The 120,702-nt window shown below is 39.5% G+C and overlaps 2 protein-coding genes and 1 long non-coding RNA gene across 3 annotated transcripts; 1 reads left to right on the top strand and 2 right to left on the bottom strand.

Annotated features, from left to right (window-relative positions):
- Window positions 1-3,863: 3,863 nt before the first annotated feature.
- On the bottom strand, window positions 3,864-6,810 carry LOC118556901. Its single transcript, XR_004927464.1, has 2 exons — window positions 5,938-6,810; window positions 3,864-4,061 (listed from the first exon to the last, which is right to left on the bottom strand). It is a non-coding gene; the product is annotated as an uncharacterized LOC118556901 (long non-coding RNA).
- A 719-nt stretch (window positions 6,811-7,529) lies between these two features.
- Window positions 7,530-67,075, bottom strand: jph1a (junctophilin 1a). Its single transcript, XM_012857367.3, has 7 exons — window positions 66,984-67,075; window positions 66,347-66,870; window positions 60,156-60,924; window positions 29,023-29,141; window positions 13,057-13,790; window positions 10,219-10,315; window positions 7,530-10,038 (listed from the first exon to the last, which is right to left on the bottom strand). Exons 2-6 carry the CDS (start codon window positions 66,723-66,725, stop codon window positions 10,235-10,237), a joined length of 2,082 nt encoding a protein of 693 aa, XP_012712821.2. The 5' UTR covers window positions 66,726-66,870; window positions 66,984-67,075; the 3' UTR covers window positions 7,530-10,038; window positions 10,219-10,234.
- A 2,453-nt stretch (window positions 67,076-69,528) lies between these two features.
- On the top strand, window positions 69,529-75,935 carry gdap1 (ganglioside induced differentiation associated protein 1). Its single transcript, XM_036125453.1, has 6 exons — window positions 69,529-69,750; window positions 69,984-70,176; window positions 72,358-72,531; window positions 74,745-74,839; window positions 75,266-75,380; window positions 75,476-75,935. Exons 1-6 carry the CDS (start codon window positions 69,592-69,594, stop codon window positions 75,826-75,828), a joined length of 1,089 nt encoding a protein of 362 aa, XP_035981346.1. The 5' UTR covers window positions 69,529-69,591; the 3' UTR covers window positions 75,829-75,935.
- Window positions 75,936-120,702: the final 44,767 nt, after the last annotated feature.

Consider the following 120,702-nt stretch of genomic DNA (forward strand, 5'->3'; position numbering starts at 1 on the left):
TTCAAAATGATCAGCTTATGCGAAGACCAAGAAATTAGTTTGAATTAAATTGCTGAGAAGCCTGGAATGAAATAACATACAAATAATGAGAGGACTCACTTTTTACTTGGCCTCTCCTCTGCTCGTGATGAAAGCTTTAATAAGCAGATAAGTGGATGTGACAAGCATTTACCCTTAATGGCCTCGGGCCAATGCATTATGCTAAGGCACTACTTGTTTGAACTACAATGGCTCACCATAAAGAAGCCCATAAAAAGCAGACTTTCATTGTAACTCACATGTCACTAAATAAACAGGACGGCAAACCCTTGTGCTTAAATGGCACACATTGGAGTGTGTTGATCTTTTTTGAGCTCACTGAAACACTGTGTGAGAACAAGTTTATTACTGCGTGGCTCTGAAAAGGCCCTGCTGCCTGTTTTATCATGAGACACGGAATATAGCTTGCTTTAAATGACAGAGTGACAGCTTTATAGTTTTATAAAAGATATTTATTGCTGTTTGTGTAACAGATGATGTGATGCTAGCCATGCAAGGAATGGAAATGGGATCTGCTAAATACTGATGTCTTAGCAGCAGTTTTGAAAAAAGGCCTGGGCACTGTTATCTCCTCACTGCTATACAAACCTTATTGCAGTTTTAGAAGAAGCAAGTCTTATTTTTTCTTCGGAGGGGGAGGTTTCAAGTTAAACATGCTTATGACCTTATACTTCCTTTCTGGCTACAAGATACCTGTGAAATATCTGTATGTGCGGTGCCAAGAAAAAGACAGATTAGTTCTGTTTTTAGTCACACTTTGATGTTTGTGGACTTACTGGTTTACTTTGGATCATTGTCCTGTTGCATAACCCAGGTGGGTGTGGACTCAAGTTCAACCTGATGGCAGTCTCTTTCAGGATTTTATCCCAGAGTGGAGAATTCATGGTTCCATCAGTTAAGGCAAGTCGTCCAGGTCCATGTTTTACTGTTGGTGTGATGTTCTTTATCCGTTAGTTTTATGCCAGAGGTAACAGGATGCACACTTGCTTGTCTGAATATTTTCCTCAAAGTCTTCTTGAGCATCACTACGATGTTTTCTGGTTAATGTGGGACCTGTCCTTTTAAACAGCAGTGGGGTTGGCCATGAAACCCTCCCCTGCAGGGCATTTTTGCCCTGTTTCCTTATTGAATCATAAATATTACCCTTAACAGGAAGTAATTGATTGTTGAATAAAAGTTCACTAATTCTCTGATTGGCTTAAAATGTATGTGAAAGTTTTGATTCAGTCACATTTACTTGGAAGAAATTGTTAAGGGTGCCAACAATTGTGAGAACGTTCGATTTTGTCAAAAGCAAGATCCATATTTATTTATTTATTGCCCCTGAGAAATGTTTTCAATTTGAAGATGCTACTGTTATTTCATGTTTTGTAAGTTCCCCCTTTGCCCCAGTGTTTCCTTTTGTTTTCTTTCTGTATAAATCAGTCATATTCGCAACACATCTATATAGTATATTAAGTTAATTAGATTGGTTTCTTTCTACACTAATCACCACACCAGTAGAAGTTGGTCCTCAACCATAGGGAGGTCTACACTGGGTCCGCTGCAGTTCACCTACCCGCCTGGCATTGGGGTGGATTATGACATTGTCTACCTCCCGCACTGAGCTCTGACCCACCTGGAGAAGCCTGGAAGTACTGTGATGATCATGTTCCCTGATATCTCCAATGTTTTTAATACTACCCAGCCTGGACTTCTGAGGGACAAGCTGTAGTGCTCAGGAGTAGACCACCACCTGCCCCAGTGAATGTATGTGAGGACGTGGGCCGGTGTCTCTAACAGGCTGGTATGTAGTACAGGGGCTCCACAGGGAACTATGCTGGCACCTTTTTTGTTTATCCTCTATAATTCAATTACGTAAATTAAGTTCAGTTTTATTTATACAGCGGAAATTCACAACACGTGTCATGTCAAGGGGGCCTAGAGGTTAGAGCAGCGCGCTTGCACTCTGAGAAGGTTGCATGTATCCAGTTCGATACCCGCAGACTGCCACTGTGGGTCCCTGAGCAAGACCCTTAGCCCCAGATTTCTGCCCAGGAGCTGTGATAGCTGCCGACTGCTCCCTAAGGGATGGGTTAAATGCAAAAGAACAATTTCATTGGAATGTACAATTGCAATGACAAATAAAGATGTCTTTTCTTTAAAAAAGACACTTTACAAAGTCCAATTCAGTCATATCATACAGATTGGTTAAAAAGTTTCCTATATAAGGAAACGCAGTAGATTGCATCAAGTCTTGACAAGCAGCATTCACTCCTCCTGAAAGAGCGTAGAGCCACAGGTGACAGTCATCTGAATTGTCGTTGGCTTTGCAGCAACCCCTCATACTGAGCATGTATGAAGTGACAGTGGAGAGGAAAACTCCCCTTTCACAGGAAAACCAAAACCTCCTGCAGACCCAGGCTCAGTGTGAACGGCCATCTGCCTTGACTAACTGGGGGTTAGAGAAGACAGAGCAGAGATACAAAAAAGCACAGAAACATACATTGATCCGGGAATCGTTTCTATGTTAGGAAGGGTAGTGGCAGATGATCTGTCCCCTGCATGATGCAACAGCTAACAAAACACCAGACCAGATGTACATACTAGGAAGAGAAAAAAGACAGAGAGAACATAAAGTTGTAATAAGTTGAAATTACAACAAATGATGCAAATTGGAGAACAGTAGGAGAACTCAGCAGAGTGAGAGAAAAAGATCTTGATGTCGTCCAACAGCCTAAGCCTTTAGCAGCATGACTACATAGATAAAGTGCCTTAGGTTATCCTGAACTAACTATAGGCTTTATCAAAAAGGAAAGTTTTAAGATTAGTCTTAAAAGTAGACAGGGTGTCTTCCTCACGGACTAAAACTGGGAGTTGGTTCCACAGGAGAGGAGCCTGATAGCTAAATGATCTGCCTCCCATTCTACTTTTAGCGATTCTAAGAACCACCAGTAGAGTGAAGAGCTCTTTAGGAACTTACAGGCTAATCAGAGCTCTGATATATGATGGAGATTGATTATTAAGGGCTTTATACGTGAGAAGGAGAATTTTTAATTATATTTTTGATTTAACAGGAAACAAATGAAGGGAAGCTAAAATAGGAGAAATATGATCCCTCTTGTTAATTTTTATCAGACCTCTTGCTTCAGCATTTTGGATCAGCTTAAGGCTTTGAAATGCATTTTGTGGACTTAATGATAGTAGTGAATTCCAATAGTCCAGCCTTGAAGTAACAAATGCATGGACTAGTTTTTCACCTTCATTTCTGAACAGAATATTTCTAATTTTGGCAATATTCCAGAGGTGAAAAAAGGAAACCCTATAAACCTCTTTAATATGGGATTTAAATGACATGTCAACCAAGGTTTTTTACTTTACTAACAGAGGCCAATTTAATGCCATCCAGATTGGGTGATTGATTAAGAAGTTTATTTTTTAAGGACTCTGGTCCAAATATGACAACTTATGTCTTTTCAGAATTTAAAAGCAAAAATTTTATCCAGGTTTTAATGTCATCAAGACATACCTGTAGTCTAAGTAATTGATTGGATTCATTGGGATTTATGGATAAATATAACTGAGTAACAGATCTCCTTTATTTTCACTTTGCTACCCTTAGCTGGCTAAGTTAGCGGTAGCTGCCTAGCAGCCTGCTAAAAGCTCAGAGTAAAACAGCATAACAAGCTTTGAGAAACACACATGCCCATTATTACTTTTAAAATGACTTCACTTATATTGAAATATAACAGCTAACCTCCAAGGAATGAAGACAATTGATGATGTAATGTCTAAATTAATCTCCAATGCTGTGAAGAAAATAGTGACTCTCCTTACTCCGACTGTTTTTTTTTTTTTGGCTAACTTCAGCTGACTAGGCTAGTTCTAGCAGCCTGCTAACCTCCGCGTAAAACAGCACAGTAAGCTTTGATTCAAACTTACCAGTCTGATAATGCCCTGAACACACACATGTATCGGGATGCGGAATGTGGTTAGTTGAGATATCCGAGCTCCTTGGCTTTGGTAAACGTTCTTTTTCCGTTCTATAGCGATTGTATGAATGAGGGTGACAGTTATTGACACAGCACGTTTTAATGATGTTAACTTTTTAAAACCAGAACACAAAGACAGAATTGTGGATAAAAGCTATGTAAATAAGCAGAAGCTATGTAAATAAGCAGAAGCTAGTTTCCCGATGCCCAGGTATCCCACAATGCAGTACAGTTGTGACATCACCCTATCAAGTCCCATAATGAAACAATTTTTGTTCAATTTAACTTAGTTAAATTGAACTCAAAGGTTATTAAAAAATGGTCAGATAGGACAGGGTTAAGAGGAAATACTATTATTTATATGTAATCAGTACCATAGGATAGCATTAAAGGGTACATTAAGGTTATCACATTCAGTGTCTACATGAATGTTAAAATTCTCTACTATAACTACCATGTCAGTGTTTAACACTTAGGTAAAAAGTCTGAGAATTGGTCTGAAAACTTAATAAAGTCCTGGTGAATGATACAAAACAAAAATCAGAAGTTATTTTGTTACTTCACAGTTTGGATGAGGAAAACTAAGGGTTAAAGTAATTTGCCTGGGACTAATTAATAAATCAGACTGAAAAATGGTTAGTACTCTTCCTCCTCTTCCCGTAGTTCTGGGAATGTGGAAATTTAAATAACTGGAGGGAGTTGACTAATTTATACTAACGTAGTCCTCTTGCAGCCAGGTTTCTGTGAGACAAAATAAATCAATCAGATTATCAGAAAACTAACTAAGTCTTTGAAATGAGAGACCTTATATTCAACAAACCACAATTAATTGTTTTATTTTTTGGTTGAGTCATTAATTTTTATAATTCTTAACATCTGCTCATATATGATCAGTTTTAATCTATTTAATTTTGGCCATGGGCAAGACACTCAATTGGGTAATGGGTGGGTAAAAGTACAGAAGCTGCAGAGAGGTGTGGTAAACTATGGCTGTGCTTCCTGGTCTGGACCCTGGGTTGTCAGCATTTTGAAGAACTAATAAATCCGGTCAGATTTCAAAAAGAAGAGCTGCACCATCCAAAGTGGGATGGATGCTGTCTCTTCGGATCAGACCAGGTTTTTTAAGTTATCAGTGTAGCCCGCGTCGTTTCCAGGACATCACCAGGACAACCAGCGGTTGAATGATGACATGCGGCTAAACATGTCATCATTGGTCAGATCAGGCAGGGGACCAGAGAAAATTGCAGGAGTCCAACATTGTTTTAGCAAACATACAATCTGAAGCAACACTGACTTTAGTGACCTACGATTGACGTAACTGGATGTCATTACCGCCAGCACGAACAATCTTGCTGTATTGACGCTTATCCTTAGCCAGCAGGTATGATTTGATGTTGCTCGTTTCAGGCCCCTGGCAAACATTTGACTATGGTCCCTGGTGTCTCTAATGGCAGGTTTATTGACTATGGAGCTGGCAATTTCCATTGTCGGCTTCTTGGCGGATGTGTCCCTGAGTTGGGAAAATCTGTTAGAAACACAGACAGCTTGGTGGTGACCCAGGGACTTTGATCTAGAGCTGTGCTTTCTACGTATGTGTATGTTATGTCCTTATTTTTATGGCTCTGCAGGAGATAACGTTTTTTTTTAACAAAGGCATTTGTGACAAATTTTCCTTGCGCTTTTCATGTTTTATCTTCCCTTTATCTGCATAAAATTATAGATTGATTAAAACATTTCTTTGGTACTACATTTCTGTGAATTTTATTTATACTTGAGATTTTATTTTGTTTTATTTTTTACTATTTTCCTCTTATTTACAAGTAGCTGTGGGAGGTTATCAGAAAACTGAAAGTAACAGATACATTTGTCAGATAGCAAAAGGAAAAGCTTCAAATGAAGGTCTATTATTTAAAACTCCATTACTTACTGTTTCATTGGAGCACACAGGTTTTCTCTTCACAATCTGATTCATCCCACTTGAATCCAAACTGCAGAATAGCCCCGTGGGTATGAATTGTAGCTGTCCCTGCAATTTGTTAAATACCCAGCAGGAAGCTAGGACTTAAAAGGGTCTGGTTTATATTTGTCCAAGACGGCGGGTGCAACCAAATCTTGTCCAGCTAGCTGTGCCATATTAGAATAGTAACAGAGATATTCTATACTATAGTGACAAGTTCTGCCTCACAGGGGTTTGCATGATCTCTTTGCAATATTCATTTGAAAGCCCAACTGTCTGAACCATCACAAGTAAAAGGAAAAACATCTAGTGTTTTGTTTTGTTTTTTGTTGGTGTGTTCAAATTTCAGGAAGCACAACATATACAGGACATGGCAACACTACACAAATCTAAGGCCAGTCCACAGTAGAAACAATGTGAACCGACTGGAGACAAACTGCAGCACCTGCTTTAACTTGCATGACCAATGTGAGAACCCCCATTGAGATGCATTGATTCCATTCCAAGTCTTTCCCCTCTGGATCTCATTATAAGGAGGTTAAAATGAGGCAAATGTTTTGCTCGGAGATACACAGAAGTGATTACCAGACTAATTACAAGCACATATGTGAGAATCCTGAAATAGCCTGGTTCAAATTCATCTCTTGTTTTGTTTTTCTAATTATGGCTTCTGCAAATATATAATGTTAAAAGCCCAAACAAATATTTTAACTGACAGAATACGCACCTATTATGTTAGTGGAAGTGGATGGAAAATTATACATGTTTTAGTATTCAATTTTACAATTTTAAGCTCTCTTTACTCTGATACCCTCAAATAAAATTGAGTAATTGCTTTTTTTTTTTTTTTTTTTTTTTTTTAAAAGTAAGTTAATTAGTTTTAAATTTAATTCATTTAATCTCTGTATAAATCATACTGTTCTGTGAAGGCCTCAGAGATCTGTTAGAGAGCTTGGTACCACTCTACAAAAAGGTTCCCCTATAGGGGGTTAATCGTTTACAGACATGTTATTAATAACCTGTAAACACTTTATAACTTATTGATAGGTGCTTATAATGCCTTAATTCATGGTGAACCAAGAGACAGAACTGACCGGTTTGTTAAATATATAGTTGATCAGATTAGACGCCCCAAATTAATGCATGATAAACACTTAGAAATGAGCAATAAAGTGTTTATGGATTAATTAATAGTATATCTATAAACTATTTATTAACCATCTGTAAGGGAAGCTTTTTTGTAAAGTGGAACTGAGAAGTTTACTGAGCGAACAGCATCACAGAGACCGAGGAACACACTAGACAGATTGATATAAAGTTGTCAAGAAGTTTAAAGCTGGGTTCAGTCAATCATCCAAAAAGGGCAAGAGAATGGCACAGCTGCAAACCTCCTAAAACATGGCTGCTCACCACAACTGACAAGACTCTAAAAAGAAAGTTTTAGTTACAGAAGCAGTCAATAGGCCTTTGGTAGCTCTGGAGGTGCTGTAGAGATCCACAGCTCAGGATGCAAAATCTAATGGTGACGGTATCGGTAGTGAAATACCAAATAAATGCATCAATTCGTTTAACAAGGCATAGTAACTTTATTTTATACACATAACTTCATCTCCAAAGACTTTGCACAAATCAGTGGGGCATCACGAACCTTAACATATCAAAACTCTCCCACAATTCCTTGTTTGTGTTCTTCATAAAATCCTCAAAACAAGTACATCTGCCTTTCACATCCCCAAATGGTACATATAGTATGACCAATTAGAAATAAAATATCTATGTTTTTTTCCCCCTCCACTTTCAAACATTATCATATGTGCATTACATTACCAATTACAAAGAAAAGTTATCTTCATTGTCAAAATACAGGTGTGCAAATTGTTAGAAAAATACCGACTCATACCAGATTCTGGATTGTGCTCTGTAAAAATCCTTACAAACAGTATATAATAATCTATATAGAAATTTCTCCAACATGCAATGTTGTATTTCAAAAAAATATCCAACTAACAGGCTGTTCTGTTAAACCCTCTAAAAGGCTGGTCTTCCCTTTTTTTTATTGTCTCCAGAATATTACGAGTTAATTTCAGTAGTAGATTTCCCAGTAGTTTCTTCCTCAAACGCGAAACTGGTTCAACAATAGTTCTAAATGCAGTTTCCGCAGCCTGTTTTAATTACTGACAACTATCAAATCTAACTTTTTGAACAGACTTGCAGACATTAAAACCTAAATATATATATTTTAAGCCCTTTTTTTTAAATATATATATATTTTTTTAATCGATGACCAATGTTTTAACAAACACATCAGTTGTACAATGAATAAATAATCCATCTTGGTAGAGTTGACAGTAAAACGTCCACCATATAAATATAACCACTTTGGAAATCAAAGAAACTCATGCCATACCCGCAACAAAAACTACAAGCAGCTAGGATGAAACAAGTCAAAAGCATGGTTCAGGTGACAACAATGGTCAAAACACCCTCCCCCCTCCCCTTACAACAGAGTTAAGACAAGGATGGCATCTATTTCCTTTCTCTCCCTTCCTCGTCTCTTTTGAGGTAAACAGTAGCACTGTTAAAGACTTCTAAAGGCATATCTTCTTCTCCCTGGATCCACATTCCCCATGGTCTAAACCTGAATAACCTCCCACTGTCCACAAAATCCAGTCTCATTCACATGCACGGCTGGGTCTTTATACTCTAGCAGCTTTGGGGAGCTGCGGCTTTGCATCTTAGTTGTGGTGTGAAACAGAGAAAGCAATATAATGAACTTCATCATAGCGGAAGGGTGTAGGCATGTACAATAAAATATATTCTTTTCTCCTCTCATTTCATAAATAATATAAGACATTTGTTAACTTCACTCTCACAGAGCTATCTGCCTTTTTCAAGAATAAACCAAGTTCATCTTCACAATTCCTGCCATTAGTGAACGCCGTATTTCAACAAGCCAGGCTATTCATATTACCTGTGTCTAACAAATTAAAAACTGATTTTTATTAGAATAGCAGAACACTATCTCTGGCAAAATAGATTCAAAACCTTTGAAAGAAAAAAAAACAACATATTGCACTTTCAGAAACATGGATGTGTAATGTCAAATTACAGTTCGATTGTTAGAAAGGAGCACAATTAAAATAAAAACGGGAAAACAAATTCATTTTACTCATCCTCTGACGAAATTTCCACAAGCATAAGAATGCAGGTAAGCGACATTTGGAGGACGACGGTGAACAAAAAGCTACATGAGAACAACAAACTATTTTTATTTATTTTTTTAAAACTGTACCATGCACGGGGAGTGTTTCAAAAGCAGTGTGTCCTGGATTACAATGGACTGAGCTTGAGAAAGCTGCAGGGATGTTTTGGGTTTTAACAGAGTAAGACTGGCTAGTGACCGTGCAAGCACTGACTGCTGGCAATGGTCTTGCGTGGTTTGCTCTTGCAAAGGTGGCTTGAACCCCAGTAAAACCCTCCAAACACTTGAGCCCCAAGCCCCCTCCGCCAACACCAACCACCTCCCCTCTGTCTATCTCTCTCTCTCTCTCTCTCTCTCTCTCTCTCGGCTGCCCTGGGGCTGGGCTCACATCTCCCCATCAAAACGTCAGATGGCAAAATAGAAAGGCAGCTGTTTGCTCCCGTCAACTAAAAGTGCATCTCCACACTCCTCCAGCAAGGTCCGTCAGCCCACCGCTATCGCTGCCAAAGCAGTGAGAGTGGGCTACAGAGACCTGAGCTTGGGTCAGCACACATGTAGGTTTCAATAACTTCTTTTTTTTTTTCTCATACTTTGTATGTTTGGTAACATTTTTACTTTTTTTTCTTCTTTTTTTTTAACTGACTAGACATTACATTTCACTTCTGCTAATGCAGAAGCCAAAGGAGTGCTAATTGACAGGGCTGGCCCTAAAGAAGGCCAGAGACAGGTTGACAGTAGTGATGCCTCTCTCCTGATCCTCTTCGGTGTCATGCTGATTCCTAAACACCTCCGGCCGCCCCCGTTTCTCACTGGCGCCATTTTCACTTTTCAAGGCCGGCAATGCAACTGTACCAGTTGCCATGGTTTCACTGCAATGTAGAACAGTCTGGATTTAATTGGCCCCTTGTCACATTTCAGATATACACAGATAAAAAAAATAAAAAAAATAAAAAATAAAAGAGCGTCTTCATATGCCACATGCAGCTTATCGCCTAATTCGGCTAATTACGGAAATATTGAAGAGAATACATCAATATGAATGAACTTACCATGGAAACAGCATCATCATGTCAGAAAGTGGACAAATATAATTGCAAGGCCAATGTTCAACAGCATTACCATAGCAACAAGGATTGAGTTAGGACCCTGCAAACACAAAAAGTCATGTTAGTCTATACCAAAAATAAATAAATAAATAAATAAAATAACCCCGACTTTATTTCAACAATAGTTAGTTGATAAAGGATTAAAAGTCACTTGGCTTACCCATATTGTTTTGGACATTAAACCAATTGGTTATTTACCCCCCAAAACAATATCAATTATATTTATAAAAACGATCAAATTTTTGATCGTTTTTGTAGCGTGTGGTTAGCTTAGCCAACAGGAGTTTAATCAACTACAAGAGCTAAAGAGGAGAAACAAAACAAAAGTAAAATCATCTCTTAAAAATGATTACTGTGCATGAAAGTTTCACTTGTTCTCTATATTGTATACACTTTAAAGACACGTTAACACCGGACGTGAACAAGGCGCATGGAGCGTGTGATTTACACATTATCCTAAAGGTGCGCAATAAGGAGCCAATTAATGGTTGGCTCTGCGAACACCGTGTTTCGGGCGATGCAAATGGCGCGAATTCAGCACATAGAGCGAAGCGAAACAGTGAACGGTGCAGTAGACACGTGACTAGAGTGAAGCAAAATTTCAACAGTCAACTTTTTAGTCAATCGCGTTAGGGGTCCTCCTTGTCTATTCATTTAAGCGTGAAGATGTTTTTCATACGTTACATCTTCACACAGTACAATTAGCCTATATTTCTATTTCTATTCTATCCAAGACAGATGGAAGCACCGTGACTCACTTGGTAAAATCCACCAAGGTGAGCTGAACAGACAAGAGGAACTGGCAAGCAGATAGATGCTCCTCCTATTTCATGACGCGGTGAGGCGAGCTGGGTAAACATTTGCTGCGTTCTCAGCGCAAATTATTTTTGCGAGACAGAGGCAAAATGTTAAGTGACCAACGGCAGGCGATCAACACTAAAAAATGTGTCTTGTTTGCGTTTGATGTGAACGTACCTTTATATTGTGCTCATGTTACATAGAACCAAATAAAGTATAGGGATAACGGTGTTTTAGTATTTCCAGCCCCACTTGAGTGCTGCACCACTATTCACCGTACTTATAAAAATGAGCAAATTTCAAATACAATGAAATTCAGTTGTATATTATTATGTGAAGACTTTGGATGACACCATGTGACAGCTGTTCCAACTGTCACACAGAGACAGGAATGGTAAAGGGTTTCTGTTATTCCTTTTAATATTACTTTACATATTGATTAGTGAGTAGTTTAGGTTCATATCTTTAAAATTGTGTTTAACTACCCCCTGTGTGTGAATTAGCAGTGGTCTGATCAGCCACTATTTAAGTTCCCCCTCATGTCTCGTTTGTTAGGTCAGTTTTGTGCTTGAGTTCTTTGTGTTACTACCTGAGTTGTAGTTTGTTATGTTGACCTCAGTTTTTGGGCCCCAATTTATCATTTTAGAATAATTTTTGGATTTTTGTAATAAATTAAGAATATATTTTTGAAATTTCATCAACGTCTCTTTGGCTGGTCTATGTAAAACCTTCACACACCATATGACCATTAATTTTGGTTCTGATTCTGGTTTGGGCCAATCACCTTTTACCAAATACGACCCTGATCCAACCAAAATAACTGGAATTAACCTCCTGCGGGTTTTTATTATTTACTGGACTCATATAGAAGGAAACAGTATTTGTCCCCAACATATTTTCTCTCTTTTTGTTTTTTGTCACACTTAAATGTTTCAGATCATCACAAAAAAAATTATTTGACAAAGATAACTAGAGTAAGCAAGCATTAAGGTTTACAAGTAAAGATAAAAGCTATTCAAAACCAACCTGAACCTATGGGAAAAAGTAATTGCTCCTTAACCGGTTGCGCCACCCTTGGTGGCAACAACCACCATCAAGTCTCTGATAGCTGGGGTTGAGTCTTTTACATCGCTTTGGCGGAATGGTCAGTTTAAATTTTTTCTATAGCATCTCAATCAGATTTAAATTGGGGCTTCTGTCTTATTAGTTCACCCCAAAGCAGGAAGGTAGTTTTCTCTCAGTCATTCAGTGGGTGACTTGTGGGTCTGTTTTGATCAATGTCCTGCTGTACAACCCAAGTGCTTTTGGCAAATGCATCAAGAAACTGACCGTAAAAGAAAGTTTAACTTTTGTCTTATTAGTCCACAGAACATCTTCCCAAAGGTCTTGGAGGTCATCAGGAATGTGTTTTTGACACGTGTGAAATGGGCTTTTGTGCTCCTTTTGGTCAACAGTGGTTTTGGTTTTTCAATATTTAACAAGGGGGTCAATAATATTTTCACATATGGACAGGTTGGTTTAGAAAGGCTTTTTACCTTAACAAATGAAATCATCATTTTAAAAAGCTGCATTCAGTTTGGTTACCCTTGATTCTGAAGCACTTTAGTAAAAATCTAAACGAGACATGTAAAGGGTGGGGGTTACTTTTTGTGACACTGTAACCACATTTACCTTATAGTGAAAACAGTACTGTAAAGTAAAGCAAACATTGAAAATTACATTAAATATTATGTCGTCAAAGGGTGTATGGAACGTCACCCTGCTTGTTACGAACAGACAAATGGTTGGTATGAAACATCATTTCTACCCTGAAAAGTCAAGCAGGGGAAGGATTTCTTCAAAATAATCATCTTTATTATCAGGCACTTTGGTGTTGAAATGCAAAACAAGTTGGTTCCCAAGAGACAATGATGCTATTTTTTTTTTTTTTTGCGAGGTGAAGAAGAGCTGCCATGGACTTTGAGTAAACTACAGTGCACTTACTGTTTCTTCCGTGCTTTCTGCAATCTCCATGCTTGCCTTCTTTGAGTCTGCAAGGCTCTTTGGTTTTAGGGAATCTTGCTTCCTGAGTTTTGGGTCACTCTTGCTCTCCCGAATGGAAGGTGGCTTAGGAGTAGGTGTGGGGGTGCTGAAGGACTTAGGTTGTGGGGGTAAACGTGCCAGAGCCTGGGCACTCGGCTCTTCTTCTACTTCTTCAGGTTCAGGAGGTGGAGGGCCCCGTGGAGTAGCCTTGACGTAGTAACTGTGGTACTCGGAGTGGAGCTGGCCGTTGACCGGAACGGTGGGAGGCTGTGAAGGAGGTGCGGAGACTGGGGGTGGTTGCTGCACTTTCGATGGTTTAGGAGGAGCCTCAATGTGTGCATGAGAAGTCTTGGGGCCATCAGTGGAGGACAGCCTCTCTTCTTTACTCAGCTTCCTGCTAGGTCGCTCCTCCTTGCTGGCCTTGTAACTTGACTTTTCTTCTTTGCTTATCTTACGGGATGGCTTTTCCTCCTTGCTCGGTTTGTGGCTGATGCTGTTTCCAACCTGGCCAATGTTCTTGGTAGTGTCAGGTGAGGGTGGAGGAGTGGCTGCAGGACTGACCACAGGAGAATGGGGTGGAGTTGTGCCTTTGCGGTAAAAGTGGGGAGAATCATGTGGGGACTCTTCCTTCTTTTCAACAGGGACCTCCTTAATTTCCACGGGTTCCTTTAGCTGTTGTTTTATGTAGTCCGGTCCTGGAAAGGGAAAGAGAAGTGAAACACATTGTCAAGGGAGTATCATTCAACTTTGAATCATTACTGGGAATATGTCGCAAGGAAATACAATTGTAACTTTTACAATTGTTGGGAGGTCATCTGGCGGAAATAAGCTAAGCTTTAATTGGGAGAATTTCCAATGCATCAAAGAAATGTATTATTATTAATAATTGGATTTAGAATCCAGTATTTAGGATTAAACCTTACATCTAAAAAAAATTTGAATTGATGATTATCACAGTGCTATCACAGTATGGACCTGCAAATAAATCTTCTCAAACAATACTGTTTATTTGGCCAAATGTCTTTGTCCTGGGGCATGAGAATTTCTCACAACTATCTGTATAATTTAGCAAAAGCCAAATTGCTAAAAAAAATCCAGGAAAGCACACGAAGATGGTGAAAACGTATTGCAAAGAATGGATACGTTGTTGATACACACAATTCAAGATTCAATAATTTTTATTGCCATTATGTAACCATAACCCTAATGAAATTGGAGTTCATTCAATGAACCACTGGGTTAAAATAAAGCTTCAGAGAAATAAAGAGGTGTTTCTTGCATTAATGCCCTTTTCTTATTTAAAAAAGACACACTTTATGGAATTGGTATGCAGTTATCAAAATCAAAGGGGGGAGGTATAACCATTCCTATAACAGTGTAATTAGCGTTATTGTGAGATACTGGGGGCCTCCAGTACTCATAATCTCCAAGTACCTTTCAGCTGTGTGGCATTCCTAATTTGTTTCTGAACTGCCACGACCATAAGACCCACTACAAAGAGAAAGCGGGACATGTAAACATTTGTGGGACTTAACATATCTCCCCAGCTTAATTTCACACCATAGCTCAATAAGGGTTGTGGCTCCACGGGCGGGACTGTGTAATTTCGCTCTGTTTGGGGGACAGATTCCTGTTGAGGGTTCCAGACATGTTCCAGATGGTTTTGAGCATTTAAACGGCCCCTAGCTTCAAACCCTTGCAGGCCGGATGCTGTCCTGACAACTATTCTAACGCGATTCAGATAAACTTGCATACAGAGAAAACCCTGCTTTTAAGAAATCTTAGCTGGTGTACATCATCTGGACAGGACTTGGACGTGTTCAACTAATGAATCTTGCAAATGAGATTGTAAACGGGAACTTGCATTCGGACGTAAGCGACTTTTGTGTCTTTGTTTGTAATCTTCCAAAAAAAGACACTGAATACATCATGTTACCAGTGGTGACTGAGACTCAAACGTAAAGAACAAAAATAAATAGACTAGTGTTGTTTATATTTTGGTCATTTAAGTTACATACATACTGTACATCTTAATGTCACTGAAATGTAAATATATTTCAGTAAGTCAACTGTAAAAGTTAATCTTGTTTATTACATAATGTTATTACACATCGAGTAAAACATTTCAAGCACTTATTTATGGTAAACGTGTTGATTATGGCTTGCGGCTATTGAAAACCCCCAATTTTTCCATCCATCCACGGTCTCCAGTGGTCATAGGGCAAGAGGTGGGGTACAACCTGGACGGGTTGCCCGTCCATTATAGGGCAACACAGAGACATGTAGGAGAAAAAAAATCCTGTGTACACTCGCTCCTAAGGTAAAATAATCAAATAGTCTCAAATCATATAAAATCCACACACAAAGGTCTGAGGCTTGGATTCAAACTCCAGACTTTTTTGCTGCAAGGCCACAGAAATTGTGCCACATTGCAGCCCTAGCCGAATTACAAATAAAATGTTGTATCTCTGAGCCTAAAAAGTTCTGTAAGATTAACAAAATTAGACTTTATGATTTACAAACTTTATGTTATGGCCAGTAGACAATTCACTGGCACTGAACATCAGGGTAAGTTCAAAAGGTCATTGCTGAAGAGGCTGGCTGTTCACAGGGTGCTCTGTCCAAGCATATCAAAGGGAAGTTAAGTGGAAGGAAAAAGTGTGGTAAGGGAAAAGGTGAACAAGCAACTTGTGGATGTGCTTTTTTAAAGAAAAGCCCATAAAGAGTCACAAGATGTGGAATGGTGTTGGAATCAGAGACTCCAGGAAATCTGGGAGCACTTTACTCCCCTCTGGTGACAACTCTATTGGAGATGCTGATTTATTTTTTTCAGCAAGACATGACATCTGGCCAAATTGCCAAAAGCACCAAAGGTTTTTTAATCACCATGCAACCACTGTGCTTGAGGAGCAAGCAAACCTACCTGACCTAGACCCCACAGACAATCTGCCATATTGTCAAGAGGAAGAGTAGTGAAACCAGACCCAACAATGCAGAAGGCTGCTCATTCATGCAAAAACAGGCCAGACAGAGTATTGAATGTACAGTACAATACAGTACAGTGCATGAACATACTTTTCAATAGGCTGAAACCTCTGGATTGGAAACGCTTTTTAAAAAAAATCCTATTTAATATTCTAATTTTGGGTTTTCATTAGCTGTATCCCATAATCCTCCAAATGACCAGGAAATAAATGTCTAAATATTAATGTTACACATGAAACTCTAATTTGTTGACCTGTATATGTCAAAAAGTATATTTTCAGCAGTTGCCATATTTTTTCCTAAGATCACTGTTGCCTCTTTAGGCTCACTAGTATTCAAGCTTTTGTCTAAGCTGCAGCAGTTTGCCAGTTCTGCTTATGTTAATCCACAGCACATTTTCTGATCCAGTGCACTCTTATCAAAACATGAGCACTCTCTCCTCCTCACGCACAAATGTGGGCAATCACACAGCCATACAAAACATAACAGATCAGCTCTTTATGACCCAGCCTAGCTCCTCCTGACCTTAATTTGAGATGAGCAGCAGTTAAAAAGAGAGAAGCTTTAAAAGAAAAAAAATGTGAATAAGTGTGTGTATGTATGCGTGTGTGTGCGTACGCACACGCGCGCGCAAGCACACACACACACACACACACACACACACACACACACACACACACACACACACACACACACACACACACACACACACAGCAGGAAGAAGTAAACTGCATGGTTTTTCAGATTTGTTGCAAGTGGGTTTTAGACTGGGTTCAGACAAACATTCCTAGGTAGCCTGTACATCATAATCCCATTTTATAGAACACTTTTTAAATTACCGTCATTGTTATTTACCTCTTAAATCTTGTTTTTTGTTGAAGAGCTGACAATCAAACACCTACACAAGGCTGTTTTTGCTTTATAAAAGATGACAGGGCTTGTCAGACTAGACAACAGAAACCACGGGAAAAATAATATTTCTAAGCGTTTGAATCTTCTCTACTGCCTCCTGGCAAATTGTTGATTTAAGTGGTTTGGTGGTACAGTATGTCGAATAGAATAGCATATTGTTATTGCAAATGAAATGCACCTGCTTGGACTTATTTTACTCATAGCAGATCGTTAGTTAAGGTTATGATACTGTGAGGGTCTGAAATAGATGTGTACTTTAATCATCTAATGAAACCTCCACTTTTTTTTTTAAATCAAAACAACCTCTGTGCAATGTTTTTTTGGCCACATTCCAAAAATAAAAGAAAGCGTCCATGTTTTTCATTTTGTCCTCCCTTCTGACATACCTGACCGGCACAGGCTGAGGGTGCAGACAAGTAGGTAACAAGATCCTGCCAGAAAATCACCACAGCAACATTTTGACCCCGTTTTCGTCAAGAAATATCTAAGGTTTGTCCTAGAAGACTTTGTAATTTGCAGCAGCCAATGCACTCCAGTGTAGAACACTGCTTATTGTCGCCACAATTATTTCAGTTTCTAGAACCTCAACTCTGTTACATAGAGAAATATGAATACAAAATGTAAACAAACTCCATTCAACATGTTTGTGCGTAATATCATCTTTAATGAATGTAAGCAATATTTCACATAAATCCTTACCAACACTGAAATCTACATCATACTTTGAAAAGTGAAAAATGTTACTTCATTTGGCATGCAAATCGCACATTGTACTTTTTTTAGTGTCACTATTTACTTTCTGACAACAAAGTAGCACAGGTCATTTTTTGGTATGTTTTCTAAATGTAAAACCTTTAACTAAAGGTGCCACGACATCACTGTATAAACTATTTTGTGTAGTTGATATTAATGCATATATAAATTCTCCAAAGAATTTCATAAAAAATAAAAACAAACTATGAGCTTGTTTTGTCAGGCCAAACGTTCCTCCTCAGTAAAAGTGTTGGGTACGGTAGTGATATGCTGCTCTACCAAGTTGACTTCACTCTGATTGGCTACAACCATATTTTGAAAACCGGTCAAACGCTCCCCCACACCCACACCTCTCTTCTCGACGCAAACCAAATCATTGGTAATATGGCTAGAGGAAATATTGTTGCAGGATGCCGAGGACAAGTTGACCAAAGGCTTTAACCTGGTGGCATGCTTGATGGTGTGCTTTGATTGGAGAATATGTAATATTAATATTAATATTACGTAGAAAGATAATCTACGGACAAAGATAAACTGTTTTCTGATCTGACCGTTTTTGAGCAAGGAAACAAAGCTGACCACCCTTGAGCAAGTCCTTTGGTACCACTTTTGATATCAACATGGCCTTACCAGTGCACGATAGACCATAATATACCCCCAAAAACCACAGAAAAAGGAAATTTGTTGGCCCTTTTAACTAAAGCATACATTTTTCTTATTCCCATTTGGCCAATGTGAATCAATCTAACCCCAGCAGCACAGTACATATTAGTCAACATTCTAACAGAAGTAGAAATTTTGCTAAACAATGGAAACTTTTAACAACTGAGGCTGCATCCGAAAACATCTTTTTGGCCAAAAGAGCAGTTATCATGGCAACCATGATGTCTCTTACCCTGCACTAAGGAACTATAAGGCATCCCACAGTCCTTTCAGTGACGTATAAGCTCAGCCCACCACATGGAAATTAACAAAAATGTCCGGAGAGAAGAGAGCGCACACTTTGTAGTTAATTTTGGGAAGGCTGAAGGCCCGGAATTAACTACAATCGTTCGTCTGCGTTTCCGCTGTGCAATAATGTATGAGTTAAAGTCTGTCCGAAATTGGCACAGCAGTCTGACGCTCCTTTCCTTTCCATGATAGATTTCTTATTGTCAACCTCATGAAAGGTCAAGGAACAGGAGCTAGGAAGAGGAGCTAGGAGCTATAATTCAAAAGTTTGAGATGCAGCCTGAATAATATGGAACCATCAAGAGAGGAAAACGGGGCCTGTTGACACTGCTGTCACTCCGTGTGGTGGATTAAGGGCGTAACAACTTCAAATAATGTTTCACAAGCAGCAGAGAAAAACAAACAAAAAAAAAAAAACGTTATTATTCAAAACTAAAGTTATAGAAAAATATTGTTACCAATGATGATATTATTTAGAACAGAAACAAAAAAGGTAACACATTAAAAATCAAATCTTCACTTAAGGTTGACATTTCCCTGCTTGCATTTACACAACAGCACAGCTAACCTCTACAGGAAGTTTGAAAAGGTTTGAAACTCCCATGAGCCTCTGGTTCAAAAGTTGTGGCACAGATTTTGTTACTTAATTATTGCCATTTGTAAACATTTAGGAAAATATATACTGTAGTAGCCCTGTGATGGACTGGGGACCTGTCCAGGGTGTACACTGCCGATAAGCAGGTATAGAAAAGGGATTGATGGATGAATGCTGTAGTACGTTTGTTCAAAGATTTTTAAACCTTGGGGTTTGAGAGCAACTTAATAGACCATTTTACCAGTAGTGAGCGATAAACTACCAAAAGGCTGTAAAAAGCTATACTAGTTGATCTCTGTTGGATTTAACTTCTGCATGCCTGTACCTTTGTTTAAGAAGAGAATAAGGCACCTTATATACTATTTATAAGAAATATGAGTCAACTTCATCTAGTTAGGTGTTTCCCACACCCTCCTACTCAAAGTGACAGATGGGGGGAAAAGGATCTGCTACTGTTTTATCAAATTGCAAGGGCACATCTTCCCAGTCATTCACAGACACATCTAGTGTGACTCTCAAATGTGTGCACATCCCTGTTACCTGTTTTCTGTAATGTGAAAAAGTTTGATAATGATAAACAATGTCAAAACTTCATATCCACTAATTGATCCATTGATTGACTGACTGACTGACTGACTGACTGATTGTCGGTCAGGAGTAGAATACAAAACAATCCACAGTCTTATGAACATATGTAATTTTATGGTAAAGACAGTCATCAATACTTTGAGCAAATGTGGGAAGTTCTTCCAAAATGGATGGCGAAACAGAAACAGGTCAGGGAGGCTGCTAAGACGGCAATAGCAATATTGAAGGAGCAGGAATTCCCAATCAGTAAAGGCTCGATCCTGTGATAATTCTCTCCTGTTTTCCTCAAGTTTGGACAAAGGAGTTGGGCTGTAAAACCGAGGCGTTTGCATTTGATGAAAACATCCAGCGCTGGCTTAAATCATCAAAAAACATGTGGAAAAATGTGGTATGATCTGTTGAAACACAAGTCAAATTTTGGCTTGCAATCTCAAAAATGTAATCTAGATAGAAATACCCACTGAACATCACCAAAAGGACGCCTCAGGGAAACATGGTGGGCGCAGCATCACGATCCGGGGTTTTCTCTAGATGAAATTAGGGTTTCTGTTGCAGTGGATTAGAAATATATGGTGCCTGTTAATTATGATCCAAAACCATCAGGCTTCTGCTAGAAGCATCGCAGTGAATTTAAGCCTGGCTCCAAGGGGCCTTTAGTGCACAATGTTTTCTCCTAAAAGATTTATAATTATTTCACATTTTATGTGGGAAAAGTTTGGAAACAACTAATGATTGTCCAATGTTTTACATCACAAGAACCTGGCATTTTAATAGAGGAATACAGACTTTTCAGAGCTACTGTATAGTGCATTTATATTTGAGTACTTACTGCCTATTGTCCAAAGTAACTGAAAGAAATAATTGTTTTATAAGCAATTTAAGAACTTTAAAATTGTTAGTTTTGGGGAAAGAGCTTTCCTGATTGTAAACAGTAAATGGACTGAACTTACAGAGCTTTTTTCCAGTCATACTGACCACTCAAAGAGCTGTACACTAGAGCCAATTTCACCTAATCGCACTCATTAACGCACACACATTCATACACAACTCGGTAGGCAACTTTAGGTTAAGTGCCTTGCCCAGGGGCACATCAACATGTGACAAGGGGAAGCTGGACTTGACCCCACAACCTTCCAATTGCAAGACAACTACTCAACCCATCAAGCCACAGTCGCCCAATGTGTCTGAGAATTACTGAATAATCCCAACATCACAGGTTGCGGTGTTATTTCAACAGATTTAACTGAGTTAAGATATTTTGCAAGATGAAATATATATGAAAAATAGTTAAGCAGGCTATTTAATAAAACACTTTATATCCTGCTTTTCTGAAAGTCATAAGAAGCCCCTGCATTAGCTTAACTTAAGGGAAAACTACTGAGTGAAAGCTTATACCCCACCTGCTGCTATGAATACACAGCAACACCTGCTCGTGTCTGCCTTTTAGCCCTGACAGCTCCTGGCTTTTATGACTCCACCTGGTTCAAGTGCACCTTGACTGGGGCAAATAGGGCGGAGCAGGATCCCTCTTGCCCTCCCCTCCTCTCGAACCCCCCCCCCCCCCCCCCAGCCGTATCTGTGGTGAGCGGCTGAAGGAAGGAACAGCTGCTGTGCGAGTGCAGGAGCAAAGTCCTCTCAGTGCAAAAGGATTTCAACTATGTCTCCATTAGACCTCTGTGTGCACACATCAGCACCAAATATAGCCCAATTAACGTCATGCCACAGGCCACGCCTAGAAAACCCCCGATGCCCCCCCCTCCAGGATGCTGTGTGTGTGAATCAATCATAAAGGTCAGGATCCTATTTGCTTTGACCATCTCTTTCCTTTTGAAGCACATACTCCCAATCTCAGTGATAATCTGCTATGAGTCCGAAATGCTAATTACAAACCACAAGAGGGATGGACCCACAGTTGTAACTATGAGTCCAGGAAGAAGTGTACATTTAGGAAGGAAAGCGGATTACATCGGAAAAGGGAGGTTTATTCTGATAGAATTAACCCAGAAGTTCTTTTAACGCTACATACCTCCATCTTCTGTGTGAGTAAATATGCCTGTGAGTTGCACAACATTTTGCCCTCAGGAAGCTGTAATAATGGGAAACTGCTCAACATTTAAACATGAAAAACCAGCCCAGAGACAAACCAGAAATCAACCACTAATCTGGATAATCCAACTCCCTTTATACCGCAAAAAACATTAAGTCCTACAAATTAAAAAAACAAATTAACGTGTGTTGAATAAGCCTGGCTGTTGGCAGGTGCCTGTTTGGCTTTCAGATGGACTTAACAGACAAGCTAACGTAACCGAACGCTTAAATGTTTCAGCTCAGATGTCATCCTGCGCTGTAGATTATTATGACATCGGCCACTCTCATTCATGATCTGACTTATAAGGCAAGGACACTCTCCGTGGGCACGCGCGTTCGAACACACACACAGACACACACACACACAGGTGGACTCGGAGAACACTCCGCCTGCCAGGCATGACCACTGTTTTCCACAACACAAACAAGCTGCAGGATGTCTGTGGCCTTGGCTGCCCATTTCTGTGGCTTGGACAGCGACATGCTTGAATGGAGCCCATTGTCAATCTGTATGTCACTTACTATTTTGTAGTGGCTTTTGGCAAGGGCCCAGAAGTTGCTTGCTCATAGGGCTAAATATATTCCACCCAATGGAAGAGGCGAGGATAGCATTGATCTTACACGGTAAATGGAAATTAACAAAAAGGTGTGGCCGTGCTTCTCTGAATATTTGAGCTATTTTTAAGACAGAATAAGGGAAACCTAAGCATCAAACATATAATGCAAGCAGTTTGAATAAATTAACAGAGTGTGTCGCTTTACAATTTTTTTTTTTTTACTTTTTCCTTTTCAATTGTGTTTTGGCCAACAACATTTATATTGGTTTCTGTTTTAAAGAAACCCCAAATCCACTTCCTTTTTTTTTTTTTTTTTGCTAATAAACTGTATACATGGATGTCTTATACTGTCCACAAGTCCAGGGTCATTATTTTGACAATTTACAGCACATTTATTGAACTCCTGCTTTTGTGTCTAAAACCATCAGTGTGGCGCCCTCCTCATGTTTAATGAGTGTACTGCATTTGAATTTTGAATCAGTATTGCTATTGGCTCAAAAGATACGTTGACGTCACCCAGAAAAACTGACATTCGTAGCTCTACCACTGTGGGGGGTAAAAGCGACTCCATCTCAAAGGTGCCACCATAGCGATTTGGAGCTGAAATAGTGAGCTATGCGATTTTTCAGGTTAGCAATTTATTAGCTTAGCATTCAGTTACTTGATTTGCTTTGTTCTTGTTCCCCAGACCACAGCGCCCCACATGTTCCTTTGTCTGCCTTTCACTGCCTCCTTTAGGCAAATTTATTTGGAGTGGAGTAAAGCTATAGTAGGTCTTTAGGTTAGATATACATGTGAAAAAACAGTAATACAATAAAGCTGCCAAAAAGGGATGATGCAACAATGTAAAACACAACAGCAGCCCCAGAAAGGAAGTAATGACAGGCAAGTCTCCAGCTTAATTGTGAGATCATATGCTGATGATTTATACGGATATTTGTCAAGTGAGGAGGGTGAATTCAGGAGAAACATTGCTTGAGAGCCGTAGGAGACTTAAAAGACCAGCAACCAACTTAGGGACCGAAAAGGGGCTCTCTGTGGCGAGCCAAGGCTGCTAGTGCTGTCAAAACATTGTTCCAAGGACATTCTGTCAACTGCTAACTTTCCCACGGCAGCCTGTCAATTGGTAGCCTCGTGAGACCATCCTGATCTCGCAAGCTTTCAAGGTTTCACTCGCAGATCAGTCTGGCTACTTTCCGTTAAAGAAAATTTGGAGCCGTTCACCAAACAAACGTCCAATCAGCGTTGGCTTTGAGGCGGGTTGAGGTGTGACGCGACGAGAAGCGCGACAGTCCAGTCTAAAGAACATGGCGGCTGCGCGGACCGACTCGCGGAGCGGGGGTGTGGGGGTGGGGAGACGACAAGTTTTGCGCGCGGGGGGCGTATCCACGTGTTTTATCCCTGCCATTCACTATATGCACGCGCAAAAGCAACAACAAAACACCGCGTGTTAACGTCAAATAAACATGCAAGCATATCGAGTTATTATTATATTTTTTTTTGGAATGTTGGCGAGGCGGTAGCATGAGTTTGGCGAGGGGGCTGCCTCGCCAAGATAGCGCTGCGGGAAACCTTGCTGTTAGTTCGTCATATGCTTCGTTGATCTGATTGGTTTATTTGGCCCGTCTATCACCAACATAGGCCAATCAGCTAACCAGTATTTTCGCCCCTTCCCAAAATTACTTCAACAGAAGGTTATACGGCGCAAATCCATCTGGCGGAGTCAGGTTAGTCAATTGGGTCTTAAACATAAAATTCATGCTACACATGTGATTGATGAGGGAAATAAAAAATATTGATATTCATCAGATGGCAGCTGATGTTAAACACACTTTCATTCTTGTGGCTTAAAGACAGAAGACGAGAAGGAAACCATCATCGCTGCAGATAATTAATGCCGTAAGCCAAGCTGGGCGTGGGGGGGGGGGGGTTGTTTGTAGAAAGTAGTTAGTGATTCATTTTTTAATGCCATCATCAGATGTTGTTTACTAACAGAGAGCACATTAATGTAAAAAAGTTATAAAACAACACATTTTCTTATGTATGAGCCTTCAAGTACGCTGGCATCCAATCTGTACGCCACCTCTTACCAAGTGACCACTGGAGGCAAACACGGTTTACACCCAGGCTTAATATTACCTATTCATGTAAGTATTAAACAGATTTGTAGGTTTTCTGGCATGAAAATGTTATAAGGTGTGTTCTTTAAATAACGCAAGATTATCAACCAAGCACCTCTTGCTGTCCTGAAAATGTGTTAACTGAGAAAAGTGTACTGTTTTGTAACACGGCTTTCCATTGGCCACCCAGCTCTGACCTCAGCTGAATGACAACTTTTTTGAAAAACAGGACCCCTGTCGGACAATTTATGCAGTATTATATGCTTGCCAATACCTTGTGAAACTCAGCTTACCTTGTAAAAAGACTAAATGGGGCTGAGTTGACACCCTATGCTTTGAAGACAGTACACCTGTTAAACTGTCAGGCAGAGGAAAAGTGAGAACCCCATGGGATAAGTAGAAGGACATTTTTTTAAGGGGTCCACTTCCACCACTGCTTAGACTCCTGTCAACCAGAAAGAGTCAAGAGAGAATTTTTTTTCCCATCCATTTATTTTTCTTTGACCTTAATGGTTTTTTTCCCATTACAACAAGCCTTTGAGAGCTGGGAAAAGGCTTCCATTCAGAATACAGTGGTCTGTTTTAGTTTACGTACACAGGCCTTTATTGTAGTGCTAGAAATCGTCTTCAGTGTCTCGACTGTTTAATCACACAGCCGGGACACTAATCTCTCTTTGTTTGTGTACCAAGCAGAAGCTCAAAAAAACAAGCTCAAAAAGTCAGTGCGAAAAGCTCTGAAGTGCACAGAAATCAACTTCCCACTTGTTAACCAGTCACACAAAACATGAATTTTGTGGACAAATGTGTTGCTTAGAGAAACAGGGATTGTGTGAGCTAGGCCCGATTGCTCATAGATGGAAGTTACCATCAGCAACCCTGCAACACCACTAACTGCAACCCCATCTGTGCTTCTGCGACGTCTGAAATGACTGAAAACCTTGTCTAAAACCATTTCTGCGTGCATGGCCAGGCAAATGCTGGGCCGAATTTAGCCGCAAGAAAAGTATTGCATTTCAGCAAAGGCACTGACCTCCCAAACCCCACAGTGCACCTGCAGCTTGAGTTTGGATAGATGGTATCTCATGGCGTTCCAACCAACTGGGACTTAGTCAGCTTCGCTTTATTGCTATTTTACTGTTCTACTGTTTCAGTAAGGCATTTTAAGGGTGTGGATGGCGGACATCACCCATGTCCGCTTTGTTTAGCATGCCTTTCTTTCTAAATGCTAGCCTGATCTGTTCATGCTCACCCTTTGTGGTTAAAAATTTATGAATTGTAATTGGACAATCAAGGACCGTTGTTCATCATATCGAGCACATGGTGTAATGAGATCTTATTACACAAGATCGCATAAACAGCTAAATTTCTCAACGAGGTGAAGTGTGTGTCTCAGAATTTTGGTATAAGCTACTGTGCTGTGAACATGTTTTTATGCCCTACAGATTTATTATGTGTTCGCTTTTTGTAATACTAAAATGTTTCAGATCATCAAACAGATTTTAATATCAGACAAAGATAACCTGATTTAATAAGACTAGCTGTCTTCACATAATAATTGTTTTTTCATTAAGAGGAAAATCTATCCATTTCAACCAGGCATACGCAAAAAAGTAATTACCCCTCTTGTTAAGCCATGAACTGTAAACTAAGTTCAATTCACCAGGAACAGCCAGATCTGGCCAGTACCAGACATGTAGAAATCCCGTAAATAGAACCCATGTGACAAGACAAAGTGCGCTAAAAGATCTAAAATAAATCAACACATCACGCCTTGTTCTAAAGAATTATAAGAGCAGATGAGAAACAAGACATTGACATAAGCCTGGTCAGGGTTACAAAGGTATTTCTAACCGTTCCGGACTCCAGAAAACCATCGTGAGAACAATTACCCACAAATAGTGAAAATATGGAATGTTGGTGAAGCTTTCCAGGAGTGAATGTCCCACCATCAACGTGTTCACTTCAAGAGCTCATTGACGGCTAACCACAAAAGAACCCAGAACTACATTTAACGCGTTGCAGGCCTTATTTGCCTCAGTCATTTGTTAGAGGTTCTACATTAGGAAAGAGACCGGGCAAAAATGGCATCCATGGGAATGTTGTTCCAAGGCCAAAACAACTGCCGACAAAAATACCACAAAGGTCTGTCTCACATTACCCATAACATGTCTTGACAATATACTGTGGAGTGACGAGACAAAAGTGAAACTTTTTGGAAAAAGAACTGCAAGGCTGACCAGAAGTACAAAAAGTTTGGAAGCCACACTGGAAAGTGTGCGTCTGGCATAAAACTAATACAGCAACTCAAAAAAACAACAACATCACACTAAAAAGCATTGCTGCCTCAAGACCTGGACGAATAGCCGTAATAAACGGGACAATGGATTCTGCTGTTCACCAAAAAATCCTGAAGAAGAATGTCCAGCCGGCAGTTCAATGGAGCTCAAACACACCTGGGCTATACAGCAAGGATTGATCCAAAGCACACCAAGAAGTCCACTTCTGAATGGCTCAAATATCACCATTAGGTTTATGTGCAAAGACTTTGCAAACCAGGCTTGTTTGGAGAGCCTTCAATCCCTTAATAATTGAAATTATTAATTGAAAATAACATTTTGTATTTAATCAAGTAGTGTTTGTCAAAAAAAAAAATCTACTATCTGAAACATATAAGCATGAACCTCCACCACTTCTAAATCAATTCGGTTCTTATGTCAGCATTAGAAAAAAAATAGTAATTGTTTTTAAGCACAGAAACAACACAGCGGATGGCTAACCATTAGCTGCTAATGATAGCGAAGTTAGCGCAAAACCCCAACAACAGACTGATGAGTTGAATGGTTTCTATTGAAGTTTTGAAAAGCCCAAATTCACTTATCTGATTCTCCATAAATGTCCTCAACAGTCCCTCCCCCAGCTGCTCTTCTGCCTTTTCCAGAGGCAGAAGAGCAGGAAGGCTCCTGGCCCTGATGGTGTGTCGCCATCCTGCCTGGAAATCTACGCTGACCAGCTGGCCCCCATTTTTACACAGATCACTGGAGCTGTGTGAAGTTCTTCAATGCCCTACAATAATCTCGGTCCCCAAAAAGTCCTCCATGGAATAAATAATTACAGAACCGTCGCCCTGACATCTGTAGGGATGCAATGCTTCGAAGACTGGTGTTAGTGTATGTAAAGGACATCACAGGACCCTTCTTGGACCTCCTGCAGTTTGCCTACAGGGCAAACAGGTCAGTGGATGATGGAGTTAACTTGGGACTGCACTACATCCACCCCGATCTACAACACCTCGAAGTTCCAGGGATATATGCAAGGATCCTGTTCATGGACTTCAGCTCAGCGTTTAACACCATCATCCTGGAAATCCTCAGCACCAAACTCACCCAGCTCACTGTGCCAGCCTCCACCTGTTAGTGGATCACAAACTTCCTGACTAACAGGAGTCACTAGGTTAGGCTGGGGAACTTAGCATCGGCACACAGAATATTAGCACTGGCGCCCCCCCAGGGTGTGTGCTCTCCCCACTTATCTTCTGTCTCTACACAAATGACTGCACCTCAGGAGATCCATCTGTCAACCTCCTGAAGTTTGCTGATGATGAGACAGATGGGAGGTTGATTAGCTGGCTCTATTGTGCAGCCAGAACAGCACATAGGTAGACTTTATGACGTTTGCACCTCCAACATGTATATGATGATAACAACAATGGAAATCATATTTACTCCTGCATCCTTTGCACTTTGCTCATTGTGCTATTGTCTCAATTTCCCCACTTGTTTATAGTGGGTTCATATGTGTGTTCTATAATACACACTGTGTTTGATTATTATTATTGCTTTATTGTGGTATTGTATTATTGTATAAGTAAGCACATTGTGACTATTGTACGATACAGAGTCAAATTCCTCATATGTGTACACATTGCTGCCAAATAAAGCTGGTTCTGAAACTATAGTGGACTACCTAAAATCTAAAATCCCTGCGTCCTCAACCCTGACCTGGTAAATCTTCACTGAGCAAAGGTTGTTTAAAATCATACATTTGCGAAACCTTTATTTGTGAAACACTAAAAAACAGCATTTTCAATGCTTTTTTTCCCAGCTCTCGGAGCACCTTAGATTTAGGTACAGAGTGGTCACTTTGACCCAAAATACTCTGTTTACAGACTCATTTAGGCACATTTTGTGATTAGCTAAGTATTTACTCCAACACCAACGAAAGAAAAAAAGTGATGGTTTCAGAAGAAATGTTTCTAAAATCTGGGCTGATCCTTGTGAACCCGATAAGGTGTATTGTTTTGTCTTGAGAATTAAAAGCATCGTTACACCTCTGATACACAGACATGTATTGTGCATGAAGAATTGTTCTGAATTGTTACCTGGCTGGTAAAAGTTGGGAGAGAGCTCCCTGGCGACCGCTCTGGCGATTTCCGATTCATGCACGGCAGAGATGGAGGCCTGTTCTGCAGCCTCGCTTTTTGTCCTGGCGTGGGCCGTTCTGGAGACAACACAAGGAAGAACCACATTACAAAACAGAAAACAGACATTACAGGGAGACTATATACACTAAAAGGAACACACAGACACATTTATGAAGGCACATTCTTCCCTTTTCTACTACTTTTTGACAATTACTTAGCACGCACCCAGGTTTAGATCAAAAGGCTATCTTCTATTATCATTTTCTTCTTTCTTTACTCTCTACTCGCCCTACACTAAGCTGTATAACTCAGCCCGCCCCTCTTGGATAATGTAACACTTTCACTTGTGTTGCAATCTGAAATCCAAATCCTGATTTTCCAAATGGAACAAAGCCATATCCCAGCAAGAGCTTAATGCACTCTGGAGCACTACACTCGGCCACCAGAAAGGGTCCCAGAGAGGGCAGGCAAACACACAGGTAAACACACAGAGTGCACGGATGAAATTATAATCTATTACAGAACTATGGAAGGACTGAAGAAGCAGAAAAACAACTAAATATATTAATAAATGATTTCTGAATCATAAAAAAACAAATGTGCGCATGAAACAAAGCAAAACAAAAAATCAGCAAAGCATCCTGTCATTTGACACTCTTGTTTTCTATTTTTGCTTTCTATTTAAAATTTGTATTGCTCTTATTTTTGTAAGGTGACCTTGTGTGCCCCAAAAGGCCCCAGTTTAATAAATAATAATAATAATAAAACATTGTTTACATTGGTTGATGGTCACCATTTTCACACTAACTTTTTTTGCTGTTTCGTAACTAACTTTTTAGGGTCTGAAAATGACCCTTCCACCATGATACATGTTAGCCTGACAACGTATGAATTCGTACCCAGCTTAGGGACGTCCCCTTACTGTTTTGATTATCAATAATGCAATTTTCTATCATCTGCCCAATCAACTATAAGGAAACGGGATTTTCTGACCATCAGCACGTCTGTCAGATTAAAGACGTTTAGATGTTTTTTGTTTTTTTTAGAAGGTCCAAGTCAACCCTCGAGTCTCTGAGGGTCTTTTCTGGCTGAACTAAACATTTTCATGGGATGCCTTCTATCAAGGCTTCCAAGAACCCTGCATTGCTGTAGGTTATTAATTCAAATCATGGATTGTTTATTCCTAAGGCCAAATGTGGCACATCTGTAGCTATGGCATTTAAAAAAAGAATCAAGAGTCTTTCTGTCATCATGTAACCATAAAGATAGCATGCCACAAACCCTGAAATAAATTGCTTTAAATCATTGGCTTTTACTTTTATCACGGATTACATGAGATGAGATAAAGACTGTTCATAATTTTCCAAAACTCGAGTCTGTATCAAGTCTCTATCTATCTATCTATCTATCTATCTATCTATCTATCTATCTATCTATCTATCTATCTATCTATCTATCTATCTATCTATCTATCTATCTATCTATCTATCTATCTATCTATCTATCTATCTATCTATCTATCTATCTGTGTGTGTGTGTGTGTGTGTGTGTGTGTAGATATATGTACAGGTGTAAAAAAAGTTAAGAATGCCGCTTTGGACAAAAAGGCAATGCGAGGTTATGAACTGTGGGTATGAGTTGGCAGTGACCAAGTGGGCAGAAACTGTCTACATCAGAGTCCTAATTCTGTGTAGCTGCATAGATTTAGCTCAAGAGCAAAGCTTGATTTATTAATATTAGCATAAGGACTGATATGTATTGTAATAGAGTGGTATGATAAAACAAAAACAAAAAATTCCTTGGGACTCTGCAAATTGCAAATGCACATGCTAGCAAAGCAGGAACCCAATTTTCTCCTATAATTTGGCATTAAACATTAAATGAGTTTTAAAGTCCTGTTTTTACAAGAGGGTCCTGGACAAGGCAGCATCACATAAACAGTTTAGATACAATTACAAACAATAAAACGTTTGAATAAAGTTAACACAACTTCAAGGAGCAAATAATAATTAAGAATATACTTGTAGCCTACATATAGCCCAGTGAAGATATGTCCCTCTGAGTTTCATTAAAAAGTGTGAAAAACAACGTAATAAAACAAGAGTTCGGACACAATCGGAAATTTACAAGATTGCTATGATATTCCACGAATGTGCAACAAGGAATGACGGGATGCAGCTGCAAAGTTCCAGCATCACTGTAAGTATTGACAGCTGTGCGAGCTGCCCTGATTAACCCCGCTCATCCATCTTCCTCTCCCCCCTTCCCTCCTCTATCCTGTCTCTCTTTCAATCAATGCTCCCTCTTTCTTTTTTCAATCCTTCATCCAGCTATTGACGCCTGTCCTTATCCGTCTGCAAGCGAGAAACACCCCCCCCTTTTTCCATCAGGCGGACTCTTCCACTTCAAAATACTCCTCTTGTCCTTGGGCTTTGGGCTGTCTTGTTTGGGACATGCTGGACGGTGAATTATTAAAATGCATGAGGAGCTGCAACCGAGCCCGAAATAAGTCGGGACATAACCCGCAGACAAAAGACACACTGAGGCGGCGTGCTTACGTCTGGAAACCATGGAGCTGCTGCAGACAAGAGCTCGAGTTTGATGAATTTTTTTCCATGGTATCACAGAGTCTGACATGGTTCCAAATCAGTTACAGGAATTTTATTTGTTTGGCTATTTGCCGACACAGTATACAGCTTCATAATCTTATGGACGAACAGTTAGAACTGGCTTCAAAGTTTACATCACAACACTGACCTGCAGGTCGCAGACCTTCAGTTGTCAAACACGTTTCCGAAGGAACCTATGTGACCCAGTTGCTCTTTTAATTGCTGTGTAAAGGCTTGGCTGTGTGCACCGATGGCCATGGATGCCCACAGCCCAATGGGTCTGAGCACAGTGAAGTCACGGACAGACCGAAGAAGTGATGCAGACTGTTCCCAGACAGGATGTCTGCTGGTGGGAGGTGACAGGCAGAAAATGATGGGAGTGGAGGTGTGATAGAGCACTGGGACAAGAGGGGGTGAATCAAAAGGTGAGAAAATACAGGCTCGTGCAAGATAGAGATGAAAGCAATGGCTGGTTTTGTTCTCGGCATGCGTCACATATGAGAATGTTGAGAGAAATAAAACAACATGCGTTGCATTTTGGTTACTATTGGTATTGTGATTTGTGGAAATTCCTGTGAGCAACAGATAAAGAAGAACTTTTCTATGCCCATTACCATTTGCGATTGTATTTTCTTAAGGCTCTGACCCATTTCTTCTTATTCTGGCTGTTTTTGCTTTTTCTCTGCAACCCTATATTTTATTTTTTTAATTGGAAATGGTCACAGTGATGACCGTTCATAATACCTGTAACTACAATGACTCACTGATGCAAATACGTTTTTGTTTTTGTCCAAGGTCATACCTTTTGAAATCTGTGGGCTTTTATTTTGAAGACATTTTTTCCTGCACTCCTTCCTCAGAGACATGGCAGTAGTAGCTCTGAATGGCTGGCAATCATGCTGTTTCATAGCCTATTCCTTGTTGAAAAATTGAACTGTACTATAAAAATGTTTACAATGAAAAACTGTAAAGCTTACATAACTTTGTTTTATCTCAAAACACAACATATATAAAACATAAATGTTCACCACATCCAAAGGAAATATTTTTTTTAAATTATTCTGCAAACCGTAATCAAAATGTAATTAATCGTAAAATGTATCTGCAGTTTTGGACATACTATTTGGAAGAAATTAGACACATGTTAGAATTGTAACTTATTATTTTGATTGCAACTAACTGCATGTCAAATTACAAAACGTTTCATAATCGTAACAATTAATGAATCCAATATGGAGATTTTCACACCAGGATACTCTGGGGCCCTTTTTTAGATTGAGTGGAAGTGGGGAAAAATTTCACACCTTCATTTTGTTTGGTTCACCTTCACTCTGCACTCTGGGGTGGAGAGATATTGCTTGAAACTAAGACCAATCAGAAGGAAAAAAGCATGAAGAAGAATAGGCCCATCCACCAAGAGTTCAGGTTTCGGCTCTTACTTTGCTGTTCTACTCAATTTTCTATTCTAAATGCTTTTTTCACAAGACGCTGCCCAGCATGAGCAGCAGGAAATGCCGTGAGCTATCCGGTATGTTGAACATGTTTACACTGTGACAGAATTTGAATGAGCCTTCACACCTGCCCAAAGAGAGCAGACTAATGAAAGAAATTAACACGGGCTCATTGAAAGTGGGCCAAAAAAGTGTGAAAGTGCCTGATCAAACTTGTTTAAGAGGTAAAATGAAAAAAAAAATACATAGACAGACCTCAATAAGAAAATTGTACTTTCTTTGGTATCTTCTTACATCTATATCTATATGATCTACCTCGATGTTAATATGGGATTAGCGTGGATCTATAAGATATAGATACAAAGATAGGAGGAATGTCATTGCTAGTTCAAAGTAATGCTCACTTAGCATGAAGCATTCCTCACCTAACAATGTTACAATCATAAGGCCACACTTTAATCTCATTATCAAGTCTTGGATGGCATTAAAGGGTAAATGCAAACCAAACTAAACATCCCCTGGTTCCAGTCACCAACCCAGAAATCGGTGGTACCCTTGTAATAAATAATCAAAATATGGACATTTCTATTCCCTCAAGATGATGCTGACAATGCAGATGACCTGCATACACTTTTGATGTTTTTTGATGTTTTCATGTTTTCTTTAAGCACAGTAGAAATGAAAAAAAGAGGTGGCAGTCGCTGATTATTTCCCCCTTTTGAATGAAGAACGGAAGTTTTATTTTGTCAAAAAGTGCTAAATATTAAATATGCTGATAAATCTGACAAAATCCATCAAAGGACAAGTTGCAGGGTATGAATTTGGTTTGTATCATTGAAATACCTGTGCATAGTATATATTACCAGCTTAAGACAGAGCCAAAGCAAACATGATGGTGAAAACATTTTATGCTGATCAGAAATGCAAAGCATATTTCTGACCCATATCAAAATGCAAGCTCTCTCGTTATAGAACAGTTTCAGGTTCTATAACTTGTCAAACAGTCAGCGGCCTCACGAGTAGAAGGCCTCCTGCCTTTGAATATAAAGTAACGCACCGGTTTAGCTTTGGACTTTGCAAGCACTCTGGTCTGGGCTTGAGTCCAAGCAAATCAAAGTTTTTGAACCTGCAAAATAACACACATGCAAAACAATCTGGACAGTGTTGAGACAGTAGCAAAAGCTTTGAAGCATCAAGCTTGGAAGCGAGGCTCAGTTTGACAAAGATCAGTGCAGGTCATTTGTGAACCAGAGACCAAACAACTGTGTAGATCCTTCATTCAATTTGCCGCTTAGAGACCGTTTCTATTAGGAACATCTTTCTTTGTTTAGACAGAGTACGCAGTGAAAAAGAAAGGTCTGCATGGTGGCACTCAGAATAAGCAGAAAAAGAAGTAAAAGAGAATGACTAAATTAGAAAGGGAATGAGACCAAGACAGATCACTGCTCTGAATGCTCCCGGACACCCAGAACAGCTGAGGTATGCGTCTCAGCCTCTCTAATTTTACTGTAGGGTTGAATTTCAAACCCCAGTCCCCATGCAGCTCTGTGCTCTCCACTTATGAGTTGTCATACCTCCATCTGAATGCAGTAAGCAAGTATTTTACGTTTGGGTGTTGTTGTTTTTTTGTTTTTTTTTTTTAATCTGTGTTCATAAACGTTTTAAGTAGAGGCTTCAGTCCATCAAGCCTCAGGATATGGCCTGTTTGAGAAATTTCTGTTACTGCTGACAGTTTTAAAGCTTTTTTCACCCCTTCTTCACATACACCATCCATCAGATGAGCCATTCCTCTTCCCCAGTTTGCCAACTGGAATGCCGGCTAGTACAGTAAACAGTTGCTATAATTAAAAGACGAGGGCCGACAGTTTCAGTCAGATACTAAAACAACATTTCTCATTTAGCACCCATTTTATTTCATTTGTCAAATTATGCTCATGGTCTTACTTGACAAATTCAGCCACAGAGGGAGATTAGCCTTTATTAGAATCTCAAAGCTGTATGGATGTGACCAAAAATAATTTCCCAGGCACCAAGTAGTATCAGGACAGATAGTCAGCACAAATTAGCACTTAGCTGTCCTGACACATATAGTCAAACAGGCCCACTATTTGAATTCATGGATGTTGCTAATTCAGGACTACTCAAGCATGTCTAACACCATTAGCGGTTAGCTAAAAACCAGGCTGAAGTTATTGAGGAATTATTTTGTGAGCTACGCTATGGGCTCACATTACCGGTGGCAGTAAAAGGTTGGGGGGTGGAGGCTAGAGAAAATTAGGTTTTAAACAGAAGACAGAGTGGCTGCTGTTGAGAGATAAGCCAAATTTATGCAGGAGAGAGAGAGCTGCTGGGCTGTATGACTGAAATGTTGGCCCGTGTTCATGCCCAGCAAAAACTGCTACTTGAGCTCTTTTTTTAATTTTTTTTTTTTAAAATGATTGGTTTAGTGTTAAATGGCCATTTTTCCCCTGTGCTGTACCCAAAAGCTAATTCCTATTGAAGATGAGAAGACTTAAAGGTGCATTTATGTCAAAAATCCAAGGTTAGCCTAAATCCAAGGTTAGCTAATAATAGGTACATGCATTTGAATGAATCGAAACATGTGCATCATTTAAGGAGCTTCGTAGTCATGAGCTAGAAAAGTAGAGAGAAACACACTAAAAAGTAAACTAATTGATCAGATGTAGGGTTCAATGAAAAGAAGCTCTCACTTTTAATCCTAAATTTTATGCCAACCATCAGCATTTAGCCCGAGGCCTCGTTTAAGGAAAGTGTGAGGATCACTGTGTCCAAAATATAGGATAAACTGACTAACAAATCTTTCTCTGTGGAAAATAAGCATACTAACTATGCTTAGTATGCTTAATGCTGCTATACCCTCTTCTTCAATAAATGTGATCTTTATCAGATGGTGCTTCATGTGTTGAAGTTAAGTGCAAGCAGCCCATAAATTTAACGCAAAGGCAGGCAATAAGCTATCTAAAATTCTGGTGAAACGTTCAGCAGTAGAACCGATTATTCAGGAAAGATCTTTGATTTTGCATTATGTTGTATTCAGTGGTTAGTGAGGCTATTGTTGCTGTTGCGTTTTTAGCTTTTATGCTACAGTCAGGCCTTTATTAGAGCCTTTATTACAATAGAAATGCAGCAAAATGGTACAGTGCCTTGCAAAGATATTCAATCTTTTTGAAATTTTTATAATTTTGTCAATTTTTTTCTGTTTTAAAGTGATAGCACAAAACAAGTGCATGATTGTAAAGCAGGAATAAGAAACAATATGTGGATTTATTTGTTCTTTTAACAAATAAAAATCAGAAGAGAGTGAAATGTGTATCTATGACCGGCATTTTCACCCCACCCAAGTTAATACTTCTATACTTATATACTGTAATTGTATTCTATTCTACCTCATTTTACATTTGGGTATGGACTTTGAATAGGCCATTCTAACATTGGAATATGCTTTGATCTATACCATTTGACTGTAGATCTTTCTGTTTAGAGCTGTAATCCTACTGGATGGTAGATCTCAGCCCACTTTCAAGTCTTTTGCAGCCTCTAACAGGTTGTCTTCCAGGCTTGCTCTGTTTTCTGTGTCTGCAGGTTTTCTTGTCCATTTTGGTCTCATCAGATCAGACCACCGTTTTCCCACAAGTTTGCTTTTTGTTGCATACAGCATTTGCCAATCCTCCGCACAGACAAGATTTATGAAAATATTATTCAGGTGAATGGCCATCTCTTAATATGTTTGGAGTTATGTCATACTCTTAATTTTTTAATAATAGATCGGACAGAGCTCTGTAAGATTTGCAAAGCTTGGGACTTACTTTATAATGGAACCATGCCATAAATTTCTCCATCACTTTTAACCTGGCCTGTTTTCTAGGGTCCTTCATCTTTACGAGTATGTTTATTCACAAATTGATCTATAACAAACCTGTAATACCTTTACATCAGCTAGGTTCCTTCTCCTGCTGTTTTGATGATTTACCCACAGGTTTCCTTAAGAATGTTTTGCCCGTCATAGCATCTGATTTGATTCAAATAACAAACACATCTCTTTCATCAGGTGTTTTCCTCCAGGCCTTAACAACGGCAATTATTAAACCATTGTTGAAAAAGGACTCTTTGGACAAGTTGCTACTGGAGAACTACAGGCCCATCTCATACCTCCCCTTCATCAGTAAGCTTATTGAAAAAGCTGTGTTTAAACATTTAAATACTTTTTTAACAGTGACCAGCCGCTTTGATGCTTTCCAGTCAGGTTTCTGTGCCCACCACAGTACTGAGACAGCCCTAATGAAGGTGTCAGTGACATCTGTATTAGTACAGACTGTGGAAGAATCACAGTGCTGGTATTATTGGACCTCAGTGCAGCATTTGATGCTGGTGATCACTTAATTTTATTAGTGCGTCTGGAAAACTGATGCGGAAGTTCTGGCACAGCACTTGGCTGGTTTAAATCTCACTTGAAGAACAGGGACTTTTATGTCAGTAGGTAGCTTTAAATCACAGGCTACAAAAATTACATCTGGGGTCCCTCAAGGTTCTTGGGGCCCCTCCTATCGAATATCTACATGCTCCCCTTAATTCAGATTATAAAAACCCAAAAGATCAGTTTCCATAACTATGCGGACGACGCACAGCTATACATTACAATGTCACCAGGTTACCATAAACCTGTTAAAGCATTGGCTAAATGCACGGGACTGATCAATACGTGGATGTGCCATAATTTTCTTCAGCTGAATAAAAACAATACTGAAGTAATCATTTTCGGGTCAAAGGAGGAATTGATCAAGAGCTGACACACAGCTTCAGTTACTACAGCCCAAAACCACAGATCAGAGCTGAAATCTCGGTGTCATGATGGACTCAGAGCTGAACCTTCAGAGACACATAAAGAGAGTTACCAAGGCGGCCTTCTATCATCTGAAAAACCATTTCCAGGATTAAAGGACTAATGTCTCAGTAGGATCTTGAGAAACTCATTCATGCATTGATTTTTAGATTTTTATTCAAATCAATTACTGCAACGGTGTCCTTACAGGTCTGCCTAAAAAGTTGATCAGGCAGCTGCAGCTGATCCAGAACGCTGTTGCTCGCATCCTCACTAAGACTAAGAAAGTAGCCCAGCTCTGAAGACGTTATACTGGCTCCCTGTATCTCAGAGAATTTACTTTAAATACTTCTGTTAGTCTATAAACCACTGAATGGATTAGCACATAAATACATGACAGATTTGCTGTCAGTGTATCAACGTCCTAGACCACTAAGGTCTTCTGATTCAAGTCTACTCTGGATACCCAGAACCAGAATCAAACACGGAGAACCAGCATTTAGTTCCTATGCTCCACTGATCTCGAACAAACTTCCAAAAGACTGTAAAAGTGCTGAAAGTGTGAGTTCTTTTAAATAAAGTAAAAAAAAATTACAATATTTGTTTAGGATTGCCTTTGTTCTGGTTAAACTGTTAAATGAAACATCATTAGTTTATGTTTGTAGTCTAATTGTTTTTAATATTTGCTTTTAGTTTCCATCGTCCTGTATTTTATTTTGATTACATTTTCCTGCATTTTGTTCAAACAGTTTTTTTAATTGCTTTTATTCTGTTTTCATTTTCCTGTGTTTTAATCATGTAAAGCACTTTCCTTGTACTAAAATGTGCTATATAAACAAACAAACTTGCCTTGCCTTCACAGAACAGCACCATAGGGTAGACTCTATATACTAATTAGGTGACTTCCGAAAGGAACTGATCTCACAAGAATGAAAAAAACTACCTTTCATCATATTCCTTTCGCTTCACAATCTTGTATTGCTTTGTGTTGTTCTGTCATATTAAAAAATGGAAAATATTTTAAAATTTAAAAGTGTTTCTCACCTTTTGCAAAGCATTTTGCATTGAAATAAGAATCAGCTTCACTGGCCCCGATTGTGTGCACAACGAGTTTGACTTCAGTGTAGCTGACTGCTCAGCTTGTGATGTGTTCATCGTGTTCATCAGAGTGACAGCCTGGGGGAAGAAACTGTCTCTGCGGCGGCTGCTTTTTGCAAATAACTCCCTGCAGTTGAGGACCAGCTCAGGTCCCAAGAAAGGGTGTTTCCTAGAAACAGGACGTGATACACAGCAGACAAAGTAGTGCAGAGGATGGGGAGAGGATGTAGTGTTCTCTGGAAGTCCACCATCATCTCCAGAGTCTTGAGCGGATTAAGCTCTAGGTGGTTCTGACTGCACCAGTGGAGAAACTCATTCATGCATTTAGATCCAATTCTTGTCTGTATGCAGACTCACTGCCGTCCTGGATATGGCCAATGACAGAGGGGTCATCTGCAAACTTCAGGAGTTTCACATACGGGGACCACTGAGGTGCACTCATTTGTGTACAGGAAGAAAAGAAGTGGGCTGAGAACACACCGCAGGGGTGTGCCGGTGCTGATGGTTCATGGGAGAGGATGCTGCCCAACCGCATTGCTGCCAGTCAGGAAGTCAGGAAGTTGGTGATCCACTGACAGGTGGAGGCAGCAGCGGAGGGTAGTAACTCGTTACATTTACTTGAGTAACTTTTTTTACTTTTAGGAGTAGTTTTACTGCACTGTACGTTTTACTTTTACTTATTATTACTCAAGTATCGCTACTCTTGAGCAAAATTTCTGGCTACTCTACCTACTGCAAGTAACTTCAGGAACAAAGAACAGACTTGTTTTAACCAAAAACGTACCAGAGAGACAGAAACCAAGAGTTTATGTTAAAGCGAGACTTCTTATTTGTACACAAGCTTTGTTATTTTCATGCTATTTTCTATCTGCTGAGCTCATTGAGCCTGTTGGAGGTCAAATGAACGTACAGTAAACAGTAGATATTGTCATTGGAAGTACTTTGCACCGTTCTACCATAGTGTATATGAGAATCAGAATCAGATATACTTTAATAATTGCATTAAGTATTGCTTTCAAGTTTAATATTGTAACTTGATTTAGAAAAGTTTATTCTGCCTGAATTTGTTATTTTGCCATTATTCTATTCTTTGTATATCTTTTAATTTTTTTGTCTTTAAAATACCAGAATTTGCACATAACCTTATATTTTTGTCTGCCCGATTACAGAATTTTTAAATATTAAATCATCAGCTGTTATGATTAGTTACTCAGTACTTGACTAGCTTTCTTACTGAATACTTTTTTACTCTTACTTGAATAATTTCTTGGTCGACTACATTTTACTTTTATTTGAGTACAAATAACTTGAAGTAGGGCTACTCTTACTTGAGTACAATTTTTGTCTACTCTACCCACCTCAGGGAGGCAGTCACTGTGAGATGAGTGAGCTTCTGGTGAAGGGTAGGACTCATCAACCAGAATATACAATAATACAGTATTGTCAACTTTTACACACCTTACATTTATCAAAGCCTTACAATGTAATTAGAAAAAAAAAGTCTTTCAGAGATTTTGTTCTGTTTAATTTAATTTAGCAAACCCTCAGCACTTGCATTTTCTTACAGTTAAGAAAGGGTCCTACAAGTAAAGCTGTATCCATTTGGTATAGTTAGTACAGCCTAAACTGTGAAATGCCACTGTATCATAGAATTTGTTACTTTTACACTGATTTCGCGTATTGTATTTCTGTATTATACAGGAGCTGAAAAGGCAGGTAGCGACAGATTGAAAATCTGAGTACACAGACTCCGTTTCGGGGAAGAGGAATGAGTAGAATCAGTTTTGATTAAATTGGAAAAATCCCTAAACTTTGTTATTTCCATGGATTACAAACAGACCTAATCTCCCTCTGGTGTTCACTACTCCAGAGCCTCTCTCCCTGAGCTCTGTACCAAGACCTCCATTCGCCTCTACCCCAAAAAAAAAATAAAATCAAGTAACTTATAGGTGCAGCTCTGTTTTGTTAAGCGTTGCTATGCTCTTATACAGATATGAGTTGCTGCTGTTTGCGTGTGTGTTTAAAGAGTGACGAAGAATCCGTCAAGACGACGACCCCTGTGGTTTTTGGGAAAGGGCACTGGTTGGGATTCAGACTTCAGCTCTGTGCCCCTCGTGTCAGCACTGCTAGTGAAACATAGCCACAGCTGACACAGCTAAAATACACAGGGGGAGGGAGCCATGGGGGCTAAACCATTAACAGCAGCAAAACACTGATACCGTCTATGTCTGTGTGTGTGAGTAGGGGGGGGGGGGGGGGGGGGGGGGGGGGGGGGCTGAAGTGTTTGTTATCCATTTTAGGAAGAAATACAAGGATACAGAAGACCATTGTGACCAAGGACGTCTAAACACAATACAAATAGTAATAGTAGAGGTAAAACAGAACTGGCAGACATATGAATAGGCTTTTATTGCATTTGAGTGATTCGGCATTTGTGTCCACTATGCTACTATTTCAAGGCATTTGTTTTACGCTTATGAATGCTTTTCACCTCAGGACAAATTGGGACCAATTTATTGCGGAAAGTTGTGATAATTGCTGACATTTGTGAACCACATCCCCAAATAAAAGGTGTGCAAGCAAAATGACATGAAGTTCTGGAGTAAGGAGCCCAATCTGTAGGAAAATAAAACATATCAGTAGTGTCTTCTTTAAAAGATGAGCCCTGGGATGAACGGGATTAAACAGGAATAGAAAATGAATAGATGCGCGTTTATAAGTATTGAACTGCTTTTAAACACACGTGCAGAGTGTCCAAACACCCTATGTTCAGGTGACTGAGCTGATACTTAACAATATGCAATATCATTTTCTCCTAAACATAACCAGACATTTTCTTTCTAAACCTCAACTATGCTATTTATTTTTTTCTTATCTGAATTTTAGCAACATACTGTAGCTGCACAGAATCTGCAGGCTGTTTTAAAACATACTGAGACTGGAACAGATGTAACAATAGACGTACTAACTTTTAGTGTTAAGCTTACTTTCTAAACATTAAACCAGCGATGTCCCGGATTGTGCCCCAAAGGGCTCATGTTTTAGATCTTTCTGTAGTTCAACTGCAGTACACAGGAATCAAATAAATGGTTCCTTACCAGGTCTCCGCTGAACCATGCTGAGGATGTAATTTAGCCATTTGAATAATGTGTTTTGAGCAGGGAGACAAGCGGGGACGGACGTTGGACAACCCTGCTTTAAACAATAATGGGCTGTCCTACCCTGTTGTTCAAAAAATAAATCTTTGTTTTGTTGCAACCCGAAAAAAATAAAAGGACTACCTATCATTTCCTCTCAACCTACAATGCAGACTGAAAGCTCACAGCAGGGGAGGGAGAACTCTCCTTAAAGCCTCTTGCAACACAAAAAACAACAAAAAAACTCTGCACTGTCTACTACATCTCATTAATGGGAATTTAAACCAAAGGAACAGTATAAGACAGTTGTTTTGTGACTTTAAAACTATCTTCAGCCTTCTTACAGCTTGAAACTGTAAAACCAGCCAATCCCTAGCGTTGTATAGGTCCAATCCTGAATCTATCTATCTACCTATCTACACACATATATATATATATATATATATATATATATATATATATATATATATATATATATATATATATATATATATATATATATATATATATATATATATATATATATATATATATATATATATATATATATACCACCAGTTCAGTTCAGGGGCAAATATGTGGCCTGAAACTGGGATTGCATCACAAGCAACCCTACACACAAACGAGAAGGAAAGGGGGTTTGTGATGCAAATCCGGCACGTGGTTTCTTGACTAAACAAAAATTCAAACACGTATGGACGTGTACATGCAAAGCCATTTCACTAACTAACTAATGACTAACTTTAATGCAATCAAATCTACATGAAAAGATCAAGGGACATTATTTAATGCAATGTGTTGTCATCAGGACCTACCTGGAATCTGGGCAGCATTTTGGAAGAAGTGCACAAATGACTCTTTGTCGAGTTGAATGACAGTGTTTACCATCGGGCTTATAAATTCTTTGCAAATTTCCAACAGGAAATTGACATGGTGTTAAAGCCTTATACTGCAACTAAAACCAGTTATAAACTAACAACCTCCTAGCGTGGCTACTTCATGAAGAGATCTAATAAATGTTGGAGACCCAGTAACTAAGGTAACCTTCAAAGACACTTCAAAGCAAAATTTCAAACCTGTCATAATAACTTTGCAAATGAAAATATTTTTTGAGGCATGATAAAGATGCACAAACTACTGATGCACCATGAACTTGACACATTAAATCCTTTTAGGCAAGCTAATACAGCAAAACTGTTTCACCGTACAGTAAAAAAAAAAAAATACCACCAAAAAAAAGCACAGCCAGTTATTCCATAGCATACCTCATTTAACTCAACCTGTGTGAGCAAAGGTCACTTTATCCTGGCAACCATTTGAGCTTAAGGAATAGTTTTAATTATGGTCTGTGCGCTCTTCTCCAATCTCCTGCCACCATTCTCCCTCCTGTCTCACACAAATAAGCTTACACAAATACATCCACACATAACCATCAATTTCCTTTTCAGAGCAAAGCCAAAAGGAGCATTAACATTAACTTAGATCTGCTCACAGCAGAAAACTAAGATGCGTCCCCACACCACATACATTTTTTTTTATCATGGCTATTTATTTGATTAACAAGATGAGACCTAGAAAATGATATGTTACAATCACAGGCAGAGAGTCTGGTATAATATAGATGTATGATAGACAAGCGTGGAAACCTTGGCAATGGTAGATAAAATATCTCCAATGCACACAGTAGCCATGCTTTAAGACCATCTCCACACATGATTACAGCAGCTTCTGCCTGCTTCACGAAGAGATAACTGTGTGGAAAAGCAATGCTTGGATTCAGCAGCCGAAGTGATAATTCCATAATCCAATCCGTTAACATCTGGAGTGAAAACAGCCTAGCTGGCCAATCAGAGTGGCTAAACAGGTTTAAACAGAAGCATCAGTATCCAGAGACTAAAAACACACGACCCTGGTGACCATTCTGTGTGGAATTGTAGTTTATTTTAGAATTACATTTATATAGAGTAGCTATACATGTGGAGTTGTAACTCTATCTTTACCACAGTTGCTCAAGCCTGGCTTTACTCAAACGTGCTTGACACAATGACGTTCCTCCCAGTACATCAGAGCTGGTGAAATAAGTTGAAAGAGTTAACTCCAAGTATTTTCAGAAGCCATGACTAAATTACCACTCGTCTTATCCTGACCAATCAGGTTCATTGGAATCTACCCATCTTCACATCTAGGGGAGTGGCTTACAAAAGTGGTCATAGCACTCGAACATTTTCACGTTTTGTCCCTTTACAACCACAAACTTTAACGTATGCTGTTGGGATTTTATGTGCTGGACCATACTAAAGTAGTAACCCCAGTCGGTCGAGGCAGATGACCGTTCATACTGAACACATTTAGCCAAAATAAGTCTAACTATGTCTGTGAACATCAATCTTTAGGTCTTGCTGAAGATACAAAACTAGACAAAGGGACAGCCACCCTTTGATTTAATGTGATTGTGCCTCTGACTGCATGTTTGGGTTAATCTCCATCCCATTCTCCAACCTTTAACAACCTCCGGCATATTTTCTCTCCCAGGAATTCCCTGTATTTAGCTTATCCCATCTTCCCCTCAACTCTGAGCAGTTTCTCTATTCCTCCTGAAGAAAAGCATCCCCACAGCATGATGCTGTCACCACCATTTTACAAGTTGAGGATGGCGGGTTTAAAGTGCAATGTTAGTTCTGCCCCCACGCATAGCCTTTTACATGTACACGTGCAGACGAGGTCACGTAAACCATTTAAATTAGGTGTGCTGGAACAGAGACACACCTAAAGCGTGTAGGACAGGGGTACATGAAGACCAGAGTAGGGAACCACTGCCCTAAATTGCAGTTGCAAGCTCCTTCCATCTTCAGATGATAGACTGAGGTTAGGATATGTCTTTGTGTGATATCTAAAGATTGGGATCCAGTCTGACAGAGTTAGTTTTTTTTTATCTAAAAGGGTTAATTTTTTTAACCTAACTCTGCTTTAAAACATCTCTACAACTATATCTCTGACCTATCTGCTAACTTCATTGGTCAGTATGATGCAGTTTGCTCAGTAATGTTTTCAAGCAAACCTCTGAAGCCTTCATACTGAGACTGAATTACACACAGACGGACACCATCAATTAGGTGACTTTTGAAGGTGGCCAGCTCCGATAGATATTTAAGGTTATCAGAGCAAAGGCGATAAATAGAAATGCACACAACACAGATTTTTACTTGTAAAAAAAATAAAACCATGTGTCGTTTGCCTTCCACCTCAAACTCATGAACTACTTTGGGTGGGTTCATCACAAAAATGAGCATAATACACACTGAGGTTTGTGCTTCTAATTTCACAAAATGGAAAAGTTGAGGAAATACAAGAAGCTTACAAGCTTTTGAACTGGCAGTTTCTAAATTTATTGCACTAATGCATCCCACCAAATCTTGTTACAAGGTTGTGCTTGCTGCATGCATTTCTTGATAGAGATCGGCTACTTTCATAGAACTTATCTATATCACCCCCCCCCCCCACACACACACACACACACACTTCCTAAAATGTTTTGGAAAATCATGTGTAGTGAAAAAGTTTAACAAAAGAACAGAACATAGAGGTTGTTTAGATAAGAATTCATGCTCAACAGAAAGTGCTTTTGATTGTGTGGTTAAGTGTACACTCAGTCTCTTTGGCACATTTCTATTTATAGGCATTGCTATAGACTGCAAGCTCTTCCAGACACTGGGCTGCAGCACCTTTAGCTGATGCAATTACTGTTTTATTGAAAATGAGCCACTTGATCTGGATTTCCCTCACCTTCAAATATCATTGAATATTTGTTGAAGTAGTACACTGATGGCTACATAAAACAACCACGGAGTTGAAAAAAGGTCAAACCACTCTGCATGCCGACAAGTGGGATTTTTGTGCGGCATTTCACCTTTAAAACTCTCAAGAAGACTACACGGTCCCTTCCACACACGCGGAATCAAATGATTTGAGTTGGGATTTATTTCTGCTCATGAAAGCGTCTGATGAAATACCAAACCCCCTCCCCTGAGCTTGCTCTTTTGTAGCTTTTATCACATTTGGAAATGAACATAAACCAAATGAAGGCAAGCAAAGCTGCTGAGGAATTTATGAGGTGAGTAAAACCAGCGAACTGAAGTGTTTTTTTCTACATTTTTAATAATGGTCTCTTCACCAACAGATGAAATACACTGTACGACAGCCGCAGACACCACATGACTCCTGTCCTCTCCCTTCCTACATGCCCTCCCGCTCGGCTGACTCATCCCAGCCTTTTCTCGAGAAGCCAGAGAAATATGTGCCATTCTCAGAGAGATTACAAGCCACAGATACCCAGCGCTGGCATGTAGGTGAAACCCAATCCTATCGCAGAGTCCTGTCGACACAGCGCAGCGCTCCCTTCCCATTTCAACTATTACCCACACACTCACTTCAGGACAAAAAGCTCGAACACCGTGGCTATAAATCAATCCCCAAAAAAACTCCCTGTCTTGGTTTCCACGTCCTGTACACTTGTTTCTACTTCTGCTTGCTATCGTGGATCTTCACAGCGTTCTGGAGCTGATACAAACTCATTTTCCTGGAGGCTATGAGCAGATTTCTGCCAAAAAAATATTTTCTTTCTCGCCTTCTTACTGTTTCCCACAAGGGAGAAGAAATATATCTGAGTAGGAAGTGAAAAACAAAATAGCTTCATCCTCTCTGAAAATGTCTTTATTTGTCTGGACTCCGTGAGTAACAGTCAATTTCGACTCAGGACGCTTCAGATTTTTTTCGTGGTAAAATGTCAGATATGAAGCTAGTGTAAAGTGAATACATCTCAGGCATGATAAGAAAGTGGAGTATAAACAGTATATTTTGCTGCTTTAAAATAGCCTCACTATGTAATGGCACTCCTGGAAAAAAATATATACATGGCATTAAAAAGTTTTTTTTTTCTTTTTTACATAATTCTGAAGTGGAAGAAAAATACAAGGATATCCAAAATTCTTAAATAAGTTTTCAGCAGTCAAATGCACTTCCACTTATCAAAAATAGCTTGTATGAAAAGTTTCAAAAAGCTTTTAAACCCTACCACAGTTTTGCCTTGATCACATTTACTAATCATCCTTTCCTCACTGCTGACTCTGGTCTCTTTTTTTATTCCTATTCATCTTGACCTGGGTGTGGACTTCGAAACCCTCGTTTATTCCATCCTACTCAAAACTCCAAACACTAAACTCATTTGGCATTTCTGGTATCCCTTTAGACTGGTTCAAATCATATCTCTTTGGCAGCAGTTAATTCATCTACGGTCTTCATTCTCAGTCTTCCCTCGTCTCCGCCGGTGTGCCCCAAGGTTAAGTCGTCAAACCCCTCTTGTTCATCATATACTGGACCCAGCTATACTTTTCCACCAAACTAAATTTCACACTGCCACCTCTGACCTTATTTTTCTAATAATTTCATTCAATTAAACATTGATGAAAGCACTCTTTCCAAATCTGATTTTTTTTTTGTTTTCTGCTCCCATTTACCAACTCTTATTTCCTCCTCCCCTCAGGTCGAGTCTGGGTGTCATCCAGGACAGCACACTGTCCTTCACGTCCCACATCAACAATGTCACTCAATCCGCCTATTTTCACCTTCGCAATATTAACTGTCTCCATCTCGCTCTCACCCCTTATTCCGCTGCCATTCTTGTCCACAGTCTTGTCACATCCCGGATGGACCGGCTCGTGTCATCACCCAAGCCCCTTCCCACAATCACATCATTCCCGTCCTGCAGCAGCTTCACTGGCTCCCCATCAAATCTCACATCATCTTCAAAATCCTTCCACTTACGTTTAAAGTCGTTTACATATCTTGCCCCTCCATATTTATCTGGCCTTCCGTGGGTCTTCCATCCCCGCTCACTTCCTCATATCAGCCTCCTTCCTCCTCCTCTCTGTTCCATCTGCCATTCTTATCACCATGGGGAGCAGAGCCTTCAGTCACTCTGCTCCTCAACTCTGGAATTCACTGCCGTCTGACCTACGACACATCCCTTCTCTCACTGTGCAGAACTGGTCTGAAAACGCGTCTCTTTGGATTAGCGGATCCCTCCTAACCTGTATACTTGTAATCTGTAATATGTTCTACTATATTAAATGTTTGTTAACATAGGATGTTGGCTTTTAGCTGTAGCGCGTCCTTGAGTGTCTCGAAAGGCACTCCTACATAAAATGTATATGTATTGTTATTAAACATTTCCTTAAGATGTTTGACGAATGAAAATCTGAAATGTGCGCATTTGTATTAATCCACCCCCCCCCCCCCCGCCCCCGAGTGAATGCCTTGTAGATTGCAATGTTAGCGACAAGTCATTTTAGGTATGTCTCTTTGCTCATCTAGAGAGTCACATTTTAGCTCATTCTATTGTACAAAATTGCTCAAGCTCAGTCAGACTGGATAGAGATTATTTATGGAGAGCAAGTTTCAAATCTTGCCACAGTTTTCATTTGGGGTAAAGACTAAAAATGCGGCCGTCTAAGCCATAAGAGTTGTTGCCCTGCTAGAAACAGGTTTTCCTGCTTAAAAGTTGTTTCCTGCTGGAAAGCTTCCTTAAATTCTCTACATCTTTACCTTTGAGGTGTCCAATTTGCTCCTTTGTCATCGTGAGGCTATTTGTTCACTAATGTTCTCTAAGCAAACCTCCAAAGCAGTGGGCCTCAATTCTGTTTTTTCAGGGTCCGTGTCCTGCAACCTTTATTTGTCACTCTGCTTCAACAAACCTTAGTCAAATAATCAGGTCGTTAGCAGGACTCTGGGGAACTTGACTACATACCGAGGAGGTAATTCAGCCATTAGATTCAGGTGGGTTGGCCCAGGGACACATCTAAATGTTGCCCTCGAGGAGCGGAATTGAGGACCACTGCTCTAAAGCATTCACAGAACATCTGGACTGAGATTATATTACAAACAGGCATTCCATATTTAGTAATGAAGTGACATCTAAAAGGAAATTGGATTTTATCAAAGGGGGATGAGAATACCTGGGGCTGATTATATATTAATGCTGCACTTCTCAGATTTTTATTTACAAAATTTACAAAAACTATGTCTAATTTTTCTCCCATTTCACAAATATGCACAATTTGGGTTGTACTATTACACATAACCCATATATTATATGCTTTGGCATTTAGAAAACGTTGAAAGGTTTAGGGGGGTATGACAATTTTTGCAAGCCGTGCCTTTTATAGAAGGTATTATTTTTTTTCCTCCCATTAAATTAATGTATTCAGATTAGATGTTGTAGTTTTCACATTGTTTGAGTTTAAGATGATGTAGCTGTACTAAAAGACGTATCCATCTTAAGGCTTTTTATACACGACGGAGGCACCAATAAATATGGAGGCTGCTCTAAATACATAACTATCACATCTTCTAATTAATAATGAGGTAGCAATTAAATCACTTCCTAATTGCTTCCACTGACAAATGACTGCTGGCTATGACTTCATACAATAGTAATGCAGTGAGGTACAGAAGACTGAGTTTCATGGCGTAATTTGATTGCACAGTGGGTCATTTAAAAACTGCTCAACTAACTTATGATGAAATGTGTCGTTGCATCAGCAGGTTTATTTATAGCTCTGACATATGTAGTAGCTGGCACTGACCCTGGCAATAAATGTGAACAATTTATGGGCACCATTTGGCCCGTTATTTTATACGTGTACATCTGAGTGTTTGATTCTGTCAGAGAAACACAAAGTTATTTTACACCGCTCTGTCATCATAGGAGGGGTTCTTTTAGTTCAGAATAATGGCAGCCGTCATTCCCTCTAAGTCCTGTTTGTGCTTTATCTCTTTGCTACTGTACGTATTATCTGTCCTTGAAAATACATTAAATGGGCTTCAAAAAGACATGATTATAAATCCACAAACAGAGCATTAAATGTTTTTTTAAAAAAAAAATATTTGGCTGTACAGCTGCTTCTGTTGCAGGACAGTTGATGTTATACAGAGAGCTTGAGTTATTCTGCTCACGTGTTGTCGAATAACTTTCCCCAAAAAAGGAGCTGGCGGTGTGTGGCTGAGGTCACCCCCGCACAGCAGGTGACGAACAAACAGCCCGGACACAAACACCGCAAACGCGTTACACACATATTTTCACATCCATACTCTGAGAAAGCTTTGCCCGTTCCCTTTGAATCTTTTTCTCCCCTTTTTCAAACACTAGTGCACACAGATTTACACACATGCACACACTTTTAGGACAGATGGTAGAGTCACTGAGATGGCGTTGGCCTATATCAGTGTTGGGACGGGTATATATTCCTGGCTGGTGCTGATAAGCCAACTGATGCCTTGCCTTATTTAGGCAGCGCTCAGCGCGGATACACTAGCAGAGGCGCGCACACAGTGCATGTACTCCGTATGTGTTTGTTTAGCAGGCTGTGTGTGGTGGAGCGTGTCTGTATGCGAGGGGTTCATGAGCGCAAATAGCTGGGCTCTGAATAAGTGAATGCATATAGATAGAGGTGCACATGTACCCTAATGGACTCCACTACTTTCTTACTTTAAAAGGGTATCGAAAAGGGGCTTAGTTTGTCATTTTGCATAAAGTGTTCTGTCACTCTGATGATTCAGTACGTTTTGGCTCAACATTTTCCCATTACATAAACCCTAGTGCTTACGAGATCTCACACAATAATATCCAATTAAATTAAAATGTCAAGATATTTATTGCCTTGAGGAAGTCTGTCTGAATGCTATCAAGCTGATGTATAGCATTAGCAAATTAGCATTAAAGAAGTTCCCACCGCTTTTAAATCATCTACGTGATAGTAAATAAAATTAAATAGGCAGACATATAGGGCAAGAAAGTTCTTTAAGTACTGTAAGAAAATATGGCTGTACATTTTGAGCTAATGCTGATGTTAGCGCCATAGTTGAGCTTCCTGTTCTAAAATACTACTGATCAAACTTAAATTATTTTGCAAAATTTAGAGACTCTCTGGGATTTGATTAATTTATTCATCTAATCAATTTATCATATCACTAAAAACAAACAAAAAGTAAGATTTCCATGCTTCCATTTACCCTTCAGCCTATGGGCACAACGCTAAAATTAGTAGCTTCCAATGTGGCGCTAACCAAAAGCAACTATGTCCCTGTTTTTTAGGGAACCTGGACTAAATATAATAATCTTTGGACCAAAATCTAAAATACTGAGGTTGTTAAAAAAAAGGAGCACCATGTAACTTTTAGCCACTAGGGGACACTAAGACCAGTAACTTTCAGATTTAGTGGTCGCTGAAAGCCACTGGCAACACTTCACTGTCCCAAAATTAAACAGTCTCTGTATTTTGGAATCTGAAAGCAGACCACTTTGGACCAGCAGATTGACAAGTTATGGAGTAGCTTGTAAAGACAAGGCCACATTCACCCCTGTAGATTATACTCAGAATGAATTGAAACCGGGAGCGGAAGAGGGCGAGGCAGAGCCAGGGGGAGAGGGAGAGGGAGGGGGCTACAGGAGCCATGTAAGACAAAGAAGGGTCAGACATCAGGCTCAATCACAGGACTTCCACCGAGGAGAAGAGGTGACATGCAGGTTTGTGAACTATATACCGTATACTGTATTTTGTGATAATAACAATAGCCATGACGCACTTTGACTCGAGGATGAGAAAAATAAAAGCATGTAAGGTTAGCTCTCGTGTTTAAGGGGAGTTCAGACTGCCTTTAAAGCACCGCTCTAGGTCACATGACGCACTCAGAGCAGGATCCGCACCTCTCAAGTTACACAGTCGAGTTTTTGAGAAGGGCAGCCTGCACTGAGCATCCTTTAGCACCAAGTGCTGTATATTAACCTGAGAAACCATTTAAATATATTTCAAATTAAGCTAATACTTTAAGTCAAAATTTAAACGGGGCTGCTTTAAAAAAAAAAGCAAACTGGATAAATGTAAACTGAACATAAATCTTTTGAAACAAAATTATACATTTGTTAAACATTTATTGCATTTGTGAAAAAAAGTTTTGTTTCTTTCAGTAAGCCTATTTTAATGTAAATACAGCTTAATACATAATTATACCGCTAATAAACCAAAATGATAATAACCCACCTTTAAAGTGAGAGTTAAATTGGTGATATTAAAGGTAATTTTAAATTCATTAACAAATTAATTAACGCTGATGTTATCACAGTTTTTATCATGTCACAGACATTTTAATCAACCGATATTGTGTTTTGATGGGGTAGACAAATTATAAACTGTTATTGATTCACCACTTTGGTTGTCAGCCTACGGATTTTTGTTATACAAAATATGAAAATCTATCAAACAACAACAACAACAACAACAACATGTGAACTTTGATCCTAAACACTAAGGAGCTTTGCCAAAATAAAAAGCAGAAATTATTTAAAAAATATATCTTTTCACATAAATTTATAATTTACTATTTCATTTTAGTTTGTTAACATACATTATTCCAATTCTCCACCAAATCACAATAGTCACTCGAGTATTTCACTATTAAATTATGTGGTTGTGATCGAATCAGAGCACACTGCTTGTGTGATTGATTATTCAGCCTTGGGGCTGCAAATTCTAGATGGCCTCCAATTGTACTTCAAAACTCTTTGATGGAAAACATTCCAATTTGGGTTGATGTTGCACATCCAGTCCTTCGTCATACATGGACCACTCCACACCTGGACTGATTTTACTCAACAAGTTTGACTTAGAATGCTGGGCTAGGTTTTCAACCAACAAAATAGGTTAAATATCTTAAGGTAAGTGGAGTGGGCTGAAAAGAATAACCCAGTGCCTTGATTACTACAAAAAGTAATATTTGTGCATTGGCTGGTGCCCATTTCCACCGGTCAACGCTAGAGAAGCAGGGTACATTGTACACAAGTTGGCAGTTAATCATGGGGCAGTACAGAGACACACAGACACGCGGACACACTCATTCCAATTCACCTGGTATGCATGTTTTTGACTGTGGAGAGAACCAACAAGAAAACTGACATATAAGATGGAGCAGGCCTGACTGGAGTCTGAACCCAGAAACATCTTGCTACAAGAAATCAGTGCTGACAAAACTTTGGGCCTTTTAAACTGACAGTTTGAAAGGCCTATATCATTCAAAATCCAGACTATGTCAAAATGTTATTCTTTCCTCAAAATCATACCTAAAGTTGTATATTGCTTGATTTATGCATGTCTAAGTAATAATGGAGAATTCTGCTCTTGGAGCAGCAGCCCTTCCCTGTCCTGGAAAACGAGCAGCCATGACCAGTCTACGTAGAACAACTATTACCCGCCCCTTCAGGAAGCACCCCACTTGACTGCGCCGCCCCAGCCCAGTAAACAACTCGCCCAACGAGCGGCGATGTGAGGTAGAGCACCATCATTTCTGCTCAAAGTTGAGACGAAGTAGCTCTTTTAGCACCTAATCTGCACAACAACAGCTACTGCTCTTTCCCGATACCATGCTACAGCAGCTCTAAGGCGACCCAACATGGCAACAGAGGTGGCGTTGCAGTGAAGGCGTCTTTCTTCAGGTTGGATAAATAGCTCCAGAAAACAACAAATATTTTATAACAAATGAATACCCTGTTGTGCCAATTGCAACATTTCATCATATATGTGCCTATAGTTGACTTTGGAAGGCTTAAAACAGCATGATATGGCACCTTTAAATATGATTAGCCCACATTTTCTTGCCTTTTTTTGTTTCTTTACTTTAAAAAACAATCTATATCATCTCCACTCTTTAAGAGCTTTAGCATCTTAGCAACATAAATGTGCATTCACTATGGCCATCAGTGGCAGGTACAGTCCATGCAACAGACCGAGTAAATTGTTGCATGCAGGAGTTGCAAGTATGACACCTGAATTATAATATCCAATCAAAATCAACCGGTCTTTGGGTTTACAATATTGTGTAAATGGCAACTGAGGTGAAAAACTTTGATTAATTGCAAAGCTCTTATTTCAAGAAATCAATAAAACATTTCTTGATACTAAAACTAATTTTACACAGTTTACATGTCTTTCCACGATATCCCCATGGTGACCGTAAGAGGATCTTTTTGTAGCAGTGGGATGTAGGGTTCTGTAATTTTTGTCAAATTTTCTTTGTGTTTCTGTCCTTTCTTTTACTCTGTCCTTGTTATTCCTCTCCTCCTCTTCTTCTGTCATGTTTGTCATCAGTTTGCACATGATACCTTTGCAGCATATAATCATCAAGGGTTGGGCGTCAGGGGAGGATTTAAAGGTATAAAGCCTCCCTTGGTAAAGCAAGTACATTTTTTTAAATTTAAATTTTGATTTTACCCTTCTATGATGATTTTACCTGTAGCACTTGGAGATTTTTCTGAAATGTAAAGTGCCTTACAAATAAAATTTATCATTATTATTATAAGTATGTTTGGCAGAACTAGCCAGAGCACCATTAAGCTTGCCATGAAGCTGAACATGGCAATAGGGAAAAAATTATACAAAAATAAAAATTTACAGAGAATCCTTACACAGAGAAGCATGCATTTCAAGCGTTGATTTGTTGATTTTAAATACTGTGGGTTACAGAAAATGAAAACCCATAATTCTGTTTCTTAGACAATAAGAATACTACATCAGACAATTTTTTTTATCTTAGTGAAATGTCTGCTGAAAAGTATACTGAGATGCTTTTATACCCAAAGGCTATGAGGACGGAAGCATGTCCTGTTTGAACCAATCGGAAAAAGCCACCATTCAACCTTAAAAGGGCAACACTAAGGCGGTTTTAAGACAAATATTATTTATTTAAGACAGAACTAAACAAGTTCACATGAAAATGTTAAAAAACTGCACAGTGACATTAGAGTAACACCCTTATGCCCTGGTTACACAGTTTATCTGCGAAAATCTTTTTATTTTGGGGTGAGCTAACTTTGGTGGTTTACTCTCCTTCTTGAGGCGTCATTGACCGTCTGCTGGAAAATTAAGTCAGTTTTGTTCTCCATGATTCTGTTGGCCATAGAGTGACTATAGCACCACATTTAGGTACTAAAAGTATTTATTTTCTTTAAAAATGTTTTAGGTTTTCTCAAGCTGTAAGCTTCATTCATGAAAATGAACAGAAAGAAATAATTAAATACACTACCAGTTAAAATCTGGCCTCACCTCTGTGATTAAATGGCTTTTCCTAATTTTTATGACTTTCTACGTTGCAGGTACACGGTGAAGACGCCAAAACTACGACTCAAACGTATATAGGATTATGTATCAAACACAAAATTGTGAAATAACTGAAAATATCTTGTATAATTTAGCTTTTTCTATATACAACCCCACCCCTTGTGTTTAGATTACTGCTTTGGTCAATCTTGGCCTTCTCTCGATGACCTTCGTGAGGATAGTCCCCTGAAATGGTTTTCCAACTGTCTTGTAGGAGTTCCCAGAGGTAGTAATAAAAACAAAGACAAACCACAGAAATGGAAGGTGAGTCCAAACATTTGTCTGGCAGTGTCTTTCACGCTGTAGAGAATTCATATAATGTTTGATTTTATTCTAATTTATTGACATGCACCTGTGCAGTCATTTAAACACCTTCACTTTGTGTACATGGAGAGGAGATTTAGACAGGAAGCTGAGACGTAACAAAGGCCCTCACAGTCCCTTGCCCACAGTATGTGTATAAATACAGAGAAACTGCTGAGTTACCAAGATACCTAAACTGCTGAACTGTAACAAAAAACGATTCATCGGGGAGCAGCTTCATGAGTCTGTGAACCTTTCAGCAGCATGGTCACTTATCTCTGTTCCCAGGCCTCATTTAACCACGCCACACAAACACACACCCACACACACGCGCGTGCGCCGCGCCGTGGACTTAGTGAAAGTGTCCATTTTGCAAAGATAGGCGGGCACACCAACTGTGAATGACTAACGGAGAACTTCACTCCACTGCATCACACCGGCTCTCTATTGATTAGCTCATCACAAGCATGAGGTCATCAGCTCCAACCCAGAGGCGGATGGGATTGCTCCTCTCTGCTGTAAACTCACAGTATGAGGGGGGGGGGGGGGGGCTTTTTTTCTCCGCCATCATTTCTGCCCCCTCCAGATTCTTCTGAAACCATCAGCTCAGCAAACATGTGGCCTCTCCAGTCATGCTGTTTTAGAACTCATACAATTTAATCCATTTTACTCTCCGACTGGGCTCATCTCCCTCCGCTCGTCTGCTTCCCACTCCGTCCTCTGGGAACGCTGCTCAATCAAAGACAGGGAGTCATGTGACTAGAACCGGATCGATACGAGTGCATCTTTCACAGTGCACTGTACTGTACAATCTGACTTACATAACCTGCTTACGACTCGCCGATCCGTGGAGATCAGAGCACAAATGTACTCTTGAAAGATATCTTGATTGCAGACAGATAGTTTTAAGACTTCAGTGCATGATGCAGATTGCAATTTGATCCCTCAGCAGAGGGAGCCTCGCTGTCTGAAATAAACACTTTGTGCAAACTGGATCCTTTCCCTGCACGGTGTTGCTTGCTTTAATGCCATGCATTCACCATGGTTGGCCTGTGTAAACAACCAAAGAGGATATCAGATGTCTTTTGCTTTAAAAACATCTGCCATTTTTTTTCCCCCCAGTAGGATTATTTCAACCTCAATGGCCGTCACTGACATGCATAAAGTCTCATCACAGTGCAGCTTCTTTCATTGGCAAAGATATTTTACATGAAACATGTTAGATCAGCATTGCAATTTCTATATCTTTAAAACCTGCATGTGATCTATTCTTTCTTATCATTTTAGCCAAAATGATAGAAGGCCGCATTATAATGAGGCCATCTAACAGTCTGCTATTGTTGTGCCAAATAGCTAGATTAAAATCACGTTTTATGCATCTGTCTGGAATTTTACATATCTATCAAAATTGTAATTTCAGATTAATCTGTTTTTGTCTGTCTTTTTGCTGAGGTACATACATCTAGTTTCAAATATCTTGCTTTCAAGATTTTAACCATATGCCTGACTTAAAACATGGATAAAACGGACTGGGATTTTCCTGGAAAAAGCTTTGCTCATTCAATAAATAATCCAGTGAGTATTCAGATTAAAGTTAAGGCATAATTTCGTATTGCGAAATTTGAGCATTCTTGATTACTTGAGTAACTTGATCTGTTCTTAAAAAAATCTTATGTTTGAAGCCATGTGGGTAAGACAAAATGCCTTAACCTGCCACATTAGCCTTAGTGATGCAGCTGGCATGCTTTGGTTTTGCTCAAATAGTACGAACCACTAAGGACAGAATAAACACATAAAGGTCCACATCCTCTAAGTAGTCCAAAGAGGCCCTTACTGATTTATAACTTAGCTCTCAACTCTTTGAACCATGACGTGAAGACACAAAGATATGTTTCTGCTGAGAACTTTACATCCATCATGGACATGAATGTCATTTTAATTTGAGGATTTGAATTTGAACTCTTCTTTTAACAGGGTAGTCTGATAGTAAAAAAAGAAACTGCTTCAATGAATTTATCAACCAGAGTTACAACTGCTTGTGGACTTTTCTAATCCATTACAGGGTTAGAATTAAACATACAGATCCAAATATTTACATACACCCCTAGTATTATTTCATTAAAATGTTTTTTGACAAGTTTGACTTTTTGGAACCACTGGCCAACTTCTGGCATAAATTTGGATGGATATTTGATCACTCTTTTTGGAAAGATTTTATAAAATAATCTAAAATGCATTGTTCGTAGGTATGGAGCCATTTAATTTTTTCAAGTGTAGGTCATTCCTGCGGCTTAAAGTTAGCCTTCTTTATCCATCTCAATATGTGTTTTCACACATGTTTGACCTCTCCTGCTTAATTATCCAGTTATGTCTACATTTCAGCCACCTGACCCAAACGTTCCCTGTCAGACAAAAGGAATTTTATTAGGATACGTAGAATAAAATGGTGGAACATCCCAGGCCTGTCATGAATGAGAAGATACCAAAACAAGTGTCACTGTCCACAGTGATACAAATTTACATCCCTATGGACTTGAGAAGTTGCCAACAGAGATAATAATTGACAGCTTTCCGGCAAGCTGGAATTTGAAGCTGCCCACATGGAAAATAAAACTGCTTTAGTGGAAAAAGGTCATGCTTTAGTCAAATTAGTTTTTGTGTGGAGTCAAGACGGGGCTTTCCCACCTATGAACTCTGTGCCTGCTATAAAGCACGTGGTGGTAGCATCACGCTGTGGTTTCACTGCTGGTAGTGGAATGAAGCTTCATATAACACTTGTTTTGCTCATCACTAAATCTGCATTTTTTTAAGGGGCTTTTTAAATAATTTGTACCTCTTGTTCCAACAACAAACTTTAATGTATTTGGGTTTTTTTATACCCAAAAAATTGGGCGGACTAATTAAGGAGAGTGACTAAGTCCAAATTCTACAACTTGATCCAAACTATCTTTGGAGTTGGTAAAGCAGAACCCCTCCAAATTAGTAAAATGGCCCTGACACCAACCTGATTGAAAATCTATGGACAAACTATTCCTAGAGGTCAGTGTTAAGAAAACCAATCAATTTAAATAAACGCTGCCAGGAAGAGTGGTCAAGTGTCAAAGCCAGAATTACAGCAGGACCTTAGTGTTGGGTTCAACTTGTTAAGGGCCATTTATTAAAATATTAATAGGGTATATGTATACAATAGAGCTTGTATGCTTAACACTGATCTTGTGTGCACCAGAAAAAGCTAAATTCAAATGTGTGCCTTCTCCTTTAGAAATAATTGAAGTTTTCTGTTGTCTAAGTATTCCATCCTGAAAACAGACGTCTTCAAATAAAACAACAAAAGCCCCAAATGTATACGCCGCATTTGAAGATTATGATTGGATGTAAACCTAACACGTTCAAAACTTATTCAGCTCCTTCATAAAGCAGCCAAAAGTTTACTTTCTCTTTGGCACAAAGTGAAATATCTCAAGAAATTGTCTAAATTGTTATGCAACCTATATAAATACAGGTCTCTGTTGGTATTTGATGTTTTGAAACAGGAGTATATGGTCCCCAAAGGAAGACACTTATTGTTATTTTTTAAGTTGTATGGCACAAACCTTTGTGCAAATAGACATACAGCCACGTAGGCATGAGGACTTGAGCCGTAAGGAAAACACTCATTTTGAAATATTTTCTGTTGCCAAAGACAGATCCTATGCTCATTAGCCGCACACATAAACTGGTAGAGTTGTTGTGAGGATGAACAACAAGCGACGGTTTATTGTGTTACCTTTTAACCACCCGAGTGTGAATGGCACCAGCGCGTCTCGGCTTTCAAGGTTCATAAATTGTAGGGCATATGCTCATACATGCAAATTTATGTGCGCCCCTCCCGTGGGGGAGCCGGAAATCAGCCATGCCTGATTGCGTCAAAACCTTTTTCCCAGCTTGTACTCGTTCCCTCAGTCACCACTCACACCATTCCCTGACGCAACGAAAACAGAGGATGTCAAAGCAATGCTGTGAGCCCCAGCGTGGTGTCGGTGGTGCTTGGGGGGAGGCGGGGCTCTGGATGAAAAGGTCACATCACATTCACCTGTTAAAGAGCCAACGCTACATCAGAGCAATCCTTGGCGTGGGCACAGCTAGGGGGCACACGTGAACTCTAAGACACACAAATCACACGTACAACGCACACAGAGACCCCTCTCCCCCTGGGAATGAAACATTTGTGCACGGAACAGCAGCAGAACCCTTTTTCCAGGGACGATTGCCCCGGCAACACAAAACGCTTGACTGCTGATGATGCATAAAAGGTTGGAGCAATGGTCACTGGACAAATCGGAGCCTTCAATACGCGACAAACCCCGCCTGAGGATGTTCTCCTGTCTTTGTTGCTTATTTAAACAGTGCACACCCACATGCAAATACAGGAGGATGAATGAACACAGACATGCACATAAACATCACAGTACCTGGAAGCGGCTATTTCCACCTTACTCCTTGCAATGGCTGCAGCCCGCTGTGCCCCCTCCACAGCCCGATCTACCTTCTCTTTGGTTTTGGGATTCTTAAGAGGAATCAACTGCTTCCTTATTCCACGCACCAGAACGTTATTTTTGTACTTTCCTTCTTCTTTGGTGGCGTCGGGGAAAACCGTGCACCCATAGCCGTGGCGCTTGTTGTTAAGCCACTCTCCTTCATATTTCATCCCGTTGGATCGCTCTGAAACACCAAATCCATTCCGCTTGTCGTTCTTCCACTCGCCCATGTAGGTCTCAGTCGTGGTCGCATCCACGTGGTCCTCCAGGAGTAGGTCCTCGTCTGGCAGCTCGCCATCACCGATGGATATGGTGGAGTTGGCGTCGCTGGAGCTGATTCGGCTCATGGTGGCGTCGCTGCGTGCGGAGCTGCGCTTGCTGGAGATAGAGGTCCGAGAGTCAGACTTGCGCAGCTGCCGGAGGCTGCCAAAAAGCGATCCCCGGCGGAACAGGCCCTTCTTCTTGCCGGTGACGACCTCGCTGTCTGAGTGGAAGTTGAGGACGAAGCCACCACGGGTGCCCGTCGGCGTGTCCACGGGGGAGGAGAGGTCGTGGAGAACTGCGCCGTTGCTCTGCTCGGACCGCAGGGAGGCCATGGAGGTACGAAGCGGGGAGCGGATGACGGTGGCCATGCCGTAGGGAACACTCTGACGGACGCCATAACCATGACGCATCCCACCCATCCACTGGCCTTGATAGGTTCCTGGGAAACAAGGCGACATGAACCAGTCAGTCCATTGTTTATTGATATAGCCCTTTACACTGTCAATAAAGGTGATAGAGCTGCTCTGCAATCAACAACAATAAAACACACAAAGAGATAAAGCAAAAATATAAAACTATAAAAACAGGCAATCAAGATTAAAACTCAGAAACAAAAATGCTAATATCGCTAATAAAAACTGATTTGAACACCTCATAGACATGCCAGGCACATGAAAACTTAGTAATCAGACAAAAAAGTTTTAAATCTATCCAACCAGCGAGTTGCTGTGGTTTCTTAAGGTCTCAAAGATAACTTTTCTAATTAAAGCACTGTCTACTTATAAGCTCTCTACACATGTTGCTTATGTCATGGATTCCGTTATCATCCAAGGTGAAAAATATCATGTCCATCATGTGAAAATGATTGGAAATGGGAATAATACTGTGACATTTTTCAGAAATTGAACTTTTGGTAGTCAAGAAAAATCTAATACGAGGCAGGACATTTATTTGCGGTTATTGGACAAACTAAATCTTCTCCTCAACTTCAGAGAAACTCATTCTTTTTACCAGCCAAGTCCAACATGAGACGTGGAGTATGGGCTGTAGGCAAGTACGTAAGGCATTTCTGCAACAATTTAAGGAATTCACAAAGGTGTTTTTTTTTCATAGGGGCACAGAACAAAAAAATAAACAATATAACAGGGCAATGTTTAGTTGTTTAACAATATTAAGTGTGTCACTTGTGGCTCTGGAACTGGATGTTTCAGACCCCTGATCTAGCAGATGAAAACTGTGATCCCAGCTCAATACAGCTGAAGTTAAACGTGAAACACCTTCATTTTTAAATCTTTGATAGAGTAAAACTGTATAGGTAAAACAATAACATTTGTCAAAATGACCAATCAGTTATGGTTTCTTCACCAGTGCATATAATGGTAAGAAGTGTATTTAATGTTATGTATTAAATACAGGGGCACAGGCCCCTGTAGGCCCCTGTCTAGAACTGCCTCTGCATACAGCAACATAAAAGAGCCTTTCTTTAGGGTCAGGTCTGAATCGGCTAATGAAATGCTTTCTTTGCTTTTACTTAGATCCGTGATGCTGAGCACAGCTAACTTAATCACAGGCTTTATTAAAGACCAGATTCTGTGAATCACTTGGGACAAACAAGAATCACTTAGGTAGAATCCTATTCTCAGGCAGCCATTAACTCTCCGCACTGACAGTAGGCAAAACTCACTGTCCGCCTGGTACGACAGGAAATTGCTATGAGTCACGTAATGAGGAGAATACTTCATTAATCCCGTCCGGTGCCCCTGAGCCCAAGTGAGCATGTGCGGGTCTGCCGTAGCTTCTTCAAAGCATCATATAAAAATCCTAAACCTAATTGATACGTCGCTCCAATCGCATTTCACAACACAATGAAATAAGCTGCTGTGGTCACATATTACCATACCATATATAAAAATAATAAAAAAAGGGGGAGAAAAAAAAAAAGCTACCCTTGCCTGGGCGGGAATTTAGATGGATAAACAGTGTAAGATTAACAGGCTGGCTCTGCACTGCAGTCCAATTTGGTAACCCTGCAGATCAAGTTATCAGGATGCAACAGGGTCAGACAGCCAGATGTTGAGTAGATCCTTTAGGATCAGCTGATTTACTGAGCCCAGCAATCTGTAACCATCACATGTAAGACATTTATTCGGCACCATAAGGCCTCAATTAAGAGCAGAGGTTTGTGTGTACGTGTATGTGTATAGTAGATATCATCTTATGAATTAGATCAATTCTCATACTGAGTTTATTTTTGCAAACACAGTATATACAGTAAACATACATTCTCTCACTTTCAGTAAGACAAACCTGTTTGGACCCGCATGCGATTTAAAATTGCTCAATATTGAAATAAAATATGTATTTGTGCATCCAGTGTTTTCAGGATAGACACGGATGGGCGCGAGATTGTGACCACAAGTTTACTAAAGGTTTGAGGGTAAACCAATGTCCACCATCCTGGGTCCACGGGCCAAATAGAAGTGGTCCTAATGTTATGACTGACAGGTGTGACTTAAGTAATGAAGAATCTACTTGTTAACACCATGACTGTAAAGAAAATCGAGTGCTGCAAAAATGTGTATTGTCTGATAATAACACAAATTGCATGTAATGTAAAACAGAAGCGGAACCATCCCCATGTATAAGCAAAGTTTGGCACCACTTATGGCTCCATGCTGGCGTGGGGCCCTAAGGTGCACTAAACTTTTTATTGGCAATAAAGGCACCAGTTTGATATGTATTATGGAGAAAATCTTCAGCATTTGAAAGTTAGATGTATGACTATTATGGTTATTTTATATTTCCACTGCTTTTGTCTGAGGTGAGACCACAGCATGGTAACTGACTGGGATGGCACTTTTTTCATTGGTTGCTTAATAGCAAAACATAAAACTGAGTGTTGGAGCGTGCCCTTACAGAATTTCGATTAGGGGCCCTCCTAAAAGTATCTGTAGCAAATTAGCACCTCTTTTGTGTTCTCTGTGTATTATACATTTAACATAACATAACCTTTAATACAGTTTACAATTTGGAAATCAATATTGGTTACACAAAATACAGGCAATATCTTAACAGCCATAGGCATGTTGTTTGAAGAACATTCGATTCTTATTTTTATATTAATAGCACTAGGAACAAAACATACCTGAATTTCTTGTTCATGTTTCAATAAATTCTGTTGTTGGTAGTAGAGGTCAGAAATTATCTAATAATCAAATACAATGCAGTTTGATTTTCATCCTTTTCTAAAAATAAATGAACCCAGATCATTTCATAGAACACCTGAGGTTTTCACTTGTTGATCGTAGGCAAGAGACAGTTTGAAACTGTTAATCTTGACAAACATTACAGCGCTTTTCAGACAAGATATACAAAAAAATCTTATATCACGATTAAATTTGTTTCTTTTAAAAACAACAAAGCGGCAAATATTTCTACCATTGCTAAAGTAATATAACTTATTAATTAATACAGTGTAAATGCCTACTTTGATTTTGACACATAAACTTAGAGAAAGATCTAGAAAAACAATTACTGCATTTAGTAGTACTTTTTAAGTGATTATTGTGCAGAATAGTTTACTTTTTGCTTTTCTGCACTTTAAAAAGTAACACATGCATAACAGGCTTGTATTCACTAACTAATCAAAGTTCCTCTGTGGTGTAGTGGTTGTCTGTCTCTTTAATTCGGGGGAACCCGGGTTTGAATCCCAGTTGCGTCAGGAGGAGCATCTGACATAAAAGTTCTATGTCTCTTTGCCATTTGTAACAACTTGCTATGGGGACCCTGAACAAGGGAGCAGCTGAGAGGACTCATCTCACCCTTGGCTGGTTAGTCAGGCTACCCGCTCAGTTTAGGTCCTCCAGCAAGATTGTCTGTTTTATTTTGCAACCAGACATTTTTCCAAACAGCTGAATTTGTCATTCTTGTAAGCAAAGGAACAGTGTTGGAGCTTTGCTTCAGCCAGCTGACCAGCAGTGGGCAGCAACAGGTAGCAGAGGGGTGACAAGGCTCTATTCTGCTCCTTACAGCTGGAGAAAGCTTTTCAAAAAAAACATTAATTGTAGGAATTGTTACTTTTTATAACCTCAGTATATATTTATGGAAGTAATCACTCCCTGCCATGATGCTGATTTGGTCTTAGTTTGCCCTTAAAATAACTGTCTATATAACCAAAATGGAATTGAAAATTGAATTGAATGCTGTTCAAGGTAGTTGTTTGATTTAGGAGAAGCTTAAACCCCATTCAACAGCAAAATATTTAAATCAAAAAAGATTATCTACTCTTATTTAACTAATTAATTTAAAACAGTTTAAAAATAAAAAGATCACATGTTTGCCTTAACAAGATTATTCATGTATCACTCTTACAAAAAAAGTTTGATTTTTAACCCAAAACAAAAATCGAAACTCCTTCAGACCGGGAAACTTGCATAGTTTAATTTGTAACATTTCGGTCAAAGACCTTCATGAGGCAGACACGTTCCAATCATTAAAAAACAGTTAAATAGGGATCCGTTCTGAACATCTGACCAGTCACATCCAAACACCAAAACGGATACAACCCAACATCGGAAGATAACCAAAAACTTTGTTAGTGAAGACAGTTTCAATCCATACTAATGCATATCTATAAATATTAAATTCCACGGGTGCAAGAAGCAAAATCTTCAATACAAAGGTGAGAACAACAAGCAACCACATTGACAAATTTCATAAACAAACCCTTTATATATTGTACCTTTCAAGAATAATCCCTCAATAAGTTGATTGAAGCTTTATAGGTACATGCATGGAAATAATTCATCGTCCGGTTCTTTTGGAGCCAAAGTCTGAAGCGTCATGTAGTAATCACTGTAAACTAAACTACGCATGAGTTTTAATTTTTGTTTTTGGGATTTGCTCCATCTTTCTCCAATGAACCGGTTTTACATAATAATTGGGTAAAGTTTATTATTTTTATGACCTCTAGGGGGCCTCCTGTTAGTTTGGACGTTCTGGTTACTTCTGCCTTGGATGGGCTCTGCTCTCAAGAGTGTGTTTGTAATAATTTCCCAGGACTTGGCTGGAATTGGGACCCCAAACTGAATCCTACCAAAAAAAAAAAAAAACCCTGATGAGAAGCCTTCTTCCAAAACCTCAGCTAACATTCACATATGGGTGCTATACTGGTAGCAAATAGGCTGGGCCCCAGACCTTATTGTTTAAACAGGTGGCACAACTACAGGTAAAAAGTGAGAAAAGTAGATACAATGGCCGATTTATCTATTTTTCTAAATAGTTTTTGTAGATTTACAAACGGCCCATCAGGCTTTGCATTAGGTTCCCCCTACAAGAATCCCACTGTGAGGCCAGGCCGAATTAGTACCCATCCAGTCTAAGCCAAATCCATATGGGGCCCCACATACACATGCTGGCCGGGATACGCTTCTACACAGACTGTTGAATAAGAACATGGCAGGAAGATCATTTATATTCCGACTATGCTTTAAGTGGGCTGATTTGCTTTGATGTCCAATCTCCCTCTTCATCGGGCACGGTGCCACTGAAGAGGAGTCTCACTCCTCCCACTGCCTACGAAGAGCAACCGGTTGCTGCCAAATGACATGCACTTCTAATATTAAAGAAGGAGCCGCAAAAAAAGAAAAAAAAAGAAAAAAAAAAAGAAGTGAGATTACCTGCGATTAAGAGTAGTTTTAAGGGGAATGGGGCGGATTTTGCACTTGATCGCAGACCGCTGCGCGCAATCTCAGCTCGCATCAGATGAAGATTTACACAAACATGTCAGCCTGCTGTAGCCTCCCTAGGTTTGAGTCTGGCCAACCTACACACAAGCTGCACACGGCATGAGCTGCTCTTACCGCCATCGCCGTAGGTTTCGACCCCGTATCCATCCTGCAGCCCGTTGCTCCAGGTCCCCTCGTATCTGGCAGGTGTGTTGTGGCTTTGCCGGACCCCGTAGCGACCCTTAAAGCCGTGGCTCCATTCTCCTCGGTAGATCCACCTGCCTTTATTCTCCACGCCGAGCCCGTGCCTCTTCCCCTGGGACCAGTAGCCCTTGTAGGTATTCCCGCTGGGCCAGGTGTACACGCCTACGATCTCGAAGCCGTGCGACCAGGACCCGGCGTATTCGCCCTGGCCCTTGGGTCCGGTGCAGATGCCGTGCCCGTGGGCTTTGCCATCCTCCCACCCCCCGCAGTAAGTGCCACCGTCGTCGAAGTCAAACCTTCCGCCCGTCATTCAGATAAAAGGCTGGGGGGGAAAACGCAGATCGCGCTGCTGATGCAGACTCGGCGTCTCCAGGACCGAAGTGGGCTGTTCCAGAACCGGCACGCTGTGATGGAAAAAAGGAGGACGGCGAGCAGGACGATGATAATGATGATGACTAGAGAGGGGGCGAGAAATCAAGAGAGGATGAGCACACCCAGACACCGATATGTAACACAAAAGGCATGCGTAATGGTAAGAGTAAAGGTATGAATGGTGGGCGTCATTTACCGGAGGCGCACGCCCGGATTCTCCGCTGTGTGTTGCTCGTCTCCCCCCTCTCACCCACTGATCACAGAGGGAGAGAGAGAGGTATGGAGACCCTGCTGAAGAAAAAGCACCGGGCCAATCGCGACGTCACGCCACAGAGGACCTCCCACTCTCATCTCTGCCTGTCGCCGCTCCCACCCCTCGCTGGAGGGCCTTGACGCCTGGGCCCCACCAAAATAAGGCACCTCTATATTTGTGTCACGTTTGAAAGACGCGCGTCGCGGGCCACAGGTGTAAATTCCGACGGTAGCTGTATCCCCAGCGAACTTGTTTGGCCATCATTATCAACGACGGGATTATACGGTGTTATTCGTTTGGAGTACGACAGAAATATAGGTGTTTGAGTTTCTTATTTTGGTGACGGCATTCCATAGTTTAACGCTTTCTTAATATAGGTTTGATGTTATTATTGAGTCTATTTAAAATCTAAATAGAGACCCCCAAAAAGGAAATTCAGGGAAGCAATCCTCAGGACTTTATTTAGCCGGATCCATCAATTTAAAATAGCCTATTTAATATTTTGTGGGAGCGATGAAGACCGACAGGTGGCTACATAATTGAAGAAAATGGTAAGGGCGCCATCTGCTGTAAAATTATTATCATTGCATACAAATGACGAACCTTTGATGACCTACAGAATCTTCACATTGGCTTTTCAAAGCATTCCAATCTTTATTATTTTGGATATATATGTTTTAATTATGCTATTTGAGAAGACTAGTAAAAAAAAAAAATAACATGACCTGTTAGCCTTCTTGGCTATCCCAAATATCATTAACAGCGAGTTTTAACTGTCACAGCAGTTCCATCACAGCAGGCTGACACAAAGTATTGTATAGATGTGAAATAGGGTGTGAAGGATGCTTCTAAATAAAACCCAATGCCACCAACAGCCTTCACATAATTAGTAACTAGAGCCCACCCGTGTGTACTTTGTATGTTGATATAATCCACCTGTTCTGTGAAGTCTTCGTTTGAGAACATTAGTGAACACAAAGCATCGCAAAGACCGAAAAAAACATCAGACAAGTCAGGAATAAGCTGGAGTAAAACAGGGGTAGGTCAAAAAAAGCAATATCCCCGCCTGCAGTTTGACATTACTCATGAAGGGAACAGTGCAGAAATGTGGAGGAAGTGCTCTAACGGGACAAGACCTAACCTAAAAGATATTTGGGCTACATGCAAAATGCAATGTGTGAAAAAAAGACAAGCACTGCACTCTCTGAACACACTATGCCGACAGTGAAACATGGTGTGGAGGCAGTCTCATGCTGTAGGGATGCTTTTCTGTAGCAGAGATAGGGAAGCTTGTCAGAGCTAATGGGAAGATGAATGGAGTTAAATACAGGGTAGTAGTGGAATAAAACCTATTTTAGGCTGGAAAGGACTTAAGACAGGGGGAGAAGTCCACCTTTCAGTAGCACCTTGATTTGTGCGAAGCTGTTAGATGTATTGCATACTACTATAACTGCAGCAAAAGAGGGGCTTATAAAGAGCTATCTCCAGAGGAGGTAACTACAACTTCCAGATTATTATTGGTAGAAATTAGATTTATAAAATGTCTTACATTTCACATCTTTGCACTACTTTGCCCTAATCTATTACATAAAATCCCATAACATACATTCAGTTGTGTCGATTCAACTTAATAAAATGGAAACATGCTAAAATTGTATGGAAACTGTTGCAATGCACCACAATTAAATGCACTAAAATGTATGATATGTAAAGTTTGAGGTTTATTATGTTAAACTACAACAGATAAATATAAATTACAAGCAAACTGGTTAGATGCTGTTCTTGTGGAAACAAAGTGAAAACAACAGCTATCATTGTGTAAGGACACATTCAAATATTATAAAAAAAAATTCTTGGTAATTTCCATCATGCACACTACCAGTCAAATGCTTGGAGACATGTCCTCATTTAATGGTTTGTCTTTATTTTTGTAACTACTTCTGAGAACCGTTCGAAAACCATTTCAAGTCACTACCTCGTGAAGTTAATCGAGAGAATGACAAGTGTGTGAAAAGCATGGATCAAAACAAATAGACGCTATTTTGAAGAATCTAAAATATTCTAAAAGATCACAAAAGATGTTGTGAGTTATTTCACAATTGTTTTTCTCCATATGTGTATGTACTATATGGCTTCATAGTTTTGTGGTCTTCACTATATCTACAATCGTGAAAGTAATACAAACAGGGAAAAGCCTTTAAATTAACAAAGGTGTGCCCAAACGTTTGACTGTTAGTGTATGTAAACGTTGTAATAAAGTAGAAACATATCACATATGATATGTCCATCTGAGTTTCCCAATGTTTTGGTTAGGATTTAAATAAAGCAAACAAAATGAAAAGAAAAGCGCAATCCACCAGGACTCAAATTAAACAAAAGCAGCAAGGATCTCGGTGACGTGAGTTAGTGCACATAGAAGAAAGCAAAAGTCAAGCTAAACAAAGCTTTCTTTTGTTTCAAGTTCCTCGCCTGGTCGATAGGGGGAGCAACAACATAAACCTTGAAGTGGTGGTCTGCCCTCCTCTCGTCTCCTGCAACGCTAACAGATAAAATGGCGTCGGAAAACGGCTCCGAGACCCAAGATGAGAAAGCATCTCTTTTACAGGGAAGCCCTGAAGAGGATGCACAACAGCAGGCTGGCATAGTGTTGAGTAACAAAGAGTCAAAACTAACGCTTTATCACTGGACCCAGTCCTTCAATTCTCAGAAGGTGAGTAGGTGTCATCAAGTTTCAGCACCACACCGCAGTGGACAGCTCCCCGATAGAGATCTATTTACAACTGCATCACGGCAACTGGAACATTGTCTTTGAATGCAAACTATCACTAAAAGCACAGAGACGTATATTTTCGGCGCAATTGTCAATATAATAACTGCATAATTATTTAAGTTACTTGTGAGCTGTGGATAGAGGTCTCTACTGAAGCTATGATTATCATTCAGGTGCGTCTGGCCATAGCAGAGAAAGGTCTGCGCTGTGAGGAGTATGATGTGAGCCTTCCTCTCAGTGAACACAACGAGCCGTGGTTCATGCGTCTGAACCCCGCGGGGGAGGTGCCGGTCCTGGTTCACAACGACAATGTCATCTGTGATCCAACACAGATCATGGACTATCTGGAGGAGAACTTTAACGATGGTAAGAGCACAGTGCTTTGCAAGATTGTCCAGACTCCATGAACTTTTTTCCACGTTAAAACTACAATCTTCAATGTAGGCCTATTTGATAGGCTATGATATGCTAGACTAACACAAAGGTACGGTGGCCCAGATGGTTGAATGTTGCAAATATAGATTGGAAAAAAGATGCTTTGTGGATTTTTATTTAGCAGCCCAACAGAATCACTTTGCAGAGCTGCCTTTCTCCACAACTCTTTGGGGGTATGCCTCTAATGGCTTCCTACACCTAGAACCTGAAAATGATGCCTGTTCTTTGTGTGACAGGGCCACTCCAACACCTGCTTGGATCTAAACCTCTACATTGTAACATCACCGCAGAATGATGCTACCCTCACTGTGTCACTATGGGGATGGTGTGTTCAGGAAGAATGTAGGCAAAAGAGTAACATTTTGGTGTCATATGACCAAAGCACCTTTTTCCACATGCCTTTCGAGTTACCAGTAATCAGACGTCTACACTTAATGCTATCCTTGACCTGCCTCTAAGTTTAGTTGTAGCAGTTGTGCCAAACCCTTTTCCATTTATGAACAATGGACTGAACAGTGCTCTGTGAGATTTTCAAAGCTTCAGATCTCGCTTTAAACCTAACCTTCTTTTTAACATCTGTTGTGTTTCTCGGTCTGCATCATGCTGCTTTTATTCTAATGCTCTCTGACAAACCACTGAGGCCTTCACACAGATCAGTTTATGCTGAGATTAAAGAGATAAAATTATGGTTACGTTTACTAATCTGGCAATATCAAAATGGATTTCTTGCTCTGAACTCTTATGGGCAACAGAGTAAAGTAGGCTGATTATGCATATTAAATGCCACACTTCTTTGATTTCTTTTCTTGAAATTTTTTGAATGCCATGTATCATTTTTCTTCCACTTCCCAACGATATGTTTGAATGTGTTGCTCTATCATATAAAATGCCATCAACCCCCTTATATTTTTTTTTACTTAATTTGCTTATTTTCCCTTGTCTGTTAAGTTGTGTTTAAAGCTGCATGTATATTTATTTTTCATTTGCTTTTAATTTTTGCCTTGGTTCCCATTCATCCAAAGATGTACTTTAAGACTCTGCGCTGCAAATGAAACTCAGGTAAGTATAAAATGATTTCAGAAGAAACTTGAAAGTGTTTAAACATTTAATCTTTTTACGTACCATCTACCGTTGTCAGACATCCAAGAAACGACAGTTTAACAATCCAGCGATGGTATCCTATCTTCTGTTGCCATTGGAAAAATAAAAGTTTCTGTCTTGAATTTAAGAAAGAAAGTCTCAGCCAGGTGTTGTTAATCAAAGACACTTGATCTTAAAGTCTAAAGACTTGTCTAAAAACACGTGAAGTGGTAACGTTCAGGTCAGTACGATCAGAAATAACTGAAGAAGTATGGCTTGTTTTGAACTATTGCCAGGAGAAAGTATCTTCTCCCTAAAAATTATGAGGCAGCATGACAGAGTAGAGATGTAGAGAGTAAAGAACCAACAGAGAGATGGGCCGCCAACATTGTGCCGAATCCTAAGATTGGGCACATTGGAGATTTGGCATTTCTTGACTTGTAACCTTTAGTTATCCAAGTAGCTCTCATTGAGATTGATAATGTATTTTTCAAGAGAGACCTAGCCAAGAATGGCAGGAGCACACAAACAGACTGTACTGCAGAGGCAGGACAAGAGCTTTGCAGAAACAAAGCTCAGTCAAATGAAGCAATTAGTACAGTAAAATTATTCAGTGATGTCAGAGACAGAAACCGGTATTTCAGCTTTCTGCTTTTTCATTCCTCTTCTTTCAGGAGTGAATGCTGCAAGTCAATGGCTCAATGCAGTCTGCTGAGTTTCCTTATAAAGAACACTTTTGACTAATCTGTATTTAGGATTTGATTGAATTGACTCTGTAAACTGCAAAGAAATTACATGTGTTGAAAATAGGTGCAATATAAATAAACAGATTAGATTTTGATTTGCTTCTTAGTGTAGTTCCCAAGCTTTGAAATCATAGACAGGGTATACTTAGTTTTTCCAGGAGTATATTTACAATTATAGGCTTCTTTTTTCATGGTTATATATCTGTCATGTCAAAACATCAGTTGTTCTTAAAGACTGGTTTGATGTCAGTATTTTCTGCTGTTTCCATGACCTGTGTGTCTCTAGAGGGAACGCCCAGGCTGGTTCCTGAAGAGGGCAGCAGGTACTATCTCAGAGTGCAGCACTACAGGGAGCTGCTGGACTCGCTGCCGATGGATGCATACACGCATGGCTGTATCCTTCATCCTGAGATCACGGCTGACTCCCACATACCAACATATGCCGCTGCATCAATACGAAGTAAGGCAACCTGAGATCCAAACATTTCCAGGTTTAGATCTTGCAGATGCCTTTAGTTCTTTAATTCTTTTATTGAATGTTTTATTGATTGTTGCTTATTTTAATTATTTCCCTGCCTACTTAAATTTTATTCTGTATAATACAGTTAATTTTAAAACTTCCTGCTCTTTGCATTTTTTCTTTCACTTCTTATTAATTTAAAGGGTCAAGGGAGGGGAAACAAAGTTATCTAATAAAGTAGATTTCATTAAAGACTGACAGTCCAAAGCTGATGCTGTAATTACATTTCCAGTCAGAAGTCAACATGCAAAATTCATCGAGGACATGAATATCATATTAATTTGGTGCTTTTAATGATTTATTTGAACCTATTTTCACAGTTCAGAAAGAATACACAACATAAAACTTTAATGAATTTCAGAAGCAAGAGTTGGATGTACGAGTTAGACAATATTGTTTTGGTGGGTTGCTTTCCAATACACATATGGTCAGCGTGGTACTTGCAGGCTTAGATATATATACTGTCCTATCAAGAAATAGGTTGATTGTTGCCATCAAGAAAGTTTTGGTGTTGTTCAGGCTGGACATTTGATCTATACTCTTGGCAGAATTGGCAGAATGTGAACTGGTCGGTTTCCTGGCATTGACCGGCTTTTAAGAAGAATTCAGAAATTTTCAATATAGTAGAAGCAGGGGCTGTTCCACCAGCTTATGACTGTCCTACTTCATCTGCTCCCAAACCAGATTTGGGTTATGTTTGTGATCATTGTCCTGAAACACTGCTAGATGAAATGTTCAGCCCTCTTGATGTTGATTTTAGGGGAAGCTGAAAGATTTTGAGCTAGTGCTGCATCATTCCTCAATCCACTTTGTGCAATTCACCGGTACAAGTGGCAGCAAAACAGACCCAAAAAAAAGATGCTTCAACCTCCATAATGGGCAGATATCACAGCGTTCTTTAATTGGAAAGCTTCATCTTGTGTCCTCAAAACCTATTCGTTACTGTGGTCAGATTGGTGAATCTTTTTTCTCATCTCACATGAAATACCTTCCCCCGAAGACATCCATTTTAGCCATGTGGGAAGCCGCAAACTTCGGTCAAGCTTTGATGTGTTGATTTAGCCTCTGCAGATTTTTTTTGGTTGATACTTTCTCAGTTGGTGTCAGCTGACATTTATGTTCCAAAAAGTGTGCGTTTTTTTAATTTGCAAATGGCTAAAGGACATTTGTTCTACTAATATCAGGGGTGTATGCATATCTTTAAGCTGCTATACAGTGGTGCCTTCTCAATATGGGGTGCTGGTCCATTTAAAATTGCAGAAAAAAAGTGTTGACACAGTAAACAAATCAAGAATTATCACATCTGTTCTCTCATAAAATGTGTCTGACTTGTTTAGCTAATATTCTCATTCAATTTTGGGTTTAATTTTTCCATTTGTGCCTCCTAATTTTAATGTTTCAACACCGTGTGGTGCCAGACAGATGAGTGTGTGTGTGTGTCTGTGTAACCTGTTGATGTTCATGTAATGTCATGCTGGTGGTTAATTACTTAGAGATTCTCCCTGGGGTGCAACTCTTTGCGCCTGTGGCCAAGCAGCGCTTTTTTGTGTGTCATTCTTCATCCAATCTGAGTGCTTTATCATATCTCCCATTTGAAGTGACCGCCCTGGCAGTCCGGATGTCACACAAATATAGGGATGCAATCGGAAGAGTCAGACTACAACAACAACATGCCAGGAGAGAATGGCGCAGCAATAAAAACAGTTTAGGATGTTTATTTAGAAATTAATTTCATGAGGCTTTCACTGGAGGAAAAAAAATAAGTGGATAAAAGAAACTTGGACCGGACTGATCAGACCCAAAAAAAATAAATAACAACCTAGCTGCAGACAAATGACCATGGATGACCCAAAAAATAAATTTGAAAAATTCATTACCACCCATCACTCTTGCAATATCTCATTTTTGATGATGAGAAAGAGAAAACCTACTAACCTAAATTTAAACTTAAATTCATATATATTGCAATTTTCTGTTGTATTGAAAAATAATGCCTCAATGCATCACTAAAGGTTTACCAAGAGTGCATGTATACTTTCTACCGGAACGGTCTAGCAGTATACATTTTTGCATGAAAATAACTGATTTCACACTGAAATCTTAAGTGTGCCTTACGATGCCTGCACCTCTTTGTTTGCTTTGTTTGTTGGCAGCACAGATTGGAAACACCCAGACCGAGCTGGCGAAACTGGCTGAGCAGAACCCGGAGCTTAAAGATGCTTACATAGCAAAACAGAGGCGTTTGAAAGTAAGTTGGGAAAATGCTATTTTGAACCAGACACCTTGACAAATCAGTTTTCCTATTCTACTTATATTGACCAGTACCTGAACCGAGTCTTAAGTCAAACTAAAATCCTGAGCTACTTTGATTTGCTGAAGAAGAAATTTTCAAATGCTGTGACTGATTTTGAAATTGCTTAGGATTGATTCGGCAAATGTGACAAAATCTAAAAAAAATACTTTTGGCTTTAATGGATATTTGGCAACAATGTCTATGAACTAAAAATGCCTAAAAGGCCTGAATGTGAAAGAATTACAGCATCTATCTGGTACTAGAGAGTTCATCAGCCAAAAATATAGTTTAAGCAGTTATTTATTTCAATGTGTGTTGTGTACAATGCAGAATAAAGTTCAATATGTGCCAGAGGTGTCTCTAATCAAATGTTTCTTGTAGTCAAAGTTGTTTGACCATGACAACATGAAGTATCTTAAAAAGCTTTTGGATGAACTGGAAAGTGTAATGGACCAGGTGGAGACAGAGTTACAGCGGAGGGTGGAGGAAACACCAGGCATGTCAGAAAACAACAACTATACGCAATATCTAGGATCACAATCATCCATCAACTTTAAAATGTGTTGTTTTCTGTCCTCCTCCACCTGCCAGAGGAAGGCAAACCTTCTTGGCTGTGCGGAGACTTCTTCAGCATTGCCGATGTCTCCCTGGCCGTCACCTTGCACCGCCTGAAGTTCCTCGGCCTCTCCCGACGCTACTGGGGCAACGGTAGCCGGGCCAACGTGGAAACATACTACGAGCGGGTGGTGGAGCGGCCGGCCTTCAGGAGGGTGCTGGGTCACGTCAACAACATCTTGATCTCGGCTGTCCTTCCCGTGGCTTTCCGAGTCGCCAAAAAGAACGCACCGGTTATTGTCGGCACAACTCTGCTGGTCGGGTTTCTCGGGGGAGCCACGTACCTGGCCTTTCTCTACATGAAGAAGAGGCTCAGTCCCTTCAGCTGAAGGAGATTTGGAACAAAACTTGGGTGAAACCGATTTTAAAATGTCATCCATCATGTAACAATGATCTGTTATATGCATCTGAACCAATAAAAAATGGTTTCTCTGTTGTCTGTTGCACACAAAGTACTTTTATCCATCCTGAATTCCCGCCACGTCCATTTACCATCCATATAATGCATATCGTGTCAAGAATGGCAGCATTTACAGGTATAGAAATATGATTTCTTTTTAGTTTCAAAGGTTCTACAGATCTTCCTTTCGATCCCTGTCTTTTCAGTCACCATGGCTGCACATGACCACTCAATTTATGCTTGGCAAAACAAAGTAGATAAGTGTAGGTATGTAATATTGTCAGATCTTGGTTTGTGGACTGGAGTGCAGGCAAGAGTTCAGGAATCGCATGTTGAAGTGAAAAGGTAGTTTTGTGGAGGAGTGGAAAAGGACGACAATAGCTATACTTGCAGGCAAGACAAGGATCATGAAGGGAACCAGGACTGAGGTAGCATAACAGAGGAGACCTGTCAGATACCTGACACGGTGGCTAATCTGGCTGACTAAATAGTGGAAGAAGGTGAAGGAATAGTAGGTGGAGCAGGTGAGAATAGTAAAGGTAATTAGGCTGAGAGAGAAAGAGAGAGAGAGGGAGCAATGATCTGACAGAGACAGGAGGAGGGCAGAATCTAACAGGAATACATGATGAATGATCACACAAGATTAAATAACCTATGTAATCTGAGAACCAGCAGGCAGGAAAATATGGATGCAACAGAAACAAGAATAAACTACTAACATCACAATGAAGAGAAAACCAACTAATGACCAGAATCTGCAGGTAACAAACAATACTGAAGTGAGAAAAGACAAACAGGACTGCAGGATCCCTAGGAACCTAAAACGAAGTAATCAAACCCCCAGGGATCCTGATAAATATTTAACATGGATGTGAACGGATACGAGTTGATCTGGGAACCGGACAACAATACAAACGCTTTTACACAAGAAAGGGAAACTTGCTGTGAAAGGCTTCAAATGAATCCGTCAAATAAAAAACACCTAACTGATCTGACCAACGTTTTAATTGAATATGTTATTTTAAAGAGGTACATATGTTTATTCAAAGGTGTGCTTATCATGTGTTTAACCGATGCTGACTTTTGGATGGTAGGAACTGTTCTGAAAGCCCATAATATGGTTTTTTGGCTAAGACATGACACATGTATTCTCTGCTGCAGTTAAAATGCACCAACAGCTGGCTTCTCACGTTACAAACGCTCCGTTGGTTTTCCAGTCTTGCTCATGCATTAAAGGCCTAAACTACATATGCACAATATCCTGCCGAAAATGTGTCTGAAAAATAAACTAAAGCAACTTCCAAACATCTTCTTTGTTTTACCTTGCATTTATTTCTAGCTGAAAGAGACCTGTTTTTTTTTTTAGGAAAATTTTACTTGTTATTACCTTTACGGAGGCTGGAGTACATCCTGGACAGGTATAGGACAGACAATCATGCACATGATTTAGAGAGACTATGGACCGGATAATGATGATGAACTGTGGGAGGAACCCAGATAACCTGGAGGTAACCCCAGGCAGAACCCCAGGCAGAACATGCAAACTTTATGCCCAGGCGGATACATTTTGAACCCAGGATGTTCTTGCTGCCAGGCACCTACTGTGTCACCCATGCACTCCTTCCACTATTTGAAGAAAAATAATCATTATTCTTGTTGAAACTAGAATCTTGGAGATGGCACTATGTGCATGACATGATGATAAAATAAAAAGGGGTGAAATGTCACATCTTGAGGGCTGCAGGCGCCCCACACCTATGGTGCTGATCTCTGTTGCTCTTCCAGCTTCTTGTCATATTCTCGTATTAATGGTCTCCTTGGCCACATGGCAGTTCTGGTAGATGAATAATTGAATGAATTGCTTTATTTTTTTCCCCAGGGGGAAATCAAGAAAGACAAACATTGGTAGACAGGTGACTGAGGCTGCTGCCACAAGGCGCTGCCTTTTAGCACAATAGAAAAAAAAACAAAAACATTCGCTGTCTCTTCAACAGGACAGTATGAGAATGCAAGAAAAATGGGCAGGGGTCATTGTGGCAAATTATTTTTATTTTCAGATTTCCCTTTGAAATACAGGGGAAGTTTGTAGTCATAATGGGAAAAAATGTGAAACTGTATAAGTGAAAAGTTCTGCAAAGCCCTATAAGTCAACATTTACAGTAATTTGTTTTCCCAGTCAGAGCCCCCGCCCAGCACACTGACATTTAACATGCGCTTGGCTTTGATTCAGATTCCTCCTCACGTGAGTTCAGCCTCACTTAAAAACAGACACAGGGAGATTTCAACAGAGCCTGGCCTCTTTTTGTTATTCTGTGTCCAAGGAGCTTCTCAGGGGGGGACGGGCTGTCAAAGGAACTTCCAGACACGTGTTGAAGCCACATGAGAGTCAAGATTTTTTTTGTTGTTAGAAAGAAACGCCCAACATTAGCTCATACTAGCAGATTAGTATTGGGAAATACTACCACGTGTTTTTGATTAGCAACTAAAGAGATGCCATTCTTATTCTGGAGTTACGTCACTGAGGCCCAATTTCAGTGAAAGGGGGCAAAAAGTCATTAATAAAATCTCACACAAAATCGCCTTAGTTCCCTAATTAGCTAACATTTAAGGTTTAGGATTCCATAATTATGGTCAAAAACAAGTAAGTACATATTTAATCCACTAGAGTGCAATGTTTCGTCATCAGAGAAGAAGGAGAAGCCGAAGGATGCAGCTTAAAAAGTGGTTTTGGCCTCGAAAGGATCACAGTTTTAAACAAAATATACACTGTTGGATGCAAAAGGAATCATATCAAACTGCCTAGTGTTGTGGACTGCAATAAAATCAAAAGGACTCGGCGAGAAATGTAATGTGTTCTGTCATGTAAATGTATAATTACCTTTAAATCAGAGCGCTTTATTTATTTATGCATTAACCTTTATCAAGAGGTTGATCTAATTTACAAGAAAGACCAGTCTCGGATAAAAAACAAAACAAAAACAAAAACTAAATAATAAATCAATAAGAAAACAGACAGTATCAATACAAATAATTGAGACTTTGGGCTAAAATGAAATAACCAAATAAGATATCTAAAAATAAGATCACATTTCATCTGAAAATTTCTCTATTTCGCCTAAAATAACTGCAACTTGGCCAAGAGGAATCAATGCAGAGAATTTCAAATTCTTGCTGTAGTCCGATTGTACAGATGGTGCGTTGAAGGAGAAAAGATATAAAATGGAGTTGATAAAGCAGTCACAGATAAGAGTACAAAACTACTTTAATTGCTCTTTTATTACATTTTTAATAAACAGGAACCAATTTCTCATATTGGCTTGAAAAATGCATAGCCTGTTTTCAGATTTCTTCTATTTTTGCTATTTTGTCACAGAAATGTTTCAACTCATCAAACACATTTTAGTTGCAACAACAAGGGCTGCGCAGTGGCCACCAGATGGTAGCACTGTTGCCTTGTAGCAAGAAGGTCCTGGGTTCTAACCTCGATTTGGGCTCTTTCTGCATGTTTTCCCTGTACATGTGTGGATTCTCTCTCGGTGCTCCAGCCTCCTCCCACAGTCCAAAAAACATGACCGTTGGGTTAATTGGTCTCTCCACATTGCTGTTAAGTGTGAGTGTGTGTATGCATGGTTATTCGTCCTGTGTCTCTCTGTGTTGATGGACTACTGACCTTTCCAGGGTGTACCCCGCCTCTCACCCAATGACTGATGAAGATAGGCACCAAAGATGACCAGAGTAAACACAAAAGGCAGTTTTGAAAAGGAATTTCATTTGTTAAGGGGAAAAAGCTATCCAAACCAAACTGACCCTATGAGGAATAGCATGGGCCCCCATACTGTTTGCATCAACAACTGCTCTCAGGCAGTTGCAATGACATTTATGTGTTGGCATTATGGTCCCTTTCCTTTGCAAATTCATTGTGATTCAGTGACATTGAAGAGTTTTCCAAAATGAAAGGTCTGACTCAATGATTTGAAACTTTCTATTGTTTTTTGAGCCACTAAGATGTTGACTTGATGGCGCGCTTTGGGTCATGGTTCTGCTGCATAATTCAAGCACCCTTGAAATAGCGTACCGCGAGCGAGCTATTTTTAGAAACGTAACGTCCCGATGACGTCACATCACGTGGTACGCAGTGGGGCAAACTTGCATAGTCCGCCGCTGTTTCGCTGTAAAAGAGACGTGCGTTACCCTTGGTTTTACTCGTTAAAACGACTGCTTTTTCCAAATCTAAGACCATGGTTTTTAAACATTGTTGCTATGGAACGTGCAACAGCGACTCGAGGTACGCTGATCGGCCGCATATGAAGGATGTTTTCTTCAAGACTGCCAAGGAGAAATGTGTGCGCTTGGTACACCGGGGCGGTCGGCCTACACAACAGTTCAACCCGGAAAAAGTTACCAAATTCACCTACATATGTAGCAAGCATTTTGTTGGAGGAAAGGGCACAACCGAAGAACATCCTGACCCAATTCCAGCGACATCAAGTAGTGAACAGGTAAGAGTATTTTGGTGGCCAACATGTTAATATTGAAGCGCCTGCTACCATGATAGCATATAGGCTATCATGGTAGCAGGCGTTAACTTGATACCCTGCTACCAGGATAGCTTACTCAAAAACATTTCAAATAAGACAAACATTAAACATATACCGATCCCTGGACGGTGATTACAAACAAAAAAACGGCCAACGACGCCATGACCGCCGCACAGCAAAAAACAACAACGACTTACCGTTTGATCAACTCGGCCCGTTTTCCGGTCTTTTTAAGCCCTCGACACTCAAGCCATCGTTTGAGCTGAAGGTTGGTGTGTTCTTCGACAGTTCGACCAGTAAACCGTGCGCCTGGGACATCGTCTTGGGAAAGTTTAACGGCTGCAAAGTCGGTCATATTGCTGTTTCTGTTGTGCGTGTAATAGCTGGTTGCTACGGGCGTTCTCTACCTGTATGTCCTACCTAAGCGGCAAAAGGGGCGTTGCTCTTGAGATGGTGACGTCACGTGCGCGGTACGCCATTAAAGCTACAAACAGATAGCTGGACATTCTAGTTCACGATTTTCAGCTTCAGAGCAGAATTCATGGTTCCATTAATGGTTTCACAGGAGATGTTCGGAACAAGTCTCGAAGATATTTTTTTTTGGGACATGGGAGATTGGTCTTTGTATTTTTTTTGGTCAGCACTGGCCTGGAACTGCCCCTTGGATAATGCACCCCCCCCCCCAACCTCTACCCCCATTTGTTAATCATGAATCATGAATAACAAATTCATGAATTTGTTATTCATGATTCATGAACGCTGGCCTCAACTTAGGCAAGCAACACGTACCTCAAACAATCATTGATGCACTCTTGGAGTAAATCTGGAATAGACCAAGGACTCCTGGAAAACGTTTCAAGACTATTCAACATTTTCTTCTGATATGGATAATGGCTCTGGAATGTGCTATTGTTCCTGGTACCTTTGCAACCCTTCTCAGACTGAAGGACGGCAGTCTGATGTGTGGCTTTTTAAAAATATTTCAGCCTACTTAATTTTGTCATACTGTTTTGGTTTAAGGACTTCCTTTGTTCAATAGTTCAGACAGTTAACAGCCTGAGGGTGGCTAGTGAAACTGAATCAAAAAATACATAAATAAAATTAATTAATCATAAACAAATCTAACATATGGGACTTGAAGGCTGTAGAGGCTTTATACCAAATTTACCAGAGGGGCCGATGTTTTTTCATGGGGCACAGAACAAAAGAATGAAACAAACAAGAACTAAAAAAACAAAAACAACATGGCAATATCTTATCATTTAATATATTAAGAGAGCCACAAAGTCACTTGTGGCTCTGGAACTACAAGTACAAAATTGTGATTCCATCTTAATATGGCTGGAGCTAAACATGAAACACCTTCATTTTTAAATCATTGTTAGAGTAAAACTTTACAGGTAAAAAAAAAAAAATTGGTCAAAATGACCAATCATTTACGATTTTTTTGCCAGTGCATATCATCGTAAGAAATGCATTTAACATTATTATAGTACAGGAGCCATAACAGGGGCCAGGATCAGATCTACAGGGGCATTGGCCCCCGTTGGCCCCTGTTTAGAGCTCGGCCCCTGCTTCAAGGCAACAGCATACATCTTGTATGATGAATTAAAAGAAAATACTAGTCAAGAACACCTTCCTGCTTCTAAGCACCTGACCAACCTAATGGCAAATTACCAAGGTCACAAGACAGGTCCTTTGTTTTGAACAAACTAGAAACCTTCTGGATATCTTTAATGCACATTTGGGCAGATTTGTTTGAAGATGATGGACGATTTCCTGTCTTGGATTCTCTGCTGAACATAAATCTGTGTAAAAAAAAAAGAGACACCGTGCCCCAGACAGACGACACAGATGACACAGCATTAAAGTACGCCTCCACCAATCCTTCTGTGCCAGTTGTGCTGTGTAAGCAGGCCAACTAAAACATTATTTATTCTCCATAACCTTTTTAGTGTATCTTAGAGATGGTGACTGGCATCCAGTCAGACCACAAAAAAAAAAAAAAAAAAAAAAAAAAAACACATTGGAAATGCTCATCTTCTCTCCTGTAAAAATAAAGCTCTCTCTTTTTCCACTGTTGCTCTGTCATCCAGCAGCTTACTTTTCTCTTCTTTTGACCACAATCCCTCTCCCTTTGCTCCTCCTGGCGGAGAGGCTACGTCAGACGGTGAAGTAGTGCAGGTGTCTGTTTTGGAAATGGATGGTTGCATGGAAACCCCCTGCTGGCATACACACACTCCAGCATGGAGGGATGAAGGCTCGCTGCATAGTGTGTTCATCTGATTGAGATGTAAAGCTCGAGATCGGCGGAGGAGCCAAAGGCGAACTGGCCAGAACGTTCAAATGGCGAAAACGGTAGACGGCGAGCGGTGCAGGATGACTTCTAGTGGTGTTGAGGAAACAGCCCAAAGTGAGGTTCCTCTGATGATCGGTTCATCCCTGCTGAATACTGTCAGTGTGCTGTTTGCTGCTTGATATCTGGACAGCTCACCGATCAATTTCAGGGAGACACACAAACAAACAGGACAACAAAAACCTGCACACACTGATGCTTAAAGATATTGTCAAGGGTCCAATGACTTTAGCATTCATATTTTTGGACTTAGAGAGAAAACCTGTGTACTTGGGAAAAACTCATGCACGGATGAAGAGAACATGCAAATTCCTCACAAAAAGGGTTTTAAACCCATCTCTTTCTGGCTGTGAATGACCATACAGCAAAGTCTTCCCCCATTAATGGCGGAACAGGGAGGTCAATACCCCTAATTGGCCTTTCGCTGGCCAGGAAATGTCATGAGCATTTTTTTTTTAGAACATGAGATTTATCTATTTTCTCTATTTGTTCTTTTTATTACCTAGTTTAGTGTTATTTAGTTTAGTTGTAGTCTCTAGCTGAATTTGAACTTGCTAACAGAGAGCAGGTGGACTGCCGGGTGACCATGCTTGAGCTGTGTTGGATGTTCACAGACAGGCTGGCTGGGTAAACAGAAACCCCCGCAACAGTCCGCTGACGGCCAACTTGATGCGGCTCTCACCGGCTCGGCCCTGTGAGTGGGATCTTGGAAACTTCCATCAGACGTTTTGGTGCTGGGGCTTTAGTCGGGGAACAGATTCCAGATCTTAGAACCCGGAGGAAAAAAAAAAAATCATGACGCAAACCAGAGCGCAAACTGACAATATAGTAAGTTGCTCTTACCATAATGACGACGTAAGACAATGAAACCACAGATGTTACACCTGCTCCATTCCTCGTCACCCCCAGCTTCTTTGGAGCCGCTATAGAAAGAGGGCAAATGTCCCAAATGTGTTGGCTTGATTGAAAAGGCGTTCTGAGAGAAGCACCGGCCTCTTCCAGAAAGCAGCCGCCTCTCAGAGAACGCTGTTTGCCGAGCGGACAGAGGTGGGATCTCATGATGTTGACACTACTGTTAAAATGACCCCCCGCTGACTCATCCTTCCCGGCTTTTTGATGAAATCCTGTGCCACCATTCATCCCAACATGTGCTCCTCAAATATTTAACCTTGGCCTGTATAAATACTGTAGGGCTGGAGAGATGATACCCAGGGCCATTTGGAACATTACATATGTCTTCTCAATTGGCTTAATGTGGCCAAGTCAAACACGCTATAAGGCTTTTATTGTGCTCATAATGTCTCTATATACGATAACATTCCCATTAAATGGCAGATTGAGTTATCCTGCAGTGGCTCACAGGTGATGTTTGGAAGCTTGAAACATATTTTTTGACAAAGCAAAAAAGAAATCTGAATTGTGATCTAAAATTGTTATATTAATGAGTGAAAACTGTCTTGCGTGTTAGTGAGAACCCTCTCGGCATGATGGGGAGTGTACGGATGTGTCAGTGTAAATATCAACGCTGTCACTCAGTTGAAGAACATTTCTTGAGACGATCTGGGAGCAACAGTTGAATGTCTGAGGAGCAAATCCAAAATATCATCTGCACAAAAAAAAAACAAAAAAAAAAACGGAAATCATTACCACATATTATGTGCGTTTTTAGGACTGGCCTGCTATTAAGATATGAAGTCATTTTAATTTATCTAAGATAAATTTGCCAGAGCTGTTAAGCAATCCTTTTTAGAAGAGAAGAGATTTAAAAAAAACATATAGCACACATGAAACACAAAACAAAGAGATTTTGCAAGTTTCAGCAAGTTAAACTCATAGACTACATTTACTTAAATTTAATAAATACATATATCAAGAAAAATAACTTAATCACTTTACAATTATATTTAACTGCCTTAATAAGTAAACAATAAAGCGTGTTGTATTCTAAAACTTCATCCGCTTTTATTTTCCTCTCAGGAGAAATGAACTCCTCTCAGAAGTTCACACAGGGCGTTCAAAATCGTAGAGAACTGAGAACATGACTAAGCATTTTCAAAACCCTTTCCACCTTTAGCAAGATGCATATTCTTTACAATTCAATAAAAAAACTTGCAAAAACCCTGGTCATATAAATATGCTCACCCATTAACCAATAATCTACTAAAACATTTAATGGTTTAAAAACCGTATTCAGTTTTTTTTTTTTTCAGAAGTCTATCAGTCTGTTTGGTCAATGTTTCTCCAATTCCCTTTGATGACATGATTAGGTGAAGGATCCAGGTGCAGATGCAGATAGTATAGTGAAAAAAACTATTTAGTTAGCTTAAAAAGAAATTTACGAAGACGATCCAGTCCAGAAGCTTACATCGTGCATTTCAACAAACAGCTTAGTAAAGAGTCCAATTAAAAGGGGTTCTTTATCTTATTCCTTAATAAAAAAATTTAAGCAGCATACCAAAAAGACAAATTTTGTTGTCATTTCCTTACATTGATCTATCAAAAAAAGTAACAACCCAGGCTTTACAACCTTATTATAGGAGCACACAAAACCAGCTGAAAAGGATAACATATGGTTTACAGAATGAGGCAAAACCCAAAAAACTACGACAAAGCTCCGAATGGCCTGGGCCGTTCTTATGTCAATAAAGTCAGTGTCCATATTATCAGTCAAGGACAACCTTTTGGTGTCAATCTGTACTGGTTGTCCGTAGCATTTCCCAGAACACACCTGGAGCCAGAGTCGTCAGTGCATATGGACTGTGCTCCTCTGGAATTGGATCACTGCTTGCGAAGCAGGACTCAGACAACCTGAATGACCTTATATCTGAGGACAAAACTCTGAAAAATCTCGTTTTATCACTGCATGTTGACCGCTCCGGAAAGTAAATGTACTTCTGTGCTATTATTTCCTTACTTTCCCTTTTTTGGTTATTTAGACTTATTTGTTTTACCCACTGCAATTAGACCCCATCAGTGCTGCCAACTGTTTTTAAATGTGTAGTAGTTTAATTTTATAGATATCACACTTTTGGGTTCAGTTGAGAAGAATGTAAAGACCATATGACATTGTTAAAAATTTGTTTTACAGTAAGAGAGGCGCATACAACTGATGACAAACAAGGATGCAAGATATTGGCTCAGTATCAGAAAATATATAAAAAAGAATTATTATATTTTTTAGTCGAGATAAAAATGACAAAGAAATGTTGAAAACAGCCTCATTTTAACAAACAATTAAATTTAAATAACCAAAATAATTTTTATAAAATATTGCCTGTCTGTATGGACTTCATGACCAATTCACGCGACTGAAGCTACCACTAGCTTTGCGCTAACTGCTTAGCAGGTGAAAACCAACCCTCTGATACAGACAATATTATACGCTGTTTTAATGGTCTCAAAATTAATTTTTTTTATCTTGTTAAAGAAATTTGGTGACATGTGATCAGGTGGTGGTACAATTTTTTAAAACAGCAGCCCTGCAAAGAATGACGAGGCTCTTGTTGATGCAGCGTTCGGTAAAAAAAACAACAACAACAACAAAAAAAAAAGCTCCAACCGCAGAATCACAGAATTTTGGCTGTGAAAACAGCCAGCAGGTTTTTGGGTTTGATCTGATACTCAAATGCTGGGCATGCAAGTGGATTTAAATGTGGATTTATAAATTAGCAAATTGGATATGTTGAATTTTTAAAAGTCTAAGTGCCAGCATTAGTTCTCAATCACAGATCGCTTTGAAGCCAATCACAGACTCTGTTCTGTGTCCCATTGTTCCTTGTTGGATTAGGCAGGTAATCATGAACTTTATTTTCCAAATGATGTTATCATTTTATTGGGATTTGACTTTGATTGCTTTCTTTTGTTCTGCAGATATAATGTTATAGAGTTTGTTTGTTCTAACAACAAAGAACTACTGCAACGCTGGGTCTCTGAATTGATCAAAATCAGCTGATTTAGGCACTTTTTTTTTCTCCAGTCAGCTTGTCCTCTTTGACCTGGGGAGAGCAACACAAAAACACAATCTGATTTTTGTTAGTAGCTAAGAGGTTTTCCTGGTGGGAGTTTTGGGCAGAGTTGGAGGGGGATTTGAGCTTTCTGTGTTTCTGTTCAGATCTTTTTCTTTTGTGCGATTGTTCTGTACGTGGCCCCTGTGAACAGCAAGGATCTCAGGTTAACTTTGATCATCGGTCCTTTGAAGTGGTCTTGTACTTCTTTAAATGTGCGCTTCTCTTCAAAGAGATGTTCTATTTACAGAGATGGGTCAAAGCTGGAGTGCTCTCACTGGTGTGTTACAAATTCCACGACGTCTCCGATACAAACCAACAAAACTTCACTTGGAGAAATTTCCAAAGCTTCAAGTTCTGCTTCAGCTGTTGTAAAAAGAGCCCATTTTGATTAAAATTAATTATTTATGGAAGCATTGTTTTCATATGTTTTAGGTGGGAGTTTTTTCTTTTGCTCCACACTAAAATTAAAAGAGCATGATTATTTACAGGAAAGAAATACCATATAGAATATGGATAAAAACAGATTATAATTGGTGGGAATGATTTATACTATTAAACGAGTACAAAATATAATGATCACATCCATCTGTCCATTGGCCATAGTTGCTTATTTTTGCAGGGTCACCAGAGCAGGCTGGTTTCCATCTTCAGGATGGGGTACACCCTAAACCGGTCGCTAGTCCAGCACAGTGGAAAAACACAAACGCAAGAGCAGATTAAAGTAATCAACCAAACAGAGAGGAAGCCTGAGTATCTGGAGAGAAACCACACATGCATGGGGAGAAAATGAAAATTCTATACAGAAAGACCCCAGGTAGGGTTTCAAACCCAAGACCTTCTTGCTGGAAGGCAACAGTGCTGCCGACTGCTCCGCCATGCAGTCAAATCAAAAAATAATGTTCTCAATTATCCTGACAACCAGAGCTTTTCCTTATAATAGACATTGTGCGCTATGTAGAGAACTTCCTGAACTGGTCAGCAGCTCATGAAAGCGTTTGCTCAGTCCAGCAGCCATTTCTGCACCAGAATTAACCTGACAAGCATTTTATTAGACTATGGGAGGAAACCAGAGAAAGGGCTGCATGGCTAAAATTTGAGCCACTTCCTCACCGCTCCATCCACATTAGGGATGGGCAATTTAAGTATAATAAAAAAAATCACAGTTTCATGAACTTTATACTTGTAGAAAAATATTTGAACTCCAATTATGGTTATACCAAAGAAAAAGTAATGCTTTAACAAACATTAATTTACTAGGTATAACTGAACAACGGTTAATAGGATGATTGGTAGAATTATAGGATTTATTTACCCTTTTTTTACCTTTATATATGAAAATACTGAGTATATAGTCTAAATGAAGAGGTACATCAAATATAGACAGTTTAGCTCAAATTCTGCAATGAAATAACCTCTCTGGTATATAGATGTTACAGGGACTTATATGTGCTCCTTTGCAAATAACTTATTTTAATAAACCAAAGGATCAGTTTGAATCATAGCTATTTGTTTGTAAACTTTGCTTAATAAAATGGCGATGACAAAAACAGATAGTTGAGTGTTTCTTTTCTGAATTATATTGTGCTGCAATAGTCCTGTGTGATAAACTGCTGACCAGAGTCTACCTTACCCTGCCTCTCACCCATTGAACTCTGAAGACAGGCATCCAGCCCCCATGACCTGGCTGGAAGGATTATGAAGATGAAGGAAATGAATGGATGGAAGGATGTACTGTTATGCAATGGAGAAACAATAGACTGGAGTCAAATACTTTAGTTAAATTTCTACACTTTTTTACCCAACTTCAATATTTAAACATATGTCTCAGACTTCGATGCTCGTTTTGAATTGTTTTAACTTCTTGCGAAGTTAGAAATGTCACTGCCAGAAAAACCTTTGTTCTTGCAACGTCGGGTGAATGAACAACTCTTCTCTTGTCTTGCGGAGTTGTCTCCCCTGGTACTGATACTGGGGCTTTGCGATAGCCAATCAAAAACATGAACTTTACTGTCCTTACGAAACTTTGCACTTTGCATTTGGTTTTATGCTCATTGTGATATTGCAAGTCTCATTTGTGCCCAAACAACCTACTCTGCAGAAAAACATCCTCGTACATAATGGTACCGCCCCTGTCCGTACAAACCTGCATTTTATCTCTGGTTGTCGCAGTGAGATTTTAGAATTTGTTTGATGCTCTGAAACATTTCAGTGTGACAGAAAAAAACAAAAGCAGAAAGGCAGCAAATACTTTTTTTTTAGCACTGAAAATCTCTCCTAATCCAGAAATTCTTGTTGCTGATAAACTAGATTCCTGTTCCATTTGCTCAGAAGCGTCAACCATCAAAGCATCTGATTTCCAGAGAGAAGTGCGGCCTGACAGAGCAATGAGGTCACCCCATTTCTTTATTTTCGACAAACACTACTATTATTTGAAACTAAAATAGCATTCCAAACTTTTTACAGGCTGGATTGTCTGAACTCTAACACCAGCAAAATAGCAGAGGTCACTGGAGACCATCCAATGTGTTCCAAGTCTGCGTCAGCATGTCAGCGTCAAAATTTTATAAGTGGAACAGCCTCAAAACTTGTGTACACATGACATCAGCTTGTACAAATTCAAAAAAGACATGAAAACGTTTGTGGATTATCTCTAAGCAGCGAGCAGGATAACAGGTGAAACTATATATGGTATTCTAGGCAGGCTCTGGAAAGCAGATTAAGCACTGGCAGGATTTGTGAAGCCCCCTGCCAAGCACAATACTCCACATAATGAGAAACACTTGTTTCAGAATGAATAATCCACCAAACCACACACAAGAAGTTAAACACAAAAACATAGGGGGTTACATTTTACCCAACATCATTAACGCTGATTTTATTTGGTGGACTTGGTTGACAGCCAGAGAAATATTCCCATACAACATATTAAAGCTCCGTCTGTTTTATAAATGTCTGAAAAAGGGACACTCGTGAGGTGGAGAACACTGAGGAGGAAACTAAACATTTCAAAGGAAATAAAGACTGCTGTGCAAGCCATACTTATAACGGCTTCCCCGGTCTCTCGCTTTATGGCCGAATTATAATAAACCCTTTTCAGTTCTGGGTTCCTTTTCAGCTAACATGAGATACAGCAGCAGTAAGAGCAAATGGACAAACAGCATGCTTCCTGGATAAAACGGCAAAGTAAAATGAGCCTTCGACCAGAAACGAGGACGTCCTTGCCCAGTTCCGTTTGGTTTGTTTTTTTAAAGCCCCTCTTTACTTTTTGTTCGCATTAAAACAGAAACACAAAAATATTGCCTCAAGAGGAAATAAAATGGGTTACAGTTTCTTACTTGGCCTTAGATCTCTGCAGTATTTCATTGCTACAAAGGGAGGTATGAAATAGCAGAGGGATTATTGAAATGACTGTATCCATGGAGGATTAGATTTCTGTTTTCTTTGAGTACACTGCAAAAACGGATCTAGAAACAAGTAAAATGTTCTTAAAGTTAGTCTATTCGTCCTTGATTTGAGCCAGTAAATAAGATTATCTGCCAATGGAATGAGTATCTTTGCCCCTAAAATAAGATAATTAGACATCCTGCACTTGAAATAAGATGATGGAGACGAATTGTTCCTATTTTAAGTGGAAAAATCTTATTCCATTGGCAAATCATCTTATTTACCTGCTCAAATCAAGGACAAATACACACATTACTTATACACACATTTTTTACATGAATCTTTTTAGCATATTGTTTTTAACTTTGGCAACTTTGTGGTGACATTCTGAATCTATACATCTGCTCAAACAGCTACTGTATCTGGCACATGACTGCAAGTTTTGAAAATGTTGGTAGGATCATTTTAATGGTTTCTAGCCATATTGCTTTGTGAAGGTTACTTGAACTCTTTAAATGCATTTGCATTATAAAAAAAAACGCAGCTGGAGTTTTACAGAGGTCTTAAAAGTATAAAAAGACAAAAATACAGAATGGAGACGCCTGGCTTTCCAACTATCTAAAAAAAAGACAATACTGGCAGTCATGAGTCTTAATGTCTCTGTGACCTGAACCAAAAGAAAACGTGAGTCATGCAACAGGGTAACAACTAAGCAGGCAGATTGCTTTAACATAAAATGGATACAGAAAGAAGAAAGTGAATATTTATTGATTGTCAAGTCCTTAGGCCAAAGTAAATGTTTGCAGAAAGATTTGAAGCAGGCAATTCATACGGGGAAACCCATCAACATCCCACTACTGAGGCTGTTCTGTGCATCAAAATGAAAAAAAAAAATGATTAAAAGCTGAATTGTAGGTTGAACAAATGTTATTGAAAACATTAGAAAAGGCTATTGCTTTTGAAGTGGGAACTTACAGCAAGTAGTGTCCAAAGCACTTAAGCCGGCCTTTATTCGGATTGCATGAATGACTCCACATTTAAACTACAACTACAAATGGAAGTGCTAAAAAAAAGACATGTTGAAAAGGCTTTTTGAACTGGGACACATCTTGAGTTATTGAAAGAAAAAAATTAAATATTGGCACAACATAGGGTTGGAAAAGGGTTAATATATATAAATAAAAACATATTAAGTTTTTGACACACAGAAATACATTTACCTTCGTGTAGCTAGGAAAACAGATCCTTTTAATCATGTTTAATAAAAAATGGGGAGATACATTTTTAGGATGTATAAAACACCTCACATCTATCTGTCTGTCTGTCTGTCTGTCTGTCTGTCTGTCTGTCTGTCTGTCTGTCTGTCTGTCTGTCTATCTATCTATCTATCTATCTATCTATATATATATATTATATATATATATATATATATATATATATATATATATATATATATATATATATATATATGCAGTTTGATAAAGCATAAAGCTTCAGTTTTTGAGTCACAAGTGTCCAGAAATCCCAGTTGTAAACTCAGAACAGACCACTGACGGTAAAAAGCTGGATACAGACGTATTTCTGTTATTTTTTGTTTTTTTTTGCAGATATTGTGTCAGTTTTTTTATGCAATATGGGAAGTTCACAAGCATTGCTTGAGTTGAGGACTGCTCGTATGTGACGGTTAAACTTTTGGCTTCGTATATTTAATCCCAGTGGGACCAAATGTACCAGTCAATGCCAAGAAAAATGAACAAAGAGCACAGAGTCAGTACATGGAGACACCGTCCTCTGCATGTGCACAGAAATACACGTATCCTTTTGCCGCGCAATTCTGCTCTCCGTCTGCTGGAGGTGGTTCTGCCAACAATCCCCAAGGGCCTATTTAATAATCTCTCCGTCACTGTGGGCTGTGTGAATGTGTGTGTGTGTGTGTGTATGTACCGCTTCCTTGAAATGAATGCATTTAACCACATGTCTTTGTTCCAGGGTATGTAACTTCTCTAATGGCTCTTTGTAATAACACGGTTACATCAGCTACATGAACGCCAGAGATTTAGGAAAAGAAACTATCCTAAAAACACACTGCTTTAGTAAAAGTCTGTTTACTAGACACAATATCTCTACTGTTATCATTAGCTTTTTTGCATCCAGCTGTTTCAAATTATTTTACTGCAACAACATTAAAAGACAGGAAATCATGGCCAACATTACTGGCAGGATTTTCCCTTGATGACTGGCGAAACCCTTCTTTCAAGGTGACTGATAGGTCCATCCATCCATGGAGGTAGAGAAAAGCAGGGGAGAAGGTGAATGTTGTTTTGGGGGTCTTAATAGTATGTTCTTTGAGTGTCTTTTACGTCACTACCACCCACTGTTTTTTCTCTGCGTATGGTTAAGTTCCAGGAATGTGTTTCCTTTGCCTGTTCCTCATGGCAAGGGTCAAAACACTGACGCTGCACATGCTGAGAAAAGAAGAACCAACAACCAGAGACTTCAGGTACTGGAAAGAGCAAAGCTGGTTTTGGTGTTGGATTATATTTTTTATATTTCTTGAACTTAATTGATGTTGACCGTTATAGAAGCTTACTGTGCTTTGGTTTTAGTGGTAGAAAATAAAACACATTTGAAAAAAAAATAATAATAACTGTTATATAAAACGTAACATAGTACCCGGAGTCTTTGTGACTTTTCTTTAAGATGATACACAAATGATAAAAAGCAATATATTTTTTTTTTTTTTTTTTGTTTTTTTTTAGAGTTTGTGCGTTGTGAGTGGGGGCACTAGGGTGGGAAGGTGTGAATGAGACTGTGTGTGTGTGTCCTTTTTGTTTATCTGTCAGGTTCGGGTCTGAACTGCCCAATCCCAAGAACATCTCAAGTCTCCGCTGGTGGTTCTTTCACCTTTTCTCCTTTTCTTTCTTTCTTTTTTCTTGTCCTTCCTTTCTTCTTGTAGTGTCCATATAATGTGAGAAATTCCCCACATGAATCATAATAAAACTATTCACATGTATAAATCAAGCGGAGCTCTTTTTGGCATTAAGACAACAATTCTCATTGCCACATTGCCAGACAGGACACTGACACCCCCCCCCCCCCCAAAAAACAAAAAACAAAAAAGTAAGTAACAATATATTGCTTTTTATCATTTGTGTATCATCTTAAAAAAAAAACATCACAAAGACTCGGGGTACTATGTTACGTTTTATATAACAGTTTCATTTTAACAAGAGCAATATAGTGTTACTAATGTATTATATCTACTGTCTGTTAAAAACTCAGCTTTGCTTCTTTCATCCAAAGGTAACAGAACATTGCTTCTGACGGAGCTCTGTTGGCAATTTCAGGAAAATTCACACTAGAACATTGTTTTAGACCATCTTATCACAGTGTTTAAAGCTACCTACATTCGCCAGCTAGAATAGTGTTAAATTTATATCTACACTTGCAATGCTGGCCTCATGCCCACACCATTCTTCTACTGCTCCAAGTAAGTTATCGTCATGTTCTTAGCAACCTTGGCTGCTATGGTAATTGCACTCTGCCTCCTCTCTACCATCAACAATAAAAGGTAGCTGTATGTTCTTGCCCCATGCTCAGGAAACAGCTAAGCTTTCACCCAGACTTTTTTAGATTCGTGCTTGATTACTTCTGACTTCCCAAGGTATCTCCACAGAGTGCAATAAATGGCTCGCTGAAAGCCCATAAAACCTTCTCATACTGCATGGTAAACTAAGAAAAATACTGATGGTGTTAGTGTTTCATCGGTAATCAGTTTCAGCCTTCATGTAGACTAAAGCTTGAGGGGGAGGCCCAGAAAACGGGGACATGTGTAAAAGGACCTGGCCTCATTGGTTTCATAAAGAACATAGATACAGTTTTTTGAGACAGGGCCTTTTACCTATACCAATCAATTGTGTCAAAAAACAGTATCACTCCTCCATTCATTAAAGCAGTGGAAAGGTGCATGAAAAAGCTTTGGTTATGGAGAAAATGCCAAGTCAAGGAGCTCTCAGTGAGTGATCCATTCCATGCTCAGTGTTTAAGCTTTTCCAAATAAAACAGAAATAAGCAGTCTGTTGAATCTCACTCGGATGCCACTTGGAGGCAGCTAAGTGTTGGATAAAGATGTTTATGTTAAGCTGGCCTATTGCATATTTACATACCTCAGTCTGGAGGTTTTGCGTTTGAGGGCCCAGCTTTTGTAAGTGACAAAGAAACACAACAGGCAATCCAAGGTTTGTCTGTTAAAATGGGATTTTACACCACTGGAAAACTATTTAGTCTCACGTGGCATTTCATGAAGCTTTACTAAAAGGCTGTGTATTACTTGTGATCGGTTACATTTTCAGTTGCGTGATTTAGATGCCTTTAGGATTAGAAAAATGTGGTGGCTTGCAGTAAAATCAACCTTCAGCGAGAGCCTACTGTATGAAGTGTAAATAATTTTGTCAAACCTACTGAAAGCCCTGTCCAATGCCCATCTTCAAAATACCTTAAGTTCAGTCATGTAGGAAACCTTTATCTGACAAGTATTAGCTAAATAAAGAATTTTTTTTTGTTTGCTTAATAATATATCAAACCTATGACTTAAACTAAGTTGTGATAATGCATCTAAATAAACAAGCTTGTCATTGAGAAAATGTAGTACTGTGTGATGCGAAGGGCTTCCTGTTCTAACCTTTGAACAAGAAGAATTAGAGCTCACATTAACTTTATGTAATATAAACATGTTTTTAATGCTTTTGTCATTTTAAATCTATGTAAATATAACTATGATTAAAAAGAAAGAGCCACTTAATAAAATCACATTTTACAAGCAGCTCACTGGAGGTTTGTGCTATTATTGGAACAGGCTTGAGGGCACCACATATGGTCCTTGGGGGCTACCTGGTGCCCACAGGCATCATGTGGGTGACCCCTGCTCTAAAAAACCCACCACACCACTTTGGATCTGCCTTATGTTGGAACTGCCTTATGACACATGAAGATATATGGTGTACCATCATCCTTTCTACACATCTTATACACTGATGCGATCTTCTGCATGGTTGTCACTAAATTTCCATGACATGAAATACACAATCTGTATGCTAAGTAAACACAATAGCAATGGTACACTAAGAATGTTACTTGAAGGAACTTAAAGGAACAATAAGTAATACTCACACTTAGTGTTTCAAATTGGAACAACAGCCTGCCACTGTCAACAGCAGCTTCCTCAATGGTCTGTTGCTGCTGTAGAACCCCATTGAATTTTTACTTACACAGTATAGGTACATAATGTTTTTTGTTCTTCTTCTGGTCCGCTTCTCTTTTTGGCTTCCATATTCGCAGGCTGTTGATAAAACACAAGATGTTAGTATTGCGCTCTGTTTTGGGAACCCTGGGAGCTCTCATATGATTGGCTCAGTAACCAGGAAGTAAAGACGGGTTACACATTGCACTGAAATAGTTCCACACCGTACCTTTAGGTTTGAAAAGAGAAAAACCTGAGCAATACATTGTTGATGGAGAGGACAGTTTATACAGAATATTACTTCCTTCCCAGGTGACAAATGAGATTTGATTCAGATTGGATTTTATAGTAAATATCTTCCTTATTGATCCTTTAACCTCATGCTAGGCTTTACAGTGACTCTTCCTGCACTAAAGAGGATTCAAGCATGCCATTATATAAAAGGCTTGGAGTTGCCTACAAGCTAAGGGTCATAACCCAGTCTTATGAGTATTTCAGCGAACAACTTCTTTGACCATTTAGATACACTTTTAGTCTGTGTAGGAAAATGATGATAACGAATGGAAAGAAAGGGAATGGAGACATCATGTCGAAAACTGACTCGCCTTAGGCTTTATATACTGTACAGGATAATTACTGATGTTTCACAAAATAAGACTTATTTATTAATTTGTTCACCATCCTTCAAGAGAAAAATAGTCTGAAAGCAATCACATCAGCTCATGATGTTCACATTCAGCTTGCCTATGAACATCATCGTAGAAAAAGCCTAAGGAGAGCTTCTCGTCGCAATCTACAACTTTCCTGCGTATGTGAACACCTCAGAACGTAACAGTCCCATCAATGGCTTGTTACATCCTCAGAAAAACTTGCTTTCGTTTCAACCATTGTTAGCTCATTTCTCCTGCATTCATTTTGTTTACACCATGCATTGTATTAGTTGAGTGCAATATATAACACATGTCAGTCTGTGAACCTTTATTTGCAAGTGTGTTTAAGAGGATCTCACATGCCAAACTGAGCCAAACATTTTGTCCCCAAGCAAATCCAAACAGTGTCCTGTTCATATGTCGTTTGAGGCACTGGAGAAGGCATTTAAAGAGAAAATAATATTTTCCCAACGTACCTTATTGTAGAATTTTCTAAAAAAAAAAAAAAGAGATAATATTACATAATTCGTCGAGCATATGCGACACCACCTGGTTCTCTGTCCAAGAAAGACATCATTTTCCCAGTGATTTCTCCAGCTGAAGCTGGACACGAACACCCACTGTATGAGAACGAAGGGACTGAATGAACAGATCGAATGACCCTTTTGTGGTGATTAAACTATACTTTGGAAACGTGTCCTCCATTTGCAAGGTCACCGGTGTTGGAAGCGCACCCGTCTCAGAGCTGAATGCAATCAAAGAAGCTAAAGTGAATTTTGACACGTAAATGGAGCACATGTGAAAAGCACCTGTTTTTCTTTTTGACATCCATGCTTATATCATTAGGAAAGTTCACAGACAGTGTTACTGAAGCAGGGGGAAACACACCTAGTCGAGAAGTCATTGATATCATGTGCTGGTGCGCGTCCTTTAATACACATGCACAGAATGTAGACTGTGATGGCTTTTCCAGAGGCAACAAAGTCTTCAGGGAACAAAATGTGAAAATCTCTCTTCAGTTTTCTTTACCTGATGCATGGATAATGGGCTTGATTCTCAGGCTGACAGAGAAACTTTTCACCATTTGTTGGAGAACATCACATAATGGGAAGAACCAATAACTGGTCTGCCTGAGATTGGCTTGCGTTGGATGAAACATGAAATGTGCTGATCCTTTAATGGCAATGCTTTTCTTACCGCAGACTTCCTCCATCTGGAATCATTCTGCTACTGTGCGTCTGGGGACCGAGCCACACGGGTCAGAGGGCAGAGAAAGGTTTGTCATTAAAACGCTGTCGAGAAATACCTTGCATGTTCTGCTCTGCCAAACTGTGCTCCATCAAGCAATAAAATAAAGATACATAGTTGCGGAGGTAAAGTGCCCGATCACTTTTGCTGTTGTGGAAATAGCCATACACACAATTTAGAGGATTGTTTTTAAGTCTAGTTACTTACAGATGTTGTTGGTTGACCTTTACTGTGCAGAGTGATGCACAGTTTGTTCACAATCTGACAGTGTGTCTATATGCTCATCTTTAAGTTAAATACATGCCTACACTTTCCGACATGCCAAATACTTTAACATGCTTAAAAAACTCTAGGCATGTTTACACCTTGGCTTCACCAATTTCAAGAAAGTTTCATCAACATGAAAGTGATTTTAAAAAGGCAAAATACTTGAAATATCTCAATTGATGTGAGAACGCCCACAGTCCCAATTTCTTTCTGTCTTAATTTTTCATATAGGACACCACAACGATCAGTTTATGGTGTTAAACTTCTTTTTACAAGACATTGTAACTTAAAATGATGTATAAATCCTTTTCATTTTCTTTGCATAATTACTTGAAGGAACTTAAAGGAACAACAAGTAATAACGACACCTAGTGGTTAAAATCGGAACAACACATAAACAAAGCCTTTCACAGACAAGTCCTATCGGGGCCAACACCAATTGAAATTATGCTCTTTTATAACAACTCTAGTCTCAGACATATCATGCTGGTTTTTGCTAAAGGTGGTATATATAACATTTAAATCATTGTCTTGTTTCCGTATAAAATAAGTAAAATTTTACGACACCCCACTGCGAGCCGTCTGACCACCTCAACAAAGCTCCAGTATCCCTAACATTTTAAGCGAGGTGTACAAGAAATCTAAAATAATCACTTGTCAACCAATTACAAACTACAATTTGGTGATCAGAATCTGATAGGCCTACCTTTGTTGACATTGAAATGCTGTGGAGATTCATAACTTATAATATTGCCTATTTTATCTCTGCCATTTACTAATGACTTATTATGCAGATTTGTTGCAGCCTTTGCATCCTTTAAGACATTTTTGTAAGGGATGTAGTTTTGCGCTGGTACAGCAAAGCACAAACAGAGCTGTTGTCTAATGACATTCTATTCTCTGTGAAAATCTTTCTCACAATACTAAACACCCTTTCAGAACTGCTATTGCTGTGGTGAATGCATAGTAAAGCCGTCTTGTCAGCTCACTGAACCTCACATCCTTCCCTACCAGACTCCAGAATCTGTCAATTTTGTCTTCTTGTGGAAGTTGCTTGGTATCTGTCACTTGGTATAGTCAATGAATTCCTCTCTCAGCCTATCCTCACTTAATTTCAGTTTAGAGAACAAGGCCTCTAGCATACACATGCACAATACTCTTACTTACTTTGGCTGAACCTACCTTTAATGATTTGCGTAGCCTTGGTTTTTCCAGCTGAATATTTTCGTGAGATAGCAAAGTCTGAAAACATCCCAGTTACACACTTGCCCAACTCAACACACGAGGTGAAAGCAACATTGTTTTTGGCACACAGCATTGCCATTTAACCTACGCATTTATGATCGAGTCTGCCTTGGGGATATTTCTAGTGACAAATGTTGACATTGCCTGGGCATGTTTCTGTGCCTCTTGCCAGCACTTATGCTTAGTGGATTATTCATGCTGACTGATGTTGTTCCTTTTCCTGTGAGAGACACTAAAATCGCAATTACAAACTTTACAAAATCCACAACGGTTCCCCATCCTGCTTCTCTTTGGGAAAGAAAATTCACTTTTTTAACTTTATTTTGGCAGGAATGCCTTCCCTTTTGTGACATTCAGCCATCTCTCTCCTTTGTTGTTCCAGTTTTTTCCCCACTGTCGGCACTAACCTCGCGACAATTGCCATTCAGGCCCCTACAGGTGGCAGTTCTCGTGAGGCTAGTGACAGTTCAGTTTGCAGAGCCAGATACATCCATCCATCCAGATACAATTTTTAATAATATTATAATATAAGAATACGGGGAATTTACAGGAGAATAATAATATGGGAGGACGATAGGAAAAAGAGGTAAAATATGATAGTTTACCAGCCAAAATGGGAGACTTGACAGCTAATAATATTACTGCACACCTTCCTGTGTGAAACATTTAATGTTAAATATAAAAGTAAAGGGGTTTAAAAAGTATAAACATGATTTCAAAATATGTTTTACACAGGAAGATCATTGTAGGTGTGTTGCCTCCCATTTTCATTTGAATGTAAATAATATTTGCCTCTGTGTGTAAATAATCTTTCAATGGCAATGATAGCGATTTAAAACATTCATGAAGTAGTGCTCACATAAACCAATATGATTTTTTTTAAACTTTGGTTTGTTTGAATCTTTTTCTCCCTCAGAAAACTGTTGTCTTCCACTTCTGGGACCTACTGAGTTATATATACTTCAGGTAAGATATTATCTGCTTATAACCTTTTAATAGAACCTTATTTTACAAAAACCGTGAACAATCCCTTAGATGTTTTAGCATAAACTCTCCAAGAGTAAAAGTTTTAAAATGAAATACGTTCTGTGTATTCTACATATGTTGCTGATTAGTATTTCTTAGATTTAGTTTAAAAAAAATGTAATTAAGAGCTTCGTTACACACACACACACACACACACACACACACACACACACACACACACACACACACACACACATATTTAATACAGGTATGTGCAAATTTTAAATCAAAGTAATATAAAGAAAAACTGTAAATTAAAGAAATAAAAGGCAAAGGTTATTTAGGCAGTTAAAAAGATAAAATAATTTCCTAAAATATGTTTAAAACTGTCTATTAATTTGAAATATACACAATGGACATATAATGCGGACTTGATAAAAACTAAACTCTTAAATCCAAAAGTTTGAAAGAGAAACTCTTGAGAAGTTTGATAGTAAGCTCCTCATAAGTATAAGTAGTCAGGTAGGCGACGTAGGGGTCAAAGAGACGGGTCAGTGCAATGGGAGACTTGAATTATGTCTGCGGTGTCAGGCTGGGATGTTTGAAGGAGTTGTAGGAAAGCAAGGTTGAAATATAGAGGAGGGTAAACACAGAGAAAAGGAACAGAACTGAATGCCACAAATGGAGGAAGAAAGCCAGCAGGACACATGGCTGACATATAGGCAATAAACTTTCATACAACGTATAGTTCTTAAGAGGATAAGGAATACTAATGACTTAAATATCAGATGACAGATGGCTTCTTCAAAGAATAGATAGAAAAAAGTTTGAAGTAAGTTTTTTGAAATTATCGGTATTGTGTTGCCTGTAGACAGTGGTCGAGGGATTCTTAGTCTGGAAAACATGCAAATGTCTCATACAAGCTAGTCAAACTAATTGCTAGTCAGGGTGGAGCCCCACCCAGAGCAGATTTCTGCCAGTCATACTGGAAACTGTTGATATGGGCAACATTACCCCGGAAGAGGGTGACCACTCACAATCACAAGCAGTATCACCCTAAACATATTACCAATCATTACTGTTTGTTAGCTTCTTTATCTCTATCAGGGTCACAATGGCAAAAAGATGCTCCCATTTTCTGTTTTCACAAGTTGAATAGAATTGTATTTGTATTTACTGAAGAAATTCCTATTTTATGTTTGATCAGTCTATTATTTTATATTTTGAACCAAAGTTGATCAAACATTGTCTAGAATCATTTAAAGCTGGTTAAGTAACTCTAGTATAGTGCTAATAGGAATATTCAAATCAGATACTTACTTTAGCATTGTTAGCAGCTAATGGCTAGCCAGTCTCAACATTCTAACTATGGGGCTTGAAAGGGCACAGGATTTTGCAATGCATTGTGGGATACGGTCGCCTTTTCCTGGGGCAGCGGCTTTCGTTTACATTGTTGATTTGGATACTGTGCTGTCCGAGATAGAGAGGCAAAGTGCTTGAAATATGGACTTTGCAAAAGACATAAGTAACGGACTGTTGCAAGACAAACTAGATCCTGTTCTGAGGATTTGTTACCTCAAAATAATCTCGAGGTAACAGTGGAAATGATCCATACGAGCATGATAAATGGGCAACAGATTTACATGCCCTGCCCTCGGCCACTCAGAATCTAAGCTTGCTTTATATCTCATCAATGGAATGAGTTTTCATTTCAGCGACAAATTCAGAAATGTTATGTCTTTAAAGAAGCAATAAGTAATACTGCTACCTAGTGTTGCAAAATTGAAACAACACATACACAACACCTTGACGAAGAATAGCCATTTCTCAATGGTCCATTGCTGGTGTTAATCTCCATTGAATTTTTACTTACACAGGATAAGTATATGGTGTTGTATTCTGTTCTTCTTCTCTTACTGTCTTCCATCTTTTGCAGGCTGCTGCTGTTTCGGCAACATAAAATACCAAATGCTGTGCTCTGTTTTGGGAACCCTGGGGATGATCCTGACTTTTGCAGCTCCATAGTCAGAAACATGGCACTGGAGACACCAGGGACCATAGTCAAATGCCTGCCAGGGGCCAGAATGGGCGACATCAAATCCTACCTCAAACTGCTGGCTAAGGATAAGCATAAATACAGTAAGATTGTTATTCGTGCTGGTGATAATGACACCCGGTTACGTCTGTTGTGCAATTATACACTGTTTAGAGTTATTTAATGTTTATTAAATAACCCTCTGTCTGTTAAATATTGTCTGGTGATAATCAGCTCTTAAGCTGATATCAAGACAATGGTTGAAAGGGATGAATTCGAGCACTGGCGATCTTTTAACAACAAAACCTGCACACACATAGAATAAAGGAGTGACAACTTCTTTTCAAGTTCAAGAATTTAATAACAGAAATAAAATGAACATCCAGAGAACATCACTATGTAATTTTCTTTATCTGAATTAACACAATATTTCGATTAACAAATCCTCTCTACTAGGCTAGTGAAACTTAACTAAACTATTAAGCAATATGAAGAGAAAAAGAAGCTAAACTAAGGAACTATTTACATGCAAAAACAAATAAAGGACAAAACAAAAGTGGTTGGTCATAATCAGAATAATTCAGTGAATCTTTGATCACTGCAGATCTGATTCCAAAAAGCAGTCAACTCCCTCCAATTATTTAAATTCCCACATTCCCAGAACTACAGGACAAAGAGGAGGAGAAGCAACCATCTTCCAGTCTGATCTATTAATTAGTGTCATCACAATTAATTACTACAACTGTTTTGATTATTTAACCCTTAGTTTCCCTCATCCAAACTGCAAAGCAATAAAACTTATTCTGTTTGTTGTTTTGTATCATCCATCAGGCCCTCACTCTCAGTTTTTAGATCAGTTCTCACACTTCTTATCTGATTTAGTGTTGAACACTGACAAGGTTATTATGGTAGTTGCTAATCAAGTGTGTGAATATTTACAAAGCACTTCACACTACACTGCAGGTCTACTGGTGGTTTCTAGAGTCTCTAAAAGTAGAATGGGAGGAAGGTCCTTTAGTTATCATGGTCCTCTCCTGTGGAACCAACTCTCAATCTTGGGCAGCGAGGTAGACACACACGTTTGTTTTTCATAAAGGTTATAGTAAGAGTCGCTTAGTTACACTGAGCTATCTATGTAGTTATGCTGCTATAGGCGTAGGCTGCTGGAGGACATCAGGGTCTATTTTTCTCACTCTGCTGAGTTCTCCTACTGTTCTCCAATTGCCATTGTTTGTTGTTATGTCAACTTTTAACTTCTTGTTCTGTGTCACTTTTTTACTTCATAGTAGGTACACCTGGTCTGGCGTTCTGTTAACTTTGACATCATCCAGGGGAGACAGATCATCTGCTATTACCATAAAACATAGAAAGGATTAATATATCAATGTGTGCTTTTGGGTCTCTGCTCTGTCTTTTCAAACACCAGTTGGTCGAGGCAGATGACCGTTCACACTGAGCCTGGTTCTGCTGGAGGTTTTCCTCCCTGTTACAGGGGAGTTTTCTTCTCCACTGTTGCTTCATGCATGCTCAGTATGAGGGATTGCTGCAAAGCCATCGACAATGCAGACGACTGTCCACTGGGGCTCTACGCTCTTTCATGAGGAGTGAATGCTGCTTGTCAAGACTTGATGCAATGTACTGGCTTTGGTCATCTCACGGCTACTATCCAAGGTCTATTTGGCATCTATTTGTTAGTTCAGAGATCCGAGCTCCTTGGCTTTGATTCCATGCTGTTCAACTTAAAAATCTCAATCCATCGTTCTTTTCCCCAAAGCAATCATGTGAACAAGTGTGGCAGTTAATAACAAAACCCGATTGTACCATGCTTTTAACTTTTTAAAACAAAACACAGAAACAAAGACAACGTTGTGGATGAAGGCTATGTAAACAAACAGAAGCCCGTTTCCCGATGCCCAGGTATCCCACAATGCTGTGCTGTTATGTCACTCTTTCAAGCCCCATTTTCATGGCACTCTTGTACTTTTTCTTTATGCTACCGAGGACTAAAAAGGCTGCCAACTAAACCATTTAAAAGTGATGGATGCTTCCTCAATGTTCATGTTTTGTCAGTCGACCCAATAAGAAGTCATTATTAACGAAATTTCTCAACACATCAGACCAAATCTAGAATTACTTCCTTATTATCCTACTTCAAAATAATAGTTTTAATTGTTGATAAAACAGGGTGTCAAACTTAAAGCGATCATCTTTATAACTTTGGATCATTGCACTTAATACTTAAACTTTATTAGATAATGTTTCCCTGGACTTCACTTTGACAAGATAATAACCCAAGAACTTACCCCATGACATTTTGTTACAACACGCCTGATTCGTAAAACCTACACAAACTTTTTTCTGACTTAATGTGTTTTCTGTATGATCTACTCATCTCTGACAAGGGCCAAATAGTGTTGCCTAGAAAACTGCGGGGGAGCATCTCCAAAACCGCAGCTCATGTCCGGTGTTCTGTCATTGTTGGCCATAATTCACCAGTACATATTGGAAGTGAAGGCTCATCTAAGGAGCCCTATCCAACAGACAATCTACAGTAACAACTGCACACAAAACTGCACAGAAAAGGTTCATGCTGAAAGCCCTCGGTACCAATCTCTGCCCAGGGGATGCTGTCTGGATACTTTGTTTTTTTTACCACAGTCCAAAACATGTTTGGTTAATTTGTCTCTCAAAATTGTCCTTACAAGTGAGTGTGTGCTTATGCAGGGTTGTTATACCCGTGCATCTTTGTGTTGTCCTGCAATACATCGGTAATCTGTCCAGGGTGTACTCTGCCATAGATACCAGACACCTTGTTATCTTGCATTGATAAGCGGGTATAAACTGTGAATGGATGAGTAGTAAAGCCCAAAATAATTTACTTGTCTAAGTAACCTTTTAACCTTACCAACCCGTTCATTTGAGAGGAATTAATGTCAACATTTTGGAGTGGCCCAGCCAGATTCCAGAATTCATTCTGCTGGAAAATCTGTAGCAAGGAGTCCTTCCAGATAAATTGTCAAAAATACTAGTGATAACATGCAAAAAGCTCTTCAACAATTATTGAAAAGGGTTAGATTTCTAGAACGCCACAAGATATTTTTCTGATTATTGAGTGGGATATTAATAATTTACAACAGGCCATTTATGAATACAATTTTAATTATAACTGCAATATTGCTTCAATAATGCCTGTACAAATTCTCAAATATCTGGGTCATTGCAACAACAATAGCTTCTAACGACGAGGACAGACACGGGTGGGTCAGTGATTTGCATCTGACTTAGAATGCACTTAGGAGGATTGCTTCCATGTCCTCTAAAAACAGCAGTGCACCAACTGCAGGTTGCTGAAGTGCAAGCCACCAGAATTGACAAAGATTCCTGGATAGGTGTAAAAATGTTTTCTGAAAGAACTGAGTGAAAGTCCGGTTTCTCTGGTGTAAGCCTCTTTTTCAATATTCATAGACCTTTTACATTGTCAGTTTATCTTTTGAGATGTCTGTCTCATGAAGAAAGGTAGATGAAAATTAATTTAAATGTATAAAGGATTTTATTTACAGTATATTTATTAGGATATTTATATGCTCACCAAGGATGCAATTTGGGCAATCTTTTCTAAAACGGCTCCAGGCTCAATATTAATATTATTTTATGAACATTCTTACCACCATCACTTGTGTTATCTTCAGAGAAGATTGGAGTGGCAAACATTGAGAACCATAGGGGTGCCTTTCCTATTACAATCAATGTGAAACATGCATATCAAAACACATTTAGCATCACTACATAACGACATTATTTGAGGAAAATCAAAGGCACTGTAATGGTTGTTAATAAAAGAGCAGAATTTAATGAAATTATCCAAATGATTACTTTAAATGGCATCAAGATGGGTAATACTAAAGGCTGTCTGGCCACTGCAGAACTCTGGCCATCTATTACCTTGCAGAGATTATCAACTAGTATTTGTAGCATATTTTTAACTTTTCTGTGTTACAAATCAATTTAGCCTGTTGGTATTTGTCTAACGTCATAAATAGGCATGTTGCAATAAAACTTCCCCCCATCTGGAATCAATAATGATGAATAACAAGGACGAGTACTGTGCGAAAACAGTGTGGTCTGTGTGCATAGCTTCAGATGGCAGACTGTAGAGCTGGTCTGAAATCACCATTAATCTTTCCTCTCTTCCTTTATCATCTTTGGACAAATATGGGATTATATGACAGACATAGTTTGATTTAGTGGAGCAAAAAACAAACATGGAACAAATTAACTACCAATCTAAGCATTGCGCGTTATTTAGTTTCTATTGCCTGTCATGCCAGAGAGAAAACATATCTGTTAGCATATGTTTTTTTGTTTATCTGGCAGCCTAACTCTGAGTATTGCGTCCTTCGACTGTGCTCGGCTGCTCAAGATAAATAAAGACAGATTATAACGAAAGATTGTGCCATTATCTTGACTATATGCAGCTTGCTGGGGACACAAGCTGCTTAAGTAGCAGCAGCTTCTCTTGAAGAGTACCCATAGCACTTTGATCTTCAACAGGAAGCAGGGACAGAAAAAAAATGCATGGGCTTCGGGGAGGCCAGGATACATAGCATACACTCACTGCTGAACAAACTAGAGGTGAAATCCAGCAGCTGGTCGGATTTGTTTTGGCCCAAAGCTGACCGATCCAGGGCCTACCAAGACCCAGACAAATTTCCTGGTTGATAACAAGCGATTCCTGTCAGAGTGAGCACTGCAGTTTGAGGAAGATAGACTGCAGGGTTTCACCTTAAATTATCCAGTATAGACTCCTTTCTGTGCAAAGTTCGACTTGCTGCTTGGAATGCTTGATCAGTTATAAATCGCTAAACGTTTATAGCTGGTGCCAGCCACATAAAACAAAGGAACAAGCTGTTCAGAATAGGCGAAGAGTTAAAATAGAGCTATCTTCTGTTACACAACACTGACATGATGGTCCCCTCTACTGATATAATGAACTTTGGATGTGCTGCACTATTGCAGGAAAACAGGGGGATATTTGCCTCAGTTGTTTCCTAGTTTCCAAAAGATCCATGCGTATCTCATTGGCTGAAATGTCCACTATCTGATGATCCCTGCAGGTGCAGAGTCGGGACAAACTGAATAGAGTCCTGTGTTTTGAAGCACATTAAGCTCCAGGGTGTGAAACTATTTTGCAGGTAAAATGAGGGTTAGAACCAGGGCCATTGGACAAGAGTGAATGGAGAAAAATCAAAACACAGTCTTATGCAACACTGTTTAAAACTACCACTGCAGTTCACAGCAGTGCATATTTATGTCACCCGGCTTACAGGGCTTTAGAAACAAAGGCAACGTTTACTACGCAGAAAGATTGGAAAAGAAAAGAATTTCAAAACATTTCATAGATGATGCCTGATTGTGAATGAGAGTTTGGCAGCACTTGTTAATATATAAAGCCAGAATTGGGTTCAAGGAGATGTTGATTATACTTTCCTACAGTTAGCAGTCATTTGGAGACTTATTTCCCAGAAAAAGGGGGAAGTTAGGAAATTGATGCTCAAGGTGATCTGAACGGGGAAGAAGACAAGTGAAAAAATGTTTATCTCATTTCTGTTGCGTACAAGCTATTTTGTATAAAAATATATGTCTGTTTGAATTAATTTGACCAAACAAGGTGATCTCGGGCAGCTAAGCAGAAGTGAGCAAAAGCATTCATTATATCTCCAGTCTCTCACTCAATGCGATGGGCACTGCTAACCAAAAAGCTAGCTTCACTAACCTGTGTACCACTAACTAAAATATTAGTTTCGCAAATGCTAAACAACTAAACAGTTAGAGAAATTAGTGGATGCTAACTGTTAACAGCTAAAGGCTAAGACAGGGTTACCAGATCAGACTGTTTTCAGCCACAACACAATATAAAAGTTGTCCGCCTCAATACAAACCAGACCAAATATCATCCTCTCGTGAAATGCATGTTAAAAAGCCTAAACCTATTGCACTCAACAGCACATCACAGGCAAATATCTCTATTAAAACAGTGAAAAAAATATTGTATGCACAAAGTATGCATTCAGGCAACCAAATTAGCATCACACAAAGATCAGTCTCCCAAACATGCCAATCAGCAACTGAAAAAAGCTACTGGTTCCTAACAAAACTTTTAAATCAAACATAATAAAAAAAATATTCCTCTCTCTCTCTCTCTCTCTCTCTCTCTCACACACACACACACACACACACACACACACACACACACACACACACACACACACACACACACACACACAAACACACACACACACACACACACACAGATAGAGAGGACCACGCCTTGACTTCGATAGACTTACATTCTTCTTCAAGCCTTTCTACGGCCTGATCCTAACGTTTTATATAACTTTTATATACATTTTCTACCTAAACCTAACCTAAACCTAAATGACACTTTAGTCCTAAACATAACCGCTAACCCAGAAAAAAAGCGAGGACTGACGAAAGGTATTCACTTTTTTTCTTGGCTACATCAAAGTCCTAAGTTTACTAGTAAAAATGAGCTAAAAAAATTCTCTCTCAGCTGCAAGTACAATAACACACACACCAGGACAGTGACGTCAACAGCGGATGGATATCTTGGGTACATTGTCACCATACTTACAGGTATAGAAACCCAATATAGTGGAAGCTATCGGGTCCGCAAACAGTTTCTAAACTTAGCTAATATTACCTGCTTGCACATTAGTGCAACTGTGCCCTCCACTGCTTCTAGTAAAACGTCATGCTTTTTGTGTCTTTGGAAGAGAAAAAGGCCCACAGCATTACAGATCATCCAACACACCTAATGATGGCTATGTGAGGCCTTTCCACAGATTCATCCTATTGATTTACATCCAGCCCAACCTAGATTGTGTTTTGCCAAAGAGTTTGTTCTTGGCGTCATCTGATCAAAGCACACTGTTCCAGTGAAAGACCAATCCAGCATTTAGCGAAGTCCATACGTGTAAGGGTGTTCTGGTAGGACAACATATCAGTTTTTCATAGTATGCATTATAAAGTACCTGTCTGCGTTGCGATTGCATCATATGGGTGCCATGGGGACCTGTTTATCTAATTTTAATCAGATAAGATCAGCGCTCATCTGTCTTCCTTTAATCAATGCCATTTTTCCTTGTCTTTCTTATTATGAAGAGTGGCGGAACTAAACAGGCCTAAGTCACACCTTTGACCTAGGGAGTTATAGATTACTATGATTACTTTGTCAAAGTTTTAAAGAAACAGTTACTTCACATTGATTGTTGTTTCCCCTAATAATTCAGTGTTAGAATATACCTCTGCAAAATAAAATTAGATTATTTTTGCTATTTTATACATCCGTACCAGGGTTGCCACTCATTGTGGAGGGAGACGTATGCAGAAACGAGACCTAAGTTTAGATAAATTGAAAGATAATTGGTTATTGATAGATTTTTATTTATTTATGGTGTTGTGGTAACATCCCTTTATAACCCATCAAAAAAGCTATAAAAACTGGATTAAGAGTGAAAATGCATACTTAAAACACCACAAGATATTTGCACAGATATTTTCTACCATGTGTTCCATTGTTTATCAGTAAGAGAGTAGGTACTGTCAAGGCTGATGGGAAATAATCTGAAATTATGTGTGATATTAATTACCTGGAAGAACTTGGGTGAGTCAAGTGCAGGGATGACGAAGAGAAGGGTCTAAAAGCGGGAAATCCCAGAACTCCTCGGAGACCTCTCTTTCGTCCCAACTCAAAATCCATCACTGGTGTGAATCACAGAGAGCGTAGGCAAGCCTGAGCCGTACTGATAAGCAGGATCCAATCCAAACTCTGATGTCATTATGAATTTGACCTTGGCAAGACCCTGCAAATGCTGGATTGATGTTTGTAGATTCAACGTCACCGACTTGATCTCTCAGCGATAAAACAGATAAAGACGCAACAAGCGAGTGAGTGAGGAAAAAAACGAATATCCTGTATTTCTTTTACAATACAGTGTTACTGACAAGATCAAATGTGAAAGACTGAAAACTCTTTTGAATAAAAGAGATGTTTTTCTTTCAGGAACCAATCTGCTGAAGTTAACTTTGAGTTAGATTAGAAGGACTATAGATTATTGAAATGCCAGATATATTTTATCCTCAAGCTCAAGATAAGGACATTAAATATAAAAGCACTATAAAAAGATAAAGCTCAAAAACAACTTTCCAAATTCCTGCTATAACACATAGCTCTTAAAACTGATGCAAATACAGTATATATGATACGAATACATTTGTACAGAGCCTCTCAGTGGAAGGAACATCTTTTCCTAGGCCTGTTATCAAACGTTTCCATTTAGCTTGACAATGTTCTACTCAGAAATAACTTGAAATATGGTAAAAAGTATGTTTAGACCTTAGTTGCGATCTTTCTGAATATACCACAAGCGGCTCAAAAATCCAGATTTAACATGTTGTACAATCAAACCTTGTGAAACAATGGTTTCTGCTGAATTAACAAAGTAACAATGGTGTCACTCGTGTTATTGTACTTTGCTGCATGCGTTTGCTGGTAGGAAGCTACTCGAATGACCTCTAAGAGGATCAGGGGGGTAGGTGTGACATAGAAAATAATCCAACACTACAATTTGCATATTCTTTAACAGTGAATGGTTCACTTCGCCAGATGTCACCGCTGCACTCCGGACACAAAGGCTACAAGTCGCAGGCATCGCCTGTACTTCCCAGGGCTCAAAAGCTCTAACTGTGTGCCAAAAACCAAGGGTCAGGGCTTAAAATCGCCCCAGTAGATTTAGAGGCTTAGGTCTTTTTTTTCACACTTTTGAACACAAAGTTGTAATTTATATTAATGTGATAATTTACTCAGATCAACTTGTTCATGCATGAAGCAGACATGATTACATGGTTGCAACATATCTGCAATACAACTACTGTACATAGTGCAGGAATTTTGAGTGCCAGAGGCCCTGATCATAAGAGCACCATCCATTCTACCAAGGCCTAGCTCATTGCTCATCTCCTGTCTAGACGGCCTGTAGGGTCAACACTGCCATTGCCAACTGGATAGTATCAGAACACCCCTCCTGGCTTCAAATCACCTCAAAGAATCTTCCTTGTAAGAAGTGCATCCTGCTTACTTTCAGACAAAAGGCTGAAATAGCATCAGTGAGCTTACATATCCTTACAAGTGTTAAATATGTAGGCTCCATATTATTGAACTGATGATTGAAAAATGACCTCCATGTCTGTAACAATGTGAATATAGTATCATACAAAAGCATCAACATTAAAGATAAGACTTTATTGATCTCACAATGGAGAAATTCATCAATTACTTCAACTCTTGTAAAATAGTTAAGAAATATAGAACAAAATTAAGAGAGAAGCAGATATATAAGAGAAGCAAACAAACAAATATGTATATGCATACACATTCACGCCAATACATATACAAATACATAAACACAGACATCCATTCGGTTATGCAAGTGTACATGTACCGAAGATGACCATGCTAGAATGGCAATCAACTTTTATATGGAGTTCCTCAGGTGTTCAGTTTTAAGCCACCTTCTTTTTAGAATAGAATAGACTTTTATTTTAAATAAAAATAAAATAAAAATTTTAAATAAAATTTTATTGTCATTGCACTGTTATAAGTACAAGCAACAAATTGTGTTCTCTGCTTTTAACCCATCCCCTTGGGAGCAGTGGGCTGCCATGTGCGTCGCCCGGGGAGCAATCAGGGGTTAAGGGTCTTGCTCAGGGACCCAGAGTGCCAGCACCAGAGATTGAACCAGGTACTTGCATCCTTCTGAGCACAAGTGTGCTGCTCTAACCATTAGGCCAACACTCCCCATACACCAAGACACAGCTCAGTAGGCAATTTGGGGTTATTTGCCTTGCCCAGGGGCACATCAACATGTGGCAAGGCTTGAACATGTGGGTTCAAGCTGGAATTGAACCCACAACCTACTGATTGCCAGACAACTACTCAACCCATCAAGCCACAGTCGGGACAACTGGGACAACTGGTGTATAGTGGGCGATAGTGCACTGCCCTCCCTGAACCACATGTAAAAAGTGAGGGAAAGGAGTATATTTTGCAGTTCTATGTCTTAGTAACGTTGTCTAATTAGCAGCCTGAATATATTTGTGACTTTCAGCAGCCTGCCATATCCAACCACGTGCCTGGTTGAAAATCGCTCCATATTTTACTCTGATGTTTCAGGGTAAAATATGATCCAAAGTCTGCACATGTAGTCTTTTACTTGTAAAATCGAGACGGATCCACTTTCATCAATTGACGTCCTGCCTGAATGATCCGCTCTGCTCCAGATTGATGTGGAGTCAGTGCCGTGTGCGGCAAAAATAGAACAGCTGCATATTTTAGAGAAGCGGCGAGCGCCCGCTCATCTGGGACGTTTCAGTAATACACCGCAGCACACCGGGTGGAACCGCTCTGACTGACTAGAGTTACTGTGATCAGCTGCAAAGGTGTAGCGCAGCTGCACCATGGCGTTTCCACATTCAGTGGAGCCATGGGATTAGAGTCTGCAATGCTGGCTTCATTTATAAAGCTCGCAAGTACATAGGACATAGCCGGATAGATTAGTGGTTCCTGAACAGGAGGGGCCAGCACAGACAGGGCCTCCTCTTTGTAGCTATGTGATGAAACAGTTTTGTTGCAGAGGCTTTTAATTTGTTAAAGTTCAATACCTCAACTTAAAATTTCTGTCACAAAAATACTGCTTGTTTACATTATCTGACAATGTGTAGAATTAGCCGGCAAAAATGTAAACTGTAATTTTTTTGGAAAAAAGGTCTGCATAGCTTGTGTTTAGGCTTCAACAGCTCGCTCCTGTTTCCCTGGTGATAGTTTTTGTTACTTCTTGTTATAAAAAAAAACACATCATAAAAAGCCTTTGCGCTAACTTTAGGCCTTGCTGGATTTTTCATGTTTGCCTGTCTCTCTCAGGTGACATCTGAACCTCTTGAGAAACGTCTGTGTGTGACCACAGTCGCGTCTCTGTCCAGTCTAACAAGGCGCTGGCATCAAAGATGGCTGTAAATGTCTTATAGATGGGTGAGAATATGTGGGAGCAAAGGAATGTAACATGTTAAAAATAGATACAAACACACACTGAGTGACTTATTCCAGAAAAATAACCTTTTTTCTACCTCACTCTTCCCCACCTAGAACCGCCCCCCCACATTCTACATGGTGTTATAGAAGAGTTTCGCAGTGCAACTCCTGCTGACTAAGTGTGGCTTATGGTTCTCTGAAGTACTTTACTGGTCCTTGTGTGAAACCAACGGCACAGGGGTATAGATTAGGGGTTAACACTGTTGCCTGGTGGCTAGAAGCCCCTAGGTCGTATAATCTTGGGAGTTTTCTGCATAGACTTTGAATGTTCTGTGAAAGACTGCAAAGCTGTCCAGGGTGCACTTCGCCTCTCGCCCCAATTTCAGCTGGCGTAAACTGTCCCAAGGCTTTGGCCTGCCTTTGTCATCTTCAAGCATGTTTCCTCCCTTTGACAAAATGCTGGGGAGAAGGTAGCCTATCCCCGCAGCAGTCAAACAGTGGCCAGACGTGTAGCTAGACAACAGCAGGGAGAAACATCCAGCCAGCAGTACATCTTCTACAACCCTGTTTGTGGAAGGTACTGGTCTTTAAATACTGAACAGCTGCCTAGAGTTCAAAAACACCAGCTGTGACTAGTCTCTCTCCAATCTGATTTATTGAACAAAAAGTTATTATATCTTCAATATAATATATAGCAATCATTAGATTGATCATTATAAGTCTATTGCTTTGTGTAGCACAAGTCATTTTATTTACAACCAAGATAAAGCTCACAAAGGTTTCAATCAGAAGATGTTTACTGATTAAATTATTGTGTTTATTAAGTATTGGACAATAACCCACCACTGATTTTCTTACAGGGACACATTACCAAAGCATTCTCACGCAGTTTTTTTTCTCTCACTGTCAAGACAACCTGTTGTAAAAGAGGCAGACTGTGTGAAACTTACAGGAGTTGCTGTGTAACTGTATATTCTAAAGATAAAATGTTTAACAGATGTGTGTGGACGAAATCAGCCCGGACAGCGTGATGTTAGAAACTGGGCTTCTTACCAATGTAAACTACTCTTTTTGCCCTTCTGCCAAAACTGTTCCACTGCACGAACCAAGGCTTCATAATCACCTTTTAAAAACGCACAGAATACTACACAATCCTTTGTTTGAGTTGACTGATGCATAAAAATAGTGCCTTTGGTGAGTATAAAGTCACCAAGATCAGTTAGTTGTTGCATACATGAGCACTTTAATAAATTATACTACCATTTAATTAATCAGCGGATTAGCCTCATGTTTATCGAGTGATCATCCAGTCTATTGTGATTTTGACATGAATCTTATACCGCAGTGCATTTACAAATCCACTATTTATACTGTTAAATTTATTGAAAATTCATGAGTCGATTGCAATTGGTATTTTAAAATTTATGTATAAAGCACATAAGAGAACATTACCAAAATTGAAAAATTTAAATGAAAAGTTAATATTGTTTAAAAGGAGCTGAGCTCTCCAAGAAAAACTAAATGTAGAACTGTGCTGATGGACAGATGTATTTCAGTTTAGTGCCTTAGTTTGTGCAATGATCTTGACAGTGAGGTGAAGCGCTCTAATTCCTTTATTTTTATAACACATTTGCAAATTATTATGATGAAGTGTTATATTAGTGACTGCGATGATTTTTTGTAATGTGTCTTCAATGGGTTTTTTCAATGGGTTTTTTACGTGTTTTACCAAAGGATTTCTATTTTTGGTTTTGTGTATAGGGGCAAAAAGTTTGTACTTTTTAAGTTTATACTTCCTTTTGCTCTTTTAAATTGATAGTTTTATTTCTTTTTACCATTTTTTCAAGTAAGGTTGTTGTTCATTTTTGTGAAATAAAAAATAAATAAAATAAAAAATTAAACAATCTTTTTTTTTATCTAAGACCAGGAGTTTGATTTGTTTCTCCCAGCCTTCAGCAGACTTTGACAATGCCTAGTATGAGAAGATGTCTATTAAGGGAAAGGAAAAAGAGTTAGACACTCTCTCATTCACATCTGCAATTATCCAGTTCCAGATCAGCAAAGAAACAAATAATTTTCCAACCCCACGTCCCTCTGGAAGCGTCAGCCACGGCTTTTCTCCATCTCAGGCTCTCCACAGTCAGGCAAGTTAGCAGTCTAGCTCATTGTCTCTCTGACAATTTATCTTCCTTACGAGAGCCCTGGTTGTTATGAAGGAAAAAAGTCTTTGGATACAAAAACTAAGAAAAAACAAAGAGGCTACTTGATGGATTTAGCTACATGAGGTTCCCTAGTGGACGATGAAGGAACAAAGTCTCTCAGAAAACCCAACAAAAAAGTCCCCTCTTCGGAATATTTGTAGAGAAAAGGGGACAAAGGTGTTTCAAAGCGGAAAAACAGAGAATGCTGACAGGAACAAAACAAAGGTGTTCCCAAGTATCACACTCAGCATAGTTCATAGACTGGATCGTCCCAAAAGCACATCAACATCTGACTTGTTCCATCCTGGGTCCTCTCCTATTCAATGTCTACATGCTCCTTCTAGCTCAGATCACACAAAAACAAACAAAAAAATATAAAACAACAACATCAGCTACCATAACTATTCAGACGACACACAGCTCTACATCACCATGTCACCAGGTGACTATGAACCCATTCAAGTGCTGAGCAAATGCTTAGAATAAATCAATGCATGTGTCAAAATGTTATTCAACTGAATAAAAGCAAAACTGAAGTAATAATTTTTTGTCCAATAGATCAGCAATCAAAAGTTAGAGCACAGCTTCAGCTGCTTCGACTAATCACCACTGATCAGGCCTGGAAACTATGTGTAACGATGAATTCAGACCTGAATCTTTAAAAGCATCTAAACACAATCACAAAGTCGCCTTTCTATCACCTAAAGAACATTTCCAAAAACTAACCCATGCGTTTTTAGTCAAATTGTTTACTGAAACGGCGTTTTCACGTCTACAAAAAAAACAAAAAAATCGATCAGACAGCTGCAGCTGATCCAGAACACTGCTGCCCGCGTCCTCACTAAGACTAAGAAAGTAGAGCACATCACCCCAGTTCTAAAGTCCTTACACTGGCTCCCTGTATCTCAGAGAATAGACTTTAAAATACTTCTGTTAGTCTATAAATCCCTGAGTGGCTTAGCACCTAAATACATCACAGACTTGTTATCAGTGTATCAACCCTCCAGACCACTCAGGTCTTCTGGCTCCAGTCTACTCTGCATACCCAGAACCAGAACCAAACACGGAGAAGCAGCATTTAGTTCCTACGCTCCACTGATCTGGAAAAAACTTCCAGATGACTGTAAAAGTGCTGAAACATTGAGTTCCTTTAAATCAAGGTTAAAAACCTATTTGCTTAGAGTTGCCTTTAAATGTTAATGTTGAAGTTTGTCCAACTTGTCTTACACCGTATCTGACCTGATGCTACTATTTTAATGCAATGTGCTTGTGTCTGTAAAGTTTTCCCTCTGTCTCAGTAAAGCTTTTCTTTCCTCTGTTTTTGGTTTTGTTTATGCACATCACTTTGAATTGTCTTGTTACTAAAAAGTGCTTTATAAATAAGCTTGCCTTGCTTTTTAGGTGATCAGCTTCAAAAAGTCTCTCCTGCCCAGGTGTTTGTCAAAGATGTTGCACCAGCAAACAGAACACCTGAACCGATATGTAGAAACAGTACCAAGTTCAGTAATATTGTGTTAGCAAAAGACAGTTAACCCTTGGATTTTAATGAAAATTTAACATGAAAGGAGAGCTTACCAGACCCTTAAAAAACCCTCAAACTCCTTATCTCATCAAAACAACAGTTGAGATTATCATTAAACACAAAGTCATTGTAACACAATCAGTATTTGAAGCGTGAATTCATAATCATTGCATGAAAAAGCATACAATTCCAAATTCCAGAAAATAAGACAAATTATCTGCATTTTGTCAATTAGAAAGAAGCCGAGTCTGTTTGCTCGATAGAAAATTTCTACCAGCACCACTTTTTAGGTTAATGCTCAATCCGAATACCCTTACAGAGTAAGGACTCTTTGCCTAGGAACCCTGCAACGTCCCTTACTGGAACTAAGAAGCCTTAAAAATATCCCACAATCCTTTGTGTGACATGATGTATCAGCACAGCCCCCTCATGGAAATCAACGAAAATGTCTGGAGAGAAGAGGTCACACACTTTGTAGTTCATTTTTGGAAGGCTTTAGACCTGGATTTGACTCGCATCAACCATGTGCGTTTCTATCACGTAATGACGTCGGAGTTAAATGCTGTCCAGATTCGGCACAGTCCGAAACGCCTCTCCTCCCCACGATAGAGTTCTTAATGTTGACCCGGTGAAAGGGCAAGGAACAGCAGCTAGGAACAGAAACTAGAAGCTATTTTTACGGGTATTCGGGTGGAGCCTAAGAGTCTTTGAGCGGTGGCCTTAAGATTCTCTTTCACTTTAAAACTAGAGATGATATACTGCTTGACTTGATGAGAAAATGATGGGTTAAAAATTCTGCATTTCAAGGGTCTGTAACTGGAAAGATTTAACACATAATGGTCCAAATCATCGTCAACCCAGGTCCTGTACTGCTTGCCTTCTGCGCTCTTTTGTCTCCTTACTAGCAATTGCCATGTATGTCAGATCCAGTGAGCTGTGTTAAGGTTGGTGTGCGAACATGTGTGTGTGTTTCTACTCACCACTTCCTTATATGGTGATATTGACAGGTGAGGCTCTCCAGCTGCAGTTAAAATGAAAGCAAATCCTAGCTGTGAATATGGTATGGATTCTCAGGGTTACACTAAGTATTCTAGAAACTATGAGGAAGTGTTCATGTTTTTTTACATAAAGTTTGTAAAAAAAATCTTCTCAGTTGTCTGTATTACTTAAGGCATCTTTTCTGTTCTCCTGCACACATTTTCTTCTCTCCCCTGCTACAAGAAGAACTGAATTGTTGAAGAAGGGCAGTCCATAGAGTCTACATATATAGCTGCAGCCTCCCTCAAGGCATTGTAAGGGGTTCCCCTGTTCGCATTACAAAATCATCATCAGAAAACAATACTAAAATCTTAGAAAAGTGAGATTTTTTTTAAAAATTGTTCCTGGGACATATATATTATGTATGGTACAGTGCAAAAGGTTTAAGCAGGTATAAAAAAGCATCTAAGAACACCTTCAAAAGTTTAAATAGTTGTATAATTTTATCAGTTTACAAAATGCTATTTTGTAAGAAAAATCTAAATCACATCAATATTGGCTTTTAATGCCTTTGCCTTTAAACCACCATCAATTCTTAGATGTACATTTGCTAAAAGTCAGGGGCTCCATCCAAATACCCTTAATAATTGCTCCTAGCTCTCCTAGCTGTTCCTTGACATTTCACGGGGTCAACAGTAAGAACTCTGTCGTGGGGAAGAAAGGAACATTGGACTCCTGTGTCAATTTTGGACAACCTTTAACTCCGTGACGGAAATGGACGATGCAAGTCAAATCCTGGCCTACAGGCTTCCGAAAATGAAATACAATGTGCACGCTCTCTTCTCTCCGGACATTTCCGTTGATTTGGAAGAAGAAAAAAAGAAGAATTGTAGACGCAGCCAAAGGAACTTAGCGCAGCAGATAAAAACATCAAGCTTATGTCCCTTTAAAATCCAGCAGTGCCATCAGTTCACAACCCAGGTGCATCCTTCCACTGTCTGCAAAACCCTGCCCAGAAGTTGTCTTCATTGAAGAGTTGCTCCGAAAAGCCACACATTTGACAGGCCAAGTGACTTAACTATGCACACAAACACAGGAACCGAGGTGTAGTAAAATGGCAGCTGGTGCTCTGGACTGATGGGTGAAAATTTGAAATCTTTGGCAGTAGGCAGTTTGTTCAGCAAAGAGCTGGAGAGCGATGCAGTGATGAGTGTTCGCAGGCAACAGTAAAGCATGATGGAGGTTCTTTGCCAGTTTGAGGCTGCATTTCTACAAATGGATTTGAAGACTTAGTCAGGAAAAATGGTGTCATCAATGCTGAGAAATACAGGCAGATGCTTATCCATCATTCTGGACCACCAGGAAGATTTTTCATTGGCATCACATTTATTCTGCAGCAGGACAATAACCTCAATCTCACAGCCTCATTAAGAACTCTTGTCAGCGTAAAGAAGAACAACAAGTCCTGGAAGTAATGGCACGGCCCGCACAGAGCAGATTCCACATCACTGAGTGTGTCTGGGGTTACATGAAATAACAGAAGAATTTAAGGAGACCTAAATGCATACGGTATCTAAGCTTAGTTGTCCAAGTTGTTTGGAGCAACCTAACTAGTCACGTTCCTGTTGGTACACTGTTGTGCTAATGTACCGACAGAATCAATGCTGTCTTGGAGGCAAGTGGCAACCACAGCAAATTATGTCCAGTTTTAGATCTTTCATCTGTTCAGTCACAGCATTTTGTTAATTGATGGAAAATAAGTGTATAGCATACCTGCCTAAGACTTTTGCACAGCACTATAGATTCATTACATTTAGAAATATTTCCAGCCTTTATTTCTTGTAGTTTTGATGATTATGGCTTACAGTGAAACCCCAAAATTTAGTGTCTCATAAAATTAGAAAATTGTGACAATAGTTAAATACTGGAAACTCACGAAGTAACACCCTAATTGGCCGATTAACTCAAAACACCTGCAAGAGTTTCCTTCGCCTCTAAACGGACTCTCAGTCTGTGTCAGTAGGATGCACAGTCACGGGGAAGACTGCTGACTTGACAGATGTCATTCACAAGCAGAGTATGTCCCTGAAGGTCATTGGTGGAGAAACTGGTTATTCACAGAGTGCTGCATCCAAGCTTATTCATAGAAAGTTGAGGGGGAGGAAATTGAGGGCTGGCAAAATGTGAACTAGCAACAGTGCAACACATAGCAACGGATACAACTTTGAGGGGATTGTTATCCAAAAATCCATGTCAGACCTTTGGAGAGCTTTGCAAGGAGTGGACTGAGAGTTGAGTCAGCACATTTAGAGCCACAGACAAATCCTACACATGGGCTACAAATGTCACACTCCTTGATCAAGCTACTCCTGAACCAGAGTCTTGACTCAGTGGCCCAAACGTAAAATTTGCTTTTCATTTGAAAATCAAGATCCCAGAGTCTGGAGGAAGAGTGGAGAGGCACATCGTCCATGTTGCTTTGAGGTGATTCTATACACAAAACTGAGGTTGGCAGGAGATTAGTGTGTTACAATGCTGTAATGCTTACCTTTCTTACCTTCCAGGTTGGCGACGAGAAGCGGCAGTGATTGAAAGTAAAGGTCAATGGAGAGAGCTGGGTGATAGAAATCCAGATGTTACCAGACGAGGCGAGCAAAGGAGAAGGATCCAGGTAGGGTTCCTCCAAACAGACACAAGGTGCAAGCAAGTGGATCACTGAAGCCCAGGACTCAAAGGAAATCAAAGATAGGATCCGGTGTCTTTCAGGAGATACAAATAAGGTGTCAGAGCTCCAAAGAGCAAAGAACACAACAAGATAAGAGCCTGATTTCTACTCATGTTAGCAAAACAATCTGCAGTCTGCCTCAGAGAAGCAGCTTCTCCTCCTGATGAGCTGCAGTTGTGGAGCCTGCACCTGCTGATCACATCCTGGAAGGAGGGAAGAAGGAAAACATACAGGAGTCTTGAGTGCATAGAAATGAACATACTTTTCTAGAAGCCTGACATTTCAGAGACACTGAATTTTGGGTTTTGGTTATCTGTAAGCCATATTAGCAAAAT

The sequence above is a fragment of the Fundulus heteroclitus genome, chromosome 21 (genome assembly GCF_011125445.2).
Source record: "Fundulus heteroclitus isolate FHET01 chromosome 21, MU-UCD_Fhet_4.1, whole genome shotgun sequence".
Classification (NCBI taxonomy): Eukaryota; Metazoa; Chordata; class Actinopteri; order Cyprinodontiformes; family Fundulidae; genus Fundulus; species Fundulus heteroclitus.

Excerpts from the sequence above, each read along its gene's own strand:
- gdap1 (XM_036125453.1), top strand. The coding sequence starts at position 69,592 with ATGGCGTCGGAAAACGGCTCCGAGACCCAAGATGAGAAAGCATCTCTT. Across the intron at positions 69,751-69,983 it reads AGTCCTTCAATTCTCAGAAG|GTGCGTCTGGCCATAGCAGA; the intron begins GTGAGTAGGTGT and ends ATTATCATTCAG. Across the intron at positions 70,177-72,357 it reads GGAGGAGAACTTTAACGATG|AGGGAACGCCCAGGCTGGTT; the intron begins GTAAGAGCACAG and ends GTGTGTCTCTAG.
- jph1a (XM_012857367.3), bottom strand. The coding sequence starts at position 66,725 with ATGACGGGCGGAAGGTTTGACTTCGACGACGGTGGCACTTACTGCGGG. Across the intron at positions 60,925-66,346 it reads CGAAACCTACGGCGATGGCG|GAACCTATCAAGGCCAGTGG; the intron begins GTAAGAGCAGCT and ends CTTGTTTCCCAG. Across the intron at positions 13,791-29,022 it reads TCCCAACTTTTACCAGCCAG|GACCGGACTACATAAAACAA; the intron begins GTAACAATTCAG and ends TTCCCTTTCCAG.